We start from the raw sequence: 143,484 nt of genomic DNA on the forward strand, positions 1-143,484 counted from the left end.
TCATGACTCAACTTGGAAGTGATGCAGGGCCAATTCTACTGCACCTCATTGGTCAGAGAAGGCTGACCTGATTCAAGGTGACAGGGAACTGTGCAGAGGTATGAATCCTGGGAGGCACAGGTCATTGAAGACAATCTCTGAAGACTTGTTATCACAGATGCCAAACCATTAAAATTTCAATGATACATATATTTTAAAATAGCCTCTCCTCTTAGCTCACAGAAGATCAAAAGGAAAGCCATCTTGGAACAATGTGAAAATCAGTGCAGTCACTCTAGAGTGAGATGGGCAGCAGCTGAGTTCAGTCAAGCAGCCAGGGTGCAAGGCTACTCAAAGGAGGAAAAGATGATCAAAAAGGATGTGAGGGCAACATCTGAACACTTGAGAGCTGGAGCAAGTTAGAACTGCTCTAGTACACCTTCCTTAATCCTCAACAAATGAAAACAGAGATTACTATTTCCCAGCTTGTCTGAATCATTCAATTTTTGTGCCACAGGAAATCTGTCCTCATTGCTGTACTTTACTAGCCCTATGCTATGAGGAAAAAAAATGTGATTTACCTTTCCCTGCCACAAAGAAATTTCTTTTTAATATATTTGCTTTTAACATAGAAATTTCAGGAAGTTTTTTAATGTCATGTAAGTTATTTTGTCTACTCAAATCCAATGACTATATCAGTTGTAACTGAGTCTGTTGATTTCTATACTGATTTTATAATTGGCCCATATTACCTAGTGAACATAGATTAGCAGTTTCCAGAGTAGATAAACTACAGCAAACACATTACTTCATCAATACTAAATGGAACTGATGCTAATTCTCTCTTATTTCAGAATAAAGTGTCCCAATTTATCCTTTTAAAACCTTATATCTATAAAAATTTAAAAAAAGGAATTCTTGAAGCAAACATACAATTTATATCATTTTTATTTATATTAGCCTTAAAATTTTTTTTTGAAAGCATGAACTTTTTTTTCTTTTTTGGCCACACCTGGGGCATGTGGAAGTTCCCAGGACAAAGATCAAACTCATGCCACAGCAGCCACCTAAGCCACTGCAGTGACAACACTGCATCCATCAATCACTGAGTCATGAGTGAACTCTGAAAGCATGAACTTGAAAAATTTAAGGCTCTTGCTTTTTGCTTGCAATTTAGACTATTAGTTATCAACACTGGCCACAAGGTGGGGCTCTGATGTCACAATTTGGCAAGATTTATAAAATGTATAAACTATGTAAGCACAAATGAAAAGAAAGCAAAAATTAATCAAATAAACTCATTTTAATATTTTGCTCATTTTCAATTAATCAATTATCTAACCTTATGCTCAGCCTATGAAAGTTATGATTTAATTGTCCACTTGTCACTTAGAAGTTAAGCTCTGTGGAATATAAAATTCTCCTGAGTAAGTGCGGGATTTTATACCATGAGGTGATTTCCTTAAGGATTCTTTCCACCATTTTACATTACATTACCAAAGGAAAAGTTACTGAATTTAAATCAGAAAAATATCTTTTAAAATTATTTTCTAAATTATTTTCTAATTAAGAGAAGTTCATTACTTGTACAGATCTACATGATTTTTTTTTTTTCTCCTTCTCTGCCGGGGCCAGCTCAGCAGGATGGGGCTGAAGAATGGGTGCTGTGGAACTTAAGGAAAAATAGTTAACATAAAACAAGACACAGAGACATTTATCTTAAGTAAAGGTGGGAGCCAGGGACTCAAGGTCTCAGGGACCAAGAGCGCCAGGGAACTCCAGATCTCAGGGACCAAGAGCCCTGCCTCAAGAAACCACACTGCTTTTATTTTGAGATCAAGTGAGGAGTGGCTATGGGTGGATGATACAGGGTTTGTTTAGAAAGCCACTTAGGTGGTAAAGGGTTAAGCTCTTACTCTGACCTCTAGGCACATAACAGTTCTTAAGCTTAAGTCACTTATGCCTTTAGGTCTTTGCTCTTAAGCTTAAGTCATTTACCAGCACTGTGACTGTTTCTCCAAGAAGGAAGATGGGATAAAGTAAGACAAGAAGATGGGATAAAGTAAAGAAGGACAAGATGGATTTTCAAGGAAACATGTCTTGCAACACTTCTCCATCCCTTAATTCACTTTTTGCAATCTAATATTTACTTTGGGATGAGGATCATTTGAAAGGAACGATATTTTCCTTAAATTATGATAACATGCCTGATGTTTTCCATTTTTCCCGTTAAAACTATTCAAGTTGGTTACTTATTTGTTTTACATTGTTTTAAACAAATGTTTTACATTTGTTTTACATTTTAAATAGGCAAAATTTATTTTTTAATTTTCCAAATATTTTAAAGCAATCAGATTTTTTAGTCAACCATTTTTCAGTAAAGATAGAATAGCATGCCAAAATAATTGTTACTTGATTTATGAAAAAATAAAAACCAACCCCCCCAAAAAAAACTGCAGAGTTCCCATCATAGCTCAGCAGAGAAAAATCTGACTAGCATCCATGAGGAGGCAGGTTGGGTCCCTGGCCTCGCTCAGTGGGCTAGGGATCCAGCATTGCTGTGGGCTATGGTGTAGGTTGCAGATGCAGCTCGGATCTCACATTGCTGTGACTGTGGCATAGGCCAGCAGCTGTAGCTCCGATTTGACCCCTCGCCTGGGAATCTCCATATGCCAGAGGTGCAGCCCTAAAAAGTCAACAACAAAAAAAAAGCCTTAAAAATCATCCACGAAAATACTTTTCCAAAAATTGTTTCTTTTTTTATGGCCCCACCTGCAGCATATGAAGTTCCCAGGCCAGCGGTCTGCAGCTAAGGCCAGGCCAGAGCCACAGCCACAGCCACATCTGATCCCAGCCATACCTGTGACCCATGCCACAACTGTGGCAATGCCTGATCCTTAATCCACTAAGAGAAGCCAAGGATCAAACCCGCATCCTCACGGAAATAACACTGAGTATTTAACCCACTGAGCCACAACAGGAACTTCATGAATAGTTTCTAATTAATTTCAATATATTAAGAATAAAACAAAAATATAAATTTTTAAACTTTAAAAAAATATCAGGAAGATTTAAAATATATAAAGTCTATACATTCCTAGCTGATATATCCATCTTTCCAATTTTTCTAATTATTTTTATTAGAATAATTTAGTTATACAGTACTTTGCACTTTTAAATCCTGTTTATACAGTTTTCTATTCATTACTTCTTTTTTTCCCATTACTTATTTCTCAGTGTATTTCTCTTCAAATTTAATCCCAAAATTCATTGCTTTCATTAAAGAGCTTTATATGTTATTCCTGTTTCTACCCAATGGCTTTTTCTTGATAAAGGGTTATACTTAAGTCTATAGCTTGCTATTCTAAAAGACCACAGATAAACAGTGTTGTTTGACAAGCACTGCTTTCATGAAGTCTTAAAGACTTTAATTTTTCTGAAGTAGTCAACATCTAGTCAGAGTGAGGTATTTACTGAGACTGACTCTCAACTGTAACTGAACATTTTGTTTGGCTTTCCTGCAACTTGAAAATATCTGTTAAATAGACTATTCCATATTCCAAAGGAACGATAGGTCCCCAAAATGTTATCTACCTGGGCTTTAAGGTTTAGCAAGCAGGGAAATTAAGAAGTACATAAGACAGACAGGAAACTCGTAGTGAAGGAATATATAAAGAGATTCTGTCATTATGATGGACCGCTCAGTTCTATATTTATTCTACTTCATCTCAGGTTAGTTACCAATATGCTAAATCACCAGTGTTTTCAAAAATGAGGCAGAGTGAAGAACATTAATGTACTGGACAACTACTAAAGTATCTATGTTAAGGGAAAAATATTCACACCATTCCTATGCACACTAAGAATTAGAAAAAAATACCACCATTAGCAGCTAAAGGCCTTTGGTAATATACGCATACACACATGTACTTACAGACACTAATAGTTACTATTGGCATCAATACCCTTCCATTTATTTGAATTAAATTACATATGAGATTGCTTTTTTCTTTCTATGGTTTTTTTTTTTCTTTAAACAATACAGAAATGTATTTCCACAGTAAAAGATTTAGGTTCCCTCAAAAATTAAAAATTACAATTATATGATCTAACAATTTCACTTCTGAGAATATATCCAAAGGGAACAAAATCATTATCCCCAAAAGTTTTGCATTCCCATGTTCACTGCAGCATTATTTACAATAGCCAAGACATGGAAACAACCTAAGTGTCTATTAATGGATGAATGGGTAAGGTAAATATGGTACACACACACACACACACACACACACACACACACACACACACACAGTGGGATATTATTCAATCATAAAAAGATGGAAATATTGCCATTTGTGACAACATAGATAAGGCTTAAAGGCACTGTGCTTAGTGAAGTAAGTCAGACAGAAAAAGACAAACACTGTATGTTCTCACTTATATGTGGAATTAAAAAAAACCTTGTACTCACAGCAACAAAAGAGATTGCTGGTTGCCAGGGCTGAACACGTTTCAAGGTACAGCTTTCTCTATCCATCTAATTCTGCCCGGTTTCCATCTTTCGAATTTTTGATCTAGTTATGGGCATTTGCCACACTTTGACTCACCAATTATAAAGTGTTCTTCTAAAAAATACGTTTCATATCATTTCATGAAATCTGATTGCCCTGATCTAATCTCTGGGAACAGCATGAGATTAAAATAGTTACTATTAAGTCACCACCCATGTATACTACAACTGTAAAGAAGTAGGATCTGGTTATGCCTTTCCTCTGAAATGTCACAAGGAACATTAAGCTGGCTTGCATTGGTAGAACTGTTTTTTTATAACCAGAGTCTGTTCTGAATGACTGGTATCCATAACATACCAGTATATATTTCAAATAGAATCCCTGAATTATAGTAAAATAATTCACATATAATCACTAAAATATCTATTCAACCAAGCTTAGGGATAGTAGAAATTTACTTTGATGATTAAATGCCACCAAAGAATAGAAAAGAGGTCAAACCTAAGTTTCCTAAATCCATTTCCCAGTAATTATAACATCTATTTCATCACTGCATCCTGGGCCAGGGCCTGGCCCACAGTAAGGACTTGAAAAACACCACTGAATATACCAAATAAATGTTTTTGTCTCTATTTCATTACGTGTAAAATAAGTTAGCTCAAATCCCTAGTCAGTTTGAAATTGAAGACATTACAATTCAATTTGGAATTCAATAAATAGAGTGCTCATTAAATTATGTCATCAGTGAATGTACCAAGCAAAATTCAAAAAAAAAACCCATACCCTATTATATCCAGATGGTCTGTCATGTTACCCCAGCATACATTCTCTTCTAATGAAAATCACCAATAATAAAGAGAACAACAGAAACTCATTTTAAATTATTTTATTTTTCATAATTTTCTAACACATGGTGTTAGAAAAATGAAATTTGGCACCATGACTTAAAATTTTTTTCAAGTTTAACCTTTAAATTAAAAACAGTAGCTACAATAAGGATATTTAAACCTCACTCAGAATAATGGTAAAAAAAAAAAATCAAGTCACAAATTTTTTTTGTGTTGGGGAATTTTTTAAAAGTGGGATAAAGGGAAAGTAATAAAAAGAGTAAGAAGGATAAAAAGGAGACTATGCTGGGAAGACAAGAAAGTAAATCACCCTCCCTAAAAAAAGAGTAAGGAGGAAGACAAGGGCAAAAGGGAAGAAGAAAAGGCTCACCAACTTTATTTTCCTGATATAATATTCAAGTACTTAAAAGAGTTTTTTTTAATCATAAAATGTTACTACTAATATCAATGAAATTTTCTTTTTCCTTATTATTTTCTAGAATTTTCAAAAATACCTATATTGACTTAAGGACACTTGCTGATCTTAAGTTAATACTTTCTGTACTTTACAAAATCGAAAGGCTTGACAGTTTTCCTAAATCTAACATCTACTTAATGTAATCCACCTTGAAAAATTCATCTGAAGGAACATGAGACTTGATTTCTAATGCAAATGTTAAAAAAAAATTCTGACAATCTAAACAAAAATGTTTTCCACTGGATATGCGCTTCAGTTGAATTTTGTACTGAGTTTCTTAAGGAAAAACACTGCATCATATTGGTCCTTCAGTAACCACTGTAAAAGGTTAGGTGGTCAAAAAAGCCCTCCCACAACTAGTTGCATATAAATTCAGTTATAACTCCAGTTTTTCAGCATTTAAAAAATGGAAATTTTTGAAATTTTCATTTATATCCATTTTCCATACATATTGACAAATAAAATTCTTTCCATCCTTTTAAGAAAATATCATTAGTCTCATTTGTCATGGGTACATCTGTACCTGAATACTTTATCAACTGAAAGACAAATTCAGAAAATTGTCATTATTCTCAGAGACAGTAAGGCATAGAAATAAATATTTGCTTTTACATTTTTTTCCTTACTCTCCTTCAATCTGTGTTTTAAGGCTCAGAGCAGACACTAAGAAATATCAAACAATTTTTTATAAAAAGTTTTTCAAATGTTTGGCCCAAAAGTGAAGTTGTTCTGTGAAAGTTATTTAAATATTCGGCTTATCTTCTCAAGCACAACTTCAAAGACATATTCATGCCAGTCATCCATTCCACCAGAGAATTCAATTCACTGCAAAGTAAATAACTTAGGGATCTATAAAGGACACAGCGATGTATCTCGTTCCATTTTTAACAGGAAGTCCTTCATGCAAATGTGTGAGTCTCCCAGGATGCATGAAACTCCAGCCTTTTCTTGGTGACTCAATAGAGCAATTGTACCTTAGAAATTTGCATCCACCTCCCTAAAAAAGATAGAACAAAAAAATGTATCAACATACTAGGTTTAATTTTTAATGAATGATAAAACTCAAATGATGCTATCTAAGCAGAATCTAAAAAATAAGGCAAAGGCCTCTTCATAATGACATATTTCTTTTTAAAAAATGTAAAAATTAAAACCCATAATTACCTGAAAATCTTCTCCCACATTATTGAGTGCAATGTTGATGGTAAATGTAGAAGCGTCATGATGAGGGCGAAGAGAGCGCTGTCTTTCTGGGGAATATTTTACTACAAAATTCAATAACGCAAACCCCTAAAAAGCAAGGTAAACCAATGGATTTTCTTATCAATAAAAACTCGAAAAAGCACATTTGCATAAAAACTGGTAGGAGGCAGGCAGCAGGAATAGGAGGATAACTACCTTCGTGTAATAGCCTGCGAAGACCTTCAGTGTAACGGGTGCAATAAACTCCCGGATAAAATGAAGCCATACATTTTCCAGATCAATTTGCTTCATGTGGATATCATCAGTTGGGACATTTTCATAACCACCAGATATACGGCTATCCTAGAAAAAGCATTAATGACATTATAAAGTGTGGTCCATGTGCAATTCACATTTATACCATTTTGGAATTTTTTTTTAGCCTTAAGATCGTAATAGACAATAAAAATAATAGTTCAATTATGGTATACCATCTGCTTTCATGGCAAAACTATCAAAATAACTTGGATAACATGGCTTTGCAAATTCATTAATGATGAAGCAAAGTACTACACAGTAAGTAGACTCCATCCCTACATATTTAAGATATATGTGAGGTCTGATTAGAAAGTAAATACAACTGATTGCCAAAGCCTTTCCACATCCCCTAAAAAATAATTAAAAAAAAAAAAAAAAACTCTTGATGGGCATGGATTATGTTTGTCTGCCCTTTGGATTACCTGTCACTGAAAAAAAACTTTCCCTGCCAAGCTCCTCATTTCTATTTTATGGCACCTAAAGTCCTCCCATGATATTTTTCATCATTTACTTCCTTATCTTGACTTCAAGTTCTTCCTCATACTTTGAACCTCTGTCTTCCTGATCAGCTAACTAGCTGAGGTATATAATTGAGCAGAGGCAGGAATATTCCAGAGAATTCCACTAAAATTCCTTGGTACCATGAAGGTTCTCAGAGGAAAAGAAATGCATTGAATCGCTGACAGTGACATTTCTGGCCAAGTCTTTGACTCTGAATGTAAGTGCAAAACTGACTTACACCAAAGACTTTCATACAGATTCCTCCTTCCTATGTTTACATGAAAAAATAGCTTTGGCAGCCAACCAGATAAACTCTGCCTTGGTACTTTCACTATGGCCGACTGAAATGTAGAGAATAAAAAGTGGTCTTGGAGTAAAACAGCATTACACAACAGACATATATTACTTTACGATCCCTAGCCAGAGGACACCGACCCTTAACAACCACCCAGTGCAACTGGGGATTAACTGAGGCCCAAATAGATTAAATGTTAAACAGTTAGTGGCAGAATTAGGCTAAAAACAGAATTCTCTTGACAGCCTTGGGTAGCTTCTTCATTTAGATCTAGGAAATATCTACCCCTCCCTCCCTCCTTGCCCCACATACACATTTTAGTTTTTTGTGTGAAATGGCAACTTACATGATGCTTCCCCCCAGACCACTGGCCATAATGCTCCATTTCTTCCACCAATTCATCACAGGCTTTTTCAGAAAATATAGGAAACCAAAAAACATCTGGACAGGGCTATATACAAAACATGACATCACTATTAAGAGAATAACAGTTTGTGTTTTCTAACTAACAAAAAACATTTCAAAAGTAATCAGACAGAATAGTTAATATTTATTCCATTTAGACGTCTTTTTAAAAAGTTTGCCCAACATTACTGACTGACATTACTATTACGAACAATATGAGTTTGATTTTTTGTTAGTTTTTTTTCTTTTAAAACAATTTCTAAGACTTTTTTTTTTTTATTTTAACATCTGTGAAATCAAGACGTGTTCTGGATCACAGTTGGCAGCCATTGTGATGTAGTTGTTAATGGCACAGTGCATGTACACTTGATCAAACATTCATTCTGTCCTCACCTTGTGTGTGTAAGTATCTGTGTGTGCATGTACATACATTTAGATGGTGTTGCACTGGTTGAGTTGACTCGCTCTTAAATGATTCATACTATGACTTGCCACTGAAATGGAAAGTTATTGTGTAAACAGTGCCTTATGAAAATAGCACCTATGCCTTAATAAGTTTAAAACAGAAATGCATAATATGTGTAAAACAAGAAATTTTTCAATATGCAGAAAAGAAATTCTACATGACTAGAAAATATTGTGTCATATTTTAATTGGCTGAGTGTTTTTCCTTTATCACAGTACACAAAATAACAGAGCATCTCGGAATTGAAGATACTTTACATTCTCTAAAATAAGGTATTAGCAACAATTTGGAATACCAATCTAAAATAGAGTTCATTTTTTAAACGACTTCTCTAAGAGATTGAAGCCCAATATCTTTCAAAGACAAACTTTTACTGAAAGAGCCCTATACTAGAAATCTGCCAAAAAATGCTTATTTCTGAGATAGTTATGTCATTTGGGAGTAAAAAAAGACATGACCTTAAAGTTACTGTTAATCTCCATTTTTCTACATTTTTACAACTATATGCCCATTAGCAATAAAACTGGTTAATTAAGCCATATAAATTTTAGCTTCTCCACTTTCACAACATTCTCTGCTAAAGCAGTACTACATTAATAATCCCTGTTGGAAAATATAGCAAAGTGCTCTGAACATTATAGTGATTATTAAAACAAACCTGTTCGACAATATTTTCAGTGAAAATCTTTGAATAATCACGGTTTATATATTTTTCCTTCCAGTCCTACCAAAAAAAAAAAAAATCGATTGCACAGATTAAAGCAAGGATCTTCTTTATAAATACTTTAATAAAAAATATAAAGTATATGCATTTTAGAAATTGCTCAGTTTATGACTATGTACAGTAGATGAAATAGGAATTTTCAGAAACCAGAGTTTATGTTTTTTAAACTTTGTCTGATCCTGTGTATGTTCACATCTTTCTATGAAATACAAAATTTTTATTTACAAAGTTTAAAAATAGGATTTTAAAATTTGAGTAATCTTATAGTCATTATAATTTGTACGCTATATTCTACACATTTACACAAGTGTAGGTAAATATGTATGTGTTTAAAAGTAAAAGATAAGGAATATAATCCTACCAACAAATATTAGTAAAAAGCAGCAAATTAATCAACTATGATCTTACACTTTTGTAGTGAATTATTCATTTTTAAAATGTCTTTAAAATTTCTGCCTTCAGGGAGTTCCTGTTTTGGCTTAGTGGGTTATGAACCCAGCTAGTATCCCTGAGGATGTGAATTCAATTCCTGGCCTTGCTCAATGGGTTAGGGATCCAGTGTTGCCGTGAGCTGTGGTGTATGTTGCAGACGAAGCTTGGATTCCTCATTGCTATGGCTGTGGCATAGGGCAGCAGCTGTAGCTCTGATTCGACCCTAGCCTGTGAACTTCCATATGCTGCAAAAGTGCAGCCCTAAAAAGCAAAAAAAAAATTCTGCCTCTGGAGTTCCCGTTGTGGCACAGTAGTTAACGAATCCAACTAGGAACTATGGGGTTGTGGGTTCGATCCCTGGCCTTGCTCAGTGGGTTAAGGATTCGGTGTTGCTGTGAGCTGCGGTGTAGGTCATAGACATGGCTCAGTTCCCGCGTTGCTGTGGCTCAGCAACAGCTCCGATTATACCCCTAGCCTGGGAACCTCCATATGCCACGGGAGCGGCCCTAAAAAAGGCAAAAAGACAAAAAAAAAAAATTTCTACCTTCACTTCGGTTTTAGATTTATATCAAAGAATGCTCACGGGGTTATCAACATCTTCATATCTTTGAGTTACTGAAATTAAGGTATAAGACCATATACTGAAAAACAGCTCCTCTTCATACTACCCCATGAACCTGATTTCTTCTTTTAACCCAATCTCTGACACAGAAACGACACACTAAGATATATAAATTTTTGTCAATATCAGCTAAGGAATCCTTTTCCTGGGTTCAGTGTTTTATTTAAAAAATCCAATCGTTAAAGGGTATATATTAAAATACGATTCAGTATCCAAAATGGTCTCTTCTTAAATGTACTTAAGCTGTTTAACAAAATTCCTAATTTTCTCTTTGCAAAGTAAAAATATAGGGAGCCAGCAGGGAAGAACTTCAGTATGAATTCAAAATAATTCCGATCAAAGTATGTTTTAAAAAATATCTACTTGAAATGTATCTTTTGAGGCCAGATTTCAGAAGAGCTCTGCTAATTTATATACCATTCAATAGTTTTGCATATGTCTGCTTACATGTAGCTTAGATATTTTTGATATGGAAGAAAATTATCACCAAATTCTTCAATAAAAATCATTTATCATAGTATATCAATATAAGGATGAAATTACTATATTATCTCATTATCCCCTTTAATATTGATTGGTTGGTTCTCTGATTTGAAAATATGAGGGGAAATTAAAAGTAAATAATCATAGGTAACATTTCAGAGTCTATTTTTTTCTGGCATCATTATAGATATTTTTGAAGCTAAAGAAAAAATTCTCTAAGATTTTATATTAAGATATTAACTTTTCATATTTGTCTTTCAAATATCATTGAACAAACTGTGACTTCATTAATTTCTTAGAAGTTCTGATAATGGGACAATCACTAAATATTTAGTTATGGGAAATCCTCATGATGCATATCCATCAGGCAAAAACAAAATGAAGCCATAGGAAGAAAAGCAGATCCTATTTTTTTCTGATATTTTCACTGCACACGCTTCAAAGATTGAATTCTTACACAAATGTTTACATTTCAGGGCACAATTTGGGAGATTTTTTTTCCCAAAATGTCTAAATTAGGAAGTTAATATTACCCAAGAAATCAAATAATTCTATCTCTCAAAATAACAATAGATTTAGGGCCAAAATAAAATATGTAACTCCACCCTCACCGTTTAAAAACCTCTTTCCAGTTATATTCCTGTGAAAGATGGAGATAGGCAGTTAAAATGGAACAAAAGTACTTTTTAAAATTGAAAAAAAAGGGCAAAGGATATGCTTTTTCCACTGAAGAGAGTTTCAGAGACCATTACATTTACTATTTTCAAATGTCAACTACTCCTACAAAAGGCAATTTTGATCAGGTGGATTGAGTCTTCGTAACTTAAAACTTTTACTATTGGCAAGTGAAAACCATAAATAGTAGTATTACAGAGATTCAAGAGAGTATTTTCCTTTGAATAAATGTGCCAGTTGACTAAAGAAAACCAGCCCATTAAGACAAAAAAAGATGATTCAATTCCTGCATGATTTAAATCTTTAAGAAAAATAATTTGGGCTTGAAAAGAAAATTGTTTCCTCAACTTAAGAATTTCTACATATGCCGAATCCACTTATTCTGCAATTTTCTCTGGCTATCTTTGGTGTACATTCACAAAATTGTTATAAAAAATAAACCAAATGATAAAATAAAATGTACTTTCCAAACTAACTTCTTGAATTTTCTTCCTGAAAGTCAAAATGTAATGTCACATGTGAGCTACATGTGAAATTTTTTTTTCTGAAACTGTGATTAAAAATTTGTTGCTTCTGAATATCTGAAACAGAAGTATCAGGAGAATTAAAGAAACTGATAATTCCCTTGCTCAAACCTGTCTTTAAAAAGAAAGTTCTTGGTCAAGAAATGTAATTAATAATATATTTTTAAAATATAATTTAAAATAATTTTAAAGCTTCTTACCACATTTTCATATTAACCCAATTTATTTATATCCTTTTAAATTTATATGAAAATAAGTAATAAATGAAAGCTAAGCATGAAATACATACCACAGGATTTTCAAATATCTGCCAGAGGTCATTGTGATAATGGGAGATATTATAATTAGCAGTTGATAACAGTCTTCCAAATTCATGTCTATTAGAAACGTACATAAACACACCCTATGTGCCAAAAAATAACAGTATTAATAATCTTGGAGGAGCAAAGTACAAGAAAATACGTCTAAACAAGGGAAAAATATACTGGCGATATTAATTTCAACTTTTGTATTTCATTCGGGAACATGCATTTTTATTTTTCATACAAAACATGCATTATTTAACATTACAGAAATAAAAAATTGATTAATTATGAATTCAAATGCCATACAAAACTACTGACAGCACTGAAACTCAACTGAAAAAAAAGAAGAAGAATGACTGTTTTTGTCCCTTTCTCATTGGTTCTAGATGTAGACATCGGGGAAAAAAAATTCCTGTTTGAAAGAAGAAATATTTTTGAGACACCAAAGTGCAATTAATTATACCTCTTTTGGCTTCTTTCCCTTTCAAAGAAGATACCACATTTTAAGACAAGAATTCAAATGTCAGTTTTATTTTGTCAGTCTATTTCATACTTTTACTGTCCTGATATTTAAAGACTGAACATAGAAATCACTCCTGTATAATGAGGCACCTACAGAAAATCAGTCTCCTGTCCTTGCCCCAAACCAAATAAGTGTGGCAAACACCATTAAGGTAAGGTTGTTTCTTTTTGCACCTGTTTTAATGGTAAAAGGGTTAGTTTTTCATTAAAAAAAAAAAATTAGTGAATAGTACCCAAATCTCATTTTAATCAGGATGTACTTTATACTTACTCCTCCCGCTTCTCTCCCTTAACAGAAAAAAAATTAGAAAAACTACTGAAAGTGATTGGGATTTAATTTTCTCATCTGTCAACCACAAAATATAAATCAGCCCAAAGAACTCAGAGGTGAACATCACACAATGCCTGCTCTCAACACGCAAAACACACGCACATAGATTCAAAACCAATGAATATCAACATTTTTACACCAAGCTGAATGGAAAGAAGACTCTTAACGAAATTTTACTTGTAGGCAATGTACCGTATCTAGTATTTTAATTAAACAAACAAAATTAATCAAACAAAAATAAATAAAAATAAATAAAAATAACACCTTTGGGGGGCTGAGCATTTGGAATGTTTCCGGAGTAGGGGAGTCTTTTTCCCTTTGTAAAGTCTAAAATGAAGAGAAGGATTGGGTAAGTTGACCTGCACACCCACTCTCTCAGGTATTCTTAGGTAAATAAAAATAGCAGCCCTTGATCAAAAGCTGACAGTCTGAAATGTCCTTCACAGACAACATGCAGAACAAGCAAAGCTTATAGCGCACACAAAGAAACAACTTCAGCTTTTTTTTTTTTTTTCCTTTTGGTCAAACATAAATCCAAGCTCATTCCTTAGTAGAATTTTCATTAGATACAAAATGAAGACATAGGAAAAAATGTGTAAGAGAGGCCATTCCAGGATGCGCTGTTGAGTCAAATTAGCCAAACAAGAGCACAAATTACAATCACAGATACTAAGTACATTCAATATAACAATGGACAAAGGTTTATAGGAAAAACAAATATATTCAAACAATCCATGCCAAAATAAACTAGAAAAAAAGTACTTGCCAACTTTTCTGATTTTTCCTCATATCACATTTGCTTATATAAATTTGAATAATCCAATTACGTGTAAAACAGAAAACCACATAAAACACTTTAAGGTATATTTACACACTTGGAAAAACAAACTATTTTCTATAATCATTTAAGTTTTGTAATAAAAGTATATTTGTAGAACAGCAAAGTATCATTAATTTTTTTCACATAGATTAAATAGACTGTATTTCAATCCTCAGTTTAGTGTTAAAGAATCTTCTTTTTGAGAGTATGGAGTTAATAACAATAGAGAAAATATGGATACTGATTTCAGAACAAAAGTATTTTTCTTTTTTTTAATATGTATATGATTTTACCTGGGTTTTATCTAGTTAAGTTTAATTAAGTCAGGTTTTCACTACTGCAAACCTGATTTGTAACAAATCCATGTTTATTATTGCTTGTGAATTAGCCTAAGCACTGAATCTAATTTTTTTCAAGTCGTTTCTACAGGTAACTTAATCTCCAAAATTGCTCCCGATTTTTAAAAACAGAACCAAAAGAATTGGCTAGTACTTAACAAATTAGAAAGAAAAAAGGGCACCAAAACACATGACACAACTGGTAAAGCAAGCCATCTTATAGAGACACTGAAGCAAGCCATCACTGTATACCCTACCATTTCTCTAGCATTTCGGCAAAGTGCCATATCAGGATCCAATTTATCACGAACAAAATAGTTCCTTTCATTCATCTCTGACCGGAGTGTCTTTCCTTTAATTAAGTATACATTAGCCATGTATGGGACATTCCATATCCCTCTGAAAGTAAAGATAAGACATTCCAAAATACCACAAATATAAAATATTTATATTTTTAAGTTTTTAAAATAAATGCACTGTATGTTTTTAAATTTTGTATATACTAAATTTCTGAGTCAAGTTACACACAAATACAAACATATTTAATGATATCTTACATATATATACATATGTGATAGATATATATGAATATACTGTTATTTATATACATATATATATATGAGATTACTTGCTAAACACTACATTATCATGGGATAATCACTATCTCCCTATATAAACTTCATTTTAAGGTTGATATGTTTCACATTTTGGCTGTCATCCAAAATGACAGTTTGTTGACACAGCTGGAGTATAGTATCGTGCTGTACGTTGAAGATAAAGCAATTCAATAGAAAAATATCACATGTAGCCCATGCTGTATTACAGCCTGCTCACAATGGCTCCCTAGAGAATTTAGCATCCCTTTCCAAGTTTGTACTTAGTGATTTCACATTAGAAGCTTGAAATCAATCATGGTGTTAAGTATTCAGACCACAGAAATGGGCAAATGCTACAAATCAGGACATCCTCAAAGCCTGAGAACCAGTTAGACATTTACTATCACACCTTTGAAAGCTGCCTAAAATTCTCGTAAAATATAATCTTTTGAAATTCATTAATCTGTCTCAATTGTAGAAAAAGAAAGACATAAAGAGATAGCTAGAAGTGCATAGTGTTGGGAGACATTTTTATTTTGTCTTTCATTCTTTCCTACACTTGCCTCTTTACTCTGAAAAGGACTCATTTCCTAAAAACAGTGTAACAGAGATTTCACCTGAAGGAATATGCCCATTGACTCTATATCACAGAAAGGAAAGATCTTGATCAAGGAAATGTAGTTAGATATTAAAAGCAATATGTGTAACATCATTTTGTTTTACTAGATGAGCCTCAAAGGAAATAGCATTAAAATATATATAATGTGTCAGCAAAATTCAGAAATTAATCACTGGTCGAGTGTAAAGTGTTTTAGTTTTGAAGGAAATCACATACACGTCATAGGATGTCATTCCTTCATATAGCCTTTGTTCACAACGTGTATTCTTCTACTAACTAAATCAAAAACTTCAACTTCATTACTTTGCTTACATTTTAGACCAACAATGACAGACATGTGGACAGAAAAGCACCCACGCCTAAAGCAACTGAAATGAGTATGAGTTCTCTATTTCTACTTCTGTGAAGCCTATTTCTGCTATAGCCACAGACAGTATCAGGCATATGGTCTATACGAATCATCCCAAAAACAGTTAAAGTGCTTTGAAAAAACAGAATATCCTAATAGTGTTTTCTCAGCTATCGTGTTTCTTAACTGCGCCTAAAAAAGCATTTATCATGTTTACATCATTCATATTTACTACTGTTTTCACACCTATTATAATTTTCACAAGCAAAACATTTCTTTACTATTCAACTATTCAATAAGAAGTGTGTGATTTTTTTTAAATCTAAATTTAAGGACACGTATCTTTAGTCTTGAAAGAATGCTTTTCCTTTTTAATAGAGCTGGTATATCTGAGAAATTAGGAAAAACATTTCATGTCTCAGTCCCTCTGGTCCATCATCTGCATGAAAAAAAGAATGACATTTTTCCCTAACATTACCTTGGGGGGAAAAAAAAAAAACTACTACTTTTTAGTTTAAAAATATCAACTGCTGGAGATCCCTTTGTGGCTCAGTTCTTAACGAATCCGACTAGGAACCATGAGGTTGTGGGTTTGATCCCTGGGCCTTGCTCAGTGGGTTAAGCATCCGGCGAGGCCTCCGTGAGCTGTGGTGTAGGTCACAGACGTGGGCTTGGATCCTGTGTTGCTGTGGTTGTGGCGTAGGCTGGCAGCTACAGCTCCAATTCGACCCCTAGCCTGGGAACCTCCATATGCCACAGGAGTGGCCCTAGAAAAGGCAAAAAGACAAAAAAAAAAAAAAAAAAAAAAATCAACTGCTGAGAGTTCCCATTGTGGCTCAGCAGGTTAAGAAACTGACTAGTATCCATGAGGATGCAGGTTCAATCTCTGGCCTTGATCAATTGGTTAAGGATCCAACATTGCTGCAAGCTGTGGCATGTCACAGATGAGACTCGAATCTGGCGTTGCTGTGGCTGTGGCATAGGTTGGCAGTTACAGCTCCTATTCGACCCCTAGCCTGGGAACTTTCATGTGCCACAGGTATGGCCCTAAAAAGATAGATAGATACATAGATACATAGACAGATACATAGATACATAGATAGAGACATACATAGATGAAAGAAAGATAGATGGATAGAGTCAACTCTGAAGTAAATTGAAGTAAATATCGATCATGCACATACTTTGTAGCAAGCATATTCTTTTCAAACTCTAGAATTAGAAATCATACTGTTTAAGAAATTTCTCTTTAGAGCATAATATTAACTATTTCACAAAGAAAACTCTTCCATTAGGAAATGTTGGAAGGTTTGGTTGTTGGTGCCTTTATTTGTTCATTTGTAAATTTTATAAGCTATGGAACAACCTTACCCTGGTCACTAAGTAAATTAGCTAAACTAAATTCCCTTTCCAAAGTTTAAAGAATATTCCTCTTCTAACAACCATAAGATGACTCCCCACGGTAATCACATATCATCTCTTAGTATTCATACTATTGTGAATTTTTGCCTTTGACAATTTAGAACTTTAAGAACCATTTTTTAAATATCAGTTTTACATTAGTATTGCAGGATTGCAAGTGGTCTCAGTCTTCAAATTTCTATTTAACATAAAAAAGAGATGAATAATTTTTGAAAAGTCAATATAATATTATAAACAAGGTCATATCTTTAGATAAAGGCATTTTACATTAAAAGATCAAATCAAATAACTTACACTCTGTTCCCTTGAACAATATCTACATAATCTTCAGATCGAGCATAATATCCATCAGGACTCAATGCCCCCCAGAAGTTGGACCACAACTTTCCATGACGAGTTACAAGAGGAGCAATGATCTTTCTAAAGAGAGAGAGAAAAACAAATCAACATAATTATTTTTTAATTGCCACAGAATTATGTGTTTGGGGCTTAATATGACAGAAAACGAAATAGTTAATTTAACACACATGCAAAAAACTAAAAGTCAAATAGAAGAATTTCTTCCCCACACTTAATTCTTTTTTTTTTTTTTGGCCACACCTGTGGCATATGTAAGTTCCCAGGCCAACCAGCACCATAGCAGTGACCCAAGCCATAGCAGTGACCATGCTGGATCCTTAGCCCACTGAGCCATGAGGGAACCCCCTAACACTTTTTCTTAAATAAGCACACTGCTGATTTTCAAAGATGTTTGTTAAAAAGACTAATGAAAAATAAAAACTAATTGATAATGCAAATGAGTATAAAAACTTGTGAAAGTATCATACTTATATCCAAAAAAAGTGGAACAACATTAATTGCTTAATTATTTTAGTATTTCAAAAATTATACCAAATGAAATCAAATATTTTCATTGTTAGGCAGATGTTAACAGTCCCTGGTGCATTAAGGTATCCAATAAATACCTGCTGAATAAAAAAAATGTATGAAAATGGACTGATATATTTGTAAAGAGGCCAGTTTTCCTTTAAGTTCTGAATTACTTTAAAGTATGTTTTTTTTTTTTGTTTTTTGTTTTTTTTTAACGTTTAAAATGGGCTGGGCTATCCCTGGCAATACTAAACATTTTTCTGGTCTTTTGACTATTTTAGAAAACAAAATAGAAAGTAACTGTCATAGCGTAATGTCTCACTAGCTACCAGGGAAGCAGCCACTTTGAGACCAGCACATGTTATATATTCAGAACTTGCTGGCTTTCTTCTCAAGAAAATCTAATTTATAATATGTCAACATTTTCCAAATGAGGTAACAAGATCTCAAGTTCCACTAGAATTATTTTTAAATGAAGTAAATTGTGGTGGTGTCACGCAATTTTTAAGAAAAGCTCACACAACTTCTCCAAGAAGAAGTTTATGTATCAACTATTTTTCACACACAGAAAAAAAACCTGTTTTTGGGAGTTCCCTGGTGGCCTCCTGATTAAGGAATTGGTGCTGTCACTGCTATAGCTCTGGTTTGATCCCTGGCCTGGGAACATCCCTATTTCACAACACTCCAATCTTGTGAAGACCAGGTATGCCCTTTCTCTTACCTATGGAAAAGTGTCAAATAGTCTGTAAATACACTTCATGCAAAATAATGATTATAGTTTATTTTTTCTAGTTTCTATTGAAATAAGATATTAACCACATACATTTATATTTTGTTTGGTTTAGAAAACCTACAATATTGGAAATAAAAACATAATTAGAATCTGCACATTATGTTAACTTAATGAATGATAATTCAATGTCAGTAACGAACAAGATCAAATATTTAATAGAAAAAAATCTTGTAATCTGTAGTTTATAATCCTAGCTGCCTGACAAAAACATTTAGGCAAAGAAACATTGAAAATCAAACTCCATCTATTGTGTGCCTTAAAATTTTTGAGCATGGAATTATAAGATTAAGATTGGGAGGTCTTAGATTTTGGAGTAATAATTGAATTCTTAAGTTAACAAAGTATATGAAGGATAGTTTAGCAGACCACAATAGACTTCTTACATATTTTACTCGGCAAAGTAAAAACTAATTCTAACATGTCATTGATAACCATTCTATCTGTTAAGAGAAATACCTGTGTTAACATACATGAACATACATAAAACAATACTTGACATTTAATAAGCACTCATTAAAGATGAGCTATCAGTGGGAGTATTAAAAGTACCTTTAGCAGTAGGAGTATTAATAAATGAAAATTAATATTATTATAAGCTGATACAGATGGTCCTTTTCTGAATTTCAATTCCTTTAAATGAAAACTGGGACTGCCCAGTGATAATTAATTCTTTTCTAAATAAAATAACAGATCTGACTATGGAATAAAATAGCCAGAAAATTATTTCAAATTCTAAGAAACTGCAACTCTGTAATAACTTTTGGGGTCAGAAGTTTCATGAAATTCTACTTTCAAAATAATCTGTAGACGGAGTTCCATTTGTGGCTCAGTGGTTAATGAATCCAACTAGGAACCATGAGGTTGTGGATTCGGTCCCTGGCCTTGCTCAGTGGGTTAAGGATCCGGCGTTGTCCTGAGCTGTGGTGTAGGTTGCAGACGCGGCTCGGATCCTGCGTTGCTGTGGCTCTGGCGTAGGCCAGGGGCTACAGCTCTGATTCGACCCCTAGCCTGGGAACCTCCATAGGCTGCAGGAGCAGCCCAAGAAATAGAAAAATGACAAATAAAAAAAAATTATCTGTAGAAAATCAACCAATTCCAAATTTTATAGATGTATCACAACTTCATCTAGCTTTAAATAGAAAATAGGCTAGATATAATTGATAAACATCACATTTATAATAGTAACTAATATTAAATACTTGTAATTTCAGCAGGTTGTTTTCTATCTTGTATCCTTAAAAGAAAACTAATTACTTAGAATTGAAAGTTTATAAGGTGTGGAAAATAACCTTACACGTGTTCCCTTAATTTGCTGAACACAGGTAAGCAATTATAATAGTATGTCCATGTAAAAACAGAAAATAACTATTATTATTTCAAAATTAAATTGACACTGAATCACAAAGAGTACCTGTTTTGTTCAATCAAAATTTTTAAAGTCCTTGGATTTGTCAAAACAACATCTGCATCCACACTAAAGTAATAATTACAGTTTTCATCTTGACGGCAAAAATCCCTAACATAGAAAAAGAAATAAGAATTAAAATAAATATTTGCTGGTTAAAAATATTAACATAAAACTCACATGCAAAGTTTCTTTAACATACTTTTCTAATAAAATTTTAAGACAATATCCAAAAGGAAAAATAAATAACTTTCAAAATGGTCAATTTATCAAAACAGATGTTCATGAGTAGATCAACACTAAGAATTCTAGGGCAAGTGAAATATATTCTCAAGTCACTGAATACTTTCAAGCATAAAACATCTGGTCAGAAAGGCAATTAATAGTTCGCCATTTAATTCTCTCTGAAAGGGATGCATAATTTATTCTAATGTATTTATCAACAACTTTTTTAACAAAACAAAATGTTTATTGCACACACACACAAACACACACTCGCAGTGCAAAATTCTACATATTCAATAATTCAGTTTTAAGTCAATCCTGGAGGTACAAGTGTCTACCTCTTTAGGTATTAATGCTTTTTACAGTTAATTTGCATGGAGTTCTTTCTAAGATTAAGTTACTTCCCCACTTCTTATTAGGGGGCACTGATTATGATATAGGTTTTTTTTTGGTAGAAAGTGCAGCATTATTTCAGGAACATAAAGGAACAAACCTCTCATAACACATGACAAACTTCCAAATATTATGGTTTCTGCATTTGGGATTCTTTCTTTCTGATTTCCCCTCTCACTGCTGATCCTAGTCATCATTCTCTGCTAGTGTCAGTGTTTGTCTCCGTAACACATTTGTTTCTAAACAATTGTCAAACAGGACACCAGATAGGAAAGCTTGTTAAACTTGTGCAAAAAAAAATCTTTAATTCTCTAACTATGAAGGGTGACAGATGGTAACTACAATTATTGTGATTATTTCACAATGTATACAAGTATTGAATCATTATGTTGTATATCTGAAACTGATATAATATTTAATGTTAATTATACCTCAATAAAAATAATAAATAAAATTTTTAAAAATTAGCCAAAATTACCTTGGAAAAAATTAAAGAATTTATACCACATGATTTCAAGATTAAGATAAATGTCTAGTAATTAAGTGTGGCACTGATCTTAGAGCAACAAAACAGAATAAAGAGTTCACAATCACGCATAAATACTAAGCCAGCTAATTTCTGATCAAGGCCAAGTCAATTAAGGAGGGAAAGAAAAGCCTTAAATTAAAAAGGAGTGTTGAAACAACTGGAATTTCAATTGCAAAGAATAAAATTTGACCCTGACATCCTCCAAAAATGTATTCAAGATGAATTGTAGATTGAAGCATCTTAAACATAAATGCTAGAACAATAAAGCTCATAAAAGAAAAATTCCAAAGAATGTCTTCATGACATCAGAATAAGAAAGATTTCTTAAATAAAAATAAACCCCAAAGCATGGAGTATAAAGAAAAAAAAGTAAAATTTTATTAAAGTTAAAATTTCTCCTCTTTTTAATATCTATTAATATTATGTTATTTTAGGTATTTTAATATCTATTAGTATTATCTATTAAGATCTTAATAGATAATATTTTAAAAGCAAAAAAGAAAGCTACAGAATAGAAAAAATATTCCTAAAACATTACAGATATAGATATAATTATAGATTTAGACAGGTAGACAGATTTTATATACAGAATAAAGAACTTCTATAAATATATAAATAGAAAGACAACCCAATGTAAATAAAAATGCACAAAAGATCTGGATACTGAAGATATATAAATGGCCAACTAATACAAGAATATGGAATCAGTCATTAGGGAATGAAATTACTATCACTCTAAGATACCTTTTCTTACCCAATAGGATGGCTAAAATTAAAAAGATCGAAAATATCAAGTATTGGCAAGCATGTGGGGCAACTGGAGCTCTGTTACCTTGCTGTTACAAGTGTAAAATGATGAGACTATTTTGGATTATTTATCAGTTTCTTATAAAGTTAAACATACATCTACCCTAACCCTATGCCCTACTTAGTCCACTTCTTGGTATTTTCTCCAAATATAGAAAGCATATGTACACACACACACCACACACATATTCATACTTCTAATAAAGAATCTTCATTAGCAGTGTTCTTCATCATGGCCCCAAACTGGACATAACCCAATGTCTATCAATAAGAGAGTGTATAAACCACTGTAGTATATTCATGTAATAAAATCCTAGTCAGAAATGAAAAGGAATGAAATGCTGATAATTGTAATGACATGAGTGAATAAGAAAAACACTGTTGAGGCAAAGTCATACACAACAGAGCACATACAAAATTTTTTAAAATATAGAAAATAAATTCTAAATGTGGACCTGAGGTACTTTGATGATTAAGTTATAGAACCATTAGAAATAACATCTGTTTGGGTTTTCCAAGGCTCGTTTACCCCCACAAAGGCACTATCCATCACTTTGGGCCCAGAGCTTCTATACCACAAGACAAGAACAACTCCTACTGAGAAGTCACCATGTCTTAGTCATCTTTTTATCACAGCTCCTAACCCACAGATTGGCAAAACCCATTAACATTGACTGAATAGATGATTGACTTTACTATTACCAAAATCTTATTAGCAATCTGCCTGAAGTATTAAAGGGGCTAAAAAAGGACCTAAAATATTTCTTCTGAGGATTATAGTACTATTTAGATCAGCAGGCAACTAGAATGTCTGAAACACATTTTTGCTACATACAACCTTCCAATAATGTACACTGAAATCACTACCATATCAGTCACGTTATTCATTTGAGGATTTTTAAACTCTTAATCTGAAGTTCAATTAATAGTCTGATTGCATAGATTGACTCTTTGCCATTAAAATAAAAACAGAAATAATTTTATGGACATTTATACATAAATATATACAAACACACAGTCTAACAGCAGAGGCATGTTCACATGTGGGCAAAAACATAAGCATGCACATACAAATGCACACACACAGCTGAGACATCCAAGTTTAGGATATTAACTTTGAAGAAAAGTTAATTTTCTTTTTAAAGTTTCTTTAGGAAATACTGTTGAATTTAAATTTATTGAAACATACATTCCCATGTTTCTGGCTTCAGCTTGACTTAGGTTTTCTTCTGGTCCTACTATTTTTATAGTAGTAATTTCATGTTTAGCTTTATCAAAAAATACTTTGATGTTCTTTTCATGATAAACTTCCTGTAACATATTTAAAAATTTGAAAATTAGTTAAAAAAAACAAAAAGTAGTGAGAAAAAAGACCATAAATATTCATATGTAGGGATGGCTTTACATTCAAAATTGTAAATTCCACAATTCACATATTCACTCAGTTACAGACAAAACGCTAAACATATTAAGCTTATTATATTTAAATGTTATCTAAATATCATATGAAGAAATAAGATACCTATAAACTTTAAAAAAAAATTATTTCAAAGTTTTTATCATCTACTCCTAGACAAGTCCTTGCATTAATATCTAAATCCTGAGTGCTATAAAATGCTTCCAACTTCAGAGGAAAAAACGGCTTGTGTCCTGAGAATCTTAAGACGTGTACTGTAAAAAATCCATAAAATATTATTAAATCTAATAGATTTTTATAACTATATTTTTTATAAAATAAATATTATAATATGATTTTTAGGCAGAAGATAAAAATTAATGATACATAAAAAGTTGGTTTTTTACAAAAAGAAGGGAAAGTCAACAAAATTTTATGAATAAGGAAGTAAGGATATGAAAAAAATCATCAACTTGAGAAGTCATCAAATTAGTGTGATTCAACTGTGCTAAAGTTTTGATAAGATTATCTCTATCATTAGAGTATTTCACAGGCTTTTAATGTACCAAGTCTCACCAAGCATTTTTTCAAACTTTTCACAGCTTGTTAAAACTACTTATAAAAGCTCCATGGAGTTAATTTTAAATAAAAGAACAGAAGATTAAAAACTCCTGCAATCAAAGTATTTTAAGTCCTATGAAAGGAGGAAAAATATAAATAAACAGTACATAAAAACAGTGTAAGACATATCACAATGCATTTTATTTTATTTATTTATTTATTTTTGGTCTTTTTGCTCCACATCATATGGAGGTTCCCAGGCTAGGGGTCCAATCGGAGCTGTACAGCTACACCAAGCTACACCAGAGCCACAGCAAAGCCAGATCCAAGCCGTGTCTGCGACCTACAACCACAGCTCCCAGCAACACCGGATGCTCAACCCACTGAGCAAGGTCAGGGATCAAACCCGTAACCTCATGTTTCCTAGTTGGATCCGTTAACCACTGCACCACCACAGGAACTCCCACAATGCATTTTAATAAAGCAAATGTTCAATGCCTTCACCCTTCTAAACTTATTTTAGGTGACTTTCTGAAAATACAAAATAATCTCTGGAAAAGGCAAACGATTAGCTGATATATACATCAGGAAGGAAGAATAATATTAAAAAGTATTAGGATTGGGAGTTCACATTGTGGCGCAGTGGAAACGAATCCTACTAGTATCCATGAGGATGAGGGTTCAATCCCTGGCCTCTCTCAGTGGGTCAGGGATCCAGCATTGCCCTGAGCTGTGGTGTAGTTCGCAGGCGAGTCTCGCATCCTGCATTGCTGTGGCTGTGGCATAGGCCAGCAGCTGTAGCAATTCGACTCCTAGCCTGGGAACTTCCATATGCCATGGGTGTAGCCCTAAAAAAAGTGAAAAAAAATTGTTTTTAAAAAGTATTAGAACAAAAGAGAGAAGAGCATATTTCACAGCTATTGAGTTTTTCTAGATGATGACATGCCAACTGTTTTAACAGGAAAGAGACAAGTAAATGGAAAAATACCAAGGAAAAATGTCTTTATATGTGGGAGGTATTTGGGAGGCTCTGCATATTTTTGAAGGAAATGACAGTATCAAAATCCTTTGGGGAAAAACATGTTATTGCATGATTAATCCAAACAATACTCTGTCTGGAAGATATTTCAAGTTCTGATGTTAGGTATTATCATTAGCTGCAAACAACTTAATGACTGATTCATGACTGGTTCTATAAAAGAAAACACTAAAACTAACACAAAGGCAAAGGCCTACAGGCCCTTTAACATCCCTTCATTATATACTATGTTTATAAAAATGGTTGACATTCAATCATTTTTTTTTTTTTTTTGTCTTTTTGCTGTTGTTGTTGTTGTTGCTATTTCTTGGGCCACTCCCGCGACACATGGAGGTTCCCAGGCTAGGGGTCGAATCGGAGCTGTAGCCACTAGCCTACGCCAGAGCCACAGCAACGCGGGATCCGAGCCGCGTCTGCAACCTACACCACAGCTCACGGCAACGCCGGATCGTTAACCCACTGAGCAAGGGCAGGGACCGAACCCGCAACCTCATGGTTCCTAGTCGGATTCATTAACCACTGCGCCACGACGGGAACTCCCAATCATTTTTGATCTACAAAAAAAAACTGACAGTTTCACGTGGTTCATCCCAATCGTATGATACTAGCTTCTAGATTCTAAAATCCTTAGGTCCTAAATAAAACAATAGTTACTTCAAAAATCCCCATTGAATTTAATCCAAGCATTTTTAAATTAAGACATAAATAAATAACAAATAATTCCAAATAAAATCAAAAGTTTTCACATAAAATATTCATTTATCAAATACTTACTTTGTTATGAATAAAGAGTTTAAGTGCTTCTTTTGGGTAATCCAGTGTCAACAATGTGTCCAGAAATCGAGGTAGAAAAGGGGTTGGTTGCTCAATAAAAACACCTATTGTTACATTTGGGTGGACCTTTGTTTTATGGCAAACACAAAAACAAATGATTATTAGCATGATTATACTCTAAATTTTATTCAAGTCTTACTCAATTCAACATCACTTGAATATCAGTACAACATCATCTTCTAAATTTGACTGCCCCCGGCAATTCTCTAACGTTTGAAATGCATTTTTGTGGATCCCATCAAAGTAATTTTACTGACTCACACACTGACATTGTGATTTAGGTTAAAGAGGAAACATTATCATATTTATTATAGGACTATAATTAAGGTTATTCCCTACTCTACTAATTAATGCCTCCTTTACGATAATCCTAAAAGAAACTTCCTTCAGATCTAAATCTATTCCGACAGCTTCATCTAAGAAGCCAGAATGCAGATTGTGCTTCCCTGCTTGTTTCCATGGCTGGGAAGTTCAATGGTTAATTTGAGACTTTATTTCTATCCTGAACCTTCAATATCATTTTACTGATAGTACTTTATTTTGCTTCATTATTATATTATATATGGAAAGATATTTTCTTTCACTAATATATTTTATCTTGTATCAATTTACATATATATTCTTAATTTCTGTTAGGTAAGTTTTAGAGGATAGTTTATCTTTCACTTATTGCCTGAAGAATTCTGAAACATTCATCATTATCAGTCCTTGTGATAAGCAACATTAAAAAGGAGTGAAAGTTCCTGGCTTGAAGAACTTACAAATGGTGAAGGAAGAGAGAAACATAAGTAAATGACCATGTAATAGTATTACTACCAGAACTATATGAAAGATTTTTTTATAATACCTGTTTAAATCCACATCTTAAAACCTGAGATTCTAGATATTTAAATTACAGACAGATTGCAGATTACATACAGGTGAGTGAAGGAGGTCAAAAGATAAAAAGAAAAAAAATACATAAATATAGTGCACTATTGAGCAAGAAAAAAAGTTTTTAAATGATAAAAAAAATTTAATAAAAATTACAGATTTTTTAAAGTACCATATATGTTAAGTGCTGAATTAGGTTCTTCTCCCCCATCTTTTCACACATGGCACCTCACAAATTCTTGTTATCTGGATTACAACTTAACATTTGTTTGCACTGAAGTACAACTCACACAGTTTTGTAGTTCTTATCAATTCATTAAGAATTCATTATTATCAATTCACCCAGATATTTATTACTAAATCAATAAACAAATACAAACAGCTAAGGACAAAATAAATACCTTCTAGGAGTTCTCAATTTAGTAGGGGAAATTAATAAAAACTGGGTGACAACTCCCCCCATCAAATGAAGGGATGCATTTCATTTAAATTTCATAATAATCTTAGAAGTCATTTATTATCCCAAATTTACACATGAGGAAGATGGGATTTAGAAATGTTAAGCAACTCAGAACACATAAATTAGTAGGTAAAGAGATGGGCTTCAAAATGCTAAATCTCCATTATCAATCTAAGCTTATTTTTATATACTAATGATAACAATAGCATAACAGTTACCTATTCCTCAAGGCTTAGCACACCATACATAAAATATATACATAGAAAATATCATTATATATATTATATATATATAATTTCATTTAACTCTCCTACCAATCCTCTGAGATAGCCATTATCATTTTACATATAAAGAAACTTACCTATGGCCCACATCTAAGAATATGGTAGCCCTAGATCTTAATTACCCACATAATTTTAATTTTTTGTCCCTAATCATAATTACTGCCCAAATAAAACACAGAAGAAATTTATTTTGCATAATAAAATGGTTTTCCTTTCCAACAGTCTATAAAACAAAAAAGCATAATTTAAGAATCTAGTGATTTACTCCTGTATACAAAAAATAAAGATAAAAAATTATAAAATATTTTCTATGTTTGCGCCAGAAAGTTTATGTAAAAGCAGACCAAACAGATAAAAAATTTTAACTCTCCCTCCAGAAGACATTACTTTGCAATAAAGATTTGGATGAGTTTTTAAACATCTTCATGATGTAGCTTCATTCAGAAATTTTCTGGCTTTCTTTCCAGATAGGAAACAGTTTGTTATTTGAGAGACTGGCCAAAAAGTCGTATTTACAGGTAAAATAGGGCTTATTTTCAAGCTCTATTTAGGAGCTCCTAGATATGTACAAGTTACTCTTTATTCTCCTTTTCAGACAATGATAAGAATAGAAACTACTGAATTCAGGAGTTTTAGTGCTTTACAGTGAGAGTATTTTATATTTGTATGGGTCCAGGAGTTATAGGAACTATATTCTAGTGAATTTTTTTTTCTCTACTTATCTGGCATGCTGTAGATACTCAATACACTTATGGTGAATGAAGGAAAGAATCAGCCTTGATGGAAAAATCATCCCTAGAATCCAACTGTTCATACAAGAGCATTTTTTGGAAGAAAAATGTTACTATAAGATATCCTAAAACTACTCTGGTTGATGAGAGAAGGATGCATAAAACTGTTTTATAAATAAATAATAACATTCAATTGCTCATTTACCCTCAAAGAAAAAGTGACAAACTATAGCTATAATCCTCTATGAAATATAATGTATATATATTATGTATATATGTATGTGTGTGTGTATATATATATATCACTATGCCTCAGATATAACATGTAGCTGACATCCAGGCAAAATTGCACAGTGGTCAAGATTATAGGGTCTGGAGCCAGACTGCCTAACTTTAAGTCTCATTTCCAACACTTAAAAAAAAAAAAAAATCATATCCGTAAATAAGTTACTTAATGTGTATGCATCTCAGTTTTCTCATCTGTAGACCTCAGTCAACAGTACTACTGACTTAAGGAAACTGTGAAATTAATATGAGTTGCCATATTAAAACAGTCCTTAGTTATATAATAATATATTACTATTTTTTAAATCATCAAATTCAAAAATCAAGCAAAGACAATATTAGTCAATTCAAATACTAAAGCTTTGTAACCATTATTTTCCTCAATGCTTTGATCAACTTAACAGACTAAAATAAAACAATACCACCCAATCATAGCAAGCTAGTAAATATTAACAACCAAGCCCCTTTTACCAAGGTCAATTATTAGCTGGCTTAGTTGGAAATACACAAATCCAGGAATTTTCTGAGTTGTCGTGTTTTAGCTATATACATCCATCATCTACCATATTATCAATACTATAAAATAATGTACCTTTCTTCTTTTACAGATTGTTACATTTCATGGCAATGTCTGTTTTATTACTACATTTCATACAGAGTCAATCCCACTTACATCTACTGCAGACAAGTCAATTGTATCCACGTCACAAAGAGTGCAGCCATTATCTTGCGTCCATGCATTAGGAACATAGTTTCCAAAATAATTTAGGAGAATCTAATTGAAGAAGGAAAACTATATTTAAAAAAGCAAGCCTCTTCCATCAATGTGCTTTCATTATACAAACATCTCTCTGCATTAGGTATATCCCCTTAATAATTCTACTTATTTTTGTCACCTAGAGGTACACAATGAGCAAAGGTCTCTCCAGACTGTGAATCTTAGCAGGGCAAACTTTGCCTACACATTCCAAAAAATACAGTGTAAGTCATAAAGTCATATTATTTCATTATATAAGAAATAATAAGAGATAATAAAGAAATATGTCAAACAATGAAACAGTTTTAATTGAGCTAATGAGACTTAGCAAAAACAATACAAATAAGAGTGGTCATGGGAATAGTAATTTAGTAATAAGATAAATATGCTTAAAGGCTCAGTGCAGACACATACAGTGAATGAAGAAGTGCCATTATGAGCTCTTACTAGCCAGCACCACACAAAACACTGTATATATTTCATCACCAAAAGGCATTAAACTCTTCTGGGAAACTATGCCACCTACTATAATCCAGGCTTCTGGGTAGTGATTCAGGGGCACTGGCTTGGGGAAAAGAGACTGCAGACTAAACAGATTAAAATAAATCCTAATTAGAGCCACACCATAAATCCTGTCAATAATAAACTAAGATGAGTGGTAGCTAGAATAAGATGGTGAAGTAGGAAGATCCTGGTCTCACCTTCTCCCACAGATATACCAAATTATTACTACTTCTAGGGAACCATGGCTTGAAGACTAGCAGAAAATATTTTCTACAACTGAAGATAAAATGAAAAAAAAACACAATGAGACAGGAAGAAGAGGCAGAGACGCAGTTTAATCAGAACCAATGGCCCCAGTAGAACAACTCACAAGCAGGAGGGGTATCACAGCCCCAAAGGTCTTCCCCAAGAAGTGAAGGGCCCAAGGCTGACATAGGGATCCCCATCCTGGGAGACCTGCACCAGGAAGATGAGCCCCATAACATTTGGCTTTAAAGTCAGTGGGGCTCTAGGAAACTGAGACTGCACTCTTAACAGGCACATGTATAGGCTTATTCTTTCCAAGTCCCAATGCAAAGGCAACCACTAGAAAAGTGCCTGGATCATACAAGAAGGAAATCATTTGTTAATATTAGGGCATGTGCTTGAGACATAAGGATCTGTTGGAACTTTCTCTGAGTATAAATGATATGCCAGGTCCCAGTTTCTTGTTTTGTTTTGTTTGTCTCACCGCCTATGTAGCTGAACTGGTGCTGGTAGATGCCATCAAACTTGGCCTACCCCAGGTTTGCCTGCAGATGCAACATAGCCAGCATTCCTCCAAAGTGGCCCACTATCTCTCCAGTCTCAGTAGGCACCCCTACCCGGCATCAGAGCCCCACTGATGAAGCCCTTCACCCTGCCAGTCCCAGTCGGCACCAGCATATGCCCACAAGCCAGCCCAGGAGTATTCAGCCCACAACAATCATGGCCAGGCCTTAACAGCCAGCTGCACTGGGGACCAGCCCTAAACACTAGTACACACACAGCAACTGTAATCCAGCCACAACAGGAAGATGCATACAGTTCACACAGAGGACAATTCTGGAGTACCTTCCTCTAGTGACCAGAAGGAGCACATCACTGGGCCCCACAGGATACCTTCTACACAAATCACTCGTTAAAGACCAGGGGATACAGCTGCATACATAGAGAAACACAGAGAATTAGGTAAAATGAGACAAAGGAATATGTTCCAAATAAAAGAACAGGACAAAACTGAAGAAAAAGAACAAAACAAAATGCAGATAAACTAGAAACTAGAGGGAACCACCAGCATATCGGATAATACAGAAGAAAAGATCAGCAATCTGGAGGACAGGCTAATGAAAATCACACAATCAACACTGCTAGAAGAAAAAAAGAATTTTTAAAAATAAGGATAGTTTGAGGATTTATGAGACAATAAGAAGTGTTCTAACATTTGCAGTATAGAGGTCCCAGAAGGAGAAAAAAGGGACAGAAAACCTATTTAAATAAATAATGGATGAAAATTCCCCTAAACTGGTGAAGGAAACACATTCAAGTCTAGGAATCCCAGAGAACTCCAAGTAAGGTGAATCCAAAAGGACCTAAACACTATCATTAAAACATCAGAAGTTAAAGAGAGTATTAAGAGAAAAACAACTTATCACATACAAGGTAAACACTATGAAGTTGTCAGCTGATTTTTTCAGTAGGAAATTTACAGGCCAGAAGGAGCGGCATGATTTTCAAAGTACTGAAAGGAAAAACACAACCAAGAACTTCTCTCTGGAAAACTTAATATTTAGGATTAAAAGGGAGGTAAATCATGGCAACAGCTTTTTGGATCCACCTCCTAGAGTAATAAAAATAAAAATAAGAATAAACAAATGGGACCTTATTAAACTTAAAAGCTTTTGCACTGCAAAAGAAACTACAAATAAAAGGAAAGGTAACCCACATAATAAGAGAAAATATTTGCAAACAAAGTGACTGACAAGGGATTAACTTCCAAAATATACAAACATCTCATGCAGCTCAGTATCAAAAAACTAACAACTCAATCAGAAGAGCCAAATAGACATTTCTCTAAGGAAGACAGACAGATGGCCAAAAACCCATGAAAAAAATGTTCAGCATCATTAATAATTAAAGAAATATAAATCAAAACCACAATGAGGTATCACCTCACACCAGTCAGAATAGCTATCATCAAAAAGTCTGCAAATAAGAAATGCTGGAGAGGGTGTAGAAAAAAAGGAACTCTCCTACACTGTTGGTGAGAATGTAAGTTGGTGCAACCATTATGAAGAAGAGTATGGAGGTTCCTTAAAAAACTAAACACAGGACTACCATGTGATCCAGCAATCCCACTCTTGGGTATATATCAGAAGAAAGGCATGATTCAAAAGATACATGCACTCCAATGTTTACTGCAGCACTACTTACAATAGCCAAGACACTGAAGCAACCTAAATGGCCATTGATAGAGGAATGGATAAAGATGTGGTCCATATATACAATGGAATATTACTCATTCATAATATTACTCATTCATAAGAATGAAATAATGCCAATTGCAGCAACATGGATGGACCCAGAGTTTATCATACTAAGTTAAGTAAATCGGATAGGGCAAGACAAACATCATGTAATATCAGTTATATATGAATCAAAAAAAATGATACAAATGAACTTATTTACAAAACAGAAACAGACTTCAAAAACAAACTTATGATTACCAAAGGGGAAAGGTGGGAGGAGGGGATGAATTGGGAGTTTTGAATTGGTATATGGATTTTATTATATAGGGAATAGATAGTCAACAGGGACCAGCTGTAGAGCAAAAGAAACTCTACTCAATATTCTGAAATAACCTATATGGGGAAAGAATCTGAAAAAGTATGGATATGAGTATATATACATAACTGAATCACTCTGCTGCACAGGAGAAATTATCACAACATTGTAACAACTATATTTCAAAAAAATTTTTTTAAATGAAAAAAGATAATGCAATAAATAAATAAATAGTTTACCAAACAAGATAAAGGTAAAGTAGTTCATCACAACTAAACCAACCTTATAGAAAATGTTAAATGGACTTCTTTAAACAGAAAGGACAAGAACATAACTAGAAATAACATTATCAAAGAGAAAAAATGCCATCAATAAAGGCAAATACTGTAAAGGTAATGGATCAACAACTCTTTAGCTAGTATGAGGTTAAAATTTATAACTAGTCAAATCAAATACATCTACAATAATTACTTAAGGATACACAAAATTAAAAATGTAAAATATGACATTAAAAACAAAATAGGGCAGAAGGGAGTAAAAACGTAACACTTTAAGAATAAACTCAAACTTAAGCAATAATTAACCTAAAATAGACTGCTATATAGATAAGTCATCACATAAGAACCTCATGGTAACCATAAACCAAAAACTGATAATACAGTCACAAAAAAGTAAACAGGAAGTAATACAAACATAAAAAGAAAATAACCAAACCACAAGAGAAGAAAATACAGAAGGATAATATGAATAATCAGAAAACAACTAAAAAAAAGTACAAAAGTACATACCTATCAGTAATTACTTTAAATGTAAATGCACTAAATGTTTCAATCCAGAAAAGAGGGTAGCTCAATAGATTTTAAAAAGAAGATCCATATACACACTGTCTGTAAGAGACTCACTTCACATCTAATGTCACACAGACTAAAAGTGAGTGGATGGAAAAAGATATTCCACACCATACAAACAGAAAGGAAAAGAGACTAGGGGTAGCAATTCTTAAACAAAACAGACTTGAAAACAATGACTGCAACAAGAGATACTACAAAATGATAAAGCAACAGATCCAACAAAAAGACATAATAATTGTGTGTGTATGTGTGTGTATATCCCTTCCCATACAGGAGTACATAAATACATAAAGCAAATATTAACAAACACAAAGGAAGAAATTTTGACAGTAACACAATAATAGCAGAGGATTTTTTTTTTTTTTTTTTTTTGTCTTTTTAGTGCCACATCTATGGCATATGAAGGTTCCCAGGCTAGGGGTCGAATTGGAGCTACAGCTTCCAGCTTACACCACAGCTCACAACAATGCCAGATTCCTAACCCACTGAGCAAGGCCAGGGTTCAAACCCACTTCCTCATGAATACTAGTTGGGTTCATCAAACACTGAGTGACAACAGGAATTCCAATAGCAGAGGACTATTAACACCTCATTTATATCAGTGGACAGATCATACAGTCAAGAAAATCAATAAGACTTGCCTTAAAGAACATGTTAGATAAATAACTCAATAGATCTATATAGAAAAGCTAAGCAATATGCTACTAAACAACCAACAAGTGACAAAGAAATCCAAGAGGAAATCAACAAATATCTGACAAATGAAAATGGAAACACAATGATCCAAAATATGTGGGATGCAGAAAAAAAATAGTTCTAAAAGAGACATATATATAGTGATAAAGGCCTACCTCAGGAAACCAGAGAAAAAACAGACAATATAACCTTATGCTTAAAGGAACTCGAACAAGAACAAACAAAACCCTGGAGTTCCCGTTGTGGCACAGTGGTTAACGAATCCGACTAGGAACCATAAGGTTGCGGGTTCGATCCCTGGCCTTGCTCAGTGGGTTAAGGATCCGGCATTGCCGTGAGCTGTGGTGTAGGTTGCAGACGCGGCTTGGATCCACGTTGCTGTGGCTCTGGTGTAGGCCGGTGGCTACAGCTCTAATTTGACCTCTAGCCTGGGACCCTCCATATGCCGCACGAGCAGCCCTAGAAAAGGCAAAAAAAGACAAAAAAAAAAAAAAAAAAGGGAACAAAACCCCAAGTTAGTAAAAGAGACGAAATGATAAAAACAAAAGAAATAAATGAATATTTCTTCAAAAACTAGAAAAAAATTTAATACAACTAAAAGCTGGTTCTTTGAAATGATAAACAAAATCAATAAACCTTTAGCCAGACTCATCTACAAAATAAAGGAAACCCAAATCAATGAAACAGGAAATAAAAAGGAAGTTTAAAAGGACACCACAAAAATACAAAGCACCGTAAAAAATTATTAGAATTATATGCCAACAAATTGGATAACCCAGAAGAAATGGATAAATTCCTAGAAACATACAGGCATACCTCAGAGATACTACTACAGGTTTGGTTTCAGATTACCACAATATAACATATATTTTTGTAAAGAAAGTCACACAAGTTTTTCAGCTTCCAACTTCATATATCAGTTTTGTTTAAACAATAACATCATCTATTAAGTGCAATAGCATTGTGCCTAAAAAAAAGGTACATAACTTACTTTAAAAACAATGTATTGCTACAAAATGCTAACTGTCATCTGAGCCTCCAGTGATTCATAATCTTTTTGCCAGTTGAGGGTCCTGTCTTAGAGGTGATGGCTGCTAACTGATCAGGGTGGTGTTTGCTGAAGGATGAGGTGTCTGGAAATTACTTAAGACAATAATGGTGTTTGCCACACCAATTGGTTCTTCCTTTCACAAATGATTTCTCTGTAGCATGCAATGCTGTTTAATGGCATGTTCTTTCAAAATTGGAGTAAAGGTTTCAAGTCATGCTGCTGCTTTATCAGCTATATTTAGTAATATTCTAAATCCTTTGTTGTCAGTTCAACAATTGATAATGTTCACCATTTTGTATGGCTAAAGTTCACAGTTCCTCAAAACAATTACAATAGTAACATCAAAAATCACATATCACCATGGTTGATAACTGATCACAAATCAGCATAACAATATAATAATAATGCAAAGTCTGAAATATTATGACAATTACCAAAATTGACAAAGACACACAAAGTGAGCAAATGCTATTGGGAAAACGGCACCAATAGATTGCTTGGTTCACAGTTGCTACAAATCTTCAATTTGTAAAAACCATAGTATCTGTGAAGTGCAATAAAACAAAGCACAACAAAATGAGGTATGCCTATATATTCTTCCAAGAATGACCAAAAAGTTATATAAAAAAAAAATTAACACAGACTGATTACTAGCAAGGCAATTGAATTAAACACCTAAAAACTCGTAACAAATAAATGTCCAGAGTCAGATAGCCTCATGAATGAAGTCTACCAAACAGTCTTCTCAAACTATTTCAAAAAACTGAAGAGAAAGGAATATTTCCAAACTTGTTTTATATGTCCATCATTACCCTGATAACAAAACCAGACAAAGACACTACAAAAAAAGAAAATTACAGGTGATTATTCTGATGAACATAAATATAATAATCTTCAACAAAATATCAGCAAACCAAATTCAACAATATATTAAAAGTATCAGGGAGTTCCCGTCATGGCGCAGTGGTTAACGAATCCGACTAGGAACCATGAGGTTGCGGGTTTGGTCCCTGCGCTTGCTCGGCGGGTTGACGATCCGGCATTGCCGTGAGCTGTGGTGTAGGTTGCAGACACGGCTCGGATCCTGCGTTGCTGTGGCTCTGGCGTAGGCCAGTGACTACAGCTCCGATCGGACCCCTAGCCTGGGAACCACCATATGCCGCAGGAGCAGCCCAAAGAAATAGCAAAAAGACAAAAAAAAAAAAAGTATCATAACTCATGATCAAGTGGGATTAATCTAGGGATGCGAGAATGGTTCACAATATGCAAATCACTTAATGTGATACACTGCATTAACAAAATTAAGGATAAAAATCACATAATTATCTCAATGGATGCAGAAAAAACTTTTGACAACATTCAATATCCAGTTCTAATAAAATCTCCCAACAAAGTGGTTATAAAAGAAACATACCTCAACATAATAAAGACCATATATGACAAACTCACAGCTAATGTCTAACTCAATGATGAAAAGCTGAAAGCATTTCCTCTAAGATGAGGAAGACAAGGATGCCTACTATTCCCATTTTTATTTTTTAATTATTTTTCATCTTTTTTAGGGGTACACTCTTGGCATATGGAGGTTCTCATGCTAGGGGTCAAATTAGAGTCACAGCCACAGCAATGCTAGATCTAGGCTGCATCCGCAACCTACACCACAGCTTATGCAGTGTCAAGTCCTTTAACCCACTGAGCGAGGCCAGGGATCAATTCCACATCCTCATGGATACTACCAGGGTTCTTAACCCACTGAGCCACAATGGGACACAGTGAGCCACAATGGGAATTTATCTCCATTTTTATTCAACATAATTTGGAAGTCCTTGCCAAATTAGGCAAGAGAAATAAAGGTAGAAATAAAAGTCATCCAAATTAGAAAGGAAGAAGTAAAACTGCCACTGTTGCAGATGATATGATACTATGTATAGAACACCCCAAATACTCCAGAAAAGAACATATTAGATCTACCAAAATGTGTTCAGTAAAGTTGAAGAACACAAACAACATACAAAAATCTGTTTCTATACATTAAAAATGATCTATCAAATTTTAAAAAATCCATTTTCAATTTTATCACGAAGAATAAATTAATTAGGAATAAATTTAACCAAGGAAGTAAAAAATTTGTACTATGGCAACTGAAAGACATTGGTGAAAGAAACTGAAGAAGACACAAGTAAATGAAAAGATAATCTGTGCCTACAGATTGGAAGAACTAATATTTTGAAAATGTCCATACTACCCAAAGCTATCTCCAGATTCATCACAATCCCTGTCAAAATACTCACGACATTTTTCACGGAACTAGGATAAATAATCATAAAATTTATACAGAACCACAAAAGAGACCAAATAGCTAAAGCAATCTTTAGAAAGAAGAACAAAAAGTATCTTGCTGAAAGTATCTTGCTCCCTGATTTCAAACTATACTACAAAGGTACAGTAATCAAAACAGTATATTACTGGCATGAAAACAAACACATAGATGAAATGAACAGAACAATGAGCCCAGAAATAAATCTATCATTATGTGGTTAATCATCTATAAAGAAAGCAAAGATATACAATGAGAAAAGACAGCCTATTTAATGTTGGGAAAACTGAACAAATACATGCAAAAGAATCAAACTGGACTATTTTCTCATACCATATACAACAGTCAATTCACAATAGATTAAAAACTTAAATGTAAGACCTGAAACAATTAGACTTCCAGAAGAAAACATAGGTAGCACTTTGACAATGATCTTAGCAATATTTTTTGGGATATGTCTCCTCAGGCAAGGGAAACAAAATAAAAATAAACAAATGGGATTAAATCAAATTATAAAGCTTTTATACAGTGAAGGAAACTACTATTAACAAAACAAAAAATGCCATCTACTAAATGTGAGAAGATATTAGTAAATGATATATACAATAAGGGGTTAGTATCCAAAATATACAAAGAACTCATACAACCCAATATCCAAAAAAAAAAAAAAAATGAAATATGGACAGAAGACCTGAATGGATATTTTGCCAAAGAGGACATACAAATGGCCAACAGACACATGAAAAGATGCCCAACATAAACATCAGGGTGGTGCAAATCAAAACCACACTGAGATATCACTGCACATCTGTTACAATGGCTATTATGGAAAAGACAACAAATAAGTATTGTCAAGGATGTGGAAAAAGGGGAACCCTCATGCAATGTTGATGGAAATGTAAACTGACACAGCCACTATGGAAAACAGTATGGAAGTCCCTCAAAAAAACTAAAAATAAAACAATTATATGATCCAGCAATTCCATTTCTGGATATTTTTACAAGAAACAAAAACACTAATTCAAAAAGATATATGTACCCCCTATGTTCACTGCAGCATTATTTACAACAACCAGGATACAGAAGCAACCTAAGTGTCCACTGGTAGTTGAATGTATAGAGAAACTGCGATACATATATAAAAGGGAATATTACTCAGCTATAAAAAACAATGAAATCTTGCTATCTTTCAGTTACGTGGATAAACCTATAGGGTTTTATTCAAAGTGAAATAAGTCAGACAGTGAAAAATAAATGCCATATGATTTCACTTAGATGTGAAATCTAAATAATAAATGAACAAACCTAACAAATCAGAAACCAAAGATACAGGTGGTTGCCAGAGGGGATGAGAGTGGTTTGATAAAAGAATTAGTGAGAGAGATTATGAGGTACAAACTTCTAGTTACAAAATAAATGAGGTATTGTGAGACATGTTTCTACAATATTTTCTTAGCCTCTTTGCTTCTATATTTCTATGCTGAAAACTCCATCTTGTCCTGCTTTACTTTACCCCATCTTCCTGCTTGAAAAACAAGTCACAGTGCTGGTAAATGACTTAAGCTTAAGAACCAAGACCTAAAGGCATAAGTTATTCATAGGGTCAGCTGAATGAGGACATAATGTGTTGGTCTAGGCACACTGGGCCTGTGCAGATAGGCATGCTCTTTGCACAAGCATGCTATGTCCTCTAAAGAACAAGAGGAAGATGAGCCTCATGGCCCCAAGGGGTTTATGAGGGGTCATTAGCAGGATATGCATTAGCAAGGAGAACGGAGAGGTGCAAACCTAGGCACACTGAGTTGCTGCAGATACAGGCAGCTGTCTGCATAAGCACACAGAATGCTATGCATAGATAGCTGATGCCAAGCCTCCTCAATGCTAATGATTGTTAAATGCCTATAGGTCAGAATAAAAGCTTAATCAGCAACTGGCTATGAGACTTTTAAAATAACTTAAAAAAAAAAACCTATATCCTGCACCTACAACCCCATCCTCACTTGACCTAATCCTCAAGAGCACAATAAAAGCAGTGTGGTTTCTTGAGGCAGACTCCTGTCCCTGAGACCTTGAGTCCCCCGTTTCCCACCTTTACTTAAGATAAATGTCTCTGTGTCTTGTTTCATGTTAACTTTTTTCCTTAAGTTTCACAGCACCCGTTCCGTTCTTCTGCCCTCACCCACTGAGCTGGTCTCAGCAATGAGGCATGGGTATGAAATAAGCAGTATGGAGAATATAGTCAATAATAACGTAGTATCTTTTATGGTGACAAATGATAATTAGATTTTATAATTATAGACATATTGAATCTCTATGTTTTACACCAGGCACTAACATACTGTTTCAGGCAAGTATACTTCAAAAACAGAGAGGAAATTGGATCGAAGGTAACCAAAAGGTAACACCTTCCAGCTATAAAATGAGTAAGTACTAGGAATACAATCTATGTGATAAATATAATTAATAATGCTGTGTTACATATGAAAGTTGTTAAGAGAATAAATCCTAAGAGTTCTCATCACATGGAAAAAACTTTTGCTCTTTTTCTTTAATTTTTTATCTGTATGAGATGATGGGTTTACTAAACTTTTTCTGGTAATTATTTCATGATGTATGTAAGCCAAATCATTATGCTGTATACTTTAAACTTACACAGTGCTATATGTCAATTATATCTCAATAAAACTGTTAGAGAAAAAATAAAGTGCAATATTGCATTCTGCCTACCCCTTTTAGAGCTCTCTGAGCCTCTCTGGGTCTTATCACCTCCTCTCTTTAAACATCTGCTGATATTCATTTTATCTGTAAAATCTGAGTCCATGCATGTGTTTTAGATTTAGGAAAAAGTGAGGGAAGATGGTGAGAGAGAGAAAGATAAACACCCTAAGATATGCTGTGAGCCCTCAAAAAAAAAAAAAATTTTTTTTTTTTTGTCTTTTCTACCACTGCACCTGTGGCATATGGAGGTTCCCAGGCTAGGGGTCTAATCGGAGCTGCACCACAGTCTACACCACAGCCCCAGCAACATGGAAACGAGCCGTGTCTGCAACCTACACCACAACACCGAATCCTTAACCCACTGAGCAAGGCCAGGGATCGAACCCGCAAACTTATGGTTCCTAGTCAGATTCATTAACCACTGAGCCATGATGAGAACTCCAAAAAAAATTTTTTTAATATCTCTAGAGTGACTATTTTAGGGAAAATTCTGCCAATCCTAAAATAAATTACTAAACATTCTACTTCAGTTCTAATACTTGTAGTGGTATAAACACTCATAGTTTTTCGTTTTCTTTTATTATTTCTTCTCACAGAATATAATTTACTCAACACATTGAAGCTATAGCAAACTACCTTTGGCTATAATTTATATTACTGTTAAAAGGAAGCACCTAAAATTCTCATTATGTTTATATAATCATTAATTTTTCCTTGAAAAGATAACTCAGAAGAAAAAAAGTTTATACATTATATATGATAGTCAATAATGTACAGAAGTGCCAATTGAATTTTTCTGACTTCTTAATATCCTTAATATAAAGGATCTTATGGTACAGAATATCTGAGGAAATTAGTTCAGTACCATTTTACCCAATTCCTCTCAAATATTTAGGATTCCAACTATTTCTATTTTACTAAGTATTTCTATATTCTATTTTACTAAAACTGAAACAAATGCTAATGAACAAAGTACAGTATTAATTACAATGAAAAAGCTTTGTGTTATACACATATTGTAAGTAGATACATTATTCTGTATAGCTCAATCATAAGACATGGAAAATTAAGCCATTCTCATCCCTTCTGAACTACATAATAATTCAGGAAACAAATTAGAAGGCAGGAAATATGTAGCTATGACATTTATTAATATGTCAAGAGTCAATGTAACCATTTTAACATGCCTCCCTAATAAAAACAAAAATGTTACTGTTGTCAAACTACAAATGTAAACATTAACTATTCATGTTCTCTATAATATTATGGTTTTGAAGGAAGAAAATAAAGACAGTCATGTGAAAATGGGCCCTCCATTAAGCATTATTTATAAAAGGAATTTTTTTAAGGGAAATATACAATTTTTCTTTAAATATCCTGAAAAGAACTTTTTTAAAGAAAGAAAGTGAAAAAAAATCCCTCCAAATAGTTGGACATATCTTAAATGCCCATTTATACATAAAGACTGGAACCTTCCTCATCTCAGAAATCTCATAAAAAATTAAAGATTTCACGAGTTATTGATCAGTGTATTAGAACCCCTATGTGAATATGAAAATGATCAATATTTTTAAAAGGTTAGAGCCTAAAAGGCATTACATTTAGTTTTCAGAAATAAAACATTATAACTTTTCTACTTTTTACTTTTTACCTCAGTTTTATTTTCACAGATAATTAAGACTGGAAACCTCCCTCTTTTAGATTTCTCTTCACGCAGGCAGAGGTTATCCACCACCGCCACCCTGCCATCTGTTTTCTTCATTAAAAATAGCAGACATTTATGCTGGCAGCTTTGGAAGGTGCAGAAAACTGCTTATGCAGTTAGGCTGTTCCGGGCAGTCCCCAGCTACTAGGTGGTAGTGTTTTCCTGATACTTCTTTCACAATATCAAAATGTTTCCAAGGGTGATGTCATGTCATTGGCGAGAAACTTTTCCAACCAAATTTTTTTCTTTTTTTCTTTCTTTTTTTTTTTCAAGTCATCCAATTATTCAAGGTCATAGTGACCTAAACACTGAGGTTTATATGTACAAAATCAAAGTCCCTATTTTTACTGCAAATCAAATACATTTCAGAAATGACTTGTTTTCGTGGGCAAATTAGGTTATGTGCTCTTGTTATGTTTAATTTTTTTTTGGTATAAAAATACCACCGATTGCAGAGTTTCCATGGTGCCTGAGAGGAAAGGAACCTGACTAGTATCCATGAAGATGTGGGTTCAATCCCTGGCCCTCAGTGGGTTAAGGATATGGCATTGCCATGAGTTGTGGTGTAGGCTGCAGATGTGGCTTAGGTCTGGCATTGCCGTGCTTGTGATACAGGAACTTCCATACACCGCAGGTGTGGCCATCAAAAAAAAAATTCCAATTTCACAGTGATTGCCGTAAGTATATTATTTGATATTTAAAAAGAAAAAAGTATGGATTAAAATAAGCATCTTATTATGCGTTACTAACAATAAATAAGTTTCAAGGAAAAAAAGTAAAATTTCAAACCAGAAGTCATAGTTTCTATCTAAAAGCTGATTTATATCAAATTGTATCTGGACGAGCATGAAAATAATTATGTAGAATAAATACAAAAACGTTTCAAATAAAATGTTAATTAAAAAGCACAGAGTTGTTTATACATCATTATGAAAACAAATGAAAAATATGATTGCTCATAGATAAATACTACAAGAACATAATTCTGAAATCAACTATGAATTAAAATGACATAAGAGATAGTGGGGTTATAAGTCAATTGTTTTCCCTAATAGCATGAGATCTAGAGAAAGTAGCTAATGAAGAAATGAGCTCATCTTTCATACTTTGGTCTATAAACACATTATAATGATGTATCATTTACAGATTATGCATGTTTTTAAATTAAAAAAGCATAAATGTTAGCATTTTGTTCAATGTTATGGCTCAAAAACCAATGACATTATAACCATCCCTTATTAAATTAAAATAATAATTAAATGTTAAATTATAAAATATATAAAAATCATTTCATCTTCTGCAATGGTTAAATAAAAAGGGTATATCTAAAAAGAGTAATCTGGGTGGGATCAATACAGGGAAAGAGTAAGACATGGCGCTGACCTTCTTCCACAAACACATTTATAAAAACCACCTACATGTAGAACAATCAGCATAAAACATCTAATGAACACTGGCAGAAGACCGCAAACCTCCAAAAAGGGCAAGAAACCCTCCAAATAACTGGGTATAACAAAAGGGAAAAAAGAGATAGATTTAAAAAAAAAAAGAAGGAACCAGGAAGGGACTAGCACTCCTGAGAGGGAACTCTGAAAGAGGAAAGGAACCTGTACCCTGGGAAGTTACCTAATTGACAGGAAGATTAGCCAAGATGGAGGGACCTCAAAGACTCAGAGAAAAGTGTAACAGCCAGACTGAGAGAAAAGCAAAGAGACAGCAAGATAAACCATCAGCACCACAACACCTGGACACCATAGCCTGAAACATTTGGGCCAGGGCTGGGCTGCAGAGGTCAGTTCCAGGGAGGACTAGGGTTGGCTCTGTAGAGACAGCCTGATGGGCTAGGCAGCAGTATACCACAGGCTAGGGATGGAGTGCCACAGCCAGGGGAACCCAGGAAGAGGCTTGTGCCCGCAAGAGAAGCCATTACCACGATTACTGGGGAGAGTGAAAGGAGGAGGAGTGGAGAGACATAGGAACAGCCTTCTCTGTGCATCTGCTGGGTTCTCAGGGAGGGGGGTGTCTCTTGCACAGGCTATGGGTGGCAGGGTGCCTCTTGAGCAGGCTAAGTGTGGTAGGGCACCTCTGGCATGGACTAAGGGAAGTGAAGCACCTCTTGTATGGGCTATGGGTGGTGGAAGCAAACCACCACAGCTATCCCAGACTCCAGAGGTAGGCATTACCTGCCACAACTAGGGGTCCATAAACAAGCATCATCTTCAGCCCAAGTCACCTCAGAGGTCTGCATAGAGGAGGGCACTGAAATCAAGCACGACCATAGTTGCTCTCACTCCCCAGGGAATACACATGCCCTGCTGAAGCCAATGCCAAAAACTCTGGGAGATGCATACACCTGCCTGAGGGTCACTGCACTTACCAGGGCCCTTCACCAGGAGCAACCTGCACCACTTCCCCACAATTCATCACCACTGTCAAGGGCCTAGCAACCAGGCACTGGCTACTCGCCCTGCCCATTGCCTCCATCTCCCTGGAAACACATGCAGGCCACTTATCAGCACCCCTAATAAAGGGTATAACAGCCTGACACACAGAGAAAACAGAAAGCAAGCATCCAAACCAAAAACAGCCCTCAAGCAAAAAATAATGATGATGATAATAAAAATAATATAAGCCCTCACCAAATACCCAAAAGCACTCTCACATATAAATAGTCTTCCAAGACTACAGTAGTTGTTCCCCTAAGTACAGAGAATAAGAAAAGTATAAGCAAAATGAAGGTCAGGAACCCATTCCCAGTTAAAAGAACAGAATTCCCCTGAATGAGCAAAAAATGAAACAGATTTCTGCAGTCTCTCAGACACCAAGTTCAAAAGGAGAAAGTGAAAATATTGAAGGAATTAAGAGTGAATATGAAGAATTAAGAGCAAATACAAACAGTAATGCAGATTACTTTAGAAAGGAATTAGAAAATATAAGGAGAAGCCAAGAAAAATTTGAAAATTAATATGCAGAGATGCAATCTGAGTTAAAGGCTCTGAAGAACAGAATGAATAATGCAGAGGAATGAATTAGTGACTTGGAAGAGAGAATAATGGAAATCATGCAGTCAAGACAGCAGAAAGAAAACCAAATGAAAAACAATGAAAGAAATATGAGTGGTCTATAGGACAATATAAAGAGGGCCAATATATGCATAATAGGGATTCCAGAGGAGAAGAAAAAGAAAAGGTGATCGAAAATATATTTGAAGAAATTAGGGCTGAACTGAGAACTTTCCAAATCTAAAGGAAAAGTGAACAAAATACAGGAAGCAAAGAAGTCCACAAACAAGTCGAACCCCAATAGGCCCACACCAAGACATGTTATAATAAAAATGACAAAAAGTAAAGATAAGGAGAGGACTCTAAAAGTAGCAAGGGAAAAAAAAAGAGTTAATTATAAGGGAACCCCCATAAGGCTATCAGTTGATTTATCTACAGAAACACTATGGGCCAGAAGACAGTGGCAAGATATATTCAAACTTCTAACAGGGAAAAATCTGCAGCCTATAATACTCTACCCAGAAAGAATAGTGTTTAAAATAGAATGGGAAATAAAGAATTTCTCCAACAAACAAAAACTAAGAGTACAGCAATACTAAACCCATTCTAAAAGAAATACTGAAAGGTCTTCTATAAAAAAAAAAAAAAAAAAAAAGAAGTTCGGAGTTCTCGTCATGGCTCATGGTTAACAAATCTGACTAGGAACCATGAGGTTTCAGGTTCAATCCCTGGCCTCACTCAGTGGGTTAAGGATCTGGTGTTGCCATGAGTTGTGGTATAGGTTGCAGACATGGCTCGGATCCCGCATTGCTCTGGCTGTGGCATAGGCCAGTGGCCACAGCTCTGATTAGACCCCTAGTCTGGGAACCTCGAAATGCTGTGGGTGTGTCCCTAGAAAATACAAAAAAAAAAAACAAAAAACAAAAAAAAAAAAGACGTAAAGAGTGAGAAGAAATAGGATGGAGGAAATCACAGTTGGAAAGAAAGTAATCACTTAAACAAGCCAGTATACAGAACTAAAAGAAAAAAAAAAAACTATTGTAAAAATGATGATAAACACAAAGAACAGCAAAAGAATAAACATGAATATATTAAAAAAGGACATCAAAGCCATAAAATGTGGGGAAGGAAAGTAAGAAAATATAGACTCTTTTTTCTTTTCCAGAAGGTGTTTGAGCCTATATGGCTATCAAGCTAAAGCAAGTAGATATAGGAGGTTAACATACTTGAAAAACAGGGAAACCACAAATTAAAACCAAACAACACATTTACAAAAACTAAAAAGAAGAGGACACAAGCATAAAATAAAAGGAAATCACTCAACCAAAAAAAGAAAGGAACAAAAGAGAACAAAGAATCAACTGGAAAACAAGGTTTAAAATGGCAATAAATAGATATTTATCAATAATTACCTGAAAAGACAATTAATAGACATAGAGTGGCAGACTGGATAAAAAAACAGGAGCCTACAATATGCTGTCTACAAGAGATTCACTTTAGGGCAAAGGACAAATATAAACTGAAAGCGAGAGCATGTAAAAATATACTGCATGCGAATGGAAAAGAGAGGAAAGCAGGAGTTGCAATACTTATATTAGACAAAACAGACTTTAAAATGAAGGCTATAAAGAAAGACAAAGAAGGACACTATTTAATGACAAAAGAATCCTTTCAAGAAGAGGATATTAACAATTATCAATATACATTCACCTAATATAGGACCACCCAAATACATACAACAAATACTAACAGATATAAAAAAAGAAATTGATGGAAATACAATAATAGTCAGAGACTTTAACATCCAACTCACATCAGTAGACAGATCCTCTAGACAGAAAATCAATATGACAAGAGAGATCCTAAATGACACAATAGAAAAGTTAGACTTAATTGGCATTTTCAGGACATTACATAAAAAAAAAATCAGAATATACATTCTTTTCAAGTACACATGGAAAATTCTCAAGTACAAACCACATACCAGGGAACAAAAATAACCTCAACAAATTTAAGAGTATAGAAATTATTTCAAGCATCTTTTCTGACCACAATGGCATGAAAATAGAAATCATTCATAGAAAAGAAATGAGAAAAAACTGACAACATGGAGACTAAACAACATGCTACTAAAAAACCAATGGGTCAATTAGAAAATCAAAAAAGAAATTAACAAATACTTTGAGACAAATAATAATGAAAACACAACCATTTCAAATCTATGGGATGCTGCAAAAGCAGTACTTAGAAGGAAGTTCATAGCCATACAATAGGCCTTCCTCAAAAAAGATGAAAAATCTCAAATCAACAACTTTAACCTACCACCTAAAAGAATTAGAAAAAGAAGGACAAACAAAACCTAAATTCAGCAGAAGGAAGGAAATCATAAAGATCAGAGAGTAATGGAGTTCCATTATGGCTCAGTGGTTAATGAACCCAACTGTGATCCATGAGGATGCAGGTTTGATCCCTGTCCTCACTGATGGGTTAAGGATCCAGTGTTGCCATGAGCTGTGGCGTAGGAGGCAGACTTGGCTCCAATCCCACGTTGCTGTGGCTGTGGCTGTGGCATAGGCCGGCAGCTGTAGCTCCAATTTGACCCCTACCCAGGGAACTTTCATATGCCACGGTGCTGCCATAAAAACAAAACAAAACAAAACAAACAAAAAAACAGAGAGGAAATCAATGAAATAGAGATTCAAAAAAACAACAGAAAAAAAAATCAATAAAACCAAGAGCTGGTTCTTTGAAAGGGTAAATAAAATTGATAAACCTCTAGCCATTCACCAAGAAGAAGAAAGAACCCAAATGAACAAATTAAGAAATGAAAAAGGAGAAATCTCAATGGATACTGCAGAAATACAAAAAATCTTAAGAGAATACTATGAACAATTATATGCCAACAAATTTGACAACCTAGAAGAAATGGGCCACTTTCTAGAGACATACAGCCTGCCAAATCTGAATCAAGAAGAAATAGATTAACCAAACAGACAAATCACCAGAATTGAAATTGAATATGTAATAAAAACACTCCCTACAAACAAAAGTCCGGGAACAGACGGGTTCATAGGTGAATTCTACCAAACATGCAAAGAACTTTTACCCATCCTTCTTAGACTTTTCCAAAAGATTAAAGAAGGAACAATCCCAAAGACATTCAATGAAGCACCATCACCCTAATACCAAAACCAGACAGAGATAGTACCAAAAAAGAAAATTATAGGCCAATATCTTTGATGGATATAGATGTAAATACTCTCAACAAAATTTTAGCCAACCAAATCCAACAACATACAATAAAGATCATACTCCACAGCCAAGTGGGATTCATCCCAAGTTCACAGGGATGGTTCAACTATGCAATTCAATCAACATCGTACACCACATTAACAAAAAATAAAAATAAAAAACCACATGATCATCTCAACAGATGCAGAAAAAGCATTTGACAAAATCCAACATGCATATGTGATAAAAAATCTTACCAAAGTGGGTATAGAAGGAACATACCTTAACATAATAAAAGCCATTGGTGACAACCCTACAGCCAATATAATACTTACTGAGAAAAGCTGAAAGCTTTCCTGCTAAAATCTGGAATAAGGAGGCCCATTCTCACCACTTTTATTCAATATAGTATTGGAAGTCTTAGCCATAGCAATTAGATAAACAAAAGAAATGAAAGGTAACCAAATTAGAAAAGAGGTAAAACTGTCACTGTATGCAGATGACATGATGCTATATATAGAAAACTTGAAGGACTCCATATAAAAACTATAGGAACTGATGAACGAATTTAGCAAAGTAGCAGGATACAAGATTAAACTCAGAAATCAGTTGTATTTCTCTATACTAACAATGAAATATTAGAAAAAGAATATAAAAATATAATACCTTTTAAAATTGCACCGCCAAAAATTAAATACCTAGGACTAAATCTGACCAAGGAGGTAAAAGGCTTATATGCTGAGAACTATAAAACATTAATCCAGGAAAGTAAGTAAGAGGATTCAACTAAATGGAAAGATAACCCATGCTCTTGGATTGGAATAATTAATATTGTTAAAATGGTCAAAACAATCTTCAGATTTAATGAAATCACTATCAAATTACCCATGATATTTTTCACAAAACTATAACAAACAATCCAAAAAATTATATGGAATGATAAAAGACCCAGAATTGTCAAAGCAATCCTGAGGAGAAGAAGAAAAAAAAAAAAAAACAAGCAGGATGCATAACTCTCTGAGACTTCAAACAATACTACAAAGCTACAGTAGTCAAGACAGTGTGGTACTGGTACCAAAACAGACATGCAGACCAATGGAACAGAATAGAGAACCCAGAAATAAACCCAGACACCTATGGTCAATTAAAATTCAACAAAGAAGACAATAATATAAAATGGGAAAAGTCTCTTCAACAAGTGGTGCTGGGAAAACTGGACAGCCACATGAAAATCAATGAAACTAGAACACACCCTCGGGCCATGCACAAAAATAAATTCAAAATGGCTTAAAGACTTAAAAATTAGACAAAACACCATAAACCGCTTAGAAGAGTACACAGGCAAAACATTCTCTGACATCAACCATACAAATGTTTTCTTAAGTCAGTCTCCTGAGGCAAAAGAAATAAAAACAAAAATAAACCAGTGGGACCTAATCAAATTTACAAGATTTTGCACAGCAAAGGAAACCATAAAAAATAAAAATTAAAAAAAAAAAAACAAAGACACCACCTATGGAATTTGTGAAAATAGCTGCAAGCACTGCAACCAACAAGGGCTTAATCTCCAAAATATACAAACAACTCATAGAACTCACCAGTAAAAAAACAAACAACCCAATTGAAAAATGGGCAGAAGAACTAAATAGACATTTCTTCAAAGAAGATATTCGGATGGCCAACAGGCATATGAAGAAAATCCTCAACATCACTAATTATTAGAAAAATGTAAATCAAAACTACAATGAGGTATAACCTTACACCAGTCAAAATAGCCATAGTTAACAAATCTACACATAACAAATGCTGGAGAGGGTGTAGGGAAAAGGGAACCCTCCTACACTGTTGGCGGGAATGTAAATTAGTACAACCACTAAAGAAAACAGTATGAGGTACCTCAGACAACTAAATATAGAACTACCATGTGATCCAGCAATCCCACTCCGGGGCATATATTCAGAAAAAAACTATAATTCAAAAACATACATGAACCCCTATATTCACTGCAGCACTAATCACAACAGCCAAGACATGGAAACAACCTAAATGCCCACTGACAGATGAATGGATGGAGAAGATATAGTGTATGTATACAATGGAATACTACCCAGCCATAAAAAAATAATGCCATTTGCAGCGACATGGATGGAACTATAGCGACATGGATGGGTCACTTTGCTGTACAGCAGAAATTGACAGAGCATTGTAAATCAACTATGGAAATAATTTTAAAAATAAAAGTTACAAAAAGTAAAACAGTAATCTACTTTCTTTCCTCATTATCCTGGAAAATGAGGATATTATTTAACAGGGGAAAACGGAATATTATTTAACTTTAACATATTATGAAATAAAGTATTAGCATTAGTTGAATGCTTATTTATATAATCCTTTGTCAAATTTTATGTTGTACCAGATATAATTTTTATAATAAAAATTACTCATTTCTGTTGCCAAATAGAATCATATGATCATATCAAAGAAAATGTAATAGGATCATTACACAGCTTGAAATGCCAGAAACAGTAATAGCCCGAACTGAAAAGGTTTATTGGAAACCTACAAATTTCTTAGTACACACAGGTCTTTTTTTTTTTTTTTTTTTTTTTTTTTTGTCTTTTTGCTATTTCTTTGGGCCGCTCCCGCAGCATATGGAGGTTCCCAGGCTAGGGGTCGAATCAAAGCTGTAGCTGCCAGCCTACCCAGAGCCACAGCAACGCGGGATCCGAGCCACGTCTGCAACCTACACCACAGCCCACGGCAACGCTGGATCCTTAACCCACTGAGCAAGGGCAGGGATCGGACCCTCAACCTCATGGTTCCTAGTCGGATCCGTTAACCACTGCGCCACGACGGGAACTCCAGGTCTTTCTAAATGATTAGGATTGCTGCTCCTTTTCCTATAAGAAGTCTTTTAATCACCTTTTAAAACTCCTGTTAGTATTATCCTGGGAATTTGGAAAAAATTGCAACGAAATCAATGAATAAGAGGCCTTACTCACAATAGCTAAATTCTTGGCACTATATTCCTTTCTGAAAGATAGTTAAATGTGATCAAAATATTATATTACCAAGGATAAACAGCACACTATTTAGTTATATATATCTAGTTATAAAAGTCCATTAATCTTTCTAGGGACAGTTACAGTGTCCAACAGCAATTTTATGAAGTTTTTGCCCTGTCAGAAAAAAATCCACCTCATCATTCCCAAGAATAATTCTAGGTCATGTGAATATTTATAGATTCTGACATTCGATTACAATTTATTATAGGCTACACATATGCTAGACTCTGGGCGAATAAAAAGTAAACAGGATATATATGATTTCTGTTTATTCCTAGGCTAAAGGCCCAATAAGAGAGAAAAACAAAAACAAAAACAAAAAGATAAATTCCACACACCTCCAGTGTGTGGTACTATCTTCTGTGATGGACAAAATTGTAGATATTATAAAAGCATGCAGGAGACTTGAAGAGTAAAGAGTAAGCTGATACATAAAGATGAACAGCACTTAGTAGATGGGTACAGCAAGTAGGAATTAGGGTCAGGGGACTTCAGAATGAGTGAAATGTGTGAACTGAGGACTTGGAAACAGAAGAAACAGAAAACTTTTATCAAGTTCAAAGTAACTAAGTATGGCAGGACCTGCCTACTTAGAGCAGTAGGCAGCATGTCAGTTTCATAAGCATGGCAGGAGCTGAGGGAGAAAGGAGGAGAGAGAATAGTTGAGAATGAGGGATGTGTATGTAGATATGGTGTCAAGAGCAGGGGAGCAGATGAGATGGTAGGTTGGGGACACCTAAACCAGAAGTGAAAAAAAAAAAAAAAAAAAAGCCTTACAAAGCAAGTTGAGAATTTGGAACTCCATAATTAAGTCCTTAGAGTGAATTTCACAGGTAAGTAACCTATTTCATAAGTTTCTGCTTCAGCAGAATATTCTAGTTCCAGGTGCTCATGGGCAACTGCTACTGGTAGAAGGTTGCAGGTGACCTGAATTAAGGAAGTTGCTATTGATGCTGAAAAAAATTAGATAAAACATGCACAGGAGTTAGAAAGGATAGTTCTTAGATTGGGAGTGGGACATAACTAGAGCCAAAACAAAATTCAGGTTCTGGTTAATCAACTGGACGGAAGAGGAGACAGAGCTAAAGATCTTACGCTCCAGGTCTTATATGACACACAGATAAATCTAACAATTGGGTATTCAGACCCAGAGCTCAGAAAAGGTAGAAGCTATGGCAAAGATATGAAAATAATCTGTATTAGGAGATTCACTAACTTGGGAACAAAGCAGACTACCTAAGAATGGATATAGCTGGGAAAAGGAAGATGTTTCAGACAGATATCTGTAGAACACTTAACTAAAACAACACAAGAAGAGAATCAACTCCACTCCTGAACCCCTCTCCACACACATTTTTAAAATGTATAATACAAAAAGAAAGTGAAAGAAAGAGACTGAAGAGGAAAGGCCAAAAAAATAGTAGATAAACTAGTAGATTGTCATGGAAACAAAGAGAAGTATTTCACGTTGGACCAAGTATTTCACGTTCATCCAAATTTGATGAACATCATCAAATATGATCTTTGGATGAACGAGATATGAGGGCTGATGAGTCTCTACTACTCAGCAAAGATGTTGCAATAGACCCTGAGAGGGAGCCATTCCTGGGGTGATAGGAAGAGTAACAGTGGTGGCAGTTAATGGTCTCTAAAGAATGCAGTTGTGAAGGGGAGAGGAAAAGATAGGCAGGCTGGGAGGCAATGCAAATTGAGAAGGACATGGCAGCTTGTGTTGGCTCAGTTTTATTTTATAGGATGAGACAGACTTGAGGGTCTTTAAAATGCTGAAAAGAAGAAGAGAAGAGATCTGGGAAAACTGATAACAAGAGAAAACAAGAAGACCACATGGGAAGGCTTTGTAAGAGGGTTGGAATGGAATGAAAAGCAAGGTGAAAAGATTAACTGGAGGAGAAAGGGATCTACTTATTCCATTTTAATGGTGGAGAAGTAGCCTATGTGGGCTTTCCCTTGAATTTCTTCCAATGCATACAGCTTTACTGGAATTCAGACTGCTCACTCCTCTGAAACTGCAGACTCCACCTCCCCATCCTCTCTCCCCCTCAATGCAAATGTATCAATAATCACTCTTCCAGCAACTTATGAGTAAGCCAGACATTACCTTAGTATCTCAGAACGTTATTTTAAGCACAGTATTAATAAATATATATGCATATGTTTGTGTGTATATATCTTAACAATTCATGTTCCATTTTATTTGGGTATCAGCAATACAAATTTAATCTACAAATTTTGCAGTCAGTAACATTTTTGACCAGCTCAATTACACATATTTGAAAAACACATAAAATTCTATTAGTCAAATTGTCTTTGTCAACTATAATCCATCAACTTTGTTATAAAATAAGTGCAAGAGAAGCTTTCTGGCCATAGTTACACTCCAATGTTAACAGAGCTGTTAGAGTTCCTGTCATAGCGCAGTGGTTAACGAATCCGACTAGGAACCATGAGGTTGCAGGTTCAATCCCTACCCTTGCTCAGTGGGTTAACGATCTGGCGTTGCCGTGAGCTGTGGTGTACTACAGCTCTGATTGGACCCCTAGCCTGGGAACCTCCACATGCCACGGGAGCAGCCCAAGAAATGGCAAAAAGACAAAAAAAAAAAAAAAACAGAGCTGTTAATTTTTGTTTGTTTGTTTTTTGTTTTTTGTCTTTTTGCCATTTCTAGGGCCACTTCTGAGGCATATAGAGGTTCCCAGGCTAGGGGTCAAATCGGAGCTGTAGCCGCCGGCCTACACCAGAGCCACAGCAACGTGGGATCCGAGCCACATCTGCAACCTACACCACAGCTCACGGCAACACTGGATCCTTAACCCACTGAGCAAGGCCAGGGGTTGAACCCGCAACCTCATGGTTCCTAGTCGGATTTGTTAACCGCTGAGCCATGACAGGAACTCCCAGAGATGTTAATTTTGATGATGGTGACATAGCTGAAACAAAGGATCTCTTACAAACTTCAACATTGCTTATTCAGAGACAATACTCTGTACGAAGGAAACACGGCTCACTTCTCAAGTTAGCTATTATTATTAAACACTAAACTGAAATGTGTTACAGAATGGAAAGTTATCAATCTACTGAGGAAAAAAAAAAACATCGGTTTGATTAATGTAAATGAAACCAGATAATATACTGTGTAAAAGACGAAGATAGCAAAATTTTGGCACCAAAATAAAGCTTCTCAAAGATGGAGGGGGAAAAGATGGAGGGGAGGAGGAGGAAGAGAAGAAGGCATTCTACACATTGCTCCTGAATCTATCTCCAAGAAGTAAGGAAAGAGAAAAGTCACTGACTCACCTTGGTGGGTCCATTTCCATTAATCGCCACTGGTAATGTTTCATAAAATACATTCTTAGCTCGAGCTTTGCCATTTTCAAATTTCAAAACAACTTCATCTGGATTCAAAAGAAAAGACAGGTTTTTGTTTAAAATGCTTTCATATGTTTTCATATGTACATAGGTATGTTTTCATATGTATGAACATATTAATACATCTATCTACATATCTTGTTTTTGTTATAAAATTTATCATGCATACTATTCCATGTGCAATACTTCTAGAAATTTTGCCTATTCCACATCAGCAGACACCCAACATGAAAGATAACAGTGACACAGGTGAGGATTCTGAGCACCTCACTTTCTCCAACCAATGCCAACAAACTAGAGGTGCTGAGACACCAATGGGGTCTGGTGGGAGGAAGGCATCTTGGTAATTCTACCTCTGACTTTTGATATAATGTGATCCTGGATGTATTAAATTACTGTCTTTTTTCTTTTCTTTTTAGGGTCATATCTGCAGCATATGGAAGTTCCCGGGTTGGGGGTGGAATCAGAGCTGCAGCTGCCAGCCTACACCACAGTCACAGCAACACTGGATCTGAGCCATATCTGCGATCTATTCTGCTGCTTTCAGCAATGCTGGATCCTTAATCCACTGAGCAAGACCAGGGATCAAACCCACAACTTTGCAAACACTATGTCAGGTTCTTAACCCACTGAGCCACAGTGGGAACTCCTAAATTATTGTCTTAATGTATTCATCTGTAAAACGGGATCCTTGCCTGCTTTTCTAAGTTATTATGAAGAGAATAACAATATATATAAAGCAGATAGAAAACTGTTAGGCATAAGCTAGGTTTCTACCACTGGCCATCATTGATAGTATTTCCAGTTGAAAATCAGGCCTAATGTAAATTCCAGGAATATACAAGTCAGATGGGAGCAGAAACATTTTTTTGTTTCCAAGTTCCTTTCCTCACATTTCTTAAACACGCCAAGCTAAATGCCTTGCATTCTGAGAATCTTTTACTTGACTTGAAAAATTATATTGATTTGTGATATATTTTTAATTTGTACATTATTAATATATTAATATATTTCTATTTTTAACGTTATCAATTAATTAAATTTAATGTACTAACATATTTTTATCAAGATACATGTCTATCAGAAAAAACCCATAGGCATGCACACATGCAGAAGCACACGTGTGCATGCATGCAACACACACTCCACGGTGTAAATGCTTTGTTATCAGTTACCTTTAACCTAGGTTAAAATACTCTAATGCTCCTGAGTAATTCACAATATGAAGAGTTGATACTGAAAACTGTGTAGTTAAAAAGTGTAATAATTCGAAAACATCTACAGTGTCCAGATGTGAGATACTAAAGTCTAAATTACCTAAGGGCAGAAGCTCTTTTGTACTAATCTTAGGAAATGATTTTCCCTGAATGTATTTAACTATCTCAAGGTAAGCTTAAGTTCAATATTTTTTAAAAATTATAATATTTACACTTTATAGACCTTAGTAATGCCCCAAAATAAATATAGCAAAGAAAAGACAGTTGAAAACAAAGGTGTTCATTTATATACATAAGCAACCCAGTAATTTAGGAAGCATACCTACAGCTCCATTTAATGTCTGGAAAATTTTGCATTTGTGATCCAATGTGATGTTAAGAGCTTCCTAAAAATAAGAATGGAGATAATATTTAAAACGACAATAAAAATAGCAAACAACACACTATCATGTTAATATAGTTTATTGTTTTGGGGTATTTAAAGATCCTATACTTACTCATTCCAGTAATCTTCTTCAGGAAGACCCCTCTTATGTTAAGCTATGAGGTTGGGGATTATTATTACACAGCACAATATGCCTGACTGCTACAATAGGTTGATAAATAATCACCTAATCATTCAGATTCATCTGCTTAACAAATCTTATGATTCTCAATGGAGCAGTTTTTTAGCTACATTGCTCTGTCATAGTAATAATCCTAAAATTGTCTTTGCATGCTGTTATGGACTGAATGTTTGTGTCCTCTCAAAACTGACATCTTACAGCCATAACCCCACCCCTTCTCAGTGTCTCTCTCTCTCTCTCTCTCTCTCTCTCTCTCTCTCTCTCTCTCTCTCTCTCTCTCTACCATTTGGGGACACAGCAAGAAAGCAGCTGTCCTTTACAAGCCAGGAAGAGAGCTTTCACAAAAAACCAACCATTCTGGCACCCTGATCTCAGATTTCTAGCCTCCAGAACTGTGAGAAAATAAATTTTCATTGTTTAAGCCACCCAGTCTATGATATTCTATTATGGCAAACCAAGAAGACTAAGACACACGCTAATTAGATAAAATCTTATCTTCAGAGTGAAACTTAAACAAGATTTATGCAACTAAAAATATGACAAACCCAGCCTGAGATTTCAGAGGAAGCAGCCTAAAGCAAAAACTATTAGATAAGACAAAGAGCATTTTCAATTTGGAATTACACTAAGAAAAACAAGCTCAAGCTGCATGGGCCAGCAGTGATGACAAGAGTAGATTTCTCCTCCTGGATGAGAGGCCAAATCCTCAGGCTGGCTATATCAGGCACATAAGAGAGACAGTTAAAAAAAAAGAGAGAGAGAGAGAAAATACACACTTAAAAGAATAAAGTTTCTTAAGAAGTATCTGATGAAAATATTTAGATAACTGAAGTATTCATCTAAGAATCAGAATCAGCTATAGTTGCAAAACTCACTGCAAAATGTACTTCAAAAATGTTTCCTAATGACACACCCAGAAACATACAATTCAGTAAATTTTAGAAATATATTGCTTATATAGAGTAAACCTAGGAAATACTAACTTAACATTAGGTAAGCACATTAAAAATATTCTCAAATTAGAGAACTTTGAATTTACTTTTCTCCAACATTTCCTTTAATTCAATCTCAGGAATGTTGTGTTTAGGGTCTAGGGCAGGCTGCTATTGTCCCAACATTCATCCCCTTACTAAAAGAACTCAGATATTAGTAGGGCACATGTGCTTGAAATAAAGAACAAAACTCCTTTGTATCCTATGTGTAGCCAAATATATACGTTCTGGTCAAAGAAAAGTATGAGAAAGCTTTTTGTGAGACTTCTAGATAGGCTACTTAAAGAGATTTGACACAACTGAGATGGCCCCTTATTTATTATTCTGCCTATTAATGTACCAGAATATGGATACCATGGCTGGAACACCAGCAGCCATCATGAATGAGGATGGTACATTGAAAAGGAGAGCTATTACCTACCCTCTTCAGTGGATCGATGTAAATTTTAGTGTAAAATAACTGATCATCATCATTATCTTGGAGATTCCACTGTTGAACTATACGGTTAATATATGGAGCATAACCAATAAATCCTGCAATACAACAGAGAGAGAAGAGAGGATTTAGGATTAAAAGACCAATATTCCATGTCTATGTTAATTCCACAGACCAGTTGCATAGACTTATAAAGCTATTAGGACTAATCCTTAGTTGAGAATTTCACTGTTTACCATGAGAGAAATGTGAATTATTGAGTATGATTTGTTTTACATATAAACTGAAATAGAGGAAGTTTTAACTACCAATTGCAAATCAAACACTCTTTTTGAATAAACATATCCCCCAATTTAATTGACACAAGATGGAGAACTAATGTTTTCAAAGGTTTGTAAGGGAGAAAAAAAAAATTACTAGGGAAAAAAAAATAAAACTACAGAATATTATTTCTGACCTACTAAAATGTTGTTCCTAGATCCTCTGTAAAGGATTTACTGTCTCTGAAAAAAAAAAAAAATCTCTACTACAGTGGTTTTAATGTCAGTGCCAAAGATGCTAACGCAATCAGAGAAATGTTGGATTTGTCATTGACTGCAAACATCCCAAAGAAATTTTATATCTAGAACACTTTGGGAATTTTTCCTTCATTGAGTAGTCATTACTGCATCTGCTAAACCATTTTCTGGCTAGGTTTTATGTGTCATGGTCTGGAGAAAGGAAGTCTAAAATTGGATTGTTCACCTTGGCCTTAGAACATAAGCATTAAATTTGCCAACAGTTGCCTATAAAAGACACAGACAACAGGATCATTTTTCCTATGTTTGAATCTTCCTCTGAATTTCAGAAATGCAGCCAAACTGCTATGTTTCATTGATATGCAATACTTTTTAAAAAGAGACCAATTTTATTCTCATGAACTGAAGAAAAACTTAGCTTTTTACGCTCAACATTAAACTATCCTCATTGGAGTACAAGAATTAAAAGAAATAGGTACAGGAATATTATTGTTAACTAGAGAAAACAAGGCAAAATGAAAACATAACTAAATCAACCACTGGTTGCTCATTCTTTTGTTATTTTTGTCAAATAAAAAATCCTAAAACACTGAAAAAGATGTAGTTTTCTATTTTTATAACCAGCTTTCTGTGAAGAAAAATATATCTAAGCAGCAACACATATTTTCCAATGGTTTAATTACTGTTTTTCAAAAAGTATGTTTCCTTATCCTTTTTATAAATCCCCAAGGAATTACATCTATTTTCATAGATGTGAGGTATATTTCACTATTTTTTTTATTAAACTGCCATATTATTTCAAATGATAAAGTTTCTAATATCCTGCAATTTTCTTTATAAGGAAACTTGTTTCCTCTCCACAATAAAGATTTTTATAACTACATGAGGTACCCACAAATAAAACTCGTATCTTCTAAATAACATACTTAGATTTTCTAGCATTTAATTATTTTGACTATAGAACATAAAAGGATGATGTTTGGATGTCCTTGTATGACTACTCTCCCACTTATAAACACCTTCTCCTAATTAAGCTTGCTCACAAAAGCACTCACTTGCTAGTTTTTTATTTCCACAATACTGTGCATCTGTTTGAAATTTAGATTCTTGAGCAGATGTATCACTAGCTAGAGACATTTACATATGACACATTTCACTATACAGGTCATGTTTAGAAAAACTAATAAAGACAAAGTAAAACTTATCCCAGAGATCCATAGTAAAGCAGTTTTAAACTACCTAAACTACCTAGGATTTAAGATAAGTTAAAAGATTAACCACGTGTCACTGAGGGTCTGAGAGCTGGGGTAGAAGCAGCATTCATCCCTAGTTGAGCTCAGACAGAGAGGTTAAGAAGTAGGCAGCCATCTCTGCCATAAATTGAAGAAGGACTGCTAAAACAATGAGGACAAAGTGACCAATATGAGAAACTCTAGGTTCTGACTTGAATATTAAAGTAATATCCAAAAGTGGTAGATAAATTAGGAGAAACATACAATGGTCAAGATACCCCTAAACCATGAACTAGAAATGTATTGAGATGGAGACAAAAAGTGAGATGAAACTAGGTGGTAGACACTGGGATCTAAGGTTTCCAAAGTTCAACATGTCTGATTGGTTGACCAAGTTCCAAGATACCACTATGCCAATGGGTTGATAGAATTAAATGCAGATGAATAGAGCTGTAATTGTGGCATCTCAAAGAAAGAAAATTATTTGCTGCAAGTTTCCCTAACAAAAGGAACTGAGCAAAGTCTAAAATCCAGACATGTTGCCATCACAAGCAGTACTTATTTGAACTGGCCCAATTACAATCAGTTAATATATGTAAATCACCTAAAAATCTGTCTTCTCAATGTAGAATGAGAGACTGTAGCTTGTAATTTCCACCCAACTTGTCTCTCTGACATGTGCCCCCATCCTACAGCCATGTCTTCTGGCTACAGGATGTAGTCTAAGAAAAACACTTTGGAGCCATAATAATGTCCAAAGTCAAATTTCATTTTCTTTTTGAAGGGGGGTGGGACAGGAATGTGATCATTTGTTCCTTTAATCCGGTGGCATAGCTAATGCATTACTTTAAGTATACCTAGAAACTCAATATTGAATTTTTTGGACTAGAGAGTCCAAGAAAAATTTCTCATTTACTTCAATATATTTAAATATAGACAAAATTAGGCAATGCCTTTTTTTAAAAAAAGCTACATTAATGTAGCTTATACTTTTTCCTAACTAAGGGGATTTCCTAAAGTCATTATCCTAGAGCCAGAAAATTCTCAATGAAATTGTAGTCAGAAAGCCTGGATGGCTGCTGTTTTTGCATTAACAGCTGTACATCTCTAGGAAACGTAACCTAAATTAGGGAAACATGGGCTTTCTCACTTATAAGGTGGAAATAATAACATTTACACTTCCTACTATTGTTGAGAGCATCATATGAAATAATAAATAAGAAAAATGCTTTGTCAACCATAAAATGTACCATGGATTTTAACTGATAGAATTTTTCCAGAGTAATAAGAATATAAAGGTTATTTAAAACCTCATGCCTAACATTACATATGAAAAGGTTGCTTCATCAATATTTGTAATTTATTATGACTTGCATTACACTTTTCTGCCAGTACCTTACCTACCTCCTGAATTTAGGTAGCGTTTCCCAATGTGCACAATGGGATACTTGTCGGCGAGTCTTTTATCTGGCCACAGAATTCCATCTGCTGAAAAGACCACCTTGTGGTTTGACTTTTGGAACTTTTTTAGAACTTCTTCTGGACCACCAGCAAATATAACATCAAAGCTATTTGATGAGGGGAAAAAAAAGAAGTTTTAAAATACACTTTCAGAATTTAGACACATAAAGAAATAGTCTCTAAGAAAAGTCAGAATTTAGAACCTAACACAGGATCAGTACCAACTATACACAGAGCACACCAAACAATTTTCCTTCAACTTTAATCATATGCATTGTACTAAATTATTAGTGATTATATTACATTGGCAAATTAAGTCCAAATAACAGCCAGTATTTTTTAGGACTAGTCTTAACTTTTTCAATAATCACTCATTCTCCAAAATCAAAATTCTAAAACAGTGTTGAATCCCAGCAATTATCTTTTTTTGACCTACCTCCTAAAGTAATGAGAATAAAAACAAAAATAAACAAATGGGACCTAATTAAACTTTAAAGCTTTTGCACAGCAAAGGAAACCATAAAAAATGAAAAGACAACACACAGTATGGAAGAAAATATTTGCAAATAAAGGGACCCAGAAGGGATTAATCTCAAAAATATACAAACATCTCAGGTAGCTCAATATCAAAAAACAAACAACACAATAAAAAATGGTAAGAATAAATACTATTCCAAAGACAAACAGATGAACAAAAAGCACCTGAAAAGATGCGCAACATGACTAATAAATAGAGAAATGTAAATCAAAAATACGAGGTACCACCTCACACCAGTCAAAATAGCCATCATTAATAAGTCTATAAATAACAAATAAATAATAAAAAGAACCCTTCTACTCTGTTGGTAGGAATGCAAATTGGTACAACCACTATGGAAAACAGTATGGAGGTAACTCAGAGAACTAAATCTAGAACTACCGTATGATCTAGCAATCCCACTCCTGGGCATATAACTGGACAGAACTTTCATTGAAAAAGATACATGCTGGAGTTCCCGTCATGGCTCAGTGGTTAACGAATCCAACTAGGAACCATGAGGTTGCAGATTAGATCCCTGGCCTGGCTCAGTGGGTTAAGGAACCGGTGTTGCTGTGAGCTGTGGTGTAGGTCACAGACACAGTCCAGAACTTGCATTGCTATGGCTGTGGTATAGGCTGGCGGCTACAGCTCCGATTAGACCCCTAGCCTGGGAACCTCCATATGCCACAGGTACGGCCCTAGAAAAGAGAAAAGACAAAAAAAAAAAATATATATATATATATATATATATATGCACTCCTATGTTCATTGCAGCACTACTTAAAATAGCCATCAACAGAGGAATAGAAAAAGAAGATGTGGTACATATATACAATGGAATATTACTTAGTCATAAAAAAGAATGAAATAATGTTATTTGCAGCAGCATGGTTGGACCTAGAGATTATCAGAGTAAGTGAAATAAATCAGATAAAGACAAATGTCATATGAAATCATTTATATATCAAAATCTAATAAAAATTATACAAAAGAACTTATTTACAAAACAGAAACAGACTCACAGATTTCAAAACCAAACTTATGGCTACCAAAGGGGAAATGGGGAAGGATAAATTAGGAGGTTGGGATTAGCATATACACAGTACTATATAAAATACATAACTAACAAGGATCTACTGCACAGCACAGGGAAATATATTCAATATTCTATAATAATCTTCATGAAAAAAGAATCTGAAAAAGAGTGGATATATGTGTATGTATAACTGATTCACTTTTTTGTGCACCTGAAACAACACTGCAAGTCAACTGTACTCCAAAAGAATGTATAAACAAATAAATAAAACCACCAAAAAACAAGTGCTGAAATCTTAAAAAGTCAGTACCTTGCTATATAACTTAATAATATAAACAATCATTGACTGAAGCTGCCATTGTATCTTCCCAATGTTCCAATTTAATTTGTACTCATCCATTATAATTTCTGACGATTTCATTATCTTTAACAAAATATGTTCAACTACTGAATATATGAGTCACTAGTTAGCCTGAAAAAAATAGTCTCTCTTTCTGATTCCAACTTTACTGTATTTTTTTAAAAATTGGTTAGGTGTAATTACTAAATTTAGTTGTACATTAGCAACATTTTAATCTTTTTTTTTAAGATTCAGAAGTAGTCTATATGATGAGGGTGTGTATATCAAGTATTTTTCACTTGTAAAGTCCAGTTCACCATGAAGGGGAAAAAGAAAACAGAGGGTAGGCGACTTCCTTTTTAAAGCACAGGATCTGGAGATTAGAGGAACACACAATTTCCATTCACACTCCGGTGAAGAGACTTAGTCATGTGGCCACATGGCTTCGGAGTAATCTTTGGCAGGATAGCCATGTGCCCAGTTAACATGATGAGAGTCTATTATTAAAATAAAGGCATAGAAATATGGGTGTCAGCGTCACTGCCGCAAGTATAAACTCCTACTATTCTTGCTAAAGTAATTTTTTAAAGTTTCATTGGATTTTCACTTTTACAGAGATTAGCAATTATGTGTTACTTTGATAAAATAATTCATTTGTTTTTACTTAAAAAAAATAGTCCTTCAAAATTAAAACATCTATGTCTGTCTATCTATCTATATATACATACATACATTTCGGCATATAGTTTTTCTTTCTTCTGGGAGCAATAGGCTGAAACTGCTAATACTGTTAATAATCATAAAGTAACTCAGGACATAATTTGAAGTCTGCCGGTTGTGTTTCTAATTCCAGCTATGCCAGCTACTATGTGAATAACCATAGACAAGTTAGTTACTTAAAGTCTTTATGTTTCAGGTTTTCTTAAGTATAAAGTGAAGGGACAAATAATACCTATCTCATCAAGTTATTGTAAAACAATTAAAAATTGAGAACACATGAGACAGGATGGCTTCAAAAAAGTTAAAAAAAATTAACATTATTGTTACTACAGGAAAAAGACTAAAGAAATAAGAGATGTAGAAGGAAAACTGACTTTTAAGTTTATACCATCGATAGTTTAAATTTATTTTTATCCAAATACATATTTTAAAATAAATTTTAAATCAGAATAACTTTGTTCTAAAACCTCAATCCAACTCTTGCCTGTTTATTGAAAAAACTGAACTAATCTGACTTCACAAAATAATATTTACATAAAATAAAAGTTTCTCTTTTTTCTTATAAATAAACACAACTGATTTCCTCGGTATGACTACTTTACATTTCTGCTCCTTAAAATAATCCTGTCTTTTCTAATGGGATATTTTCTAAAGACTGCTAGTTGCTGATATATTTTTTTTGATACTGAAGATTAGAAAATAAGATCAGTTTTATGAGAAACTGAGCCATGAGAAGTGAGGAAAATAAACTAAAACTTTTGAGACAGAGACTGCCATGCAAGTTGCAGAGGAATCTCAACACATTGTCTGGAGATGAATGAAAAGCTTACTATGTCGGAGAATCACATGATTGAAGACTTGGGCCAAACTGATTCAGAAATTTGTAGGTAGCATCATGTATTTAAAGCCGTAAATGCACATTTGGAAAGTGAATGTTTTCTGTCTTTGTAACCCCTGTGAAGGATACTGTACCTCCACATATATCAAACTTTTAACAGAAGTCAACAGTTTGAAAAGGAAGAGTTGCGGCAACTTGCGTTCTTACAATTTAGCATTTTATAAGCATGCATGATTGGCAACAAAAAGCAATTCTTTTAAGGCAAATTGTAAAAGGCAGAAATTATCTTCACATGATTTAAATGAGAATTTGACTTTGAATAGAAATTCAAAGTTGCTGAAACTTTCTCACCTTATTCTAGTGGACTTGTTATTTCTGTGTTCATTATAGAAAAGCTCTTTGAATCCATTTAAAACTTTTCAAGGGCAAGAAAGTTTTTTTACTTAAAATTACTTTAGCTTCAACAATCCAAAAGGTCAAACTTTTTAAAAAATGTACAAAAGTCATAAAAATAATTCTCCTAGGAATTTGGTCCATTTAAATATGAAGAATAAAACAAAACTTTCCACAGTTGGATGGTGGTAAGTATTCCTGCGTCCTGCAAAAACCATAAGTTCTACCTTATGTAGTCATGTTGAGTCCTCTACCAGATGTGTCAGTGTTCTATCTCTAACAGGTCATTGAAACTTTTACAAGTGTTTGTCCTTCTGTGTTCCCCGTTTCTGTGGCACCATCAACCACACAGTCACCTAAGCTGAAAATCTTTCATTCAGCCTTGGCTCCTCCATTTTCAGGACCTCTCTCATCAAATCTTTCTCCAGATACCATGGGTTCCATCTACTTAATAATCTATTTAGAATTCAAAATCTCTCCATTCCCACCAGAAGACACTGGACTAGATTAATTCAAAAACCCTACAAGCATCCACATCATTCATCTTCCCTCACTCCTCGTAATAAGGATAGTCTGACCAACTCTCCTGAAAACCATTCTATTGGATGGTACCCAATTACGATCTGTTGCAGGATTTATCAAATATTTACTATCTAGACTTTTAGAGAAAATACCTCAGGCTTTGAGGGCAATATGGTCCCTATTGAATGACTCAACTCTGTCATAGTGCAAAGGAACCATAGGCAATATGTAAATAATTGAGCATAGTCATGCTCCAATAAAACTGTTAACACAAAGAACCTGAGCCGGACCATAGTTTACAACCCCTGGCCTATAAAATTAAGTCCAAATGTATCAGCTTCACATTAGTAACTTTCCATTAAATAAACTGTCCTGAAGTTAAATTAGATGCATTTGATATATCATCCATGTCTTTAATAATAATGTTTCATCTGCTTAGCACGTCTTTTTTCCCAATCTGGTCCAAACAATTCACCCTCAAGGCTCATTTCAAACATTATCTCCTCCACAAGCCTCTACTTGATCAGCATAAATGGAAAAGATCATTTCCTGCCACTCTTTCCCTCTGCTTTCTCACAGAATGTTTTATTTTCTATTCCTCAGGCTGGGATTGCCTATTTTAACTAAACTGCATGTTCTTCCTTCACATGCCATATCTATATCTTTATTCAGCTGTGTGTCTCCCAGCCTTGCCTTTAGAAATGCTCAATAAACACTTGTACAAATGAATGGATAAATGAATGAATGAATCATTCCAAGTCTCAACAAGAAATGAAAGCTATTAGGTAGCCAAAGAAGAAAGCAACTTCCCTGGTCTTATTTATTTGTTCCTCTCCAATCCAATAGTTTATATCATCAAAGATATAAACTTGAGCCAAAAATTATAATCACCCAATTAACAGTTAGTGTTTAGAAGCTTAAAGTATAATGAAACTGAAGCATACAAGTAGGAACACACCTGATAATTGTCTTTATTCATGTCTTAACCTTAAAAACAAATCTGTATTTTCATAGAGAATTAATACTATAAGCCAATATTATGGAATCACTCTTCCCCAACCTTTAAAAAAAAAAAAAAAAGAAGAAGTTGAAAATGTCTGCCCAGGTGAACTTGCAGAAAAAATTAAAAAAAAAAAAAAATCAGAGTGGAAAGTGATTAAATTCATTATAGGAATTTTGAAGGAAGGGGAAGGAATTTGCTCAGATAAAGTGGATACTTCTTTAAAAATTACTACTGTGGGGATTTTCCTCTAAATGGTTCATTTTCTGAGTTTAGAATTCCTACTGAGGCTGGGTAGAGGTAGGAGTCAAATAAGGACACTGTTTGTCTAGGTGGAGGGTCATTTTCTCTGGAAAGTTTTCTGACAGTGTCCTAGGGTTGGAGTAACACCTAGCAAAGAGGGCAGCCAAGGAGAGAATGTGGCAAGACCTCAAACTGCTCAAGCTGCTAGCTATCTGTGCAATCACGAGTCATTATTACTTGGGGTTTCTGGGTCAGTCTCTTTACCTGTCAAATGAATGGTAAATGAAATTCTTCCCTCTAATTTTAAATGATAGTTAAATTTAACTTTGTAACATTAGAATTTTCTAATCTACTACATATTTGGTGCACAACAAGTATTCATTCAATCAATGAAGAAATCAAAAAGCTGTTTTTAATTCCCAGAATTTACTATTTTGTAGCTATGACATGCCAGATATAACATATATAAAGATATGGATAGAAAAATGTAACCAGAGGGCAGGATTTCTCTCCCAATCACCCCCCCAACCCATCCAGCCACAGAATCTAATACTACATTTTACACAATGCTTACACAAGATATTTAATACACATTTATTCAAAAAACAAGATGTGAGGGGTAGGTAATCTGGTTTGGGGGAAAATTATATATTAAATACAATAAACTAGACAAATTAGTACCATTTATCTATCTATCTATATAAACAACCAATTGTTCTTTTGTATACAATCTGCTTCTTCTTTATTCACTAACATATTCAGTAAACATTAATAAGAACACATGAACAATTAAAAAAAACTCACCCATTTCCTACATAATTTCTAATCGTACTTCACACTATCATGGGTGAGCCTGAAGGCAGTGCAATGTGTTTAACTGACAACTAAAACTTTCAACCTTTCCTTCAAAAACAGGAAAAATAAACAGGAATGTAGAAATCAAGAATTCGGATGTGTCTTGGCTTTCCTTCATACTAATATAATGAAATACTGTTCATCACTAATGACTAGGTTCTTTGTGTCTGCATACTTAAACTGTCCTCACTGCCAAAAAGGAGAAGCCCATCAAATAAATCTGCCATAGTCAGTTAAAATTACAGCCATCATTCTTAAAAAGCTTTTTTTTTTCCCCAGAAAGTTTTTACTCTGCCTTCTATATAACTATGTAAGACAATATAAAATGTAGGCATACTAGGAATGCAACCTGAATTGCAAGAGGTATAAAATGGTTACTTCGCAGACTAAAATAAGATAGGATCTGTTTACCCATAGAATTAATACATATAAATTATACTTCTTATAATATTAATAAAAAATCATAAAAAATATTCTCACAAATAATTAGCAAATGATCTAATAAAAATATAATCCTTAACTTTCTAAAAGTAAGTGATTCTAAAAAGATTATGCCAACATTCAATTTTTTTGAAGACATACATTTTTCTTCTAAATTAGGTTATTTCAGTTTTATTTGCAGCATTAGTATAATATAAGAATTCCTTGAGGGTTGGAATCTGTGTTTATTTTTCTACACTGTTAAATTCAATGCCTGGATCAAAGTTTATACCCAAGACATGAATGCAAAGTGAAAAATCTGCTCACTAATGTCACTTTTTCTAATATTTAATTAGAAGTTAAAAGAAATGAACATTGGCTAACAGAGAAAAGATCAAAAGAAACAGCATCATTTTACTGGTTTCTAATCAAATATCAATTTTTAAAATAATTTCTATCTCTGATATTTAGAAACTCTGGATGCTTCCTGCCTTTATAAGTCATTTTACTTCTCCAACTGAATGAAGAAAAATCTTTAAAAATAGTTTCAAAGCACCATATTTCCGCCTCTTGAAAGATATTTCTCCTTCTTTTAATACAATTTATTGTTACCTAATATTTATTGATTCCTTGCTGTTTACTCTGACAACATGTAAATCAGGTACAGCCCTCTGCTTCACTGTCTTAAGCATAAAAACAATTATAAATCAAAACAAGTGACCAGAAGCTAGTACTATACAATCACATTGAAATAAGAATATGCTCACAGCAAAGATTTCTGTGACTAAAACTATCTCCCAATTTTCAGCCCGTGTTTATTGGATCAATTTCCCATAACAGAGCCATAACAGGAAAAATACCGTAATAACAGCTATTTTTTTATTACTATTTAGTTAGTTAGTTATTGCCTTTTAGGGATGCACCACTGCTGGCCTACACCACAGCCACAGCAATGCCAGATCTGAGCCGCATCAGTGACCTACACCACAGCTCATGGCAACGCCAGATCCTTAACCCGCTGAGCAAGGCCAGGGATCAAACCCGCAACCTTGTGGTTACTAGTCAGATTCATTTCTGATGCACCACAAAAGGAACTCCAACAGCTTTACTTTATATCCACTTTAATTCAATATCAACTTTAGTTTTGTATTGTGGCATTGATTACCATTCTAGCTTTTAAAGTTCCATCTACCTTACAGCTATCATTAGTTAGCAAGAACCTATACATTTCAAAGTCAATTTCTTTATCTTGCCTCAGAGTCATACAGTTAATCATCTTTAAATGAATACTCTAATGAACCAGGGAGCAACTATATACCGAAATCCATGGGTAGATATTTCAGAAAGGAAATGTTCCTGTTGGTGAGGCCAGTAACCACCACCAAATACATCTTTCAAATATTTCATATATTGGGATTCTTTCAAAATAAAGCACATTTGTATTCCAATTAATTTGTATTCTGATTAATTACATTCAGTGCTACCAAAAAATAGAAAACTTGCTCAGTCCAAATTCAAACTCAAATAATCATACCACCTTGAACTATTTTTCTTCTAAAGAATTTTCTTTAGTCTAAAAGAAAAAGAAAAAAACAAATAACCAAAGTTTTTATTATTTATCTGATATCCAGAAATATTCTACCACATACTTACTTTAGGGACTGGACTCTGCTGGTTTATACTTTAGTATCCAGCACACAACAAGTTTGTGGGTATATTCAGTATGTACCTAGTGTATTCACAATAACACAAACACCTCTGTTACACATTGGCCTACATATTATTCTTTATAAAAAAAACTGGCCACTATATAGTAATAATCAGGTTTGACCAACTGTCTTCAATGTAACTAGAGTAAAAGAAACACATTTTACTAGGTATAGTAAAAGTAATACAAAGTGCCTTATTATAAATTCAAAATACTCAGCTCCCTTGACTAAGGTGAATTAGAAAATCATTACAGAATAATTTTTTTTTTCTCCATAAGGAATCTGCAGCTATCATGTTACAACATTTGTCCCCAAAATCTTTATGAGCCTATTTCAAAAGAATCCACCACACTTTGTTAAAGTCATCAAATTCACTATATTTACTGGCAGTTGTTCTAATCAAGGGAAGACTGTCAATTTTACAAACCATCTTAATTGCAATAAATCACGCACACACACATTGCAGTATGAAATAACTTGGAAAAAAAATTGTGGTACTTTTTTTTTTTAATATGGAGAGCTTCAGTGTTCATTTTAACAACCATAAACACTGTATTTATTTTTATCTAAATTAGATATGATTAATCTTAGCTTATAGAGTGTATTTATAAATATCCAGTCTCTAATTTTAAATATTCATCCAAAAGTTAGTTTAGAATACATATTTCCATGGAAACAATGTTATAAGATTGCTTCCAAATTAATTCACAAAAGCCTATCTAAATGAGCAAAAGGGGTATTAGAAATGCTCTAAAATTGAGTAGTGAAGATAACTGCACAACTCTGTAAATTTAATAAAAATTACTGAAATTTTCACTTAAAATGAGTCTATGTCAAGGTATTTAAATTATACCTCAACAAAGCTGTTTTTTTGAAAGACTATTTAAATTATGAAGTACAAAAACTTGTTTTTTTCATATAGTAGTGACCTATGCTCTTATAAGACTAATTATTATACTTAAATTGTCCTTAAAAAAAAATCACATAATAGAAATCTGATTTATTAAAATTAACATATTCTGAACTACAGCCTTAACCAAAGGTAATCTTAATTAGGAGATTAGCAATTCTGTTGCAGAATGGTTATCCTATTTCAAATAATTTATGGTCTAATTCATTTCTCCCAGGCCTTGGATTACCACGATTTCAACTGTCTTGATCATTTGTACACAGTACTTTTTAAAAAAAGTGTTCTTTAAAAAACAAATATATAAATAAGAAAAGAGTTCTCAAATGGCACCAACTGTCCATCCCTCTTTCTCTTGGTTACTTTCTCATCATTCCTAGGTTTCTCCAGGACAGACATGTGCATGATGGTAGAGAAAATGTTCATGTTCCTTCTTAGACCAGGGTTTGGCTGAGCTGGGCCTGCATGTTTTCAGTTAATCGGCTATTCTCACCGAGGGAGCTGTCAAGAAATTTTGTGTTTGGTTCACGGATAGATATATCCCAAACACTAACAGTGCCTGGCACACACTGGGCCTTCCATTAAAATTTTACTGTTGTCTTTTGTCAAACTAGGTCTTAAAATATCAACTAAATAAACAAATGTAACCTCAAGCAGTCTTTAGCTATCTCATGGTGTCCTTTTCTTATTAGAAACAAATTGGCCCCGTATTAAGCCAGTTTCTTCAAAGACAAAACCTTAGATAGGGGACAGGAGGAGGGGAAGTCTGATAGGAGAGGAAAGGGAAAGGAAATGCAGAAAGAGGTGTGTGGATCCAAAACCATTACTGGTTATATGTGGTAACTTTTATAAGGAGAATTTACCTTAAAGTTAAAATCAAAATATAAATGTGGCAAGTTTAAGCTGACCAAAATCATTGTTTAAAATCCATGGTAATTTTAAACCAAACATACTCAATATTTAATCTAAGTAGTTATTATGCACTTCTTACTCTTTTTTCTAAGGGTAAAATATATATATAATAATAGATTCTGTAGAAAAATTCTCAGTACACAAGCTAACACAATTCACACCACTTCTCATATTGCAAGAATAAGTAACTGTAAGCAGAACCCTATTTTTTTCCCAGGAGACAGGAGGGAAATTCTAAAGATGCAAGTATATGACCCCTTTCAAAACTTGTAACTGTTCGAGTTACCATATGATCCAGCATTCCCACTCCTGGATATATATCTGGAGACAACTACAATTCAAAAAGGTACATGCACCCCTATGTTCACTGCAGCACTATTTACAACAATCACGACATGGAAGCAACCTAAATGTCCACCAACAAACATAAACAAGATGTGGTATATATATGGAATATTAATCAGCCATAAAAAGAATGAAATAATGCCATTTGCAGCAATAGAGATGGATCTAGAGATTATTAAGTGAAGTAAGCCAGATAAACACAAATTTCATATTCTATCACTTATATGTAGAGCCTAAAAATATGTCACAAATGAACATACTTACAAAACAGAAATAGACTCACAGACATAGAAAAAAAAATTATGGTTACCACAGGGGAAAGGTGAGCAGGGGGAGGATAAATTAGGAGTTTGTGATTAATAGATATATACCACTACATATAAAATAGATAAATAACAAAGACCTACTGCATAGCACATTGAAATATATCTTATAATAACATATAATGGAAAGAATATGAACAAGTATATATATTTATATATATAAATGAATCCCTTTTCAATACACTTGAAACTAATATAACATTATAAATCAACTATACTTCAGCTGAAAAAAAAACTTGTAAGTGTTGATGGCACCAGAACTTCAGTATGTCCATTTTTGTTTCATAAATTCTGCATTTCTTATTTAACATTTGCACTGCTGTTTTATTCATCCGCAATAACTGTGGTTTGGGATTTTTAAGTGGAGGGAGATATATTAGAAAAATTTCCTAAGTTAGAAAGGAAAATTGCAAGGGGATTTAAAATGAGCAATCAATGATCAAAAAATAAAAATGAAAAAGAACATAAAAAATAGAAGAAAAAGGTGTCGACCACTTGACAACTTGAAATCACTAGAAACATGTAAAAAGGTAAGGAAACATACTGAACAATCAAAATTAAGTAGAAAAAAAAGTGGTATACAAAAAATATTTACACATAAGAATGGTTTCCTTTCTTAATAAATATAGGCTTTTTTATTTCTCCCTTATAACGTCAATGATTTATTTCCTCCCAGTTGACCAGAATCCACTGAGTTACATTCCTCAATAGGAAAGTTCAACATGATCTTTACTCCAACCCAAATCAGGATTAACACAACTTTCACAAAAATTTTACCCCGTGCCCTGTTTTCTGATTGGCGTTTATGGTAACTCATCAAATTTGATTACAAAACTATGTCAGACCATGGTTTTATAATTATAAGTAAAATTTACTTCTCAAAACAATGATCCCTTGTGAATGAAATAATTTAATAAATAATATATAATCTACATATGAATATCAACCCTTAAAAAATAATTTAATACGTACTTAGAATTCCAAGGGTTATTTATTCTCTTACCATTCAGTAAACAAGATAATGAGATCCTCTTGATTGGCATAATTTTCCATGACTTCTTTCATTAATCTCACTTTTTGGCCCCCTCCAATAGTGTTAATTCCATCACCACCTCTCCACTCTTCTCCTTGACCAAGGACCTATAAATGAAATCATCATTTCATCCCTGGGAAAAACTCAAATTATCAAAGTATCATAAAAACTTGGATCACCAGCAACTTATACAGTATAACACAGCACGACCCTTTAAACACTGTACTAAAACATGACTCTAGACAGAAAAAAAATTGATGCCTAGATCAGGTCAAAATTCTTCAATGTTATGCACCCCATAAAATGCCATTCCCAATTCGCCCATTTCAAAAGTACAGTATATCCAAGCTGGGGGTTGGAGGGAGAGCCACAGAAAGTATTTTTCACATCTTATTTCCACCTGTTCAGACTGAAATGAAAAGGAAAATAAGGAAACCTTCCATAACACTTTTCCATCTGGTAGCAAATCTGTATGATGAACACTGGGATCCCTGTAAAACAAGGATTCCTGGATGAGACAGACCCTAAGCGATTCTCCTACTGAACCAAAAGGGGTGTCCAGGGAAACACAGAAAATATGATGTGGAAAGTCACCTTCTTTACCTTAAAAATCTTAAGCTTACATTACCCTCCAATAATAATAATTTACCAATGTAAGAAATTACCTGAACACAATTACTCAGAGATAAGCCTGGGGCTGTTCTCAGCTCTGCTTGTCATTGCCTCAGCAGCTGCCTCCTGAATGGGCAGTGCCTGCTACAGACCTGGCCGTGAGGGAGCAGGGTGCAAGGCACGGGTCTATGCTCACCTCCACCACACACACACAGACACACACAGACACACACAGACACAGACACACACACACAGTATCTTAGTTTGATTCAAACAAAGTCTGAAGTTCCCAAAACAATGATCTACTAAGAGATTTGGGAAATAAAGGGAGAATGAAATTAAAAAACAAACATAAAAGAAAAAAATAAAATTAATTACTTAATTAAATATTAGTTCCAACTTTATTTAATATTGAGCCAAATATAGGCCTGGCCGGCAGAGATTGAGGGGCTCCCAGTCTCATATCTCTAGTTAGCACTTCATCACCACAAACTTAAAGGGATAAATGTTAGCCAAGAAAACTCAAAACTGGTGTGGGGAACTGGATTCCTATGGGGGCTAGTCTAATAGAATTATTCATTTTTGCCCTAAAAAGTGGCCTCCCCTAGCCACTTCTTTCCTACAACCGTTCTGAACTTCTCCAACACTGCACTAGTAACTGAACCCAACTGCATCTGAGCACCCTGCCTACTCTCTGCAGTGCAGTATGTTAAGCTCTAGTTTCTATCTTCTTTCAACTCATCAGTTTGTCAAGCTTTAGCATGCATCAGAAGCACATGGAAACCTTGCTAAAACACAGACCACTGGGTCCCACCCCCAGACTCTGTGATTCAGTAGGTCTGGGGTGGGGCCTGAGGATTTTCATTCCCATTTCCCAGATGATACTGATGCTGGTGGTCTGGGATCCACACTTTGAGAACCACTGCATTTCATAATGGGAAGACAGCAGAAGAATCCAAACCTCCAGTTAGTCAAACTGGGCTGGGGTTCAAGATTTGACACCTTATAGTTACATACCCTGGAGCAAGTTATCCTTACTCCTAAGCAAAGCAATATCTATCTTATATGGTTTATACAATGAATCAACAACATACCATGTATAAAGGTCCTAAGAGTGTCTCACACATAAGAAATATTCCACACTCTCCCATTCTGAAGCCTTGAGATGTCCCTCCCATTAGATTTCAGCATTTTTTTACCCTAATTTTTCTTCCATACTGCCTCCTATCAATGCATGCTACGTTATTTCCCCTCTATTTTTATCAAATTTCTCTAACGTATTTTTCATTTATCCTACATTAAACATCTAGATCTCTTTTCTAGCAAAGTCAGCCTCTTTTATAGTTGTTCCATAGTACCATCTGTACATACTCTTCCAGTGCACCTTTTTTGTGCATTGCATACTGGAACAGTTCAGTTTTTCCCTAGGCAAAAAGCAATCTCACTCTCTCTTTCTGTCTATTTAAAGTTTTATTGTTTTGTAAATGTATTGTTTGTTTTCCTACCTGAGACATCTCCCTATTCTCTATTTGTGGAAAATAACTGACTGACAGAGCTTCATTTCTATTAAAAAATAAGTAAGTTTTAAAGAAAAAATTTTAAAGGCAGGCTTTTTCACAGCTCGATTTACCAGTCCTATCAAATTCCCCAGGTTTCCTCTGACAATTTACCAATGAGATATTCTCCTGCAGATAAGTTCTAAAACCCTTTAGACTTTTACAAGGTTACTAAATTTCTCTAAAACAAAAACAACAAATTGGAGAAGCACCTCTCAATAATGGGATACAGAAAAACAAAAGTTCCCATTGTGACTAAGCGAGTTAAGAACCTGACTAGTATCCATGAGGATTCGGGTTCAGTTCCCAGCCTCACTCAATGGGTTAAGGATCCGGCATTGCCCTGAGCTGTGGTGTAGGTCAAAGACGCAGCTCAGATCCCACATTGCTGTGGCTGTGGCCTAGGCCAGCAGCTGTAGCTCTGATTCGACCCTGAGCCTGGGAACGTCCATATGCCGCAAGTATGTCCCTAAAAAAGGCACAAAAAAAAAAAGGAACAGAAAATGTTTCTCATTCACTGTAATGTTTCCAATTCTCCTAAACAAAGAAATACATTACAGAAAAAAATTCTTCAAAGGAAGTGAAAAAAATTACTGTCAAATTTTATGTTAGATGCATATATGACACTCCAAAAAATAAATACAAATACATATAAATCTCTTCTATTGTTTTATAGAATATGTTTATACAAAGCATTAGCAAATATTAAGAAATTATTGTCTGAGTGGCAGAGTATTATTAAAACCAAAATGTATCTCTAAAACAATCAACTAAATATAAACAAATTGTGTAACCAAATTTCAACTTCCTTCTGTGGATTGCAGATTGTGTAGCTGTTATTATTGCTATTGTTATAAAAAAATGTACTTTAGGCACATATTCTAACATCTCCATGAATTAAAAGATATACTGTACCTTCACAGTATAATTGAAGTATTTGGCTGACTGCATAAATCGATGGAATCCATCACTTTCTTTTGTTGCTACAGTTATGACTAATAATTTATCTGCAAAGACAGAGGGAATAACATAAGACAGCTTACTAAAAGGCTAAATGCTAAAACTTTACAATGCACTACAGTGATTAGAGACTTCATTAAACCCATGGGAATGCTCTGGTCTGTTAATCTACATGAGGCTAAACAAAGGGCTTTTGAAAAACTAGGCAATTAAAATTGTTATACTACTGCCAAATGACCAACTGTCAAATAATGAATTATTTTAATGGTAAGAAAGCATATTAATATTTAAGGAAAAGCATGTCCTCAACAGAGGATTTCAACACTAAAAGAAACACTTCCATAAAATGCAGTTTTTAGTTGTAAAGACAAACTCCCTTAGACATTATCTAATCTACCAGCTTCACCTCCACCTATAGTCATCCCTGATTTATTACCCACATCAGTGGGGTCTAAAACCACATTATATTCCTCAAAACACATGTACAAAAAGAAAAGACCCAATCATGAAAGTGACCCTAATTTTTTTTATAAATTATAATGAACTGGGAACAAATATTTAGAATACAATCTTAATTTTTCCTATTAATGATTTTTGTATAGGAAAAGTCTATAAAATTCACATTTACAGTTACCTTCAGTGTTTAGTTTCTTCATTAAAGAATAAAAGGAACCAAAATCAACACTGCCCTGATAAATACCCAGTCACCATTTTATAATGGATTATTATTTTCAGTATAACAAAATATCTCTTAGTAGAAGTAGATAGATTTAAGGAGTCATTTTAAAATACCTATAAGAAGCTATTAAGGGAAATGTTTATCAGAAAAAGACATGTTGGAAAATGCACAAAAGAAACAAGTGCATCAGGATATGCCAAAGATGCTAGGGTTTTTTATTTGTTTGTTTGCCTAGGATACAGGAGGACCGATGGAATAAGAAAATAAAATTAATATCTTTTTGGCATTCTTGGCTCTGAGCTATATGTCATTTGACTCATACCTGACTGTTATCAATGAGAGAAAATTCAGGCTATGTTAGGTATCCCCTAAGCAATAGACAATCACCAAAAAAGAAATATACTGCATTAAGATATTATAGGAATCTATTAGAAACAATTTCAAATGACCCAAGATAAAAAATTTTGGAAAACAATTTAAACAAAATATAAGCACAACACACATAAATAAAAAATTTCAAATAAGTCAACCAAAAAAGAAAGATATTTCCATGAAGATAAATATTAACATTTTAGGTATTTTTCTAGAAATATGTATTTCTCACATAATTTTCACCATTATAAGAAATAGATATTTAAGAAAAAATAAGTCATTTTCATTGAATTTGTCAGACCTTAAGTAAATTTATTTTGAGTACTTTTTCAAAAAACTATTAAAAAAACAAAATTTCATTTGTAAAGTTTCAAACAGGGCCTAATCAATTAAGAAAACTTGACATATTATCATTTACAATGAGTTTTGAAATAGGGAATACTAGATTTTTTTTCATAGGAGTAATTTTTTTTAAGTTTTTCTTCTCTGTAATAAAAAGACTGTATTTAAAGATAGCTTTCTTCCTTAACTTTTCTACATAAATCATTAAGAATGATAAGTTTAGATTTTGCCTAGATGGATTTGTATACTTATAATTTCCAATATAAAACTAACAGCAAGGATTTCACCATCCTTAATAGGAAAAGTAATGTTGGCCAGACCCTTGAGTAGACAGAAACGTTACCTAATCCAATGACTCAGAAGGCAAAACTAAAAATGCGTAGTCTGCCTGTGTCTGGCAATCCTATGCCAAATAAGGACTCCTGTGGTTTCAGTACTGTTGCTAATTACAAAAAAGCAAAACCAAGTAATATATATGTAATTCTGTCAAAGGAAGATCTGTACAATAACATGACATATAAGCAGCTGTTTATTCTTGCCTGCTATTCAGTATCATAATTGTGATGAGAAATTGATTCTTATTCAACAAGAGGAAGTAAAAGAGGAAAATAATTGTGTGGATCACTCACAAGTTCTTACCACCCAATTCAACAGTCCACCTTGCTCATCATCTATGAAGTATTTGTGTCAAAAATGTGGTGTAGGTTATAGACGTGGCTCAGATCTGGCATTGCTGTGGCTCTGGCATAGGCCAGCGGCTACAGCTCCATTTAGACCCCTAGCCTGGGAACCTCCATATGCCACAAGTGCTGCTCTAGAAAAGACAAAAAGACAAAAAAAAAAAAAAAAAAGAAAAGAAAAGAAAAAAAAAAATTAACCTACATTTGACACATACCACTAAAATGTATACTACAAATTTACCAGAAATATAAGGACTGAAGATAACTGACCCACAGAATCAAAGGCAAAAGAGAAAAAAGGGAAACTATGATAGTATATCACCAGAATTAAGAGACACTTCAACCAAGCATAAATCATAGCTTTTATCTGGGTCCTGAAAAGTCAACTGTAAAAAGGTGTGTGTGTGAAAATTAGGGAAATTTGAACACTGAGAAATTTGTTGAATTAAGAAATCACTGCTAATTTTTTAGCACACTAATGGCATTGATATACTTTAAAGAGTCCTTATAATTTACAGACAAATACTAAAGTATTTACTCAATCAAAGAATATAGCGTTTGTGATTTGTTTTAAAATTATTTGGGGTAGGAGTTCCCACTGCGGCACAACTGCAATATCAGGACACAGGCTCAATCCCCAGCCTGGCATAGTGAGTTAAGGATATGGCGTCAGGAATTCCACATGGCAAGAGGTGGCCAAAAAAAGAAAAAGAAAAATATTTGGAGTAAATGGGAGGCAATAGAGGAGGATAAAGATTAAACAAGACTTCTCACATATGATGACTATTAAAACTTAATTCCATTTATATGTTTGGAAATTCCTATAATTAAAAGAAGAGAAAGTTCAATTTTAGGCACAATCCCTAATCTTTTAATCAGAAAGATTAAAAGAAAAACATTCAATATAAAATCCTTTTTAACAATCTGAATCATCTAAGTAAAAGGAAAGATAGAATACACAGCAGAAATTTTCTAACCAAACAATACTATAGTTTAAACAACTATAATGAGTACCTTGCCCAATCCGTCCACAACAACCAAAAGGATAAAGTGAGATGACTGAAGAAATGGGCTTGTATAACGGGCACTAGTCAACCACCATCAAAACCAGTGTATGATGATGTCAAAGAAAAGGCAAGTGAAAGCTCAACTGGGACCAAATGTAACCTCTAGAGCCACTGCCTGACTCTATTAGAAAATACATTAGGAGATCCCGCTGTGATGCCGTGGGTTAAGAATATGATTGCAGAGGCTTGGGTCACTGACAGGGTGTGAATTCTACCCCTGGCCCAGCACAGTGGGTTAGCAGTGTTTAAAGGATCAGGCATTGATGCAGCTGTGATGTAGGTCACAGCTGCAATTCAGATTCAATCCCTGGTCCAGGAACTTTCATATGCCGTTAGTGAAGCCATTAAAAAAAAAAAAAAATAGTTTAATTCAGTTTGTATAAGCAAGAAACATGTAATGATTATAGAGTGTGGTTACTTAAAACATTTATCGAATGAAAATCACATCACTGCTAAAAATAAAATTCTGTAATCATATTTACAAATTCCACTAAAATATTTTGCACTGTAAGGCTTAATAAATATTTAAATGGCTTAATATTTAGCTCTATACAAAAATTCAGGTAAAAAACAGAATATGTCCAAGAATCAGGACAATTAATTTAGAAAGGACAAAAGCAAAACAGACCAACAAACAAAAAAACCGTATTCTCCCTTACTAATGAACTTAGTTCTGTGGGGAAAAATGTGTTGTTAGAAAGTTATTTTTTTCTCCACATAGTTGAAGAATAATAGCAGAATGTATCAATAGTTAGTGCTGAGCCAATTTTTCTTTCCAAAAACAAATCAGGGCTTTAAAACAGGAAGTTTTTTGGCTAATATGTTCTGTTTCCAAATGCTAAAATAGGCACATAAATTCAGATGAAATTCATTATCTTAATGACAGGCATAAAATTCAATAACTCAGCAATAGCCCAGCATTCTTTGATCTCACTCAGAGGGAGAGAGCTCCTATATTCCCAAGATAGTTTATCTACACCCAGTCAAACCAGTTCTTAATCTTAAATTGGCAAAGATCAAAAAGAAAAATAATTCTACCACAGAAGGAGCTCTGAGCACACTGTTCTCCTTCTAACAATAATTGATTGTATGATAGACATGTCCTTCATCTGAAAGATCAGTGGCTCTCAACTGTCTATTCAAGGAACATATTTTCTTGGGGATGATGAGCATAGAGCAGGGGCCAGCAAATTTTCACTGTGAAAGGCCAAATAATAAATATGTTAGGCTGTGTAGCCTATATACAATCTGTCACAATTTTCCTTTTATCTTCCTTAAAACATTTTTTAAATTAAAAAAAAAAATCTTAGTTTTCCAGCTAACTGTACAAAAATCACCATGGGCCAGATGTGGCCTAATAGTTTGCCATTGTGGTTGCTATATGGATCTGAAAACAAACGACTTGGGTTCTAATCTCAGACCTATTATTTATTACTTGTTTGAAATTGGTCATTTAAACTCCGTGTCTCATCTGTTTCTCATCTATAATATGTGTGTAATAATAGCACATGATAGGCTTGATGTGAGGGTTTATGAGTTACATGTGAAGTGGATGATACCCTGTAAGTCCTGTCAGACAGTATCTTATTATTTCTACAACAGATAAATGTGTAAGGAAGTTGCGCAAATCTCAGCAAGTCATGTAACTCAATCTCTCTCTACCAAGGTTATTCATTCAAGAACCAAATAGTTCTTCCAATTCTCAAGATTGTTGATGCTAGTACAGTTTTGTCCCTTTATCCAAAGTTTCTGTTATCCACAGGGTCAACCATGGTCAGAAAATATTAAATGCAAAATTTCAAAAAGTTGCTAAATTGTGCACCATTCTGAGTAGCATGGTGAAATCTCTTGCCATCCTGCTCTATCTGGGCTATGATGTGAATCGTCCCTTTGTCCAGGATACCCCATCAATTAGTCATGCAGTAACCTTCTCGATTATCAGATCAACAGCTGTAGTATTACAGTGCTTGTGTTCAAGTCACTCTTATTTTACTAACAGCCCCAAAACATAAGAGTAGTGATGCTGGCAATTCACATATGCCAAAGAGATCTGTCAAGTGCTTCCTTTACATAAAAAATCATATGCTGAGGGTCCTAAAATTTGCACTAAGAAAAAATCATCTATCTGTGAAATTGTAAAGAAAGAAAAAGAAATTTGTGCTAGATTTTCTGTCCTTACCTCAAACTCTAAGTTATGGTCATAGTGCATGGTGAATGCTTAGTTAAGACAGAAAAGGCATTAACTTTATACAGTGAGATATTCTGAGAGAGACCACAATCACATAATTTTTATTATAGTATATTGTCATAATTGTTCTCTTTTATTATCATTGTTGCTAATCTCTTACTGTGCCTAATCTATAAATTATAAACTTTATCATAGGTATGTATGTATAGGGAAAAAAAAACATAGTGCATATAGCATTATAGGATTCAGTACTATCCACAGTTTTAAGCACCCACTGGGGGTCCTGGAATGTATCCCCACAGATGAGGGGGGGGCAACGGGAATGGGGAAAAAAACTGACGTAAAAACAGCTCAATTTAAAGCTGTTTGTTAAAATAATGTAGCAAGTAACTGTAGATAACACCCCAAATCTTTTCATTTCTCTCCATCTTCTAGCAAGCTAACTCAAATTACTATCATCACTAGCCCAGGTTTCTGCATTTGCCTCCTAAACTCACCATAACCACTCCAATCATATCTCAATAAGAGACATCTTTTGAACTCAGCTTCTATTAGACTACTATAATCTGTGCAGCTCAAGTGCAGAAAATTATGAGAAGTTTGGCATGATACATTAAGGGGAATTTTGACAAACATGGAAATTGATTAGCATGGTTGGAGGTTTGGCAGTCATTTCACATACTAAACAGTTGAGGTAGTAAGAATTTTTCCACCTGGAAAAAAGAAAAAAAGATTTACCACTTCCTCACTTCATCATATTTGACGAGAAAATAAAATGGATTTCCTCTATTTTAATTTTAAAGAAGATAATTGGCTGGCTGAAGAATTAATGGAGAGAAGGCAGATTTTCTAATCAAAACTATCTTTTTCTTTCCAGCCACACCTACGGCATTTGGGAAGTTCCCAGGCCAGGGACTGAATCCGACCCACAGCTGCAACCTATGCCACAGCTGCAACCTATGCCACAGCTATAACAATGCCGGATCTTTAATAAACTGCAGCAGGCCTGGGATTGAACCTGCACTGTTGCAGAGACGATGCTGGATCCTAAACCTGCTATACCACAGCAGGAACTCCTATAGATACTGTCTTAATTCAGGTTGCTATAACAAAATACTACAAACTGGGTAGGTAGCTTGTAAACAGCAGAAAGTTATTTCTCACAGTTCTGGAGGCTGGAAGTCCAAGATCATGGTGCCAGGATGGTCCCATTCTGGTGAAGAGTCTTTATTTAGTTCATAGCCAGTTCCTTCTCACTGTCCTCACCTGTGGGGTCTCTTTTATAAGAACACCATGCCATTCACAAAGGTCCCCCCCCCACATGGCATAAGTGCCTCCAAAAGTCTCCACCTCCTAGTACCATCGTCTTTAGAGGTTAGAATTTCAACATATGAATTTCAGGGATAGACACATATTCAGACCACTGCAGTTACCAACCCGTTGACTAGAAAATATAGGCTATTTAATAAAATACTTTCATCTGTGGGAACTGTTATACTGGGCAAATAAGGATAAGCTTTGGTTTTTAGATATTAGCTTAAATAAACCCTCTAATGAGTATCTTTCTCACAAATTGTATCAAATATTTCACAGAATAAGCACCTTCATAATTTTAACATGGTGAAAGGGGCTTAAGTTCTTCGGAACCTCTCTTTTTTTTCTTTTTAGGGCTGCACCTGTGGCACCTGGAAGTTCCCAGGCTAGGGGTCAAATTGGAGCTGCAGCTGCAATCTACAACACAGCCACAGCAATACCGGATCTGAGTTGCATTTGTGACCTATGTTACAGCTTGAGACAATGCAGGATCCTTAAACCAATGAGTGAGGCCAGGGATCCAACCCACATCCTCATGGACACTGTGTCAGGTTCTTAACCTGCTGAGCCACAACAGGAATTCCTCTTTGGAACCTCTTTCTTTTATAAGACCACTACCTCAATTCATGATGACTCTACCCTCATAACTTTAGCATCTCCCAAAAATCCCACCTTCTAATATCACCACCTTTGGGGATTAGGATTTCAACATATGAATTTTGAGAGGACACAAGTAATTTGGGTCATAACAAATGTAAAGTATAATTAAAAGCAGCCAGAATAAATGGACTATCTTAGAAAAGCAGTGTTTCCTGTCTTTACAAATATTAATACAAAGAGTATATAGGACCAGAATTTATGACCTGGAAAACACAACTGATCACTGAAAAAGTTATGAAATGCAAATCTTGAATGTAATTTTGATGTCAAGGAAGACAGTATCTACCCTCTTCACAGACAGAGCAGACTCCAATCTATTGAATTCCAAGGGTTCAAAGGTTACAGCAACCCCCAAAATAGAGAGATGTACCATTAATGAGAACTTCCTTTGAGTGGGATGGTGTAACCCATCTGCTAGCCAAATGCTTCAGCAGAAACTATTAACTGCCTGCCAGAAATCTGGCCTCAAGGCTGTGTAGTCTGTTCAGACAAATTATTGTATTTGATTTACAATCTATTGCCCTTTATTCCATATTTTGCAGAGACACTAAAAATATTTCCCAGACTCATAAGCAAAGGGCATCAGCAATAAAATTAACTACCAGGAGAAAACAGCAGGGGCTGAGAAAATATACTCCTGCTAATTCACCTACAAATGAAAAGAACAGTTCCTAGAGCAGAGGCCACCTGGATATGGTCTTGCGTTTAAGCAAACCACACTCTGAAATGAGGCTATAAGGGTGAAGTGCCTGAGCCAAGATGACCTTTACTTCTTCATAATGGAAAACAACAACAAAAAATCTTTTTAAAGAGGTCTGCCTAACCTAAAAGAATGAAAATAAATCAATCTGCAATCTGGGATGCAAAATTAAAATCAGACCTAATAAAGTATGGAGGGGCTGAAAAAGAAACAAAAGTCATAACTTTCATTATCATCTTCAAGTGTACTAAAATATTTGCTTCTCCCACTCCACACTGCCATGAACACATTGTAATTATATACTTTGTAAAGAGGGCATTCTCCAGTGTACCCATGTAGCATAAAATGAGTACAATTAATCTGAACAGCAGCCCATCCTCACCTACTTTAAGAGTTTTATGGCATTATTTTGGCAGTTCAGAATCCTTCCCCACATCTTGGCTAGTTCACCACATTGTTCAACAAGTTGAAGCTGCCATACAAAAGATTACTTGAAAACCAAATCAACACCTTAGACATCTTGAGGTCATAAAATTAAATACAGATCATTTTTTATCTAAAACTATAGATACCTTTTCCTGTAGAAATACTACAAGAAAAAAAATGCTAATTTAAAAAAAAGGAGCTTCATTATTCATTTTGTGTTAAAAAATGTCAAACTATCTTTATATAAAAGTCTTATTTTTTGGAGTATATCCCAGAAAATATAAGAAATACTCTGGCACTCATCATGCCAAGTTAGGGATTAAAACAATATACAGCAAACAGTATTTGTCCTTCTTCCTCTAGCTTATTTCAGGTAGCACAATGCCTTCAAGATCTGTCCATATTGTCACAAATGAAAGGATTTCACTCTTTTCTGTGCTAAGTGAAATTTCATTGTATATATATACATATACATGTGTATATATATACCACAATTTCTTTACCCATTCATTTATCAATGGAAACCTAGGTTGCTTCAATATCTTGGCTATGGTAAACAATACTGTGATGACCATGGATGTGCATATAACTCTTCAAATTAATGTTTTTGTTTTCTTCAAATAAATACCCAGAAATGGAATTGCTGGATTATATGATAGTTCTATTTTAAATTTTTAAAAGAACCTCCATACTGTTTTCTACAGTGGCTACACCAATTTACGTTCCCATCAACAGTGCACAAGGGATCTCAGCCAAAGCTTATTTCTAGTCTTTTAGATAATACCCATTCTCACAGGTGTGAAGTGTCATCTTACTCGGGTTTTGATTTGCATTTGACTTTCACTCTTTTGCATATGGCTATCCACATTTCCCCACATCATTTATTGAAGAGACTGTCTTTTCCTTTTTGTATATTCTTGGTTCCTTTGTCATAAATTAATTGACCACATATCTATGGGTTTATTCTTGGGCTCTCTAGTCTCTTCCACTTGTCTATTTTTGTGCTAGTACCATACTGTTTTAATTACTATAGCTCTGTAATATATTCAAAATCAGGGCACATGATGCCTCCAGCTTTATACTTCTTCCTCAAGACTTCTTTGGCTATTTGGGGTCTTCAATTGTTCCATACAAATTTTAGGATTGTTTGTTCCACTTCTTTTTTTTTTTTTTTTTCCCACTGTACAGCAAGGGGGTCAGGTTATCCTTACATGTATACATTACAATTACATTTTTCCCCCACCCTTTGTTCTGTTGCAACATGAGTATCTAGACATAGTTCTCAATTGTTTGTTCCATTTCTATGACAAGTGCCCTTGGAATTTTGATGGGCAGTGCATCAATCTGTATATTGCTTTGGGTAGTATGGACTTTTTAACAATATCAATTCTTCCAATCCATGTGCATGGAATATCTTTCCATTCATTTGTGTCTTCTATAATATCTTTCATAAATGTCTCACAGTTTTCAGAGTGCAAATCTTTTACCTCCTTGGTTAAATTTATGTCTAGGTATTTTATACTTTTTGATGCAATTGTAAATGGCATAATTTTCTAAATTTCTCTTTCTGATAAATCATTGTTAGTGTATGGAGACACAACAGATTTCTGTATATTAAGCTTGTATCCTGAAACTTTATCGAATTCATTTATTAGATCTAATAGTTTTTTTTTTTTTGGTGGAGACTTGAGGGTATTTTATATAAGGTATTATGTCATCTACAAATGATTTCAATTTTACTTCTTTTCCAGAACGGATGCTTTTCATTTCTTTTTCTTACTTAACTGCTCTGGCAAGGATTTCCAAACTATACTAAATAAATGTGGGGAGAATGGGCATCCCTATCTTGTTCCTGATCTTATATGAAAAGCTTTTGGCTTTTTGCCATAGAGTGTGACATGATGTTAGCTGTGGCTTATCATATATACCATTTATAATGTTAAGGTATGTTCCATCTACATCTGCTTTCTTGAGAGTTTTTACCATGAATGAATGGTGCATTTTTTCAAATGCTTTCTCTGCATCTACTGAGATAATCATATGATTCTTATCTTTCATTTTGTTAATGTGGTATATCACATTGATGATCTGCAGATGTTAAGCCATTCTTGCATCCATGGAATAAATCCTACTTGATCATGGTGTATGATGCTTTTAATGTACTGTAGAATTCAGTTTGCTACTATTTTGTTGAGGATTTTCCATCTATGTTCTTCAAGGATATTAGCCTGTAGTTTTATTATTTTGTGACACCCTTTTGTCTGGTTTGGTATCAGGGTAATGTTGACCTTGTAAAAATCAGTTTGGAAGAGTTTCCTTGTCTTCTGTTTTTTGGAAAATTATTCCTTGAATGTTAATAGAATACACTAGTGAAGCTGTCTGCCTCTGGACTTTGTTTCTTAGGAAGTTTTAATCTTCTTACTAACAATCTGTTTATTCAGATTTTCTATTTCTTCCTGATTCAGTCTTAAAAGATTGTATGTTTCTAGTAATTTATCCCTTTCTTCTAGGTTGTCCAATTTGTTGACATATGACTTTTCATAGTAGTCTCTTATGATTTTCCGTATTTCCATGGTATTAGTTGTAACATTTTCTTCATTTCTGACTTTATTTTAGTTCTCTCTTTTTCCTTGATGAGTTTAGCTTTAGGTCTGTCAATTTTGTTTATCTTTTCAATGAACCAGTTCTTAAGCTTCACTGATCTTTACTATTATCTTTTTAGTCTCTATTCCATTTATTTCTGCTTTATCTTTTGTTATTTTCTTCTTTCTACTAACTTTGAGCTTCATTTGTTCTCATTTTCTAGTTCCCTGTGTTATAAAGTTAGGTTGTAATTTGAGACTTTTCTTGTTTCATGAAGGTGGAATTTATTGTTATGAACTTCCCTCTTAGAACTGCTTCTTCTGGGAGTTCCCAATGTGGCTCAGAGGTAACTAACTCCACTAGAATCCATAGCATGTGGGTTCAATCCCTGGCCTCACTCAGTGGGTTAAGGATCTGGCATTGCCATGAGCTGCAGCATAGGTCACAGACACGGCTCAGATCCCATGCTGCTGTAGTGTAGGCAGCAGCTGACCTATTTGAACTCTATTCTGGGAACTTTCATATGCTGTAAGGAATGCAGTCCTAAAAAGCAAAAAACAAACAAACAAACAAAACAAAACAAAACAAAAACTGCTGCTTCTGCATCCTGCAGATTTTTATGTTACATTTCCTCTTTCATTTATCCTAAGGTATTTTATTATTTCTTATTTGATTTCTCCTTAGATTCACTCATTATTCAGTAGCTTATTATTTAACCTCTACATACTTGTAAATTTTCCAGTTTTATTTATGAGCTATTATTTCAATAGATGACTAGAATCTGGTTTTATACCTTCTTCTTCAATTTTAGCTCCTCTCAAAATACTGCATTCTCAGAGGCTGTCCCCAAACACCCACCACCCAGATGGGGCCATATGTGTAGCCTCAGTCTTTTCATAGCTCTCCATTCTCAAGATTTGCCCAATGCCAGTGCTCACAAATTCCAAGTTCTCTGCTAACCTCTCCAAAATTACTCCACAAGAAGAAAGTCTGAATCATGGACTTAAGCATTCATAACAGATTTCCATTACACTGACTGTCCTTTATCCTATAGACATATTTTCCCAATTTCTGATACATTTCAGAGAAATATTTTGGTTTACTCATTCCTAGAACATTCTACCTCTGGCCCCTCCTACACCCACTATAGTTTCCTTCCATCTCTTGGGATTGCTTAACTCTTAAGATTCAACTGGACCCTTATCCGAGATACTCCTAGTCTGGTCATGCTAATGTCTTTGCTCAGAATCAAAAATACCCAAAGGCTTATTAAAATATAAATTTCTGGGAGTTCCTGTCGTGGTGTAGTGGTTAACAAATCCGACTAGGAACCATGAGGTTGCGGGTTTATTCCCTGCCCTTGCTCAGTGGGTTGGGGATCAGCGTTGCCGTGAGCTGTGGTATAGGTTGCAGACGTGGCTCGGATCCTGCGTTGCTGTGGCTGTGGTGTAGGCTGGCAGCTACAGCTCCGATTAGACCCCTAGCCTGGGAACCTCCATATGCCGCAGGAATGGCCCTAAAAGACAAAAAGACAAATAAATAAATAAATAAATTTCTGGACCACACCTCCCAGAATTTTTTATTTGCTATATCTTAAGAGAAGCTCCAAACAATTTTTATGTACCAGGTATCAGCACCAGAAGATGCTGATGATGTCGAACAGGGATCACAGTGTAAGAACTACATCCTAAATATGCCAATGAATATATACACCTAGGTATCTCTAATTTAGATAACAGCCCAGTGAGGAGGCTAAACAAGGAAGGAAGAAATAAAGATGGTTGGGGCAGTGCCACAGAAGAAAAAAATTTCAGGTGGGTCTCAAAGATGTGATAAGATTTAGCTAGTCGGAAATGGGGAGGAAATGATGGTGTTTTCAATATCCAGAATGATAGGGAATGGTTAATTGAAAGTTATAATTTAGGAGTGAGAGAGACCAGCTGGCAGTCAAGATGGGGCAAACCATGGAGGCCAAAGCCAGGGGCACTGGGTTCTAAGAGAAATGCCACAGAAGGTTTTGAGCAAAGAATTGACATTGTTAATGTGCAGTGATTTTCATTCACTCCTATAAAAAAATATTTATTGTGTGCCTACTATATGAACATACTATTTTAGGGGTTGAAAATTCCAAACTGAACATAAGAGACAAGAAAAAAAAAAGACCTTTGCCATTATGGAATTTGCATTCTGAATGGAGGAGGACAAAACTCCTCCCAAAATATTTTCATCTAACTTACAGGGATAAAGAGAAAGGAGGAAGGGACACAGGGAGTACTGAATGTGTTACCATTTGAGACAGAATAACCGAGGGAGACACTAAGTATAGGAAGTAAGCTAGCTCCACAGATACCTGAGGGGAAGCTTTTCAATAAGACTAAACAACAAATACAAAGAATCTGAATGAGTCAGTTTCAGATCTTGTTTTCCCTTGGAGGAGAGAGGGGAGTACATTACAGGCACCAGAATACACAGGAGACTAAGCAAGGGAGAAAATGACATGAGTTCAGAAGTCAGAGTGAATAGATTGTGCAGGGCCTAGTAAGTCACTGCAAATATTTTGGCTTATACTCCAAATGCAATGCTAAGCTATTAGAAGATTTGAATGAAAGGATGAAATAATAGTTGTTAAAATGCTACTACTACTACTGCCAATACTGATACTAATAATAATGCCTACCATGTAGATATGATTAATTCTTTTAATCTATGTACACAGCTATATCCATTTTATATTTAAATACGCTGCCCAAAATAAATGGCAACACCTAGATTTGAACCCAGATGGCCTGGCTCCAAAGCCTGTGTCTATAATTGCTGTACAATACTGTGTCCTACAATCTGTTTGAAGTTTAACAGGATCCCTCTGGTTGCTATGACTGAAAGAGGTCAAGGGTTAAATCAGGGAGCCTGACTGGGAAAAACAATAATCTGGGCCATGGTGATATGAACCAAGAAGTAGCAGTAAAGAAGGTAAAAAATAACCAGCCTGGAAATGTTTTGAAAGTAGATTAAAAAAGACTGACTGATATATTAAATGTGGGTTTGTGGGAAAGTGGTAAAGGACTTCAAGATTACATAATAAGACTAACCTTAAAAGATTAGTCTGCTGTATGGGCAAAACGGTAAGAAAATACTTAAATCAAGAGCAATTACTGTGACCTTCCAGATAATAAAAAATCTAAATGCCACATTCCCTGTCCTGAAGGGGATACAGACCTTATAACTTCTCTTTTGTTGATACTTATTTGCTCCTGGAGGAGTTATAGACCCCGACTATCAGACAACCTGAATGCAGATGAAATGGTTTGTTTTAATACATAAACAAGATAATGGCTGAGCTCTTCCTAAAATGTAAAGTGCTTCTGTTCTTAATAATAATGTATTTAGATTTTCATTGGTTTTTAGGGAGAAGTCAATCTGTAGAAGTTTTCTCCTTCTTTTAAATCTATTTTTGCAGAATAAGTTAGCCATACTTGCACATTCCTGTATAAATGCCATCACTTTAAGTCATTATTAAGAAATGTGTTACAAGATTAGAACATGTTTGGAGAAAAGCAACTGGAGAAAAGAAATATCAGCTGCTGAGAAAGAGCATTGTTAGAGGAAGGTCACCGTGAAAGACTGATCCTTCTCTCCCTCTCTCTTTGCCAGTCGCCTATACAATCATATTCAATTAATACCTAGAACACATTCAGACAACACATTAGAAATGAATGGCTCACCCACTGGTTCTTCAAAAAGAACAGAAACATAGCAAGGCATGAAGTAGTCATAAACAAGATACACATTTAAAGCAGATGTTTATAAAATAGCTCCCTTTTGAACACAATCTAAACTTAGAAGTATAAACCCAGCTGGATACTCCTATATACTGGGTCAGGGTATATCTGAATGAGTCAGCAGCTGATTCAGGGACCCTGTGCCTACACAGCAGGAAAAAAAATTCCCTGGTTGGAAAGTTCAGCCAGTGTCACAGGGGGCCAGCTGCTGTGAGAATTCCTCAAAAATCTAAGTTCTGGGAATTCCTGCCATGGCTCAGCAGTAACAAACCCAACTAGTATCCATGACAATGCAGGTTCTATCCCTGGCCTCCCTAATTGAGTTAAGGATCCGGCATTGTCCTGAGCTGTGGCACAGACCACAAACGTGGCTTGGATCTGGTGTTACTGTGGCTGTGGTGTAGGCCAGAAGATGCAGCTATGATTCTACCCCTAGCCTGGGAACTTCCATATACCTTGGGTGCAGCCCTAAAAGGAAAAAAAAAAAAAATCCAAGTTCACAAGAAACCTCTACATTCCAGAATGAAAGAAGACATTCCCACTGCTGACAGCATCCTGGCATGACTCATCAGAGAACTGCTTCCCCCGGTGGAGTCTTATTTCACTGGGACCTAAAAGCAGGTATAAGCCTTCAGTATGTCTTAGCATTGAGGACCTCTCCAACCCTCTTCATTTCCTCTGAATTCTGAGATTTCCCAAAGTAGAAGAAAACTCACAATAACATCATAAACTGGTATATTATTAAATATATATATTTATTAAATATATATGTTTGTTAAATATACATATATATATGTACACACACACCTCAAAGAATCTGGATTAAATGACACAGTGTATGATATTTTTTCAGAAATATACAATGTGTCTTAAAGCAAGAATAAAGAAGATTTCTCAAATTCACTGATTACTCTTTCTTAGCATTTTTAGTCATTGAGAATTCCAGTCAATTAAGCTGTGCAGTCTCCGATCTTTCTCTAAACAATTTTTAATAGAAATCATTGTATAAAATACTATAATTAAGCAAAGAATATCAAATAAATTTAACCTCTTCCTGGTGCTTCATGATTTTTTACTGTACCTTCCAGTGAAGGTAATGTGGTAATTTCCTCAAATGCATTCTACATAGTAACTTATCCCCATAATGAGTGGGTTAGAACAATGTTTTCCACATGCTGTTTCTGGTCTACAATGTCAGAATGCCTGCTTCTATCAATAACACAGCATGTTTCTCCAGTGACTGACTGTCCCTTTGTAATTTTTATAACATACTATGTATGCAGATATAGAAAACTCATTTGTTCATACTGTGTATTAAGTAAAGTCAGTAAATGTTTTTCCTACCTTTAATCATAAGCAATAAGAAGAAATAGCTGGAGGTTTTGATTAAATTATGGCCAAAAAAAGTACAAAGTTAACTACATTAAATTTAAAATTGCTGTATAAATGTTCACCAATAATAAAATGATCACTACCACATGAAGCCTTTATATTTATCTTGCAGCTTACTTAAATTCTATATACTCCCTAGATGCAGTTTGCAAAATAACACCTAACATTAGGAAGAAAAGTCAGGGTGACTGCAAACATTGTCAGGCTGAGGTAGTGAAAAGTATCTCAGGCTTCCATGGTATTTGGTGAAAAACTGTGTTTCTCTGATAATTATTAGAATGGCATGGAAAAAATTCAAAGCTCCTTCTGGGGAAGAAGACTCACACACACATGCACATGCACACACACACACACACACACACACACACCCTACCTACAAATTCTTCTACAAAATAAAACAAGTAGTATTTGACGAGAAGAGAAATCCCTAGATATATAAACTCCATATCCTTCATCCTTTAGAAGATATAATTTTGAATCCTGCGTATATCAATCATAGCCACCTAAAGAGCCCGGGCTAACCTCAGACCAATGAATCCTTCAGAATCTCTGGGTTCTTCTTACTTCCCCTTTCAGAGAGGTAGGTCACTGGATTCAGAGAGAAATGCTTGTTCACTAAAGAAGCAACAGAGAGGCAGGGGAAGAAGAAAATCTCGGCCTATGATGGGGAAAAGGAGTCCCCAACCCCCACCCCGGAACCCCAGGCCTTAGGAGTTTATATTCCTTAACTACAGATTCAAGTCCTGACTCCACTCTGCCCTTTGAACCCTATAAACAATCCTCAATGGCTTTCATCTTCATTCTTTCAACAAATAGTTACTGACCATTCTCTGTGAACCAGGCACTGTGCTAAATGTTAAGAGATGCAATGGTAAAAAAGCAAACACTAGAATCAAGGATAATCTAAACTCCAGGAGCAGATGTATTCCCAACTCCTAGTTGACACACAGCAGGCGATCCATCAGTAGTTTTGGAGGAATCAATCACTGTCTTTGTGAATCTTACAATATAGTGGGGGGGGGGGGCACAAATCATAAGCAAATAATTCCAAAGATAAGTACAAATGGAAATTGTGGTAAATGTTAAGAATGAATTTAAAACAACAATGAGGTGAGAGACTATAACAAAGGAAGCTATTTTAAACTGGAAGGTTAAGGAACCTGAGGAATTAGATTAAAACTGAATCCTGAAGGAAAGATGAGTTCAGGTGAAGAAATGTGCTGTTTGCATAAATGGGTGGAATTCAACATAATCCAGCAACAGCTGTGTCTCAGGGGCGCCGTTTTTGTCATCTAGTCTGGGTCTCCTCTCTTCTATCCCGGAGAGTTAGAGGAATGGTAACGATGTTCCTTTATCATATCACTGTTCCTGTCAGAAAAGCAACTAACTACTAAGTTATAATTTAACACGATTCCTTCCTTACTTTTCAAAAAGAGAAAGAAAATATGTCCATTTGAAAGTAACTCTAAATAAACCATGACTGAAGCTAAAACTTATTGTTATTTAACTTTCTTCATTAAAAGAAGTAAATTTTTCTAAACAAATTTTTGGCCTCTAAGTTGATATTTTCTTTTTCCAGTAAATAGACAATTATATAACCCAACAAGTTTCCTTGTTTGATTCAATTAGCCAGATGGTTTAGTGCCAAATTCACTGTCCAGCTGTACCAAACTATCCCCTCTTGATGGTTTAGTGCCAAATTCACTGTCCAGCTGTACCAAACTATCCCCTCTTGATGCTGGCCTCTACTATTTTTTTCCTTTCTTTACTTATTAATTTTCAGCCTTTTTCCTTTTTCCTATTTCCTTCTTTCCCCATCTGCTAAGAGGGGCCTATCTCAGAATCACTAGGGACATTTTTCCAGCTACAGGGTAGGTGCATTTTTATCCAAAAGAGGGTCAGTAAAAACCCTACAAAACCTAAACCTCACATATCACAAGATTAATTTTCCCACTGAACTAATGAAAGCAGGGGGGTGAGGGGAGGATTCTCTGGGCACATAAACCTCACAGCGCTTGTCTTTAAACATAAGTTAAACATAATGAATAACAAACGATAAAAGCTAAATTCATGATAAAGCTCTTTAATTAATAGACTGCATCAAATTATAAGAGAGGGGCATGGTCAGCGCATTTCATTCTCCTGTCAAAGCAAAGCAGCTAGTGCCTTAATGCAAAACACAACTGAGTCAGGGACATACTTTGGCAGCACTGAACCAACAGACCAGAGTCGTCCCCCCGCCCCCCACATTGGCTTCCATCTTACTTGCTTTGGTTACATGACCATTCCTGCAAATTTAAAAACCTGCTTCAGGTTGCTCTGTAATTTTTCAGCACTTAAACCACCATTTTGCAGAGTGCTGGCTTCCAAACTTACAGCTCAGTGGATCACAGCAGCTGTTTTGGCCCTCTTCCTAGAGTTTCACACCCTGACTTCCCTTGAAAAATTTTTGCTACAGGGGCCTGTTTTTCAGCACTCACACTCTACTGAATAAACGCCTCTGTAATAACATTTAAATTACAAAGAAAGACTATAAATTTTAATAACGGTGATTATTAAAATAACTGCACAATAATCACCAAAATCCTTCCCAAGGAAGTTTTAACCCATGTAAACAAAGAGGGAGAATATAAAGAATGTCAGGTAGAGCTATTTCTAATGGATGTAAGGCTATCGCAAATTCAAATCTTTGGCATGCAAAATGTTAACTCCTCAGTTCCCCTCACATTCCCCAACAAATCCATCTGCGATTCCACCAGCTAGACAGAAGCCAGACTCCCAGACCCACCACCTCTGCAACTGGCCTGTGTGACTGGACACCCTCACCTCTTCCCTGGATACCGAAATGGCCTGCTAAGGGATCTCCCCACACCCACCCCTGCCCACTTCAATCTTCTCTACACAGCCGCCAGGACAACATGATTACAGTTCTGCCCCTTCAGGGCTACCACGTACAGCCGAGCAGCTGTACTGCACACAGCCACCCAGCAGAGAAGCCGAAGGGGAGACACCAAGCCCAACTCCATTCATAGGTGCTAATTCACAGGTCTTCAAATTCAAAAATCTTGTCTCTTTTTGCCTCAAAATAGTCCCCTTCTTGTTCCCAATAAACTCCAAACTCCACACTCTGTATCATAGCCTCAAAATTCCTAAGTGATCTGGTCCTGTCTTTCTGATCTCCTGGAGCACCAGGCCCTCCCTGACCTCCAACAGCACATAGGAAAACTTGCTGCTCCAGGGACACATCAAGCATATTCTAAGCTCAAGGCACTTGCCCCTGTGATCCCTGCTGCCTGTAACACTCGCTCTTCTCCCAGGAAACACTCCTCCATTCAGGTCTGCGCTCAAATGTCACCAATATAAAAAGCCTTCCGTGAAAGCAGCACCTAGAATGGCATTTCTAGCCTCAGCACGCTTGCCCCAAACATCATTTACTTTTCTTAATACTTGCATCCACTGGATACATCTGTTTGTTGTCCTTTCTCATTCCACTTAAATGTACACTCCATTGATACGAATATGCTAACTCACAGAAGAAATAGCAGTGACTAAAAAAAAAAGCTTTTATTTTGGCAAGTAAAGAAGTAAATCATAGCACATTTAAGAAATAAAAAGGGGGCTAAAGAGAAGCAAACCTTACTTTCTTCTAATAACTAGAAAAGATTCTCTAAAAAGCAGTGCTGCAGAGAATTTCATACTGTAGACCCTCTGGTACCTGGTTAGGGGAGATGACAACCCATACAACTTTGTGGAAAGCAACTCAAGGATATGGAATAAGAGATAAGAGTTCATATCCTTTGATTTCAATATTCTGACCTATCCTGTAAAAAGAGAAACCAAAACTCATTTTTGAGAACATCCCTACAAAATTATTTCTGTTAGCACAAAATAGCAAACTATGTAACCATTATTGTTACATATTAGATATTGTTATATATCCAATAACAGGAGAGTGGTTATAAAAATTAAGGGATAATCCCACGACAGAAAGTCAAAATGCTACTTAAAAATCAGGACTTGAAGACTATTTGAGGTCATGGGAAAATACTTACAATATAATGCTTTATCAAAAATGTAAAATACAAAATTATCTCTTTATGCTTGCCAATACGTCTATGTATCTTAATTTTATAAAGAAAATATATGAGGATATATGAGGAAAAAATATTACAACATTTTACATTGTTTACTAATGATTGTGGGATCATGAACGAGTTTAATTTATTCTTAAACATCTTCATTTTCAGTTATAAGTATTTATTTCCATTGTAATCAGAAATGCAATTTTTAAATGAAGTGATACCATTTTCATGAAGTTTGTTATATTCTAGTTCTTACTGATTCCTACTGGTACTTCGCCATTTCTTACTAAAGCTTTCAGAATGACTTATGGGTAAAAAACATAATCAGAGAAGGCTAAACTGACTGCAAACTGGGCACATTTGGATGACATGTGCCCAATACACCAACACTGGGCATATGTTAGTGTATTGGGCACATGTCATCCAAATAAATCCAGGTTCACCAAAGATTCATTTTTATTTTCATCAAAAAGAAAGCAAAAAATTTTGAGGTATATCATTTTAAACACACACATATATACATACATGACTAAAAAGCTAAAATTCTTATGGCAGCGTATTAAACCTAACAGGAAATTATTAACCAAACCCATCCACTTCCAATCTAGTGTTGTTTGATCATTTTAGCATTGAAGTATATGGATTTATCACCTGGAACTGTCACAAACAATGAGCAAAACAAGTGTAATTTAAAATAAATGCCATGTAGAGTTGGGAAGAACCTTCATTCAAGCAAAATGAAACACATTTGCATGTCCCAACTCTGCGTCTTTTTTTTTTTGCTTTTTAGGACTACAACCATGGCATATGGACGTTCACAGGCTAAGGGTCAAATCAGAGCTGTAGCTGCTGGCCACAGCTAAAGCCACACCAACACAGGATCCAAGCTGCATCTGTGACCTACACCACAGCTCACTGCAATGCCAGATCCTTAACCCACTGAGCAAGGCCAGGGATCGAACCTGCATCTTAATGGATGCTAGTCAGATTCGTTAACCACTGAGCCACGACGAGGACTCCCCAGTTCTAAGTACTTTTGAAAACCAACATTCTAATTCTTTTTTTTCCACCTGTAGCATGTAGAAGTTCCTGGTCCATGGATCAAACCCAAGCCACAGTAGTGTCCCAAGCCACAGCAGTGACAAAACTGGATCCTTAACCCACTAAGCCACTGGGGAACTCTTGAATTTTGGGGGGTTTTTTGGGGGGTGGGGTTTGGAGGATGATTTTGGCCAACATTCTAATTCTAATGCAAGGTAATCTGTAGATTTGCTCTGCAGATGTTTCAGCCACAAGCTTATTTATAGCATCTGCTATGAGCAAAGAAACTACAAAAGTAAAAAAAGTGTTACATGAAAACCAAAATTTCAAATAAAAATAACTAAAAATAAATGTATGTTTATGAATTATAGTTATGGTGATCCACAAAGATTTGGAGTTTGGTTTTTTTATAGTTTTTCTTTCATGAATACTTAAGAAGGGAGTCAAACAAAATCCTTCCTTCCTAAATGAGCCAGAATTTTTCCATTATCTCTTGACCTTCTCAAATTCCAAAAGCCTTGAGTAAGTGCAGTTGTTTCATCTCAGAAAAATCATTTTAGCCAGCTAAGTACTTACTGAAATTAATAGAGTGTTGTATAAGATGAAAGCACTAAAATATGAGAAAAAAGTAGCTGAAAGTCAAAGAAACACTATAAAATGCTAATGAGAGATGAGCTGTACTACATTGTCCCTACATAAGCTATGATTCACTGGCCTAAAAATGGAGGACATGGAGAGATAAACTGCTATTACTTAGTCACCTCTATTTTATTGTTCTATTTCATTTTTCCATGAATATCTTCAGGAATTGTTCTTCTTGAAATTTGAGACAGAATTCAATAATCTTTAAACTTTATAAGACACACCATGTTAACAAGCAGAGCATGTGTTTCATGGAACACTGAGCCCATACTTGCATGTCTGCTGTCAAAAAGACTTATAAATTTCTAAAATTACTGAATGATTTATCAAGCTTCAAGGAGAATAATTACTGAAGAAAGGCACAGAAAAAAAATAAATATTAAAGCTACATATCCCTAACTCCTTTGGAGCTAACTAAGCTTCTAGATGAAAAGTATGTCTGTCCTTCCAGATGCATTCCTATGAAATTTGGAAGGCAGGTGGTTTTCCCACCTGCCATTTCTATTAGTAAATACGGTCAGGAAGATAGGTGGTTACCCTACCTCAGTGTTCTAGTCTTCCACTTTGTGAAAGGAGGGAGAGACAGACAGACAGACACATAGATACTGGTAGAGGCAGTGGCTCAATTTCGCTTTCTAGGATTCAGTCAGCAGCTTCATGTGTATGAGGGGTTGGTGCAGACAGCTTTCTGATCCCAGGATTATTTATACTTACAGCAGCTATTTGTGTCTCAATAGTTCTAATGGAAGCCTCTTGCCTTCCCCTTTGGGACTGAGGGAGAAAGTCCCTAGTCTGGTTAGCTCTCCTTGCTGTTCTAGCGTCAGTGCTGGAGGCTCAGCCTAAAGCCTACTCTTCCAGCCTTTCCAACAACTGTGTAAACCCATAATTATCTTTATTAAATCCCCTTCTACTCAAGATATCTAGAATGACCTCTCTTTTCTGAACTGAATGCTAGCAAATGCTAGTCCACTCCCCACATTAGTTGTGACTGAGGTGAGCCATACGCTATCTGACTATCCCTCCATAGGGCCTAAAGGCAAAACTCCAGAGGCTTGGAGTTCTGAGGCATAGAAATTCACAGACTTGGTACCAGCCCAAAGAGATACTGTCTCTGTCCTCCTGCAGTTCAAAATCCAGCTTGAGAATATGAACTTAGTTCACATGAAAAGACTGAGAATAACATACTAAATCCCTAATTAAGTAACAGATTATAAATTAGCAAATAATATTTCAGGAGTCCAATACGGAGGGGAGGACAAAAAACTAGGAGACACCTTGACTATACCACTTAATACCTCCAGATGCAGTTTCTTGGATTGGAGAAGCAGAAAGAGTAGTGAGGGAAAGTATTAAAATAGATCATTTTTAGGAAAGTTTCCAGTTGGAAGAAGATGATTTTTGGAGAATACTATGGTAAAGTGTTATCAAAAAGAGATTTGTGAATGGCCTTAAAAGTGAAAAGTAGGATTTTGACAGTGGGAAGAAACTGGAAAAACAGATAACGGTTTTTAAAAAAGATAAAAGCATGGTATCTTCACTAGATAATGAATCCAGTATGAATATCAAGTGAAAATTGGGAAATAATGATAAATATATTTGGTTTTTTTGGGTTTTTTTTTTTTTTTTTGTCTTTTTGCTATTTCTTGGGCCGCTGCCACGGCGTATAGAGGTTCCCAGGCTAGGGGTCTAATCGGAGCTGCAGCCCCCGGCCTACGCCAGAGCCACAGCAACGTGGGATCCGAGCCACGTCTGCAACCTACACCACAGCTCATGGCAACGCCGGATCGTTAACCCACTGAGCAAGGGCAGGGATCGAACCCGCAACCTCATGGTTCCTAGTCGAATTCGTTAACCACTGCGCCACGACGGGAACTCCTGATAAATATATTTGGAAATAGGGAAGACATGGGAATTCTCTAAATAGGGCAGTGAAATTAGACAGGTGTCATCAGAGCAGAGCAGTTTCTCAATCTTAACTCTATTGATGTTTGGGGCCAAATAGCTCTCTCTTGCGGAGGGGGCATGCTGTGTATTATCAGATGTTTTAGCAGCAAGCCTGGTAAAACTCACAGGATGCCAGTAGCACCCACCACCCATGACAAAAATGTCTCCGGATATTACCATAGAGGGGGGTAAGGATAAGAAGGCAAAAAAAAAAAAAAAAAAAAAAAGTTGAAAGTCACAAGACTTGAGAAAGAATAGTATGGAAAGATGAGGCAAGAAAACAATTTAAGAGGCAATTATAGCTATTTCATTCTGTGAGGTGTGCCCAGACCAGGAGTTGCAACACACAACAAATAGTGAAGAAGCCAGGAGGAGGTATGGTGAACAGAAGCACACAAGTACCAGCTACAGGGGGAGCACCCCTCAGCCTCAGACAGCTGTGGCTGCCATGTGGAAAGGCTAATCCAGGGTCTCCAGACCTCCTCCTGACTCGACCTCACCCCAAAAGAAATAAAGTCCAGACTTTCAAGTAAAATTTCCTGATTTTAAAAACATAGGACTTCGTTCAAGTCTTCTGAAAAATAATAAGCAGACTGAATCTTACCCTCAAGCTGCCAGAGATCAACGGCCTAGATCTAAGGCGAGGATAGTCTGAGGGGACATTTAGGAGAATTGACAGATCCTGATCAACCAAACCAACTGTAAAAATTTTAGTGATGAGAAGAGGTGGCAAAAGTGAACTTGAATAAGTATTACATGATATGAAGGAACATTACTATTGAGTGTGACAACTGTCTTAAGATTATGTTTCTAAAAGGCCTTATCTGTTTGTGATATTTAATTACACACACACACACACACACACACACACGCTTTCCACTATAATGGGTGAAACTTGACAAATCTGAACATCAAGAATAAATAAGAGAAACGAGGAAAAGTAAGCAGAATTTTGAATTTGAGTAAGTAATTGAAGAACATCACCAAAGAGATGGCACCACTAAACTTACTATTAGTTCCTTTGGGTTCTCCTGGAAAAAGTTGTCTTTATATGTTAACATGCTAAAACTTATTTTCTAGAATTCATTGACAGTCTGCACTTTTATCAGAACACAAGAATTAATTCTACACATTTTATGTTCCACTTTAATACTAATTAGAACTATATCATTTAACAAATTTAGTTAGTTAGTAGCATTTATTGAGCAATTCTTGTTTGCAGACCCTGTGCTGAGCCTTTTATTGGTATTATCACATTTAATCCTCAAATTGACCCTAGGAGGCAATTACCATTATAAAGAAACTATGATTCAGAGAGATTAAGTAACTTATTCCCAGGACAATCAGCAAATAAGTGGCAGAGATGAGATTTAAATTCAGGCTGTCTTATTCTAAAATCCCATCCTCCTAGCCATTGTATCCTATACTGCCTTCCATCTTCCATAATCAGCACGCAAGCAAATTATGAACATCTGCTCTTAATTCATGTATCCCAGTAAGCCAGGCAAGCTCATACATATCTTTAACTCACATTTAGAGGTATCCAGCTCCCTTCCTGTATGGTGTACCTGCTCTGGCTATATCTAGAAAGCAAATATTCCATTCTGGCCTTTGCAGTTGCCCTAATGTCTGAAAAGCAAACTAATGTCTTCCTCAAATTCTTAATAATATATTCAGGATGAAAGTGGGACCAATACAGCTTTCCAAATAATTCAAAGCACAATGAACTTGCACCTCAATTTATCAGTAACACCAAGAAATGTGAAGCACCCGCTTACACCAAAGAACATATCCGTAGCTGGCACCACAGAGTCAGGGTCTAGGTTTCTGAACCTCTGCTGATCACCATGACAACCAGCTAATTCCTTCTAACCAAATGACAAAGCAAGTCCAGCAATACATACTGTCTTAGTGTGCATGTCCCACAGGACCTACGCACACTGGACTGCAGCCTGGGAAGCAGGCATGGTGAGAATGACTGGGATGTGCAGGTGGTTCATATGAAATGCTATACCATCAATTGGCACCATCCAGGTAAATAAATTTCTTGTACGAAATTATTCAAACCCATATTTCTACGGGCATGTCCAATTTTACTTAAAGAAACTTCTTTTCTGCCAGCAGTTGAGGCAGTGGTACTTTCTGGTATTTTTGAATTAATTCCCTGAACCTATTCAAATCACCTATTGTATAATTTTCTAACATGCTTGTGAGCAATTTCATCTCCTACCCTCCACTTAACCTCCATCTCCCATCAGCTCTATATTCTGAAAAAGATGCATTTTTCAAAAGGATTTTCTATAATTCAGATATGCTTTAAACTCATTCAAATATGAATTATTCTGACACTTTTAAGTCATACCTTGCATCATCAAAGAATTTAAATCCAATTTTAGAAAAGGAGATATAACTATCAGTTAAATGTGAATTATAGACACTTCTTAAGTTTATAGTATGGTTTAAAATAAGCTCCTTAGTTTATCTTTTACCTCAACCTAAAAAAATCTTACCTACCCACTCAGCTATAAATTGGTGCTGTTTTTACTGATGTCGTAGAGCCATTCAATAACCTGTTATGGAGAAGGTGGGCTTGGCTATTTAGGATTATATGCCCTACAGAAAAAAAACTCTATGCTTATACTTGAGAGATATTAGTGTATCAAGTACTTTATAATAACACAAAGGTTAATCATTTTAATACAACATATTTTTCTTTAAACTAACCTACTCTACAGGAGAAACATCTGATAATGTTTACTTGCTTATTCACTAAATCACAGTTAATCTCCAAAAACAACATCCAGACAAAATGGTTATTTTTGATAATCTTACACTTGAAAAAGTAACAACTGTATGTTTTCAAAATTAAGCCACCCTCTTCCCCATCCAATTATCTTCTTTGAACTGCTTCCTTCGATTTACATAAAATCCCTCTATAGGAAAAATAGCCAAAAAAAAAAGAGAGAAAAAAACACTGGGCACTACTACCACCTTCTCCAAGGTCTGGGTCAAAGACCATACACCACTTATTTGATATGCACCATTCTAGAGGTGCAAACACATGCAGAATAAATGTTACTGTGACAATGATCTGAGCAATATATTATTTGATATATCAGATAAAAAAGTATTTCTACTCTGTTCTCGAGTCTTAATAGTTACCTCTGTTGGAGTTCCCTTGTGGCTTAGCGGGTTACAAATTTGCTAGCATCCATAAGGATGCAGGTTCAATCCCTGACCTTGCTCAGTGGGTTAAGGATCTGGTGTTGCCATGAGCTGTGGTGTACGTCGCATATGCAGTTCGGATCCTGAGTTGCTGTGGCTATGGAATAGGCTGGCAGCTGCAGCTCTAATTCAACCCTTAGCCTGGGAACCTTCGTATGCCACAGGTACAGCCCTAAAAACTTAAAAAAAAATTTACCTCTGTAGCTAGCAAATATAAATACACAATGCATACAAATACTTTTCTCCATGAGCTAAATTTCTGTTTATTTACTATGTTTCTAGTTTATTAAATTCAATCATATTTTTAAAATATTTAATGACTCTAAAAAGTAGATGTAGGTGTTTTGATAAGAGTTTCAGGAACAATTTGGAGGAGGACTTCTGGTTTTTAAATAGCATATTTCATTACAAAAATTATTTAATTTCTAAAGAGTTACCAAAGCATCATTTTTGTTAATCAATAGGACTTAAACAGTCAGGACTGAAACAGAGTAAAATAAACTTATTTTTTAAAACAGCTTACAATGTGTAAATATATTAAAGAGCATATGATTCTTCTCAGAAGATTGAAAGAGCTTCATATAAACACCAGATTGTTTTCTCCTCTCACATTAAAACACTTGGAATATTTTTAAATGTAAATTTAATTCTAGTCAGTCTTGGCCTTACCTTCTTACCTCTAAATCAAAAGTTAATTAGGAAAAAAAAATATCAAAGCCTAAATCCAGGTCCTGTTAGAATAACTAGAATACTAAAATACAAAACAACTTTGTATCTATGCTTCCTTTGGCCTAACAAATGTATTAACAGTAAATTCCCTCCAGACCTCTTTTCTAATTCCTGCAGCACTCTGTCTCCATTGCATACCCTGACATTTAGAATTCAAGAACCATCAAATAAGAGAGCTAAAGAGATCATAAGATATAAAGAAGTCTCAAGAGACAAGGTAATTGGCTCAAGGTTGATGAGTGGAAGGGTCAGAACTTAGATGGAGGTTTCAGAGGCCCAGAGGTTGATGCTCTTTCCCATAGGCCAGGTTTCACCATAAAAGCTGCTTTGATTTGTTCAGTTTTACATATGCATTATTTTCCCTGCAAGAATCTTAGAATTTCAATGTGGAACAGGAACTGAGCCTGATACATTTTGTTTGTCATGTGTTTTCTATTCTTTCTTCATTGAAAACAACTCAGAACATAGATCAGCCGATCAATAAATGCTCATTGAATTAAATTTTGAAATATTGTCATACATCAGAATATTACGCAACAGGAACTATTCTTAGCAAGGATTTGTATCTAAAAGTTATACTACCTGTTAAATACTGCTAGAAAAAAATATGTTCTGGAAGAATTTTTTAAGTTAATTAAATAAATTTATTTAAATGTAACATTCATTAAAGCAAATGTAAATTACTACTCAAAATCAAGAATTAAAGCAATACTGAAAGAGTTATGAGCAAAAATGCCTAAAAATTTACCCATTAAATGAAATAAATGGCTAGGGTTATGGTGATGGGTCGCTATGAAAACATAAAAACATATAATCCACCTAAGTCTAGAGAAAACACTGTTGAGTTCTCTACTATTCACACGCAATACTTCTGACCCCATACGTGTGTTTTTTTCCCACGCCTGCCAATTCTGCCACACCAGCTAGGTGTCCTATAAGTCCACTCAATTCCACCAGAATTAGCACCGACCCCACAGGTAACAGGCTCAGCCCCACAAGACTGCCCATAACAAGCAGTTGGTCTTCAGGTTACCACAACTTCTGTCTGACCTGGTTACAAATCAAAGGTCCCCAAAACCCCATTGTGAGGTTCAGTAATTTGTTAGAGTGGCTCACAGACCAAGGAAAACAGCTGCCTTACTATTGCCAATTAATTACAGAAGATATTTTAAAGGATACAAATGAACAGCCAGATGAAGAGATATATACAGCAAGGGCTGAAAGGGTCCACAAGGCAGGACCTGTCCCCATGGAGTTGGGGTGCACCACCTTCCTGGCTTGTGGATACATTCACTGATCCAGAAGCTCGCCAAACCCTGTATTTTAGGGATTTCTACAGAGGTTTCATCACATAGGCATAATGGGTTAACAACTTATTTCGAAACCCTCTCCTTCTCCAGAAAATGGAGGGTAGGGCTGAAAGTTCCAAGCTTACAATCATGGCTTGGTCTTTCTAGTAACCAGCTCCCATCCAAGAGCCCACCAAGAATTGTTTCATTAGGATAAAAGATTCTCCTATCATCCAGGAAATTCCAAGGGATATAGGAACTCAGTGTCAGGCACTCCTATTACTCAGGAAATTACAAGGGTTTTAGAGGCTCTGTGTCAGGAACCAGGTTCAAAAGCCAAAATACTAGCAAAAATGGAGGAGAGAGGCCAAAATATATTTCACAGCCTACTAATACTTATCTACTCAAGGATTTCATACGCTCCAGCCCTGAAGAAAAAAGAGCTGGTTGTATAAAAGGCAGTGGTGAGAAGTGAGGAGTGGGATGAAACAGTGGAAAAGGAAAAGCTGAGCAAGGACACATAACCCCAAGGATGTGCCAGGAATGCGAGTCTCTCACTTAAGTCGGAGTAGAGTAAGAACTCGAAGTCTCTACTTTGTAAGTCTGTTCCTTACTTTGCTTTGGTGGTTTTCCAGTTTGGGTTTTGTTTTGCCCTTGGTTACCTAGTAAAGTCTAAAAAATTCCAACACTGTTTAAACTAAACTAAGAAGAAAAGGAGAGTTGTCCCTCTCTAGACGTAGCCTACAGGAATTTCAGAAGCTCTGGATGAGCAAGGCGCTCTGGTCAGAGTTGTGGTGCCAGCTGGAGGCTGGAAAGACCTAGCCAGGCTAGCACAGGAGACGGAGACCTCAGAAGACAAGGAGCCTCAGAGCTGGCCTGGGCATGACTGGAAAATCCCATTGGAGGACCTGTTTGCCTTCTGCATAACAGCAAGTAAGAGTTCCCCAATGATTGAATTAAAGAGGTCATTTTAGTCTACCTGCAAACTGTTAGCCAGTTTCTTCCCCCGCCCAAAATTTTTAATTCTGTATTTACTTTTTTTTTTTTTTTTTTGGCATGTGAAAATAGCTGCTGGTGTTGACCCAGCAAGAAAAAGATTAAATATTTAAAGAACCAGTTTGAGAATACATTTAAAAATTCTCAAAGTGACCAGCTCCCTTTCTAGCCATGTATGTAGCACAAGTAATTAGCATCCTAAGGACCCATAAAAGTTATAGCTTCAAACCAATAAAACAGACTAATCAATGACAGAGCCTTGCTGATGGGACACTGGTTCTGTGTTGGGGCTCTCCAGTCACTGGAATTAAGATGCAGAGTTTCTGAGGCTTTTCCTGAACTATGTCCCAGAATCAGGAACCTGTGACTGCCAGGTTTCCACACACTTCTTCCACTTGCTGCTGTGCCTGCAGACTGAAGCTGTGTGGCATGATGGATTTTCAGTGTCTCCTTAGTGTCCCTGAGCATCTGAGACTGACTGGGGCTGGTGATGACAGTGATAAAAATTGTGTGCCTGCAAGTTCCTTCCTGCCATAAGAATCTTTACCGTATGATGTCCACAGCATTAGTAGAGCAGAACCACAGTATTTCAATCAGAGGTAAATCCCTTCTCTTTCTCGTTAGAAAAAAACTTTAAAAACAGGCAGTAACTAGAAAAATAAACATAATTTTATATATATAATATTTATATATATATAATATATATATAACTTCTACTGTACATGGGTCACTTTGCTGTACAGCAGAAATTGGCAGAGCACTGCAAATCAATGATAATGGACAAAATAAATATCATAAAAAAGAAATAAAAAATAAATTAAAAAAATTGATAATGTAACCCTAAAGTAAATGAGTATATGATCAGTTAATGCAATACCACCAAGAGGTCTTATGTATCCAAAATAATAAAAGCAATATTAAAATCAATGTAACAAATAAGATTATTTTTCTTTTTTTTTTTTTTTTTTTTGCTTTTTGGGGCCACACCCATGGCATATGGAAGTTCCCAGGTTAGGGGTCAAATCGGAGCCAAAACTGCCAGCCTACGCCACAGCAACATGGGATCCGAGCTGCATCTGTGACCTACACCACAGCTCACAGTAACGCTGGATCCCTGACCCTCTGAGGAAGGCCAGGGATTGAACCTACATCTTCATGGATCCTAGTCTGATTTGTTTCCACTGCACCACAACGGGAACTCTACAAATGAGATTTAATTATAACTCTAGCACATTTTAGAACCTCAACCCCATGTTTGTTAGAAGCACTTTTCCTGACCATTTAGCCCCCTCATTTTAGCTGTTATGTCCTCCAAAAATCTTAATTGTATTAAAAGGTTTATAGAATATATTACTAGTAATAAGCATGTTCTTTGAATTTTATTGAAATTAAAATGTGAGTTTTTCCATTTCTAGTGGAGATTTTGATTATAAAGCAAAGATTGTCTACTCACTATTCATTTAGTTTTCTCCATAATCAGACAAAATTTAATTCAACTCTATACAAACTAAACTTTAAGCCAAAATTTTTGTAGCAGAATGTAAATAGTAAACAAAATATATTTCCACACTAACAAATTAAGCATTTTCTCACATAATCACATCTTTTTAAAGAAATAAATGTAAAGGGGGAGATATACCCATATTTCAATGGGAATAAAAAAAATGATTGTTATTTTCCCAAAACTGCTACAGTATGCTACAAACACAATCAAGGCCTGAAAAAATACTTATGAATTAGTCTAGTAACTTAGTAGGTGAATGCACTAACCTGAATTAGTTTTTTTTAATGAAGAGATTTATATTTCAAAATAAATTTAAATTATTAACAGAAGTTAATTTCTTTCTTATAATACACAAAAGGAAATATGATACTGAAATCTTCATCTGAGTATAGAAATAACATATCTCTATTCTTTGAATTTTGTTTTAAATAAAGTTATTCTGAATGGGAAACAGTAAAACTTATTTGAAGCTTCCGTATTTTTAAATTACAAACAGTATATGTTGAAGGAGCATTCTTGTGACACAGTTAATAGAGTAGTAATGAATTCAGCAGCTTTATTTCCAAACACAGGTTGCAAAATAAAAACCTTAAGATAGTAAGTAGCAAGTCAACTATACTTCAATTAAAAAAAATAGTAAGTAGCAATAAGCACAACAAATCACAATACACTATTTATAATTCTACTCCTTTGGATAACTAGTTCTTGGCTAACTAAAATCTCAATAGAGGAGTTCCTGTTTTGGCTCAGAATGCTAACTAGACACGTACTTTCATTGCACTCATGATAAAAAATGACCTATGCCACAACTTGCAGCAATGCTGGATCCTTAACCTAAGGGTTAAGAACCCAACTAGTATCCATGAGGATGTGGGTTTAATCCCTGGCCTCCCTCAGTCAGTTAAGGATCCAGCATTACTGCAAGTTGTGGCATAGGTCGCAGATGTGGCTCGGATCCAGCATTGCTGTGGCTGTGGTATAGCTGGCAGATGCAGCTCTGATTTGACCCCTACCCTGGGAATTTCCACATGCCACAGGCATGGCCCTAAAAAAACTCAATAGTTCTGAAAATCAGTTCTGTTAAGTTTAGTGAAGCAAATCATATCACAAGAAATGCAATCAAGTAAAATGTAAAAAAAAGTATCTGTCACTTTAAAAGTCACCAATTCCTCAGTTTAGCCTGTTTTATAGCAATGGTTAAAGAATAAAAATACTCGTTGATAAATGTGCTAATTACTTCCTCCTAGGAATTAAGCCACAAATTCATAACCAAGTTTCTAGACCACATTTCTAGAACACACAGAAGCACTAAAGAAGAAATACACATCTCCTTTCCAACCAGCCATGGGAGTGTTTTATTCATTTTTTATCATGAGTACACTGAAAGTACGTGTCCAGTTAGCATCAAGCACTGGGTTTAAAAAGATGTAACAGGAAAGCTCTATGTTTGAATTTAAAATGCCACAGGAATCACCAGCAAAGTCTAAAATGAAAAACAGCCCTTTCAAATGCCCAGAGCCAGCTGCTACTGTCCAGAATCTGGCTTTCCAAGACAGCAGCAAATCTGCATGAGACATCACTTAAGTGGGAACATCACTTCCTAAGGCAAGGGTCAGCAAAGGGTTTCTGTAACAGGGCCAGAGAGTAGATAATGTAGAATTTGCAGGACATATAGCCTCTATGGCAACTATTCAACTCTACCTGGTAGCATAAAAGCTGCCATAGATAATAAGTTAATGAATGAATGTGGCTGTGAGCCAGTAAAACTTTATGGATCCTGAGGATGAGATTTCATATAACTTTCACATGTTACAGTGTGTTATTTTTCTTTTAATACTTTTCAGCCATTTGAAAATATAAAAACCATCATTTAGCTCACTGGCCATACAAAAGCAGGTAGCTGTTTATAGTCTACCAGATATGGCCCATGGGCCACAGTTTGTCACCCCTGCCAGGGACCCAGCTTTCCTTCAGCCCCTGATTATCCCTTTCCCCTCCATTTACATAAACCTACAAATCAGTGCTCTTTCACAAAGCATCCTTTTTGCTCATTAGATCTCTGATGTCCTGTCTCTATTACTTTCCCATAAGTGCCAAAAGTCCAACAAAACAATAAAGGGGTCCAGAAAGACATGGAGTGTGGCCCGAAAAAGAAAACACAAGCCCTTCTCTCACTGCGTTCGGCTATCTCCTCTTCTACAAGCAATACAACTATTCCAAATGAAAAGAAGGATCATGGTATTCAACCACCTGAAAGTATTTCTGTAGGTATGCTTTTATAATGAGCAGAAAATATAACTTATGGAGAAGAGATGCCAACAACCTGTTCAGAAACAAGGCCTTGCCTGATCTTTCTCTGATAAGTTTCTTAATCATGTTAGTATATGGGTCCCAAGGTAGAGGAAGCTCAGTGAATCTAGTTAAAACACTGGGAAAAGGAGCAGTTGGCAATCTCACTGACTGCATGCCACTTTTCATAACTCTCTGGGTTGGCCTGAAACTCAACAAACATAAACTCAGAATCTTCTCTGTGTTAAAAAAATAGGGAAAGTACTGTGAGGAGCACAAAAACAAATAAGACTCAATCTTGTACTCCAAAGAAATGTATAATTTATTAAACATAAGCACAAATCATACAAAGCAGGTATGATCTGTATAAACAACTGCATTAAGAAGTCAGAAAGAGAGCCAAACAAAAGACAGTAAGGAGAATAATTTCTTAGGAGCTAGATTTAAATAAAGAATTGAATTTCAAGGAGAAGAGGCAGACACAAATTTGAGAGAGCTGTATATGTAGATTTAGAATTGCAGAATATGCAGATTCTCAGTTCCACTAGTCATTATTAAATTGTTTTCCAAAGGTGCTGTGCTTCCATTAACAGTTTGAGACCTCTCATTCTCACAACCGTTGGTATACTTTTAAAATGCTTTAGTCAACATGATGGGTAGAAAAGGGTATCTTAATTTAATTTTCATTTCTGGTCCTCACATTCTCTAGAGTTGTTTCGAATGTCTATTTTTATAATATGAAAGACAGGCAGAGACTGGTTGTTTCATGTGGCTAGAGACCAGGACATAGAAGGTACACAGAGGACAAGACTTCCTCTCTTCTTCCCAAGGTTTCCCTAGGACCTTGGACTTTTCCTCTCCACCCTGTAAATTGCCAGTTTGCATCAACAGATAGGGAGAAATCTTTTCTTTCCTCCTTGAATGTGCCAGGGCAAATTAAAGAGTTTACAAATGAACATGGTTGAAAAACACCAGTCTGAACAGAAACATCTGAAACCATTTCCTCCATTTTTGCCTCAAACTTGGTTTCCACCCAATTTGGATTATGGAATAGTTAAGGTACCTTAAAAAACACAAAATGTTGATCCAGGTCTAGAGACCTGGTCACAATTGTTTGGCAGGAATACATTCAATCTTTTCCTTCTCTTACTGAAAAGACAAAAAAGCGCAGGAGACATAATCAGGTTACGAATTTGATTTGCTGACACTCATTAGGAGGGTTTTGCCTCGAAAGCTCCCACAGAAATAAAATTTTGAGGAAAAATTCCTATAAAAGATTCTAGGAGAAAAAGATTGTTTTTAACTAAATTCTTGTTTAGAATCTTTCCATGCTAAGTCTATTCCACGCTAAGAATAAAGTGGCAATCAAAAAGGAATGAACATAATTCATAGAATAGCAGAACTCTCAGTGAAAAGAACAAAAAGTAGTGTTCTTAACTCTGATTAATATATAGCATCAAAGCTAGGAAAAACTATATTCCAAAATTGATGAATGTGAACCAAACAGCACATTCCCTAGGCCAGTGGAAAAATGGAAAATTACTATAAATATACGCCTATTTAAAAATATAAAAATAAAGAGTTGCTATTATCAATCCAGTAACACTATAATGCCACACTGCCTCAAATATATTTGTCTAATCCAGCAGTTTTTCCAAACCTGGGTAATTGTGTTCCTCAGGAGACATATGGCTGTTTTTCATTTTGAGACATTTCTAATTTTCACACCTGGAGGAGGTACACCTGGCACCTAGTGGGTAGAGGTCAAGGATGCTGCTAAACATTGTACAATGGAGTTCTCTTGTGGCACAGAGGGTTAAGGATCCAGCATTGTCACTGCAGGTGCTCAGGGTGCTGCTGTGGCATGGGTTCAATCCCTGGTCCAGGAAGTTCCACAAGCCTTGGGCACAGCCAACAATTAAAACAAACAAAAAAACCAACCAAAAAATAACATGGTATAAGTCACTGGACAGTCTCCAAAAATAAATAATTATCTGGCTCAAAATCTAAATAGCCACAAAACCCTGGCCTAATCTATTTCTTCATAGCTAGCTTGGACATGGTGACAAACATAGGGGGTTGGAAATGACAAGAACTGTTAAAGACCTCTTACTAAGCCAGCTAGACAACTTAAGAGTTCTAAAGTTTGCTTGCTATTTACACAGATAAAGAAAAGTTTGTAATTTAGCAAGTTTTGGCTATAATATTTTAGAAAGAAAATGGAACACAGTCCCTGTTTCTCATATTATCAAGCACTGTGCCACCTATATTTACTATCTTATCACACCTATCTATACAACAGTTCATAATCAAACTGGCTACTGCTGGCTCCATCTATAACAAATTAATACTTTTCTGCATTTAGGTGATATATGAATTCCCCGTGCTATCTCAGCAAAACAAGTGCTCAGATTTCAGCAGCAAGTTTTATATGGTCATTTTTCTGAGGAAGGCATTTGTATCTGAAATTCCCTTCTCTAATGTTACAATCCATTAAAACTTTATGTCCCCCCAACTCTATGAAACTTAAAAGTCAGGTTAGGAAAGGAAGATGATTTTGAATGTAAACTTAAACACATCTACAAAAAGATGACTTCTATTAAAAGTAAGGGCTGTTGGAGTTCCCACCTCACTGAGGAAGCAAGGGTTTAATTTCCCACCTGGCTAGCGCAGTGTCTTAAAGGATCCCACATAGGTCGCAGCTGCAACTGGGATTCAGTCCCTTGCCCAGAGAACTTCCATATACCAAGGGCGAGGCCATAAAGTTAAAAAAAAAAAAAAAAAAAAGTAAAGGTTGTTGATAATGAAGTGAAATAAAATACAAAGGCTGAAGAGGTACCTCTAAAAGTAGCAAAGCCCTTAGAGGTTATTTTATTTCCCAGTAAGTTTCCTCAGGTGTTTCAACAAACAAAGTCATTTTATTCTGGAGATTCTTTTCAATGTTTCCATTTCCAAGTTTGCTGAAGGCGTTTACGTGTCTATTTTCTCCATGTTACACTAAAAGAAAATTTTAAAGTTATGAAAAAAATTCAGTTCAAATTTCAAGGAACCACAAAGGGTTGAGAAACCCATTTTGAAGCCATCCACATATATCTGAGAGAAAGAAAAGTATCCTGTAACTGACAAAAATCTATCTGAATGCTGAAGTTTCTCCAGCTAACAAAGCAAGTACTGTTTGGCAGGAATGTAGAAAGATGGTCAACTTAGTCCACTGAAGTTTTCTGAAACACTTAACAGATGAAGACAAAACTATTGCTTACATGTATTAACTGGTTCTACACCAGATGTCAACTTCTGAATGTAAATTTTTATCCTGGCGCTTAAGTAAAATTCAAGCAGAAAGGCACCTATTTACTGCCCCCCTCAAAAAAGTAGCAAAATGATTTAACAACAACAACAACAACAACAAAAATACAGCGCAAGGACATTTAAATGCAAGATCTAATTTCAGAGAGCACAGAATTAGAACGCAAAATTGTAAAACTCTAAGGATATTTTACGTGCTGCAAACTGCAGCAAAGTATGTTTCGACCAACATGTGGTGAGATTCTCTTTAATCTTGCTAAATGTAAAACGTTTTGTTTTACATGAACTTGACTATTCACCGCAGTTCCAGCTTCTGAAAACATGAACCGATACCAGGCTTAGGGAAAGGGTAGCTAAGGGGAGAAGCTGTGGAGAGCTTCCCCTCCAAAGCCCCAAGGAGGAAAGCTGCAGGAGGTACTGGGTAGCCAAGCTGGCTTACTGAAAACAACCAAGGTTTTGAGCGTTGTTTTTGGCAGGAGGTAGGTGTTACCGGCTGCTTCCTAGGGCGCTGGAAGGAATGTGTCACCATCAATCAGAAAGTACACTGAGCCCGGTGTTTAGGTCACAGTGGGAGTACTGCCTTGTCCAACAGGGATAAGTCATGCCAACCCCCGCAAAGGAGGAGAAAGGCAAGTTGCAGGAAATGTGTTGGTACCCAACGACCTGCAAGACCCAAAGGAAACCCCGCTTCTGCAAAGAAAACTTTGTATGCTCTCGGGGTAATGAGAACTGCAAGAGCTTATCAGGGAGGATGCTCCCACACTTCCCCTCGGACCAGTACAGCCCGAGCGCAGTTCTGGGTAAGACCTCGGCGGTCCTAAGGAGGATGGACACCCACCCCACTCACCTCGGTGTCCTATGGAAGGTCAGGCTCCCACCAACTCGCCTCTGCGGGCCTGGGAGGGCGGGCCCACCTCCATCTATTCACCTGGCAGCCCCCACGCGAAGGGCGGGTGGATGAATGAACCACCCATCCCTCCGAGCCTCACGGACAAGACGGCCGGCGGGACTGCTCACCTGTGGGGATGATGGAGGGCTTTTCGGAGTCTGCACCCAGGCAGGAATTCCAGGGCTGGAGCACCAGCACCACGAGCAGCAGCAGCTGCTGCGGCCTTATAGTGCACCACCCCATCTTCGGCCCCTCCAGGGCCCGCGCGGGCTCCAGCACCCGCACCGCCTCGCAGCGATCCACTTCTCGCGAGAGCCGGGACCCCTGGTCCGCACTGGCAGACGAGTGCGGGCGGGAGCTGGCAGGCTGAGTGCGTGCTGAGGTCCCGCTGCCCGCAGTAGGAGTGGCGCGGAAGGCGGTGGAAAGTAAATGGTCTGGGAGGCGCAGAGCGGCGGACGCCCAGGGCGCCGCGGACAACTTATAGGCTCCCCGAGGGGGTGGTGTCGGGGCGGGCCGCGCCCCGGCTATTGGCCGCCGGCTGACCCGCCGCGCCTCTGCGTGCACCGTGCGGTTGCCTCCGCTCGCCTTCCCCAGCCCAGCGTCTGGGATTGTTTGCACAAGGCCGACCTATTTAAAGAGCCGTCGGCTGCTACGTGTGGAGCCTCACGCAGAGATTCGGGTTGGAACCGGGAAGTGTGTACTTAAGTTTGGGAGTGGGCCTGGGACAGGGGGAGGAGACGCCGGGAGTCTGGTCGCCGGGCGGCGCTCCGCGCTCCCTTCTCCAGACTCTCCCAGCACGCGGAGCTACCCAGTAGCTTCAGAGGGTGCAGATCTGCCCTTCTTTGGATTAAGATCCACCCCTCAGTGCCGAAGTGACTGTAGATCCGCCGCAATCTTGGAATGGGACCCCACCAGAGAAGGAACTAGGGAAATGGAACCTCCCTACTCCCAACCCACCTTGTTAACTCAGGGGCAAGTTTCCAAACCCTGTGAAAGGGAGGCTCTGTTCTTATTTTACTCTGTAAACCGAAAGTTTTTATTGTCCATTGAACATTTCTTCCTCCGCTGCCTGTGCCAGTAGCGTCCTAGACTCTCTCCAGTAATGGCTTGTAAATCCTGCGGAATCGGAGTCCAGCATGTGTAGCCTGGGGCTGTGCCTTACAAGAACTTCCTTCAGTCCACATGGAAAATTACTCCCAGAGATGTTGTCAGAGGCATCTCAGCTCCCTGGCGCGTCCTCGCCTGCTTCCAGTTTTGACTCATGTCTAAGTAAATTCTTTTAAATGTGTTATTTCTCATCCCATTTTAGCTAGCCCAGTGCTGAATCTGTCGGGGTGAGCGGGGGGCAAAAGCACAAATTAAGGCAAAAACCTAACAAAAACCTTTCTTCATATATTTCATGACATAAGAGAGAAAAAGAATCAGACTGAGGTATGGCAATATTCTATCATCTTCTACCTTTATCTTTCCGAAATGGAGGGGGAAAAAAACGATTTGAGCCAATATACTTTCCAACTCAGCCTTTGAAGTTAAAAAAGAAAATTATTGGAAAAGGTGTTCCCGTATGATCACATTTTGTCTGAAACTAGCATATCTAAATGAGTACCTAGTGGTCATACACACATTAAAAAACAGGTGGAGAAGTCTGCAAAGAAATGCTGCCTGGGATTTCCCACTGTAGCTCAGCAGGTTAAGAAAACCGACAGAGTGTCCCTGAGGATTCAGGTTCAATCTGTGGCCTCACTCAGTGGGTTAAGGATCAAGTGCTGCCTCACAGGTCATAGATGCAGCTCAGATCCCACTTTGCTGTAGTGTAAGCTGGCAGCTGCAGCTCTGATTCTACCCCTAACCTGAGAACTTCATATGCCACAAGAGCGACCCTAAAAAAATAAAAAATAAATAAATAAAAATAAAAAAGAAAGAAATGTTGCCTGGGTGTGACATTTTGGAAAAACAATCATCTCCTGTCCAGAATTAAGCCTGTTGTTACTGTGTTTGGAAGGTTTGGTCTCAGTGTTTTAAGAGGGAAATTGGAGAGAGTTCAGAGAAGAGCAACAAATAATTAAAGAAATGGAAAGTATGCCCTGTAAGAATGAAATAAGGTTTATTTAGCCTGAAGAAGAAAAGGCTAAGGAAGGGATTCCTTAATAACATCCTTCAGTGTCTAGCCAGTGCCACTCCATAAGGCTAGGCAGAAAACAGACAGCATCAATTCTCTGAATCTGAGGATTCTGCTGGGAATGGCTGGTCTTTTGCCTAAATCTCAGTCTCCACAATTCCAAATCTGTCTATTGCACCTGCGTTCTGCCAAACTCCTTGGGTCTGACTTTTCATTTCCCTCGTTGTCCAGTATTCTTCAAGAATTTGCCTGGTCAAACTATTACATTTAGAGTGGATTAAGTAACGAGGTCTAGCTATATAGCACAGGGAGCTATATATATCCAATCAGTTGTGATAGGACATGATAGAAAATAATATGAGAAAAAGGATGTATATATATGTATGTGTGTATGACTGGGTCACTTTGCTGTACAGCAGAAATTGAAAGAACATTGTAAATCAACTATAATTTTTTTAAAAATTATTTTTAAAAACTTGCATGTTTAGAATCTAGGTTTCTGACCCACCCTTTCCAATCCCCCTCTTACCCCCACGTATACTTACAGCCTCTCCACATCACAAGTGTTTGTGTGTTTCAGCTGCAAAGTCCACCAATAATTGCAGGTTACTATGACATTCCTTTTTCTCTACTGAGAGTCACAAGTTCAGGGCTATAGGACTTGTATAAAGTAAGTGTTTCTTTGGGCTTTTCAAAATAGCTAGACACATTTATCGCTGTCTGAAAGAGCCTCAATTCTGAAACCAAATCTTTCCTGCCTTCTTATATTTCCAGCTGTCTGCTGAACATTTCTACTTAGACATTCCACTGGCACAAATTCCAAATGTTTTTAACTCATGAAATCCAGATCCCACTCATAGCTTCCTCATTTCTGTTAATGATACAGCTGCTCTTTAACTCACAAAGCCTCAGATATTTTCTACTGTCCTCTGACTACCTCCCTCCCCACAACACACAGAGCTAGACTCCAAATCCTGTCATTTTTTCCCTTCGCATTTTCTCTCCTATTCCTTTCCATTCTCACTGCCACCTCACTAATGCACTCCTGAACATTTCCTAACTGTGCTGTATGAACTTTTTCCAACTGATCACCCTCCCTGTAGACCCTCACTGCTCCCAGATACCACAGCTAGATTCATCGTACTCAGATATCCCTTTGTTTACTTTATCCGCAAACTCAAAGATTTCGAAGGAATTTGAAAGCAAAAAAAAAAAAAAAAAATCTCTTAACCTAGATTCAAATTCCTTCACTATCAAACCTAATCACCTTTCCCTATAGTCAATCTGTTTTGCTGTATTATCTGCTAAAGGAAACCAAAGACTGTCATTTTTATTCTCTAGAGTTGGGGAAATAATCACTGTCTTCATCTTGGTTCTTCCAGAGGCAAACCCTGAGCCAAGTTTCAAGAACCAGAGGTTTGTTCAGTTTCAAGGAAAAGGGATGGTTGAGGGGGAAGTGACACAAGAGAAGGGATTAGCTATTAATAGGTGCATTATTAAATCTACCACGATGGATGACCACAATCCTACAGAACTGATGTACAGTACACCCCACAGAAACATCCTAGCCAATGGGCAAGAGAATAGGAGTAAATATACCCCAATACTCATCAGTCATTAATCAATGACTGAGGGCACTAGGTCATTCTCAGGCATTCCCAGCCTGCTATGTTCACAGGCATAGCAATTCCCTGGGGAATGATACAGGACTTAGCCATGAGAAGCGAGGTTGGCATGCTCAGAACTGGTAAGGAGTTCTGAGGAGAAATGAGAGTAGCAGTAACAGTGCCTGCTCAGGCACCATGTCTTTGTTCATGTTATTCCTTTACCTAAAAAGCTCTTCTCCAGACCTCTTCTCCTCCTTTCATTGGGCTAACTTCCGTCAGACTCAGGTGCCATCTCCTACGGAAGCCCAATTTGAATGCCTCATCCCACCTCAGGCTGGATTAGGTATCCCTGTTCCATGCTCTCTAACTCTTTAAACCAACCTCTGTTATTTTTTACAGACTTTTACTAAACAGTTTTTTTTTTTTATTGAGGGCAGGATTCAATTTCTCTGCATCATTATATTCAGTACTGGCACACAGTGGCATGTATTCATTCATTTGTCCATTAAAAACACATTGACTGTGTGCCTACTACATCTAGGCACTGTTCTAGATGCAGGTAAGACAGATACATCAGGAAGAGAGAGAGCCAATTGGATGTTTGCAAGTAGAGCAGTGACAGGATTCAATGCAGGCTTTGAAAAGGATTTCAGATACTGAGTGAGATTAAGACTAATGGAGATGGGTGAGAAAAATGAACCACAAAGCCTGGGGCCGGGAGGCCATTTTGGAGTCTAATGCAGCAGTCCAAGAGATGATGCTGGTTTCAACTTTGTTGGTAACAGCAAAAGCAAGCCAGTTTTGAAATAGGTTTTGATTTTAGAGCCAACAAAATTTGATGGTTTGAATGTGGGTGTAAAAGGAAGAAAAAGAGTCAAGGATATTTATTCAATGAATACTTGTTGAATGAATAAAAAGTAAAGCTTTGGGAATACATATAATAGTTCTGGGGGTGGAGAAGGAGGGAGGCATTAAGTGAAATAGATGAGAAGAAATAACAACCAGTCAGCAAAGAGCTGAAAGTTGGAGAAGACAGGCCCATTAGAGGCTGGAGGAGGAGAGGAGCCAGCAAAGGAGACTGATAGACAAACAAGAAAACATTTACAGAAGAGAGACTTGAGAAATGGAAAGAGGAAGCCTGAGAAAAGGTCACTGATTTTAACACTGGAGACTCAAGCTTAAGGTCAGACTTTAGATGGGAGCAAAAATGACAGCGACTGTAAGATACAAACTGGAGATGAGGATGACAAGGACACAGTGAAATAGCACCTTCATTCTGTGATGCTTCAGTCTAAATCAGACCCTCTCCTGCCTATGTCTGGGGGCCGCCTTTCTAATTGCAAGCTGAGTAAGTCGCCACTAGTCTGAAGGTACCCTCTATATATGAGAGTCTTGTGCCCTTAGCTGTTGTCATTTTAAACTCTTTAAGTGGCAACTTGAAAAGAGTAATCTCCAAGGTGACTTTTTCAAGAGTTGGAAATCCAAACCAAACCAGTATGTGAAAGAAAGTGAACTGCTTAACATCTGGTAAGCAAAATAGGTTGCTTCACCCAACAAAAACAATCATTTATCACAGGGGAAAAGTGCCTGGGTTATCTTCTTAAGGCTCTTACTCCTCTGGTTTCATGAACCCTTTATTTATGATCCTGGTTCTCATTCAGCCCTTCTAGCCAAAGTACCATTTTTTTTTAACCTTCATTATATGTTTTAGTTATTTGAGCATGTATATAGAATCTTCCCTCAGCAGATATGAATTGTAAAACCCTTGTACCTAGCATAATGATGTCAGCTGTAAAACTAAACTCAGTTTCAAAGTCAGAAGAGCAGGCCAGGATAGTGAAGAGAGCCAGAGAGCATACAAGTGTTCCAAAGATGATCCTAGCAGATGTTTTGTGACTAGTCACACTGACTGGGACAGAGCTATCTAGGCCATGAGTCACCCTACAAGGTCAGGAGGAGAAATTTGTGGCTTCTGCTTTCAGTCTTCCAAACATATTTTATCAAAGTTTTAAGCTATATGATATATTTATTGACATAGGTAACTCCAGAATCATATTAATTATTATTAACCACAACATAGTGTCAAAATTTTCTTGTTCAATAGTAGTTTCTCATGATTTTTTATGGCTTTCTGCTGTTATAGTCCCTCATTCTCCTGCTTTTCAGGACCATTTAACTCCTTTCTCTGGAATCATCTCTGCCCAGGAGCAGATTTATCCACAAGATAACAAAATTTAAGTGTGAGTGCCCATCACATGCAAACATTTCTGTGAGTATTTGGAGTGGCTGGGAGTTGTACATTATCCTAGGTTGGGAAGAAAACCATTTTGTAATCAAGAACAATTACTAAGAAAACATTTCTCAGAAACTATCTAAGGAGATCTTAGGAAAAAAAGAAACCCAAGCCCCACGGATCCAATAAATTGTTAGTTTAGCTTTTCTTACCCTAAATAAATCCTCGCTTCTTCACCCTATTTTACATTTGTAAATAGACTTGATTTTTATATTCGTATATAGTCTTTTTTTCTTAAAGGCCCCTCTTAGACCTCATTAATCTTTGATTCACTCCTTATCCTGTCCTTAGAATCTAGACCCAGTCCTTCTATAGATACTGAGACTATAAGGAGTCCATGATCAACAATTACTGGGCTTATCACCCTTTCTTAGTCAACTCTAATCCTATCCTCTGCCCAGTTTCCTATGATGGTATTGTTACCTTATTCCCCTGTAACTGAGCTCTTCCTCACATGTCAGGTCAAGTGTCTTAGTCATTATCTTGTATCCCTGTCTGATAGCCTATTTCATCTCAGACTGAGATCTTTCCTTGTCTGATTGTAAGTCTCCAGAGAACAGAGTTCCATAGTTTCCTCAAACTCTGAACCTCCTGGAGGCCTCCTGCTGGCACTATCTTAGCACCTGCTATGGGTTGCTTCCTTATTGCCCTGCCCCATGACTGGCTGGTCTGCTGATCCTGATCATTCTGTTCTGGCTGAGCTGATTGTAGTAGAACTGAATTTGACATACATTGATTACAAGCATTTGATTCAGCAGAATACCATGATAACTCATATAACTGAATGATAATGTCACTTGGTGAGATCTCCAAGAATGTGAATTTGAAATGAAGCAAAGCCTAAGAAAATATACAGATCCATTACACAATAAAACAGACGTAAGTAACTATAATATCAGACGTCATAAAAAGAACAAAGAGGGGAGTTCCCACTGTGGTATAGGTCACAGCTGTGGCTCAGATTTGATCCCTAGCCTGTAAACTTCCATATGTGCTGTGGGTGTGGCCAAAAAAGAAAAAAAAAACAAGATAAAATAATAGAAAATGATAACGCTTTGGCCTTGAATAAAGACATGGGTATTATTCAGAAACATCCCATAAAAGTGCTACTATTTTTAATCCATCATTCCTAAAATCTGGAAAATGAATTCTGTGACATACACTAAAGGAAATATCTGTACAAAAGAACTGAAAGAAGAAGTTACCATCAAGGGTGTAGCAACAGGGAAGAGCATGCCATGCACAGTCTGAAGGTAACACCCAGAATTTTAAGTATTGTCTTCTTTAGAGCATTTTCCATTACAGGTTTCAAAAGAAATGGTTTGCAGCAGATATAATTTTCTGTACTATAGACACAGATCACAATTCACAGAGCCCCTTCATACTTTTTGAAGCTAGCCGTAATGATCATGTAGCCCATTTGCTGACTGCTTGTAAGCCTTTGCATCGTATGTGAAATGTTCAGTGAACTCCCTGCAGGTAGCCATCTGGTGACTGCCCTCTAATTTATTTTTTACTTCAATCACAGTGTTTTTCTTAATTACTGCTCTAGTGTTACTTTTCTCCCAGCTGCTAGTATGATTCTTAAAAATCACAATTTAAGAGAAACACCAATTGTAGCCCAAAGTGAATACATTATTTAGGTGCAGAGGATTACCAGTATTCTTAATGTTTTGGGTATAGAAGGCAAGTAATCATTTAAGAACAAGCTTTTAAACAAGAATTTTTTTTCTTAAAAATTAAAAACTCTCAAAATGAGAAATATCAAATCAATTGATCTTTCAAAATAATTATTTTTTAACATTTTTTTTCCTTAAAAATTTAAAAACTTCTGGGAGTTCCTGTTGTAGCTCAGCAGGTTAAAACCCGAATAGTATCCATGAGGATGAGGGTTCAATCCCTGGCCTCGCTCAGTGGGTTAAGGATCTGGCATTGCCACAAGCTGTGGCATAGGTTGAGATGTGGCTCTGGTCTGGCCCATTGCTGTGGCTGTGGCATAGGCTTGTAGCTGCAGCTTTGATTCAGCCCCTAGTCTGGGAACTTCCATATGCTGCAGGTGTAGCCCCCCAAAAATAAAAAAAAAATTAAATCTCTTAATTTGAGAAATATTATCCTATCAGTTACTCTAATGCCTCCCTTTGAATTCTTCAGTTTTTCAATAATTATAATATATTGCCTAAATCAAAACAAATAAATGTTACAAGTAGTATCCTCAAATTAATCACAAAGGGTAAAAGCCCTTTTTCTCCTTATTCCACCCAAGACATTTTTAAAGTAGGTTCACAGTTGTTCATCTATTCAGTCGACAAATAGTTACAATGCAAACACTGTGTCTTCAGGATTCCAAGATGAATGAAATGCTTCTCTCACATTGAACACCTCCATGATATGTAATCACTGTGCTAATAGTAAACAATTAAATCATAATAGTTACATAACAGCAAACTATAAAGCAAATACTAAATCATTTCAATAGTCTATAATACATCTAAATTAAGATGTATTAAAGAAAAAGTTAATGTTCCAGTTTTTGTATACTGTATTATTTGGATATATCTTAAAGTCCCAGATAAAGTAATAATTTGAATTACCCTCTAAAGATAATATATTATTGTCTTTTGTTGTTTATAAGGATAAGGTGTACCGATTTGGGTATATAGTTGAATAAGAGAAGTATGAAATATTATGTGCTTTCATGTCTTTTTTTTTTTGGCTGTATCAATTCTCAGTATAAGTTTTTTTGGGAAGTATAGTACACACCAAAGAAATAATTAATTTTGATACTTTAGTTACCAAGAAAAAGTTACCAAAAGTGCCATTTTTCATTATAAAAATAAAGAAATGAAAGGTAAGTTATTAGGATTTTAATTAGTCTTTGCTCTTGACCAATAGGGGATATCCCCTAACTTTCATATACCCTAGTTTATTTCTCTATCACCGAATTAATTTCCTTCTTTTTTCCCTTTTACTATGCCCACAACATGCAGAAGTCCCCAGGCCAGGGATCAAACCTGAGCCACATCAGTGACAATGCCAAACCTTAACCATTAGGCCACCAGAGAACACCTTCCATTTTAAACATAAACTCTGAAGATAATTCAGCAATGGTGATATGGCCCCATGTTTTATCTCAGATCTTTGGCCCAGGCCAACCTGAGTTCCAAGCCTAAATCACCACTTAATATCTGTGAAACCTTGATGTGTTTTCTTAACCTTTTGAACTGGCTGAAATTAAAGAAAATTTACTACTGCACATCCAAAGGTGTCCAGAGGAGGGACGTCCCCAGGCACACTGTATGTTAGGTCTCTGGCCCTACTTTTTCTGAGGTTCTTGGCCTGCCATACTCTGCTTCTTTGGCTGGCAGTAACATGTATGCAGGAATTCTAGGCATTGCACTGTCAGAAAAATATCCAGAAAAAGAAAAGAAACTGCCTTTTTCATGTCTTTGCCAAGAAGCTCTCCCTTCTCCCCTCTCAAAGCACATCAAAGTATTTCCCCTGATATCATTGGCCAGAACTAGGTCACATGGTCATCCTAAAACCAATCATCATGGGGGAAAGAAATGGTTTGAATATTTCCCTAAAGCTGTGGATAGGCTCAGCTTTCTCTGGGTCACATGGGAGGAGTTTGTTTTGGAAATTTAAACACAGTGGAGGTTCCATTAGGAAGAACGTGTATGTATTGACAGTCAACATACCTCATCATCTATTTGTTGACTGGCTACCAAGAAAGTTGAGGACTCAATACTCACCACACACACACACACACACACACACACACACACACACACACACACACATGCATACTATCCAAACCTCAAAGTATGTCATGATTTTAGTTAGATTAGTATCTAAGGTTTTCATGATTATGGCTGGGTACATAGTGTTGACTGTTAAGCTAGATAATTTACTATGGTTTCATTGCCTTTCTTGATGTTTCTGCTTTTCCTGGAATTAATAATTACATTAATTTTTTTTTGTCTTTTTAGGGCTGCCTCCACAGCATATGCAGATTCCCAGGCTAAGGGTTAAATCAGAGCTGCAGCCCCTGGCCTATGCCACAGCACCTGATCTGAGCTACATCTGCAACCTATACCGGAGCTCATTGCAACGCTGGATCCTTAACCTACTGAGCAAGGCCAGGGATTGAACCTGCGTCCTCATGGATGCTAGTTAGATTCATTCCCACTGAGCCACAATGGGAACTCCACATTTAAAAAAATTTAACTGTCATGTTTTCAGTGTGATATTTTATATCATATTCATTGGATCTGGGCCCCTGAGTCTGTGACACTCTGTTCCATATTCTGAAGAGAATAAATCTCCATGCTTCTGGAGAGTAGAAACAGGGAAAGTCAAGAGAGGGATAGGTTTCTGGCCATGCCAGGTGGGATAGACAGTCTACACTGACTTTCCTCTACAGAACTTAAACCAATCCTTTTGTTTGTAGCTCTACCACTTAAATGCACACTCCAAGGTATTTAATGGCTTATGAGTTTTTTGTTAGCAAGAACTGTTTAGTTTCTCATGGAAATCCCTGTCTGCAGGCACTCAGGTTTCAGCTTCCTCCATTCTTCTAAAAGAGTTAACATGGATCTATCTACTTTACATCTGCCCATAATATACTGATATCATCCACTCCCATCCTATTTATATCACTTTTGGGGGTTCTCCATTTAGATTTTATTCCTTAACTTACATTTTTAGTGGGATTTCTAGAGAAAGCCGGTATGGATGCATTAAAGTGTTTAATCTGCCATGTTTAGCTAGGTTTCTGTTTCTTGGCTACGGTAAATCTTGATTTCCCTGTCAGTAAAATGAGAATGTTAATAGTACCTATCTCACGGGATGGTTGGTGGATTAAAGGAGCAAAGCATGAAAAATTTTAGCACATTTCCTAACACCTAGAAAGCAGCAACTTTATTATTGTTATTATTAAGGTTATACAAGAACTATAATGTAACAGTTGTATACAATATATAATGCATAAGAAAATATTCTTCCTTCTGCCCCACTCTAGCAAATAATTACCTTTTTGTATTGGTTATAAATAATTGTATTTCTGTAATCATTTCCTAAATGGAAACTATTGATTTTAATAAAACAATTTTAGAAAAGGAGGCAGAGAGTAATACTTGAAAGGGGGTAGATAATGATACTTGAAAATAGACTCATATTTCTAATATTTCTAATCCTGAAACTTTGGTTTATCAGAAACTGAGGGACTATTCAATTCTTGCTGGATAGAAACCATTATCACAAAAGGGTATATCCAAGTTATCAGCATTTTACTACAGATATATTCTTTAAAAACTGTACCATAGAGAGTTCCCTGGTGGCCTAGTGGTTAAAAGATTATTGGCATTATCACTGCAGTGATTCAGGCCACTGCTGTAGCATGGATTCAATCCCTAGTGTGGGAACTTTTGCATGCTGAGAGCGTGGCCAAAAACATAAAAACCATATCATAATGAGGAATGTAGTCGCTAAAGAATGAATTCAGTGGTATCTGGCCATTCCACTGAAAAAGAGAAGCAGTTAATCATCTTATCACTAAAGGGCTTCCCTGACCCCTACAGCTGCAAGTGCTCCGTCCCTCTCTGCCCTGCCTGGTATTTTGCCTGGGTCCCTTCATCATGCTTGCTATCTCACAGTGCACATACTTTCTCACACATGGGTTGTATTTTCCTTTGAGGCAGAGCTGGGCCTGATTCATGTTTGTAGTCCCCAAAGCCCTAGCACAATGCCTTGAAAACTGCTGGCATGTAATATATATCTAATGAATGAATGCGTACAATTATTTTTTTCTCCCTTTCTGTCGCATGTGAAAACCCAGTTCATTGGTTCCCTTTTCTAACCAGGGTTTAAGTAATATATTATTATTTGACTTACTATACATGGATTCACTTTTCATACACATTTTTTTTTTTTTTGGCTTTTTAGGGCCACACCCATAGCATATGGAAGTTCCCAGGCTAGAGGCTGAATCGGAGCTATAGCTGCCACCCTACACCACAGCCACAGCAACTCGGAATCTGCAGGATTGAAGCTGCATCTGTGACCTACACCACAGCTCATGGTAATGCTGGATCCTTAACCCACTGAGCAAGGTCAGGGATCGAACGCATATCCTTGTGGATCCTAGTCAGGTTCGTTAACCACTGAGCCACGAGGGGAACTCCATACATAATTTTAACCACTCCTCCCCTACCCAGATCAGTCACTTGGAAGCCAATGTTAAGCCTGTCATCATGTTGTGTTGTTTTGGGCCAAGCGGACTAGTAGACATTACACTTTTTCAGTCCTGTGAGGCCTGTTCAGTTGAGACATAATTTTTCTTTCCTGTCAAATTCTAAACTTTTATTATAAGTGAAAAATATGTTAATTTGCAGTCTTATATTTTGACCTGTTTTGAAACATCTGGGCTTTGAAACATCTGGGTTTGAAACACCTGGGCCAGGCTGGGGAATGAACCTGTGTTCCAATGTTTCAGAGACACCTCCAATCCCATTGAGCCACATTGGAACTCGAAGATATTTTTATATCAACTGTTTATGATAAAATATTTGTTGTTTCTCCAGGATGTTGAATTACGGAATTTTTTAAGGACAAAAGTTATGTGTCTTTTGAGGAACTAAACATGTAGAATTTAACTTTGGGTCATAAGAATTTATTTAAACACATGCTTGCTTTCTTATTATATAAATAAGTAGGTCTTGACGTGCCCCTAGCAATCATTACATATATGATAATATAGTTCACTGTTATCACGGGGCTAGAAATTTCAGAAGTTAAGTACAGTGTGTTGGATAAAATTTGAAAGAATAAAATGTGTTTGAAGAAAGAATATATATATATTTTTCTTTTTAGGGCCACACCTGTGGCATATGGAAGTTCCCAGGCCCTGGGTCAAATTGGAGCCACATCTTGTAGCAAGGCATGATTCTTAACCCACTGAGCAAGCCTTGGGATCCTGCCTCTTCACAGTGACTACATCGGTTTCTTAACCTGCAAAGCCTAAGGGGAACTGCTGAAGAAAGATGTTTGATTTAATTATCTTTCTTGTGTTTTTAAAATATTTGTTTCCCATGTGCCTGCTTCCAAGCCTGAGGGCCAGGACTTGCTAGGTATCTCAGTGCAGAGCAGATCCTTATCAGTATGTGATGGTAGCCAGAATTGTGCAAAACAAAGCATTTCAAAATTTGCTTATTCAGAGTTCTTGTCATGGCGCAGCAGAAATGAATCCGACTAGGAACCATGAGGTTGCGGGTTCGATCCCTGTCCTCACTCAGTGGGTAAGGATCCAGCGTTGCCCTGAGCTGTGGTGTAGGTCACAGACACGGCTCAGATCTGACATTGCTGTGGCTCTGGCGCAGGACATTGGCAACAGCTTGGATTAGACCCCTAGCCTGGGAATCTCCATATGCCTTGGGTGCGGCCCTAAAAAGACAAAAGACAAAAAAAAAAAAAATTGCTTATTCACAGAGATGGAATCATAGTGTGTGTTCTTTGTGTCTGGTTTCTTTCACTCAGCACAATATTTTTGAGATTCATTCATGTGGCTACCTGTATCAGCTGCTCCTTCTTTTGTGAGGCTAAGTAATTGCATGCTGGGCACAGAGATCAGGAGTGGTTGTTGATGGGAAAGGAGGGGGATTGACTGGAAAGCAAGATAAGAAAATTTTCTATGGCATTGGAAATGTTCTGTATCTTAAACTAGTATACTGTTTACATGGGTTATATATTTGATACCAGGTAAGATTGTGCATTTTGTCATATCTATGTAATTATACTTCCATATAATTTAAACTTTAAAGGAAGGAGGTCGTTTGGAGAGGAATTTTTAAAGAGTTTTTTATAGATAATCCATGCTTGATTTATCTGTCAATAGAAAAATATCTGTGGTTCCAAATAAACTACCCTGCTTTCTTAATGCTTCCCCTGGAAGAAATAAAATGTGCTAACACTATTTTAAATCAATAGATGTGCTTCAAAGGATGAAAACGTCTTTTATGAAAGCCATTTTGATGCTTTATTAAATGCCAAATGCGTTCATGGATATGTAAAGTTCTAAACATTGTGGACATCCTGAGAAATGGGGAGAGAGTGTGTCGAACCTAACAGAAATACTCCCAGTCCTCCCGCACTCTCCAATCCATCAGAGGGAATAAAGGCGGAAAGAGGAATTACAAGCATGATAAATGTCATGAAAGGAGGAAGCACAAAATGCTTGGATTGGGTGAGTGTGGAAAGCTAAATTAGCCAGGGGAGATGCTGATGAGAAAATGTTTAAACAGAGGGTGAGTGGGATTTCACTACATAAGGGAATAGCTGGGGAGAGGGTGTTCTGGTCACAAACAAGGCAGCAAACTCAAATTGCTAACTAGTAGTGAGCAAGGGGTGTGTGAGAAGAAATGGACTAGAGAAGGAGGATGGAGTGGGTGTATGGGGGTGTGTCGAGGGTAGGGTGAGGCATGGGTCGGTGCTGACAGAGAAAACAACACAGAGCATGAAAGGCAAAGGGAAAAATTTGGGCTTTGGCCTCTGGTCACCATCAAGACAATCTAAGTTAATGTGCTTTTCTGGGAGTTCCCTTGGTGCAGCGAAAACAAATCTGACTAGGAACCGTGAGGTTGCAGAATTGATCCCTGGCCTTGCTCAGTGGGTTAAGGATCTGGCGTTGTCACGAGCTATGGTGTAGGTCGCAGACCAGCTCAGACCCTGCGTTGCTGTGGCTGTGGGGTAGGCCAGCAGCCACAGCTCCGATTCAGTCCATAGCCTGGGAAACTTCACGTGTGGCCGGTGCGGCCCTGAAAAGCAAAATAAATAAATACATAAATAAATAATGTGCTTTTTTTCATTAATTGTTGCTGAGACCTTCACATATCCATCTATGAACAAAATCTATGTGGTTTTTTGATGCCTCCTTTGAAAAAAGTTTTTTGTGCCATGACAGCATGAAGAGGTTGTCCTTGAACATGAGACATAGGTTTTACATTTCCCTGAATCATCACAAGGCTCTGCTGATATAATCTGACATCACTGACAGTATTGTGCAGTTCATCAATGAAGTGTAGCCTGAGAGGGTTGTAGCTGTGTTTGTTTGTGTTTTTTTTTTTCTTTTAACAGAAGTAGGATTATTCCATACTGATGTGTCAGGTCATCTTTTATGCCTTTAGCTGTTCCGCTTCTGCACTGAGTTCTCACCAAAGCTGCCTTCCCTCACTTCCCAGCCCCCTGACACATGGCATGCCTTGAATTACACCAAGGTCTTCCGTCTACCTGGCAGCCTGAATTCTAACTCCCAACCAACTTCCCTCGTGAAAACATTTTTAATCATTCTGAAGTATGAATTAAGCTGATATAGCATTTTAAAATACTTTTCTAAAATTGCTTGAGAAGTAGATATTGACATCTTTGATTGTGACAAAAACAAGGTAGAGTCCATAACATCTTTTCATTCTTTTCCTTTTTAAACCTATGCCTATGCCTTTTTTTTTTTTTTTTTTTTTTTTTTTAAACCTACAGCTGGTGGCAATGCCAGATCCTTAACCCACTGTGTAAGGCCAGGGATAGAACCACATCCTCAAAGAGACAGCATTGGCCTCTTAACGCACTTAACCACAATGAGAACTCCTCATCACATCTTTTTAAATTTCTGTTTGTGTAATTACATTTTAGGGATCTTTAGATGCTAGTTCCAGGAAGAGATTTTTGATCAAGTGTGAATTTTCAACCTCACAAATGATATAACTCTTACTTTATCCTTTTAAGCCACAAACTAAATTTTAAATAGTCACAATTCTTTTAATCTATAGTAGGCCAAGCAAGAAGAATATGAATAGTGACTTTTCTAAAAGAAAAAAAAAAACATTGATTTGCCATTCACTTTACCTAAGATTTACCTAAGATGTCTAACTCCAAGATATTATTATCATTTTAATAGCAATATTTCCCTCATTTTTCATTCTTCACATGAGCTAAGTACAATATAAAGGAACAGTATTCACTAATAATAAAAAAAAGTTTTTCCATAGGAAGTTTCAGGAATTCAAAAATTTCTCTTTGGGAGTTCCCATTGTGGCTCAGTGGATTAAGGACTTGATGTCTCTGTGAGGATTCAGGTTTAATCCTTGATTCAGGATCCAGTGTTGCCTAAGCTGTGGTGTAGGTTGCAGATAAAGCTCAGATCTATGTTGCAGTAGTGTAGGCCTCAGCTGTAGCTCTGATTTTACCCCTAGCCTGGGAACTTTCAAAAGCCACAGATGCAGCCGTAAAAAGGAAAAAAACAACAAAAAACTCCCAAATTTCTCTTTGATTAATTTGCCAACATAAGACTATATACTCTAGGGGAGTTTTCTCTTCTATTCCTGTCATGGTTTGTAGAGTTCTTTATTTCTTTCCTCAATGTTTAATTCACACTTGCAATCTCAAAAGAACTTTTTGTCTTCTATGCAATAGAAAAAAAATGGAAGCCATCAATTTACAGGTATTTGAACTTCCTTCACTCTCTATTCCCATTGCTCTAACTGTTGGATATACCTCCAATCATTACCATCACTGGCCTGCCCAGGCAGGTCCCTCCACCTGTGCTCTGGAACAAGTCACTTCAACTTATTTACAAGACCTAGACCTTCAAAGCCTTCCTCTTTGCCCATTCCTAAAAACATTTATACCTAGACCTTCAAAGCCTTCCTCTTTGCCCATTCCTAAAAACATTTATACAATATATATTCTATTATATATAAAATCAGAAGGCCAATTTCTTCAGTCTCATGTAACACCAGTTTCTGGTGGTGGCATCCATGTTCTCTTTCCTTGAACTCAGGCAGACTCTGCCTCTTTCATTGATGTGCCATTCTTGGTGCAACAACAGAGAAGACAAGAAAAAGTTGCTGCTAACAAAATCACCTCTCCCTTCCAGAAAATACTGATGTGGACCCATATTTACTATTTTACCACCTGAGGTCTCCATGTTTCCTCTTATCCATAAAAAATGTCCGTAAAAATATAGCAAACTCCTATTGTAACCTAGAAAGACCCTGCAGGGCCTTCCTGGGGCAGGCCCTTCCACCATGTCCTCCGCTTTAACTCTTTCCTCAGTACCTAGGTAATAGTATATGATGCACATTTCCAGAGTTGTTTTACAGATGTGAAAACCCCCCACCAAACTGAAGAAAGGAACTACTTGATGATCATAAGCATGTAGCCCCCAGACCTACTGGGGCCTATGGATTGATAATGTTAACCTCTGTGACACTGGCCTGTTACCTCACCATCAAACAACCAGAGACTTGTGTACAAGCTAATCATATCCCCTGCGACACACCCCCGCCTCCCCCGCCCCTTCACCTGGCTTTTAAAAATCCTTCACAATTTTGGTTTGAGGACTTCAGGCTTTGGGGGGGCGGCAATGAGCCATCCCTCTCCTTGCATGGCTTAAAATAAACCTTTCTCTGTTCCAAACTCCCACATTTTGGTTTGTTTGGCCTCACTGTGCATCAGGCACAGGAACTTGCGCTAATACCATCTCCTCAACTGATAGCTTCATCTACCAGAAACCAGTTGTTCTGAGATAGAAAAAAAGTCCAACTAACATCTCCTAAAGTCCTATACCTACTTCCGAGACATCTGTTTGATTCCTAACCCCAGTCACCAAAGAAAGTCTTGGCAGAAAGTCTTTTTGGGAGCAAATGATAAGGAGACAATTATTCTGAGACTTGTATCCCAGGAAAAAGCTACAGCCAAAAGTTAAATATTTCTTGCAAAAAGGTCTAGAAGATCATAACAGCAGGGAGTCTAGCTGAATATTTACAGTTGACCTTGAGTAACATGTATTTGAACTGCCTGGGCCCACTCTATGTGGATCTTTTTCAATAAATAATCTGCTGCAATACTACATGATCTCCGGTTGGTTGAATCCTGCAGATGTGGGACTGAGAACATGGAGGGTCCACTGTAAAGTTGTACAAGGATTTTCCACTGTGTGAGAGTTGCTCTTCCCAACCTCCTTCATTTTTCAACAGTCAACTCTATATTGTGTTAGATTTTTAAGCAAAAAAAATTGTTTTTTATTCTCATGGTCAATGAGTATTTCCAAATAAGTAGTGTCTCATTCAAAGTAGCCATCATGGCTAGGGATGCAATTATTCTAGTGATGCTATTCTTGTTCATATACTTTAATTTCTTTAATTTTTTAAAAATTTTATTGGAGGATAGTTGACATAAGTTTGTGTTTCAGTTGTACAGCAAAGTTAATCAGTTATTCACATACATATATTCATTCCTTTTCACATTCTTTTCCTATGTAAGTCACTTCAAAGTATTAAGTAGGTTTCCCTGTTTTAGACAGTAGGTCCTTGTTTCTCATCCCTTCCATATATAGTAGTGTATATATCATTCATACCCTTTCAAATTCCTCTTTTGAAATTATCTTCACAGAGGCTATCATAGCATTATTTTGCCTATATTCAATGGCATTTATTCAACATTTATTTTGTCTCTGTTTCCTGTAAGTCACTGTGAGGGTATAGTGGTAAACATGCCATGCAAAATCCATGACTTCTCAGTAATTATTATAAACAAACAGACAGACATTTCTGATGGTGTTAGGTACTGACCAGGACAGAGTGATTTGGGGACTGAAAGTATTTCTGGTATGTGTTTGGGCATACATTTCTGAGGAGGTAAATTGTGAAGAAAAGGAGAAAGGGAACTTAAGTTCTGGGAAGAATGATCCAGGGCCCAAGAGAGGACATTTTTCTTCAGGACAATGGGTAAATGGAAAGCTACTTTAGGGTTTTCAGAAGGGAGTAGTAACTTAATCTGGATAATCTTCGAGAGTAGATTTGAGATGTTAGTGCATGTCATGAGTGATTCAACAGAGTCGTAGAGTTTATGGTAGAAACTGAGTATTGTGTTCTGGGAAGTCATTTTTAAAAGATGATTTTCAAAACTGTTAGCAACAGAAACCATAGATGGCTCCCCACATCAGCCTCACCCTGAGTCCCTCCAAAAAGTAAATGCCTCATTAAAAATGGAAATATATGTCCATTGCTATATACATTGTGTATATACAGTGGGAGTATAAACCACTGTTAATAAGATGTGCAAATATATAACAAATAATGAGGGTAGATGAGTTTGTAAATAATTTAGTGTAAAGAACTGAACATATAAATTCTATGTAATAAGATAATATGGTTACTTACATTGCTTTGCTTTGCTTTTTGTGAGGGTTAAATGTGTTTGTTTGTTTTTTTTTTTGTTTGTTTTTGTTTTTTTTGGATACTTCATGAAAACTGTAATGTATACTTGACTCCAGAGCTGATCCAAATAATCACACAGTCAAACTTAGAGGAGCCAGATGTAATGCAGTTTCCTTGAACTCTAAAAACAGAAATGGTTCTGGTTCATAAGGCAAACTTAAACCAGCTAATCTTTCTAGATATATAGAAACATGGCACACACACACACTTTTTCCATTTCATTTACTTTACCACTCAGACTTTGGGGATCTTCCCGTAAGTTTGTCTGTGACTCATCCTTGGTTCAGATGACTTAATGCTTCCATCTAACCAAAGGAAGGGAACACAATCATTTAAGAAATCCACGATCCCCAGTTAGGATGCCAGGAGCCTCCAAGGAAACTAATCTTGTGGCTTGGCACTTTTCATCTTTTCTTTTTCTTTGGAAAAAAAAAAAAATCTGTGCTTATAGTTGGCCTGCTAACTGGCATTTCTCTCATCCTTTGAGATTATTTCTGGACCAGTGTGCTTTGATATTTCATAAAAGACTACCTAAGAGCCTGGCTTAAATTTCCTCATGTACATATAGCAAAAGAAGCCCTGTTCCTATTCTTCCTTCTTTTCTCATACTAGTCAAAATGCTGATATTTAAAGTGGTTCAATCTAATGCACAAAAATTATCTCACTGGAATTCACACAATAACACTGTTATCAAAACAAGTCAGGCATTATGCTTTCAAATTTACAGATGCAGATGTGGAGAAGCACAAATTAGAGGAGCACAAGACCTTTGTCTCTCGCCAAGAGTCACTTAGTTAGCAAGGGCGGCTGCTGTGCTCAGAGCAAAATCTGGACCACACAAAGTCTAGCACATTTTTTTTCTGATACTTCACGGATCTCTGTAGAAAACTCTCAATACTTACCTGACAAGGCTCCCCCACCCCCAGCTGAATACTAGACACTGAATTCGATTTAAATATTCTTGTTCTTTCATTGCATATTTGTTATCTAGAGTGGCAATTTGTGTAGTTAATGAAGAATCCTAGACAATGAAATTTACAAATTGGCAGAAACAATAGCCTTTATTTCTCTTCAATAGACCTTTTACTGAAGGTACCTCTGTGCTTTAAGTTTGAAACAGACACTGAAAGCGGCAGTTAGGAGATAAATTTACCCAAATTCCTAGTTTAACACCGACAGGTTATACCCTGAAGCTTACAACTCCACATGAACAAAAGCAGGTTGTAGCTGAAGAAAGGTTTCTAATAGTTCTGGGCACACGAGTGCACACACACACACCCACACATACACACCACACAGGCCAACTTTTCTCTGTGTTTTTTGGTTTTGTATTTTTTCTGCGTGGTTCAGAAAAATAAAATATAGCAAAATCTGGAAGTAGGGCAGTTGGTTTAGTTGGTTGAAAGGAGGAAGGATTGAAGGAGGAGTGGGAGTGATAGGAGCAGAGATTTGGAGCAACTTGCTTCTTTATTGAGTTGGGTGGGGAATCCAGCAAGAAACTGAGCCAGTTGTTACAAAACTTAGACTGGGGAAGAGAGGTGAGTAAAAGAGACTTTATGGTTGTTGTACTGGTCATTAGCATTGTGATCTGTCTTTGTTTCCTCCTCAAGGATTCAATCTCCTTAGAGTTCCTTTGCATAGAGAGAGTCTTCATTACTCTTCTGAGATTTTTGGAGTAGTATTTGTTTGTAGCATTTCCAGATCTCACGAGTAAAATACAGAAAGACCAATTAAATGTGTTTCATATAAGCACTGAATAATTTTCGTGTGTCCAAGTCTCAAAAATTGCCTGGGATAATTTTTTACTGAAAATGGATATTTGCAATTCAAATTTAACTGAGCATCCTATATTTTGTCTAGCAACCCCATTCGTGAGGCTAAGAGATGGATACAAGCAAGAAAGTTTACTTTATCAGCTATATGCAAATTGGAGGGAAGTTTTCCTGGAGGCTTACAGAAATAGCTATTTCCAAGTTTGGCTGCACATGATAGAATCACCCATGGAATTCCAGATTCTGGTGCTGTTGATCTAAGATTCAGTCAGGGTAAGGGACTTTTCAAAGCTTCCTAGGTAACACTGAAACAGTGAGGAGCTAGTGATTGATGTCCAATTGTTCTCAACCTGCTCTACACAAAACAGAGATTTAAGGGAATTTTTAAGGCACTCAGGTGGATCTTACCACAGAGCTATTAAGTAAGTGTCTGGGGGGCAGGTCTGCTACACTGCAATTAAGGAAAAACCCTCAGTAAATTTTAAATTTTCTTTAGGATCAGGAAGCCCTAAGTTATAGACTAAAATATGGCATCTTATGGAGAGCCAGCTATAGGAACATTTTAAAATATATCTTTAATTTTTAAAATTATGACATTAATAATTATTATAATAAATCCAAGCAATAAAGGAGCATTTAAAATAAAGAAAAATAAAATAAAATACAGAAGAACTTCCCCAATTCTACTTCTTAGAGGCATCCACTATTAAAAGACTTGGTCTGTTTTTCAAGCCTGCAGAGAGGCGGAATCAATGAGAGGCAAATTGCTACGTGTCAGTTTTCTTTTCAAGAAGTTGCCAGACTTCACGTTTAATGGACCAGAACTTTGCCACATTACCAGTCAAGGAAATACAGTTGTATTCAAGGCTTCCCTGTGAATCAGTACAATCAAAAGTCAAAATATAAGGGAGGAAGCCAAGAAGAGACTTGAAGGGACAGAAAAACCTCTACAGCAATCATTCTCCACCCCTGACATTCAATGTCATGGCAGTGGTACCAGAGAACACTGTTGGCCGTTCTCTATTCCCGCATTTACTTGCTTCAGGGAGCGAGGGTGGCTTATCCAGCAAGTGAGTTTGAAAGAAGAAACTGGACATAATCAATTCTTTCCTTTTGTCTCTCTTTGGGGCCGCAGCCTGTCTTCAGGGAGCACACATTTCTAACTCCTCCATGAGTAAGTTTTATAGGTGCAAGTCTCCACCAGGGACCCCTCCTGTTTTCCAGCTCTGCCTGACAAGGGAGGGTGACTGATTCTACACTCTGTACATCTGTTGTTGCCAGAGAATGTTGCATATCCTGGAAACAGCCTTATCAGGATAAAAATAATTTTTGCTTTCCTCCCTTGTCTGTCAACCAATTTATTTCATTTACAAAGGTAAAGCTCTCAAAACACACCAGCCGTGTAAATCATAGTTTTCCTTTGAAAGTTACAGTTATTAGTGAAGAAAATGGCATAAGTTCTCCCTGATTTCCACATCCAGGCAAGGACTGTGGCTGTATCTCAAAAAAGTGCCATGAACATGTCATAAACAGAAATCTACAAAGCCATGTAGCATGGGGAGAGACATCCAAACATAGGAAACACAGAGAAAAATAGAAATGGCCTGACTAGTAGAAAAAATAATAATAGCAAAGCAAATTATGGAGATAAAATAGACACTGAGCATTGCTAGGAATGAGCCTCATTGCTAACTATCACTCCATTTACCAGATCACTGAATAAAATTCCCACATCCCCAGCCACGTCATCTGTGGCACATCATCTGTCAAGCCAGTAGGTAGACTAGGACACTTCTAGGCAAGAGTTGTATTCAATTGTCCATTTGTCTCTATTTCCCTTTCCCCATTCAGGGTAATGTCACGATTGTCTTTGCACAACTGATAGTTCATTTTTAACCAACAATTATATGTCTTCGAAGCAGAAGAATCTGTCAATGAATAGCCTTTTATAAAAAAAAACCTAAATATATATTTTAATAAATTGAACTCAGATGTGAGTTCAAGAAGATATCATTGTAATCAATGGATGAATGGATAAAGTAAATGTCTATATTACCTAAGACATAAACATTTTAAGTGTTTCATTGTTATCATTTTTGTATCATTGTAATTTATTTTCTTCTTTAGAGTTAGACCTTCTTTCTGGTTGGTGTATTGAGGTAGATTCTATAGTCATGTGCTTAAAGATGATTTAGAACATTAGAAAAATTTGACACTTGGTTTTAATTTTTTAATTGCTTAAAATTCTCCTGTTGGAGTTGCCCTTATGGTTCAGCTCAGTGGGTTAAGAACTTGACATAGTGTCTGTGAGGCTATGGTTTCCAATCATGGCCTCGCTTAAGTGGGTTAAGAATCCAGCGTTGCTGCAAGCTGCAGTGTAGGTCACAAATGTGGCTCAGATCTTATGCTGCTGTGGTGTAGGCCAGCAGCTATAGCTTGATTTGACCCCTAGCCTGGGAACTTCCATATGCTGCAATAAAAACAAAAAAAAATTGTGTTATGAAAGATGCATTAAAATGTTGTAAATTGTTGCTAATTTTTTTGGTCTGGTGGAAGGAAATTGAAATAAAGAATGAAGATCTGTACTTTTACTTCTGGTTCTACTACTAAATCCTTGGTGTAACTTTGGATACATGACCTGAGCTTCCCTCAATTTCTTTGTTCGTGTGTTAGAATGTAAAAGAGATAATCCTGATACCCCTCTAAAATTCTTTGATTCTATTTATTAAAAATTACTATGAATATATCCTTGGTTGAAAAAAATGAGTTTATTAAAGAAATTCATGAGCTGGTGCTGCCCCCTATAGTAGACTGTGGTGGAGGCCCTGCAGCAAAACTATAAATATCTTGCATTCTAATTACTTCTCTCTGGCACCCTCTATGCGCTTACTGCTGCAAAATCAATAGTTTTTAAAACTAATCTCTAGCTCTGTATTTACCTGTTGTAATGAGAAAAATTAAAACACAAAGTATGTTTAATGATTGTTTGATAAGGCAATTTGAGCAAACATTTTTTAAAAAAACTCTCAAACAAAAAGAATGTTCCTATAATTTCCCAAAATAAATTGATCTGAGCTGGAACTCCAGAAGACCTGGCAGCATTTTATTTTTTTTAATTTTTATTTTTTAAGTATAATACTTTTATTGTAATTAGTTTTTTAAAAAATTATTGAAATATGGTTGATTTACAATGTTGTGTTAGTTTCAGGTGTAAAGCAAAATGATTCATATATATGTACATACACATATATAAATCTTTAAAAATTTTTTTTTATTTAATTTTTACATTTGGCCATTGCCATGGCATGTGGAAGTTCCTGGAGGCCAGGGTTCAAACCCATGCCACATCAGTGACCTGAGCCACAGCAGTGACAATGCCAGATCCTTAACATGCTAGGCCACCAGGGAACTCCTATATAGTCTTTTTTAGATTCTTTTCCATTGGAGCTGGTACAATTTTAAATGATCCACTTTCTACCTAAGAACAAAATTAGAAACAGTAAACATATTTAATGCTGGGGCAGGAGCAGTTGGGACTCTTCAGAGAAAGAGGTGATGGCAGATGTCATTTTTGTACTCCCTCTCTATCTTGATAGCATATGTGGAGGGCATATGTCGATGTGACCCCCTCATGCTGCCTTACCAAAGCAGGCAGAGGTAAGAAGTTTCAGCACTCCTCTGCTCCCCGACTCATACCACTGAGCACAAGTTGTCACATCATTCTCCCACTCCCTTGCTAAAGCTGGCAGGCAAACACACAAAAGGCACTATCCTGCTGCATCACTGAAGCCAGCTGGCATGCATAGTCCAGGCATTTTCCCCACTGTCTTGCTGGCAGGGGTAAATGATCCCAAAAGTAAAATAAAAAAGTAAAGTAAAAACCAAAAATAAATAAGTAGCATAACATCAAACTAAAAAGTTTGCACAGCAAAAGAAACCGTCAACAAAATAAAAAGACAACCTACTGAATAAAAGAAAATGTTTGCAAATCATATGTCCAATAAGGTGTTCATATTCAGAATACATAAAGAACTCATTAACTCGACACCAAAAATACCCCAAACAACATAATTAAAAAATGGGCAAAGGAGTTCCCGTCGTGGCGCAGTGGTTAACGAATCCGACTAGGAACCATGAGGTTGCGGGTTCGGTCCCTGCCCTTGCTCAGTGGGTTAACGATCCCGCGTTGCCATGAGCTGTGGTGTAGGTTGCAGACGTGGCTCGGATCCCGCGTTGCTGTGGCTCTGGCGTAGGCTGGTGGCTACAGCTCCAATTAGACCCCTAGCTTGGGAACCTCCATATGCCGTGGGAGCGGCCCAAAGAAATAGCAAAGACAAAAAAAAAAAAAAAAATGGGCAGAGAATAAGAATAGATATTTTTCCAAAGAAGACATGAAGATGGGGAATAGGCACATGAAAAGATGTTGAACATCACTAATCACCAGGAAATGTGAATCAAAACCACAATGAGAGATCACCTCATATCTGTCAGATGGCTACCATCAAAAAGATAAGAAACAACACCACGTGTGAAAGAGAATGTGGAAGAAAGGAATCCCTTGTGCACTGTTGGAAGGAATGTAAACTGGTGCAGCCACTATGGAAAAAAGTATGGAAGTTTCTCAGAAAACTAAATACAGAACTACCATACAATCCAGCAATTCTGGGTATTTACATGATGAAAACAGAAACACTAATTCAAAAATATACATGCACTTCCATGCTCACTGCAACATTACTTTACAATAGCCAAGATATGGAAATAACCTAAGTGTCAATCAAACAATGAATGAATGAAGAAATTGTGACACACACACACAATAGAATACACACACACACACACACACACACACACAATGGAATATGACTAAGTCATAAATAGAATGAAATCTTGCCATTGCAAAAATAGGGATGGACCTTAGGGAATTATGTCAAAGGAAATAAGTCAGATATAGAAAGACAAACACCAAATAATTTCCTTCATATGTGGAATCTAAAAAACAAAACAAAACAAAAATATAAAAGAATAAAGAGAACAGAATGGTGGTTTCCAGAGGGAAGGGGGGTTGAGGAGTGGTGAAAATGGGTAAAGGGCATCAGAACGTATAAACATTGATTATAAAATAAGTAAGTCATGAGGATGTAATGTACAGCATGGCCACTACAGTCGATAACATTGTAGAGCATACTTAAATGTGCCAAGAGAGTAAATCCTAAAAGTTAATTTGGCATGGTGACAGATGGTAACTACAAACATACCTCCTTTCATTTCACTTCACTTTATTGTGCTTTGCAGATACTATGTTTTTTACAAACTGAAGGTCTATGGCAACCTTGTGTAGAGCAAGTCTATCGGTGCCATTTTTCCAACAGCTTTTGCTCCCTTCATGTCTCTTTGTCACATTTTGGTATAATTCTTGAAATATTGCAAACTTTTCCATCATTATTATATTTTTATGGTGATCCGTGATCAGTGATCTTCGATGTTACTACAACTTGCTACAAGCTCAAATGGTGGTTAGCATTTTTTAGCAGTAAACTTTTAAAATTAAGGTCTGAACTGTTTTTTTAGATATAATGCTATTTCGTACTTAATAGACTACAAAATAGTATACACATAACTTTATATGCATTGGGAAGCAAAAAAAATTGTGTGACTCACTTTAGTGAAATATTTGGTTTATTGCCGTGGTCTGTCTGGAACCAAACTATCTATCTCCAAGGTATGCCTACAGATGGGATAATTTTGCAGTGTGTATACAATTATCAAATATTATGTTGTACACCTGAAATCAATGTAAGATTATATGTAAATTATACTCCAAAAAAAGTTTTTAAAGATAACAAATGTCCATTGAGCATTTTAGATGTACCACTGTCCTCAGCTCAATGCTTACTGTAGTAAACCATCAATCCCTGCTTTGAGAAAAATTTGCTAAATTGACCATTTTAGTTATATCCGTTATGCATTCAATTTGCCAGCACGCTGTAAAATGCATCTTACTCACCTTTACAAGTGCCAGGAAATTTGCCTGGGCATATGACACAACCAGCCAGCCTGAGCTGTCTGATTAAAGGGGACAGAAATATATTATCCAGCACCTGAGATGGTGCTAGTGACATGGCCTCTGATGAATGTGCCAACATCCCCCTCTTTGAATATATGTCCACTGTGGTCCTCAAAGATATGTATTTTGCTTAAAAAATCTCATCTACTAGCCTGTGAACTCCTGAGAATAGTAATGATGTACTTTTCACATTTGTCTCTGCCTTAGGAAATAGCTCCATGTCTGAATTTAGTAGATGCTCTGAAAGAGTGAAAAAGTGAAGAGGATGTTAAAAACTTTTCACTGGCTACTATAACAAATATTTCAAAAATACATCTGTGGAATTTATTGTTATTCATTAGGCAGAAGTGAATGTTTATGGAGTGAAAGCCTAACACGTGCTATTATCAACCACGCTATGTGCTGTCATGCAACATACCAAGGTGCCTCGCTCTGACTACACTGGGAATCTATCACTCTTTTTCTCTTTTCTGGAATTTAAAATTTAGGAGGCTTAGAGGCAAATAAGAAATGTATTCTGTGAAGGCCAACCAAGTCATGGGAATAGATCTGCTAAATATTAGCTGTCACTAGCCAAAAAGCTGAATTTAATATTTGTTTATTAAATCCAGACCTATGGGTTTCCCAAGCTTGCATCTTTCAATACAAATTACATTGAAACCTTGAATATTTGGGGAAAAAAGACTGGAAAGAAGCCAGCTGTCTCATCAGAGGCAGGATGCCATTCCCTGGAATCACTGTTTATTCTATACCTGAGCTTAATTTAACATCTAGTTGGTTGGAAAATTCAGGGGGCAAATTAGTCTGGTAACCACACTTTGGTAAAATTTCTTGGAAATATGGTCACTAAGAGAAAAAATGTTTAAAGTGCATGCTTTACTGAAAGTCAAAAATTTTAGCAGTTTTTTTGGCATGATATACTGGCACTGAAATCATGCAAAAAATTTAAATGTGTGTTAAATAAGTTAATTAGAAATAAGCACTTATAAATCACTTGGTTATATCAAAAAGTTGGTTACTCCTAGAAAGTCCAAGTCTTATCTAAATATCATCCAAATCGGATATGGGTGAGACTCAAGGCGTGATTTGTTCTGAGGCAAATTGCTCTCTAGCTGTGAACCTATGCAACCAAACAAGTTCTGTACTTCCCTGGAATACAATGGTGGGTCAGGCACAGAATAGACATTCCATTCCAAAAGGGTAAGAGAGGAAAGAAGAAAAGAGGGACAGGTCCCAGGAATGTCCAAGACCAAACAGGACAAACAACATTAAACCTTAA

General features: G+C 36.0%; 1 protein-coding gene across 3 annotated transcripts; it reads right to left on the reverse strand.

Annotated features, from left to right (window-relative positions):
- PLOD2 (procollagen-lysine,2-oxoglutarate 5-dioxygenase 2) lies at positions 5,362–115,856 on the reverse strand. 3 transcript variants are annotated; one of them, XM_021069588.1, is made up of 21 exons: positions 115,208–115,532; positions 113,724–113,881; positions 76,917–77,008; positions 73,804–73,940; positions 61,661–61,824; positions 58,492–58,604; positions 56,835–56,898; positions 55,224–55,321; positions 29,883–29,984; positions 26,517–26,642; positions 23,936–24,057; positions 20,799–20,903; positions 18,019–18,144; positions 14,996–15,137; positions 13,845–13,907; positions 12,712–12,825; positions 9,621–9,686; positions 8,438–8,542; positions 7,194–7,340; positions 6,960–7,085; positions 5,362–6,792 (listed from the first exon to the last, which is right to left on the reverse strand). In XM_021069588.1, exons 3-21 carry the CDS (start codon positions 76,950–76,952, stop codon positions 6,637–6,639), a joined length of 2,112 nt encoding a protein of 703 aa, XP_020925247.1. In that variant the 5' UTR covers positions 76,953–77,008; positions 113,724–113,881; positions 115,208–115,532; the 3' UTR covers positions 5,362–6,636. The 3 variants fall into 3 exon arrangements, with proteins under 3 accessions (XP_020925247.1, XP_020925245.1, XP_020925246.1); XM_021069586.1 differs by lacking the exon at positions 113,724–113,881 and having other exon boundaries at positions 115,208–115,789; XM_021069587.1 differs by lacking the exons at positions 13,845–13,907; positions 113,724–113,881 and having other exon boundaries at positions 115,208–115,856.

Source organism: Sus scrofa, chromosome 13 (genome assembly GCF_000003025.6).
Source record: "Sus scrofa isolate TJ Tabasco breed Duroc chromosome 13, Sscrofa11.1, whole genome shotgun sequence".
Taxonomy (NCBI): Eukaryota; Metazoa; Chordata; class Mammalia; order Artiodactyla; family Suidae; genus Sus; species Sus scrofa.

Excerpts from the sequence above, each read along its gene's own strand:
- PLOD2 (XM_021069586.1), bottom strand. The coding sequence starts at position 115,322 with ATGGGGTGGTGCACTATAAGGCCGCAGCAGCTGCTGCTGCTCGTGGTG. Across the intron at positions 12,826-13,844 it reads AAATGCTCAGCCCCCCAAAG|GGTGTGTTTATGTACGTTTC; the intron begins GTGTTATTTTTA and ends TTTGGCACATAG. Across the intron at positions 9,687-12,711 it reads AGATATTTGAAAATCCTGTG|GACTGGAAGGAAAAATATAT; the intron begins GTATGTATTTCA and ends TTTTTTTGGTAG.